This window comes from Saimiri boliviensis, chromosome 3 (assembly GCF_048565385.1).
Source record: "Saimiri boliviensis isolate mSaiBol1 chromosome 3, mSaiBol1.pri, whole genome shotgun sequence".
Classification (NCBI taxonomy): Eukaryota; Metazoa; Chordata; class Mammalia; order Primates; family Cebidae; genus Saimiri; species Saimiri boliviensis.
The window spans coordinates 45403396-45525291 of NC_133451.1; the positions used below are offsets into that span (position 1 = coordinate 45403396).

Consider the following 121896-nt stretch of genomic DNA (forward strand, 5'->3'; position numbering starts at 1 on the left):
TTAGGTAAAGTGTACATTTTAAAGTAATTAAGAGTGTAACTGGATTGTTTACAACACAAAGGATAAATGCTTGAGGGGATGGATACCCTATTTTCTATGATATATTATGCCTTGCATGCCTGTATTGAAACACCTCATGTACCCCATAAACATATACACCTATGTAGCCACAAATTTAAATTTTAAAAAACAATAATTATAAATAAATAAAATCTAAGGAGAAAAAATCCATTTGGTAGAACTATTTAAACTACCTTTATAGATGGTTCTCATATTTTGTTGTCCCATTATGCTTTATTATTTACATTTTCTCTGGCTAGGACTTTTAACAACTGGCCTGAATCTCAAACTGTAGCCTACAATAAACCTGTCACCTATTCCCTGGATGTAGGTATAGTCACAAAGCAGTCTTAACGTTCAACTCTTCTCCATGTTGACCAGACCTAACACCACAGAACTACATTCTTCTTGAAGTCAGGGATACTCTCACACATTTTAACTCAGGTTGTCATCGATTAAATTTTGTTTTCTCTGGCTTGTCTAAGCAGAAATAATTGACAAACGGGGGAGCAAGATAGACAAGGCTGCTATGAGCATTGTGTCTCAAATATTATCCACAGAGAGAGGTGAGACAAGTATGAAAAGAGGGCCAGTGCACACTCGATCAATAGGCAACAGTAACATGGATAGAACAAATTCCATAATTTTCAAATAAAAGGAATGCCTCTTGAGGAGTAGCTCATAATGAGGGCAAAAAGTCAAATTCTCTCAGCTTTTTAATTAAGTTTACTTAGTACAGGAACAAAGGTACTCAGTCAATATTGTTGGCTCACCACAATGACATGCACACACACATACATACTCTAAAACTGATAGGAAATTCATCTAAATGTTAATGTTGTTTCTCAAGAGTTGAATTTTTAGTACTTTTCCACATTTTGGTACAGTTTTTTTTTCTAACATTTCCTAATGAATCTAGCATAGGTTACTTTTATTTTGACAGAAAAGAATGACTTATCCAAAAAAGAAATCTATGCCAGCATCTTGAATGGGAAGAAACTCATCTAAGTATTGACACCTCTAAACTACATGGCCAGCTGAGCTCAGCTCCAGAAATAATGGATCTAATAATAATGAAGAAAGCAGACAGCAGGCTTAAGCTCTCCACTGAGCAGAATCTGGAATGAGTCCTAAAGCTTTATAGTACTCTAGTGTGCTTGAACAGAAAAGTAAGTCTAGGCCTTCCTTAGTACGTGCTATGTTTGCATAATCACAATAATTTGGCTTCTTTTCTAATAGAGATTAGCTGCTAAAAGCTAGATGTGACAACTACATGGGGCTGTAACAGATTTAAGTATGGCCATATTGTTTTTGCCTACCCCAACAGAAAAAGCATTGCTGTAAAGCAAACGGGGCCTCTAGAATACAACTGATGCTTTATTAATTCATTACCTAAATATTTATTGGGGGACTATTCAGTTCCTATGTCAAAACATTTTATACTCTTGGTATTCAAAAGAAGACAAATTAAAACACTTAAACAATGTCTCTTCCCTCATAGGTCTTACATTTTATGAGGTGATGTAGGCAACAAAAATATAAGGAAAAATAGAGAAAGGATGCTACTTTCAGGAGGATATTCAGTGAAGCTTTTTTTTTTAAATTTATTTATTATACTTTAAGTTCTGGCATACATGTGCAGAATATGCAGGTTTGTTACATAGGTATACACATGCCATGGTCGTTTGCTGCAACTGTCACCCCATCATCTATATTAGGTATTTCTCCTAATAATAAATAATGAAAGAAGTGAAAGGACAAACCATATGAACACCTGAATAAAGAGCATTCTAGACAGAGGGACTAGAAAGTGCAAAAAAATCTGAAGGAGTGTTCTTAAAGTATTCAGTAACAATGCTTGGAGAACAGTAAGGAAAGATACAATAGCTAGTCTGGAGACAGACAATGGAATGCTTTGGGAGATAATAAGGATTTTGGATTTTAATCAGTATAAGAAGTCACTAGAGAACTTTGCACAGAAGATAATAGCATAGTTACATTTTAAATGGATCTTTCTGGTTATGTGTAAAACATAACTAGATAGAGGGAAGATGAAATACAAGGGGTTGAAGGATAAAGCAAGAGTCTAGGCTACAGATGATGGTGTCTTGATGAAAGTGGTGACAGTGGAAATGAAGAGGAATGTTTACATTCAGAATAAACTTCAAAAGTTGTAGAACTAACAGTTTTAAGGATGTGGGATGTGAACCAAAGAGTGACAACAGGAATTATGTTAAAATTTCTCACTTAAGTAACTAGATATTACTGTTTACTTGAAGGAGAATATTATGGGAGAAACAGATTTGGCACACTAAATATTCAAATTTGTATATATCATATTTCAGTAGTCATTTGAATATAAATCTGAACTTCAAAGGAGTCAAGGCAGAAATAGAACCTGAGGAATCTTCTGTATACAGATAGTAATTAAAACATAATGCAGGAAGTGAACATGTTTAAACAAGAGAAAAGGTCCAGGGACAGAGCCCTGAGACTTCAATGTTTAGAGGTCATAATGAAGAATATCTAGCCAAAAATATTGACAGGAAGCAGCAATGAGACAAGGGGGGAAGGTAAGAGAACGATGTCCCAAAAGTCTACTGAACAAAGTATCTAACAGAATGCACTTTAAATAACACTTCTTAAAGTTTCCATGTCTTGTAGAACGCTAGTGAAAACAAATTACCTTAGATGAAAAGGAAGTTTCCATATCCCTTTGAAATATATGTAGTAGACCAGTGAATTCAGTGTCATCTGATTTTTGGTAAGTTTGTTTAGCCCTTCACCCACTTTAACTCCTTGCCCATCTCTTCAAACCTGTGTCACTAGGCAATAACAGGATTCATAAAAAGCTGAAGAGATAACAGATGTTTCAGGGAAATACATGCTGCAAGACAAGCTTGGCTGTGAGCACTGTAAAACAAAACTGAATTGCAGGCATACTATTCTGATATAATGAAGAGAAAATGACTCTCAGATCTAAGTAGGTTTCTTTGGATCCAGCTCTGTGCAAAACATTATCTTATGTATTCATTTATTTCCTTACTTTTTCACCCTATTCAGATAAATTTACTTTTGGCTATTGTTGGATATCCTTCAGGAGTGGCAATCCTAACTATACTGGAGTACAACCCACAGGTTCTACAGAACAAACTGATCAACATATCGACGTCAAAGAAAAGGTGAATCTTTCTTCCCAAAGGGATCAAGGATTCCCTCTTGCTAATGACAATAGCCTGTGAGTCTTCCTGACTTTGATACTAACTGCTGGGACTACTGGTACCACTGTTATGGATTATGGTATAGACTAAAAAGAAAACAAAAGCAGTATTACACTGATGGTTTATTCAACTTTATTGATGTTTTTGTAAAGTTAGTGGTAAGTCCATCAGTCACATGAAATAGTATATATAGACAGTATAGATAGGTATCTTTTGGATCATTGTCATGTATCTTTACTTCTATTATCCATGATGAAATTCATGAAACATTTACACGAGGACTGTACTGGCTTGGCCATGATACAGAAACTGAAACATGTAGTGACATGTATTCTTTGCATATGAGTTATTTTAAGGGCCTCCCCATCAGCTTATACGGAAGATAACGCCTGGGGTACTTAAAAGGTTATTTACTCAGTAATGCTTGACTCTTTCACCCAAACCCTTGGCCTTCAGCCCCACATAAATTTTTATGATCAGAAAAAAATGACTCCTTATCAAGAGAGAAAATAAAAGTAGCCTCACTCTCTTCAAAAAATAAGAAGTGGAATAGGTCACAGACTACTAGCTTTTTTGACTTCTGTTGTTTTGGAAATAATTATTTTCATGGACTGATATGATCTCGCTGTGTCCAAAACCAAGTCTCATCTGGAATAGTAGTTTCCATAATTCTCATGTATTGCAGGAGGGACCAAGTGGGAGATAACTGAATCATAGGGGGATTTCCTCCATGCTGTTCTCATGATAGTGAGTAATTTCTCAAGATAACTGATGGTTTTAAAAGGGGCTTCCCCCTTTGCTTGGCTTTCATTTTTCTTTCTCCTGCTTCCCTGTGAAGAGGTGCCTTCTGCCATGATTGTAAGTTCCTGAGATCTCCCCAACCATAGAAACTGTGAATCAGTTAAGCCTCTTTCCTTTATCAATTACCCAGTCTCAGGTATTTCTTCATAGTAGCATGAGAACAGACTAACACATGTACAAATGAAGTTAAGGAATGCCTAGATAAACCATTAAACAGGTTTTGTGGGTATAGGACTTCCTAGAGCCTTAATTATGGCAAGTACATTGTGAATGTCTGAGAGGAATATATAATATTACATGTTTTTCAAACTTACTTGGCTATAAAAATTCGTTTCTTTATAGCGTTTTACACAAGTGGTCTCCATTACACCAGCCAGTTCAAATTCCTTCCACTGATAAGCTATAACCTTTGTACATACTTCACTGCTGAACTGTTCACATTGTGTTATAAAATATCCATTTGCACTAGTCTGTGAGCTCTCTGAGGGCAGAAATGCCTCCTTCATTTCTTTATTCTCTAGACCCAGCATAACGGCAGAAGGAAAACACTGAATATATGTTGAACAGATACATTCAAGCCTGAATAAGTTAATGAACTATTGAATTAATTAATGAGTTCTGTTCATATGGCTTTCCTTCATTTTCAGAGTGACAAAGACTGCTCAAGCAGGGCCAGCTGCTGTGGCAGCTACTGTATCAATGAGAGAATAAAAGGCAATTTCAAACTGCTAGAGTTTTCCAGGGCTTATTAATGGACAAGAAGCAATCTAAGTGAAAATCCGTGGACAAAGTCAAAGATGTGCCATTTCCAAAAGCATGCAAAAGCATGCAGCAAAGCAGAAGAAACTTTTCCAACCTAACAAAAAGTACCAATCATTCTTTTAAAAAGTCAAAATTATCTTTCTCTTCTCTCTACAATTATACAAAATGTTATCACATGAAAGAATCAAAGAGTATATAGCTAAAAAATGTAAGAAAAATAATTATCCTATACACAAACAACAGCCAAGCCAAGAGCCAAATCAGAAACTCAATCTCATTCACATCTGACACAAAACGAATAAAGTACCTAGAAATACAGCTAACCAGGAAGGTGCACGATTTCTACAATGAGAATTATAAAAACACTGTTCAAAAAAATTAATGAAGACAGACAAATGGAAAAACATCTCATACTCATAAATATGAAGAATGCGTATCATTACAATGACCACACTGCCCAAAGCAATTTACACACTCAATGCTATTCCTATCAAACTACCAACAATGTTCTTCACAGAACTAGAAAAAACTATTTAAAAATTTATATGAAACCAAAAGAGGACCCAAATAGTCAAAGTAATCCTACACAAAAGGAACAAAGCTGAAAATATCATATTACCTGACTTCAAACTATACTATGGGGTTACAGTAATCAAAAGAGCATGGTACTTGAACAGAATAGACAGCCCAGAAATAAGGCTGCACACCAATAACCAAACCTGTCAGAAAGTATGTAAAGGCACCCTATTCAATAAATGGTGCGGGGATAACAGACTAACTTTATGCAGAAGATTGAAGCTGAACCCCTTCCTTGTATCATATTCAAAAATCAACTCAAGATGAGTTAAAGATTAAATGTAAAACCCAAAACACTAAAAACTCTGGAAGACAACCTAGGCAAAGCCATCCAGGATGTAGAAATGACAAAGGTTTAATGACAAAGATACCAAAAGTACTACAACAAAAGCAAAAATTGACAAGTGGGATCTAATTAAACTTAAGGGCTTCTGCCCAACAAAAGAAACCATCAACAGAATAAACAGACAACCCACAGAATGGGAGAAAATATTTGTGAACTATTCATCTGACAAATATCTAATATCCAGCATCTTTAAGGAACTTAAACAAATTTATAAGCAAAAAAACAACCCTATTAAAAAGTAGATAAAAGACATGATCACTTTTCAAAAGACATACATGTGTCCAAAAAGCATGTGAAGAAAAGGTCCATACGAGTGATCATTAGAGAAATGTAAATCAAAACTACAATGAGATAGCATCTCACACCAGTCAGAATGGCTATTTTTAAAAAGTTGAAAAATAACAGATGTTGGTGAGGTTATCAAGCAATTGTTGGGAGTCATGCTGAGCAACTGTTGGTGTAAGTATAAATTCGTTCACTGTGGAAAGCATGTTGTAATTCCTCAAAGAGCTAAAAAACAGAATTAACATTTGACCGAGCACTCCCATTATTGGGTATGTACCCTAAGGTATATAAACCGTTATTTTATAAAGACACATGCATGTGAATGTTCACTGCAGCATTATTTGTAATAGCAAAAACACAGAATCAACCTAAACGCCCACTGATAACAGACTGCATAAAGAAAATGTGATACATATACACCTTGAAGCCATACAAAAGAATGAGATCATGTTTTTTGGAGGAACATGTTTGGGACTGGAGGCGATTATCCTTAGCAAGCTGAAGCAGGAACAGAAAACCAAATACCCCATGTTCTAACTTGTGTCAGCTAAATGATGAGAACTCATGGACACAAAGAGAACAACAGACACTGGGAACTACTTGAGGGTGGAGGGTGGGAGGAGGAAGAAGAACAGAAAAAATAACTATTAAGTATTATGCTTAGTACCTGGATGACAAAATATTCTGTACAACAAACCCCCATGACTACCTATATAATAAACCTGCACATGTATCCCTAAACCTAAAATAAACGTTTTTTTTTTTTAAAGTATTATTAGGAAGTTAATTAAAAATTATTTGTTTTTCTGGAGTTTTTTGATTTGTCATTTTCCTGTGTATTTACACATATTTAGTTTCTTAATTTATATACATTGTTTTGTATTTTTTAAAGACGCTAAAATTATGTAACCTTCAGTTTGCACCAAACCCTGATCACCTAAGGGAGAAATTCAGTAAAATTACTTAGCTAGAAAATAATTACAATCAGACTTGAAGCCTTATTGGTCTCAAAAAGTTATTTCTATTGCATGTTCACCACTTTTATTATCAGTTAAACCTCAGTATTGATTAATTTCATCCCTTCTTGAGGATAAATAAATTTGGAGGGGAGAAAAAAATCAAGGAGGCTTCTGGAAAAGGTGATATTATTAAACACACAATATATAGGCAACAAGTATCTGAACATAAACTATTCCTACTTCACAATTTTGCCAAGACTTGTGCCCCTGGCCTCTTGTTATGTAGCCGACTAAAAAGAATTATTTATGCATACACATGAGTATAAACTCATATTTTATTCTTACCTTTCCATATCTATAAATTTGACTATGGTTTCACAACTGGCATACCCATGAGATGGTCTAATGGGGAAAAAGAAAATCTGCAATGCCCTCTTTGTTTATGGAAATCTCTATCTCAGAGGTACCAACCTACTTTTATTTCTAGATTTTTTTTTTATCACTGCAGCAGTTATGCTATCGGTAGATGTACCCAGTGGCAATTTTAGGACTTACATACCCAATAAATGCAATAAATAATTAAAGCCAGCATTAAGCATACTAATAAGTCTACATAATTATTTCCTAAAACAATTACACCAGCACTGTAAAAATTGTTAAAATAGTCAAGCCTATAAAATTTGATCATTTTTCTAAAAGACTCACAGTTGCTCAACTATTAAAGCTAGTGGAAAAAATCTTCCTCTGGGGACTGTTTTCCTGGTTCATTTTGTACCATGCTAAAATTAACAAAAAGAAAGAAAAAAAAAAGAACAAGATTCCTTAATAGAAGTAGACTACAACAAACCTCATATACAGTTTTGGACAATGAATATTGTATTTTTTGCCAATAGCAGGCAACAGGCATCCTCTGCTTTTGTTAATGCAGTTCAGCTGCTATGACCGACAAAACTGAAAGAGAAGGAGAATGTGCTTTATCATCTGTAGCCGAATTTCAATTTTCTCTTTCAAGTACAGTTGAATGCATTTTCTTAGCAACCCAAAGACAGAAGATCTTGATTACTGCTGCAAGAATAATCTCAGCCTTTGCGTGAAGAAGATAGGGAAAATAAATAGTCTCTCTGGATGATGTGTCAGCTTGTGAACTTACAAAACAAGATATATTCTTGGAGGTAGGGAAATTAAATTAAGGTGAAATAGCATAACCATTAAAATGACAATTGAAGGCTTGTTCTGTAAGCTATGGCTGGCTTCCCAATTGTCCTGTGTTAGCCTCACCCCAGGGGCACAGACAACAGAAGCAGAAACAAGCAGGGTCAAGACAGGGGCAACTGTCTGGGAAAATAGGTCACTCAGGCCGAAAGCCCTGTCATGAACTGCTAGCTCTTTTGTAAAATAAAGATTCCAACTCCTTTCTCTCCCACCGCCACCCATGTCTCAGGTCTTAAGAAAGAAAAAGAATCAATATCTCTCTAGATTTCTTCTCATATTTATCCACATCAAAAAACATCAATCCAACACCAGTTCAGCTGGATTCTTTCTGTCTCAGAAGAATGCTAAGTGTGTCTCCTCTTGAGTATCAAGAAAAGTTGTATTTCTTTGAGTCACCTTTCCTTTACTTCCATTCAACAGACAACGTTTTAATTTTTGCTAATAAAAAGAGTACTTCATCGTTCCCAATATGCTCAGAATAACAAAATTAATAACTAGTGTGTTATTGTTCTCTCTCAAGTATTCTGTATCATGGACCCCTCAGGGTACCACAGCTGTCAACTAAGCACTGCTCTCCCATCCCTGTCCATACTTCCATTCCCCTTTCCACTCTAGTTCTCAAACTAAAGAGCCCATTCCCAATTCATCTGACAAATCAGTTTGCAATAACAGATGGCAGTGGCTTAAAGTGTATCTTTACATGGACACAAGAGATCAGGTCCCCCACTATACACTTCACCCCTATCCTGAGTCATACTTTAAGCCAGAAAATTAATGAGAATTTAGCAGACTTCATATTCTATTACCTCACATTAACTCTGGCATTGTTAACCACATTAACTCGACATTACTATTTCCTCAGCTTCCCTAACTATGCTGGCCATGTTTTCTGAATTCCACCTCTCTGTTTCTCCTTCTTACTCTCTATGGACTTCCTCTAAGTTTAACTTTTGGCCTTGTAACAAAAAACGCTTATTCATTCTTATGACTGCTGTCACCTTTGGGCTGGAGAAGCCTGAAACTGTATCTCCAGAATCCCAGTTCAATGTCTAAAGCAATTTTTCTCCTGGAAAAATATGCTCATTGGCCATATCTAAATATGCATAAAAATTACCACCTTGCCACATTCCCTTCCAAATTTATATTATTTTCTCCAAATCCTCAACTTATCTCTGAATTACTTTTTTATTCCATTCATAACTTTGTCTGCAAGTCTACAAGAACTCTGGACTCTTCTTCTGAACTGTCTTCTCCAAAAGCCAAACCTATATCGGATGTTCTTATCATTTACCCTTGAATTATTCCAGTATTTCCCTAATTGGCCATCCTGATTCAAATTTCTCTCCATCTCGTCATTCAATTTTTTTTTTCGGACAGAGTCTTGCTCTGTCACACTGTCTGGAGTACAATTGTGTGATCATGGCTCACTGCAACCTCAACCTCTCAGGCCCAAGCAATCCTTCCACCTCAGCCTCCCAAACAGCTGGGACACAGGCATACACCACCATGCCTGGCTAATGTTTTTTTTATTTTTTGTAGAGATGGGGTCTTGCTGTGTTGCCCAGGTTGTTCTCAAGCTCCTGGGCTCAGGAGATCCACTGGCCTCAGCCTCCCAAAATGCTGGGATTACAAGTATGAACCACTGTGCCCAGTCTGCTCAATTTAATTTACAATTGATGAATATTCATAAAATATTGTTTCCCATTATTTCACATCTATGTTTAAAACCTGTGTTGATGCTACACTGTCCGTAGCATCTGATTTGAACTCTTTGGTCTAGCCCAATATCCTTTTGGATATAGCCTTCTGTTCCCAAAATATAACATTGGTTTATCAAATTCATTGACAGAATTAATCAATGAACACAGTGCACTATAAACCTACTATAGTGTAAACTCATGAAAGAAGGGGCTATTTATCACCTCGTATTCATTCATTATTGTATTTTACTATGGAAGAGAAAAAAATTAACAAATGTGTTCAAGAAATTATCTTAGTTCTTATAAATCCCCATAGGTGATATGCTGTCTTCTTTACTTACCTATGATACAAAATCAGGTCCAACTCATTTCCCTTTTCCTCTACTAAAAATTATCAGTTACTCCAACCTAACTGTATTGATCCCTCTCCTCTTTCAACTACTATAGTTTAAAAACACACTTTGCTGTACTGTATGCTATTAATTCCATCTGTAGCAGTTTTTTTCAAGCTAGATTTCAGTATTCATTTATTTGAAAACGTGTCACAGTATTAGAAAATAAAAAGAATGTGAAACCTTGTAACTAGAATTTAAAAGAAGAACTAAGAAAGGCAAGTAAGAGATCATATAACTGTTGAGATTGGCTACAGGAAATAAAGATTCAGTCTCAATTCCTAGTATAAAATCCATTTTGATAAAACCCTAAAGAGAATGGAAAACTTAATGCAATTCAAGAATACCAGCTTAACAGAGGTGTGTGTGTGTGTGTGTGTGTGTGTGTGTGTGACATCTGTGCATTTATGTACATGTGGAGTGCTTTTCACCAGTGAGAGAGAGACATTGAGTCATGAGCTAAATAGTTGGCCTTCCATGAGAAAGTGTAGATTCTGCTCTGTAGGTCTTCAGGCTCATGATCGACTCTACCCAACTTAAATTTTATCCAGAAATTCGTTTTGTAAATAAAATAAATGAATGTAAAATTAATTACCATTTTAATGATTATTTCTGCAACAATTACACAGGCATTTCGACATCTTATAATATAAGTATTGAAATACCCTAGCTTGGCTATAATGAATACATTTTAAACAATCCTGCTAACTCCATTTTGTCCACCCTGAGCTGTGTTGCCCACCCTGAGCTATGTATGGCATTCTGTTCTGATAGCTTGTGTTCTGAGACATCTGGCATCTTTGTAACCAGTTTTCTGAGAAACAGGGCACACTGGCCTATACATCCTGTATCTGCAACCGTGCAACTGCTTACCCAACATTCTGAGTAAAAAACAACTTTAAGTAGAACTTTTTGGTTATGCACCGCCCCCTTCCCCTAACCTGCTCCTTCTGCTTCTGTAATAATCTGCTTACTGCCCCCTGACCCTAAACTGGTATAAAAATGTTGACTACCTTTTGTTCATGGCCCAGAGGTTTGAGCTCTAGCTGACTCTCGGATGCCGGCATTAAAAGTGGACTCTCGGCCGGGCGCGGTGGCTCAAGCCTGTAATCCCAGCACTTTGGGAGGCTGAGGCGGGTGGATCATGAGGTCGAGAGATCGAGACCATCCTGGTCAACATGGTGAAACCCCGTCTCTACTAAAAATACAAAAAATTAGCTGGGCATGGTGGCACGTGCCTGTAATCCCAGCTACTCAGGAGGCTGAGGCAGGAGAATTGCCTGAACCCAGGAGGCGGAGGTTGCGGTGAGCCGAGATCGTGCCATTGCACTCCAGCCCGGGTAACAAGAGCGAAACTTCGTCTCAAAAAAAAAAAAAAGTGGACTCTCAACAAACTCAGAGCATGATGCTTCTGTTTAATCTCGCTGGGGTATAACAGTATAATAATTATTATAAAAGCTATTATTTGTAGAGTACTTTCTATGTTCCAGGTATAGTGTTACATGACTTTTTGTCATGTAACACTATACCTGGATATGTGGAGGATATGTGGAGAAATAGAATATCCCTAGATTTCTCAGTGTTCCTATAAAAAGCCCAAGCTTCCTTCAGTATGGAAATATATTCGCTATATAGTCAGAGAATCTTTTATTTCATGTCTCACAAAAACATTTTCACAAACCACAAGGATTAAATCTGTAGCACTTTGTTTCCCTAATGATGGAGTTAACTGTTCTGATCCAAAATTAAATTTAGCGCTCCCAAAGTCAAAAGGTTATATACTGGGATAGTTACTTTGTTACTGGGTAAAAGCACTGAGGAGAAAATTCCTAGATATTTCTATTTTGAGGAAGAATGAGACCCAGGGCTTGGAGACATCTCTAGGTCTCTGACACACAGGGCTATCTGGCTCCTGGGGAGATTTTTATTTACATACCAAAGTGCTGGAGTTAGGAATCCGGCCCATTGTGTTTCCAAGGATACCCTTGCAGAAAGAGAGGTGGACAGATGCCTGCTTGCCCTTAAATAAGCAGAGAAAATCTGTTTTTTCTTGTTCTTACATGGGCAGTTTGGCTTCTTGAGTAGAACAACTGACCTGAATCTCACTGTCTTACCAGAAATATAAGAATTGGTGGCAGAGGAAGAGAGAGGTCTTATTTCTCATTAAGAAATCTGTTATTGGTACAAGGAACCTCAAATTCAAAATAAAATGAAAACAAATACTGCTATGATTTGAATATTTGTGTTCCCCCCAAAATTCATTTATTGACATCCTAACCCCCACAGTGATGATAATCAAATTAGTGCCCTTATAAAAGAGGCTCAATGGCGCTTGTTTGTCCCTACTACCCTGTGAGAATACAGTTGGAAGATGCCATTTATATGCAAAGGGTGCCTTCACCAGACATCAAGTCTGCTGGCACCTAAATCTTGGACTTTCCAGTCTCCAGAACTATATGATATAAATTACTGTTGCTTATAAGCTTCTTAGTTTATGGTATTCTATTATAACAGCCCAAAAAGACAGACAAATGTTAAAAACTCAATACAATGTGAACTTTATAGTCTCAGTAGTTCTAAAAATTCAGGTGTAATGTGGTACATATACACCATGGAATATTACGCAGCCATCAAAAACAATGAGTTCGCATCCTTTGTAGGGACATGGATGAACCTGGAAACCATCATTCTCAGCAAACTGACACAAGGGCAGAAAATCAAGCACCGCATGTTCTCACTCATAGGCAGGTGTTGAACAATGAGAACACATGGACACAGGGAGGGGAGCACTACACACTGGGGTCCGTTGGGGGAAAATGGGAGAGGGACAGGGAGGTGGGGAGGTAGGAAGAGACAGCATGGGGAGAAATGACAGATACAGGTGAGGGGAAGGAAGGCAGCAAACCACACTGCCATGCGTGTACCTATGCAACAATCTTGCATGTTCTTCACATGTACCCCAAAACCTAAAATGCAATAAAAAAAATTCAGGTGAATAATACATAACTTTATTTCTACAACTTATAATTTCCGCCTTTGAATACCTAGCCTAGAACAAAGCTTCAATCTTTGTTTATAAATTCAGACTTTCCTGTGATTTCTTACTCTGGTTTCAGAAAAAGCATATGTAACATGGAGAAATTAAGGGGTGTTTATTTGTGATATCTTATGGCAATATAACTTGTCATATACTGCCTCAACATGAATATTAAACATGGATTGCTATTAGAGCCAGTATTGAAAATTATTGTCTCAGTGATTGACTTGATTCCTACCTCGGCTATGAGGCATAATCAATGGAAGTTTCCAATTAATCATTCTATTGTCTTCATCATAGGCTTCCCACTCTGATGGAATTGGGATTATAAAAAATCAGTAACTGGCAGTCCTACCCAAGTTCTAGACAATTAGGAGATACAAAGGAGTTGTCTTAACATGAGGTCAGTGTATTAACTCTAATAAAGCAAATTTAGAGAGTATGGTTTAATCTACTGTATGATTAATTTTCTGTGTCAACTTGACTGGACTAAAGGATGCCCAAATGGCTGGAAAAGATTATTTCTGGGGGTGTTTGTGAGGGTGTTTCCAGAAGACACTAGTATTTCAATCAGTAAACTAAGTAAAGAAGATGCACCCTCACTAATGTGGACTTACGTCAGCCAATCTCTTGGCAGATCCAATAGAACAAAATGTCACAGAAAGGGTGAACCAATCATCTTTAAGCTGGGATGTCCATCTTCTCCTGCCCTCAAACACAGCAGCTTCTGGTTCACCAGCATTCACATTCCAAGACTTACATCAGTGGGACCCCAGTCCTCAGGCCTTAGGTATTAGAGTGGAAGTTACACAATCTGATCCTCTGGTTCTTACATTTAATTATTTAGTCTGAATCACACCATCAGCTTTCTTGTTTCTCCATCTTGGGACAACATATAATGGGACTTCTCAGCCTCTGTAATTGCATTAGACAATTCCCCTAATAAATCTCTTCTTATTCCTGTATCTACCTCTATAAATCCTATTAGTTTTGTTCCTCTGGAGAGCCCTACCTAGTACATCTATGAACAATGGGTTTTCCAATATTACACAGTTCTTCCCACTCAGTCTCCGCAGCACAGTATGAGGAGAGTCCTTCTCTTACCCCTGCAAAATGGAAGAGCAGAGCAACTCCCTGAGGTTAGCTGCATCCAAAGAACAAAAGGAGGATGATGTTTTAGTTTCTTTTTCTAAAGTTGACAATCATATAACTCACTTAACTACTCACATAAAAGTTAGGTCAAGAGATCAAACATGTTATAACAGTGGATCTTCCACATAAAAGGAAACAACAGAAACAGAAAGAAAGCATTCTATAATACCTTCCATATACTAATAATCTGCAGCATTTTTGTTTGACTAAACCACTCAACTTAATCATTAAGCTTATGGTCAACTGGAGTGGCTGTCCTTCAGAGAAGGGAATAAGCACCTCAAAACACTGTTTCTTCCATTTCATGAGTCAACCACATCATCTATGACTTTAGGTATCATTCTGAGACCACTGTTAGCAGTTAAGATTTTTGAACCCAGAATTCTCCAAAGTAGGTCAAAACTACATTAATTAAATTAAATCTGTAGTCATTCTACAGTCTGGTCAATATGGCAAGACCTCATCTCTACTAAAAATACAGAAATTAGCCAGGTGTAGTGGTGCATGCCACTAATTCCAGCTAATCAGGCGTCTGAGGCACAAGAATCACTTGAACTCTGAACTGGAGAGGCAGAGGTTGCAGTGGGCTCAGATCACACCACTGCACTCTTGGGTGCGTGACAGAGATGCTGTCTCAAAAAAAAATAAATTAAAAAAAAAAAGCTGTAGTCATTCTATATCTAAAGCTGAAAATTGATTTCTATTCTACATCTTACTGAAAATAAGACAAGTATATATCTAACATAACATATCAGGGGTCTAACAATGTGGTCAAACAACTCAAGAAATACCAAAAATACAATTCTAACATTATAGAGATGTGCCAAATTTGAAAATAAGCCCTTTCAATTATTAAATTTCCAAGAATAAATTTAAGTCCAAAAATTAAATCATCTTGGAAATTCAAATGAAAAACCATTAATACTCAAAGGAATTATAGTCTATAATCAAATTTTTGTAAACTTATGAGCTACACCTTGGAAATGTGCAAATCAGAATGCTTAGGTAAAAGTCAATAAAACATCATTATAAATTTCTTCTTCTATCACCTCTCAGAGGCATTCTTAATAACTGGAATTGGCATACAGTCATGCCACATAGTATTTCAGTCCATGATGGCCTGTCCTATAATATTAAAACAGAGTTGAAAAATTCACGTCACCTAGTAACACTGTAGTACCTGTAATACTGTAGCAAAATTACTTAATTTTTTAATAAATTTAGTGTAGCCTAATTTTACAGGGTTTAGGAAGTGAACAGTAGCATATTGTAATGTCCTAGGCCTTCACATTCACTCATTACTCACACTCACCGCCTTACCCAGAACAACTTCTTTAGCCCTGTAGACTCCTTATTGTATCACTTTTTATCTCATACAGTATTTTTGCTGTTCCTTTGCTATGTTTATATATGTTTAAGTACACAAATACTGGCCATTGTGTTACAAGGGACTTCAGTATTCAGTAAAGTAACATCATGTACAGGTCAGCAGCCTAAGAACGATCAGCTATACCATATACCCTATGTGTGTGGTAAGCTATACAATCCAGGTTTGTGTAAGTATACTCTATGATGTTTGTTCAAGATGAAATCACCTAATGATTCATTTTTCAGAACATATATCTTTGTTCAGCAATGCATGACTGTGGTTCCTCCAGGGATTCAGAAATTATGTCACATCAAAGACAAATGTTTCCTAGCTACATTCTAAAGGGCTCGAAAAATAATCATCTGCAAAAAGATGAGCTGTATCTCCATCATATTCCTACAATCCCTGATAAACTAAAACTGAATCAAAGATTTAAATGTACAAAGAATAGGAAATATGAAACTATTAAGTACTAAATGAAAACACACAAATTCATCATATCTGAGTGAAAAAGACATTTTAAATGACTAAACCCCATTACATAAAGAAGGGAACACTGATAAATTGTACTGCATTAAAAGAAAAACCAGGATCAAAAGGCAAATGACACACTTCAGAAAAAATATTTGAAACTGACATCATAGGCAAAAGATCCATCATGTAAAAAGAGCAACTAGAATTCAAATGGAGATAATACTAATAACTTCTTAAAAATTGTCAAAGAAAATGAGAATCACTTCACAGAAAAATAACAAACCTGCACAATCTACACATGTACTCCAGAACTTAAAGTATAATAAATAATTTTTTTAACTAAATCATATAGCCAATAACCAGTGGGATCATAAGGAAAATCTGGCTTGTTTTCTTAGGCAGAATTTGGAATCATTTTTTCACAGTAATAAATCAGAAAATAAAAGTTAAAAAAAGAAATGGCCCTTAAAGAAATGCAAAGATATAAAACCCATTCATATATCCTTATTAAATAATAACTACAAATTAAAACAACACAGAGATGATATTTTTCACTTATCAGAGCATCAAAATCCAAATTTTCATAATACTCTATTAATGAAACAGATCTCACACCATAATCAGAATGCAAAATGGTACAACACATATAGGAAGAAATTTGGTCATACACAATATTACACATGCACTTATCTTCTGATCCAGCAATTCTATGTTTAGGAATTTATACATGCAAGCATCCATTAACAGGAAACTGTTTATGATACATTCACATCACAAAATATTAATTTCGTGCGACAATAAAAAGTTTTCCACATACTGAAAATATGCAGTTGACTAAAAAAAAGAAAATGAGGCACTGAGCAGTGTGTAAAGTTTGCTGTCTTTTGTAGAGAAAAGGAAACATAAATATAGATTCATATTTGTATGCGTCTGCATTTTAAAAGACAGCACATTAGGTATACATAATATGGTAGAATCTACTAAATAAATTACCTACCTACTTATGACTCTAAAGCCGGACTGCCTAGGTCTGTTTCTGCCACTTCCTAATTAAAATCTTTCTGAGCCTATTTTTTAAATAGGAAGTATAGGAATTCTTACCTCAGAGAGGTGATATAAGATATAAATGAGTTAGTATTTGCAAAGTACATAGGACTGTATTTAGACACTTAAGTATTATACAAGTTTATTTTTTCTAAAAAAAAAAAAAGTAACAAACAACTAAATAAATAGAACCTGCAGGCATGGGTAAACATATGAATAAGATTTGTCAAATTTACTTTTTTCCATCTGTATTAACGTTACGAATGTATGGCTTAAAAACAATAAAAGAATACATAAACTCAACAAAACTGTCCCATACCTATGAAATTTAAACACAGCCACACTCCCAAACCCTCCAACAGTTATCCCAAAGCACACTGTGTTCTTAGAAAACAGAGCTGAATGTCTTCTAGAGGAAGAAGGGGACATGAAAATATTCTTGATTGCAGCCTTATCAGAATGCTTGTCATTTACATAACACATAATCCTGAAAACTCCTATCAATAAGGTAATTTTAACATTAAGGATTCATCCTACCTGGGAGTAAATGCACTCAGCACACCGTTGTCTCTCTCAGAAAATGACATTTGAGACATTCCTGCCTTCCAGAAAAGTTAAAAAATTTGCAATCAAGATCACCAGGTGTGTTTTTTTTGTTTTTTGTTTTTTTTTGGTTTTTTTACTGGAGTCTCACACTGTTGCCCAGGCTGGAGTGCAATGGCATGATCTTGGTTCACTGCAACCTCCACTCCCTGGGTTCAAGCAGTTCTCCTGCCTCAGCCTCCCAGGAAGCTGGGACTACAAGCGCCCATGACCATGCCCAGATAATTTCTTTTTTTTGTTGTTGTGGTTTTTTTTTTTTTTTTTTTTGTATTTTTAGTAGAGATAGGGGTTTCACTGTTCTGGCCAGACTGGTGTTGAGCTCCTGACCTTCTGATCCACCTGCCTTGGCCTCCCAAAGTGCTGGGATTACAGGTGTGAGCCACTGCGCCCAGCCCCCAGATTTTAATTAAGTATACAATTTCTCTCCTTAATCTGTTTTTAAAACCTCATTTTCATTCCTTCTCTGAGCCTCAGTTTCTGCCACTTTGGTGCAGCTGAAAGTGGAGTCTAACTTACAAAAATGAGCCTACTATCTCTGATAAGCATGTATTTCAATAGCTATATTACAGTAGCTATTTCCACTGTTTCTCATTATGGAATTGATAAGTTGGTGACCTGAGTCTTAGGGAGGGTTTCTCTCTCATCCTATTTATTTCAGCTGGATAATCACTCTCAGCAGATTCCTGAACTGAAGCTTCAATTGATGATTCTGAAGAATGTGCCTCCAGGGACCAACAGTTCCTTCTCCATGTGCTCCTTTAGGCACTGTCTTTCATCATAAAATTGTACAGACCTTGAATAGCATTTTTTTCTGCTACATATTTTTCTACAACAATGAAACACACCTCTAATTTTTATTTTCTTCTGTCCTTCTCTTATACCTTTCAGAAAGTTTTAGCTGTTCTTAGCTATGTAATCAACTTAGGAAGTTGAGTTCCTAACTGCTTAACCTACTTATTAATTTGGTTTCTTCTCCAACACATATAGCATTAATGCTATTTGCTGGAAATGAATACTTGGCTACCTTATTTTTTTCTAGGCATTAGTTTTTTTCTAACATACTCCTCTAGTTCATAAGTTCCAGAATCTTCTCTATTAGTAACAATAAAATCACTCAATTTTGAATTTACTGAAAGTATACCACTCAAACACATATTTTCACCTCTTCCTCTCTGAGACAAATAATTTCATTCAGGAACTTTTCTCTCATCAGACCAACATCTAGTCTATCTCAGCTTGAATTTATCTTCCTATCTGGCTCCTTCCAATATACCCCTCTTGCTTGAGTCTTGTCTTGAATCCTAATTTTTAGGCACAGTCCTTCAAGGCACAAAACATACCTTATATTCAAAATCTACAATGGCTACATTACCTTGAAAAATCACCTAATGATACTTCGTGAGATCAACAGATTTTCCTAGTCTTAGTTCTAACTGCCTTTAATGTCATCCCCGAACTGTGACTTCTTAGTAATTTCCTATTTCTTGACTCTCTTTGAAGGAGTCCTTCCATTTGAGATCTTGCCGCTTTCTCTTTTTGATTAGTTTGAGACTCAGGTCCTTATCTCAATCTAGTATCTACTAAACATCTCTTATTTTACCAATCCTATGATATACAACATTTAAATCCTCTTGAATCTCTATTTCCCTCTTACAGATGTCTACTTTAACTTCAATCTCATTTTCTACATCATTTCTCTTAAGCTGGTGTCTTAATTTCCCAAATTTTCTCCTAAAAACTTTTTTCTCCAACTCTTATTTTATTCTTGCTTCCATTTTTCCACTGCTCTCTATTAACAATGAAGCATAAATTTTGAACTACTCTAGCACCTAAAAATCCTAAGCAAAAAATGATTTTTAGAACCAGATGTTACAATCATGAGACTTTTAAATTTTTTTCTCAGTCACTGTTTTTATAACAATTGTATTGAATGGTTTCTCATCCTCAATTTATGAAGAAGATAGATGCTCTTTACAGAAAGGGTTCCTATTCCCTTTAATTTAATATCCATCTCCTAATTTGATATCCATATGCACATATTGTGGGTGGAGTCACAGTATGGACCTCAAAAATCAAATGTTATGACCTGAGTACATACAATTGTTAAATTCAAAGCTACCCTGAGATCAGAAAATGGAAACAACTTTTATATCTACAGGCCAAGTCACAGAACTCCAAGATCGGTCACTCTAAACTTCCCTCTCTCCTCTCTGAAGAGGAGTCAAAACAATATAAAAGATCAGAATTTGAGAAGACTTTCTATGCCCCTATGTACGCCTAGCACTAAACAATTCCCGCAAATACCACTGGCCATACCAGAAACACTTTAAGACCTATAAGGCTCATACACAGGAAGACTATATAGGCAAACCCTTCTCTCAGTCGATGCTACGTAGGAAAAACTGCGTCTACAGATTTCAAAGCCAAGCAGCAATAATCACTTGACCAAGATCTGTTTAATAGGGATGCCTCACCACTCACTCCTGGTCAGATTTTGTTTGCTGAGACCCTCAAAGCTTGTTGGCTTTTACTTAAAGCCCAAGGTATGCAAACTTGCTTATATAAAAACAGTCACTCTCCTGTGGGTAGAATTGCCACTGCAGCTGAACGTATGTGATCAATGCCTAGACCACCAATTCTGCCAGGGTGTAACACTTCCCACTTAAGCCATGCCAGAAGGTAAAACTACACAAATCACTCTGCAAGATGGAATTCATCTCCTTTCACGTTCTTTTTACTCCCATCCTATGTCCTAGATGTCGGAGTGAGAGGAAGGTCCAAAATGTAATGTGTTTCCAATCCCTCGGAGAGAAACGAAACAAAAGAAGTAAAGTGGCCAAAAAAAAAAAAAAAAAAAAAACCAAAATATTTACCGATAACTGTTAGAACAACAAATGAAGACTGCGGCTTATAATTTTCAGCTTACTGATACTGAACCCCAGAATTAAGACAAACTTACCAAGGACGTCACAGGTAACGGCCAAAATAAGATGGCGCAGAGGCAAGTTCCGGGTCCTTCCGTTTTACTACCTGGAGGGGTTGGGTAAAACGGCACTTCCTGTGAGCAGTTTCCGCCTAAGGCAAAAGGAAGAGGCTGTCACACGCAGGACTGCGTGTACGAAACTGACCAATCAGATAAATGATTGCTGTCTCCACAGGAGGAACTAAGAAGACAGACATTAAGAGTGTTCTTCTGCCGGGCGCGGTGGCTCAAGCCTGTAATCCCAGCACTTTGGGAGGCCGAGGCGGGTGGATCACGAGGTCAAGAGATCAAGACCATCCTGGTCAACATGGTGAAACCCCGTCTCTACTAAAAATACAAAAAATTAGCTGGGCATGGTGGCGCGTGCCTGTAATCCCAGCTACTCAGGAGGCTGAGGCAGGAGAATTGCCTGAACCCAGGAGGCGGAGGTTGCGGTGAGCCGAGATCGCGCCATTGCACTCCAGCTTGGGTAACAAGAGCAAAACTCCGTCTCAAAAAAAAAAAAAAAAAAAAAAAAGAGTGTTCTTCTAATATGAGTCCCTCTGTAATGAAGGAAACAAAAGAATTGAGTTAGGTGTTTCCACCTACGATGCTATTTATGATGGCCATATAATATTTCGTCCAGGGTGACTGTGGTAGCTTACACCTGTAATCCCAGAACTTTGGGAGGCAGAGGCGGGTAGATCACCTGAGGTTCGGAGTTTGAGACTAGCCTGATCAACATGGAGAAACCCCACATCTACTAAAAATACAAAAAATTAGCCAGGCGTGGTGGTGCATGCCTGTAATCCCAGCTATGCCAGAGGCTGAAGCAGGAGAATCACTTGAATGTGGGAGGCAGAGGTTGTGGTGAGCTGGGATCGTACCACTGCACTCCATCCTGGACAACAAGAGCAAAACTCCCTCTAAAAGGGGAAAAAAAAAAAAAAAAAAAAAAAAAAAAAAAAAAAAAAAAAAAAAAAAACTGTCCAAACTGAGATCCTTAAAAGTGAAAGGAGGCAATGTAATTAATTAAAATGCATTTTCCTAATTTTTGAGATTTTGAGACTTTATATTGGTGAACCAATACAGTGTAATTCAAAATTCATTTTGGAAAGTAGTTCTAAAAATTAAAATGATATAACTGTATACTAAAGCTAAAACTTTTTAAAGCCTGTATTAATAATGTGAACATTAAAAATATCATAAAATGATCATTGCTGTATGCCGATGTATTTTAATTAGTGTTTTGGACTATAAAACGGGGTCATTAGTATTTTCTAAAAAATATATTTTAATATCTTATTATTGCTTGTAAACTTTTAAATTGCCTACAGTCTTCTCAAATACATACTATGAGTGATATATGTAAAATTTTGGCATCTTCACTTAACTCTTCACCATGTGTTATAGTATTTTAAATTGATAAAATAAGCTTACTGAAATCCTGCTAAACAGAAAATATCCTTTATATTTTTTCAGGTTAAAATTTTTTCAGCCCAAATAGTTTTGCAAGTATTTTCTTTTTGCCTCTATTAAGAGAAACTTTCTTGAGCAAATATTTGTGTGAGACAAATTTCATTAATATTTTTTGTTATTTATAATTCTTTCAAAGGTTTTGTAAATTTACATCCTGCAAATTGAAAAGCCTTTTAAATTTTATGTCTCTGAAAATGTGAGTTTATATTACTTACAGTAGAAGGCCAAGAAAAAAAATTATATAAATTTAAAATATTCCAAAGCACAGTTATAGAATTTGAAAGTTAAATATTATACAAGATTTAAGATCCAATTAAATTTGTTCATATTATCTCTTAATTTTGAATGGGTTTTTTAAATACTTTCCTGTGTCATGGGCTTTGTTTTTAATAACTGCAATCTGCTACATTTTTAAAACCTGTATTTTATTGGCACAACAATTGAAGTCTTTGAAAATTTCAGATGATTTTAACACAATGCAACAAATTTTTTCTGTCAAAAAAGTATACTATTTTTGTAGATCATTTAAGTTTATTATAAAGTTTTTTTTTTTTTCTTTTCCTTTGAGACGGAGTTTCGCTCTTGTTGCCCAGGCTGGAGTGCAATGGTGCGATCTCTGCTCACAGCAACTTCCGCCTCCTGGGTTCAAGCCATTCTCCTGCCTCAGCCTCCCGAATGGCTGGGACTACAGGCAGTGCCACCATGCCTGGCTAAGTTTTGCATTTTTTAGTAGAGATGCGGTTTCACCATGTTGACCAGGATGGTCTCGATCTCTTGACCTCATAATCCACCTGCCTCGGCTTCCCAAAGTACTGGGATTATAGGCATAATCCACCCCGCCCAGCTACAAAGTTTTTTTTTAAGGTTCAAATATTTGTTAAATCCTGTTTGGAAGCAACAAAGAAACAAAACATGGTATTATGCTTACCTCTATCTTTTTTGTTTGTTTGCTTTACTCAATTCCAGTTTTATCACAAAAAGTTTGATTCATCTAATTACTACATATAACACTATTTGTGAATTTTAACAATTACAGCTTATTTTCAACTGCAGTTTGGATGCATTAATTGTATGCATACCCCAGCCCATTCCAATAATAAAGCTGTCTCGTAGATTTCTCAATTTAATATGAATATTTACTTTCTCATATTACCTTGTGTTCTTCCCAATTTAAGTTGATATTCTACTGTAATAATTTATTTTAAATATTGCTTGAATGGAATGTAAAATCACATTTCCAATAATAGCTGATGTTTTACTCTTTTGAAAAATGAATTTTCCAATGTTTTAATTTGACTGCATAAATTAAAGTAAGTTTTAGTAAATAATAAGAAATATATTTACAATATTGTTAGATTTTCTAATTTTCCTATGCTGCTAGTGTCCCAGACCACCTTGCCTTATTAGTAAGTTTCCTTAATGGTGTATTTAATAGAAAGGTGGTTGTGTCAGTCCATTTTAATGCTGCTAATAAAGACATACCCCAGACTGGATGATTTATAAAGGAAAGAGGTTTAATTGGCTCACAGTTTCACATGGCCTCACAATCAAGGTAGAAGATGAAGGAAGAGCAAAGGGATGTCTTATGTGGCAGCCAGCAAAAACAAAATGAGAGCCAAGTGAAAGGGGTTGGCCCTTATAAAATCATCAGATTTCATGAGACTTCTTCACCACCAGGAGAACAGTATGGGGGAAACTGCCATACTGCCCCATGATTAAATTATCTTCTGCTGGATCCCTCCCACAAGACGTGGAAATTACAGGAACTACGATTAAAAATGAGTTTTAGGTGGGGACACAGCCAAATCATGTTAGTGGTGAGTAAGGTTTGGCCTGGAAAGATCGGATAAACAGAGACAGGCTATTGCTTGTTGTCAGGTTTGTCCATGTGTTAAAATCATAATGCTGTTTACTGCACACATTTCACAGTTTTTAAAATGAGATGATAGCAGAAGCTAGAAGTACAAAGTCAAGATCCAACAAATCCACACTGACTTATTTTAATGCAAACATAAATACTAATTTTTCACCAAAAATGAAACATCTGGGATAAATATTGTATTGAACAAGATGACAAGAAATACATTCTTTTGGGCAGTGTGTTTCTGTAAGCCTGACACCTTCAGAACTCTGCAGATGAAGTACACAAGTAAGTCTCCTATGGCAAGATCCTCTTTCACCTAACTTCTCTCAAAACACAAACTTTGTTTACTTTCCCATCTCCCACTCCCACCCAGGTCTTCCTTAAAAGTGAGAAGAGGTGGCCGGGCGCGGTGGCTCAAGCCTGTAATCCCAGCGCTTTGGGAGGCCGAGGCGGGTGGATCACAAGGTCGAGAGATCGAGACCATCCTGGTCAACATGGTGAAACCCCGTCTCTACTAAAAATACAAAAAAATTAGCTGGGCATGGTGGCACGTGCCTGTAATCCCAGCTACTGAGGAGGCTGAGGCAGGAGAATTGCCTGAGCCCAGGAGGCGGAGGTTGCGGTGAGCCGAGATCGCGCCATTGCACTCCAGCCTGGGTAACAAGAGCGAAACTCCGTCTCAAAAAAAAAAAAAAAAAAAAAAAAAGTGAGAAGAGGTACAAAGTTTTACCTCTTCTTTTTATATAAGTCTCATCCGTCTCTGAAACATCAAACATCCCACCTTTGTTCTCAGTCTGGATCCCCTCATAAATCCAATCTGAGGGAGATGAGTGATTGGAACTCTCTAAAGCAGATTTTGCCAACTGTCAGGTTAGTTTTTTTGTTTGTTTGTTTGTTTGTTTTGTTTTGTTTTGTAATGTAATGGAATATGTGGAGAAATTAAATCAGAGAGCCAGGAGGAAAACAGGCAGTATGAAGAGATGAGTAGGGCATGGCATGGGTCTCAGGAAAGCGTGTATAGAGACTTTTGAGGGCAAGGATATGGAAGTAACTGTGGAATATGGGCAGAAAGATAAGAGATAAAAGGGTTTTTCAGAAGTGTTCACGTGTGTTATATGTACACACTTCAAGATGTTTAAGGAATCTAAGTAAATTCCCTTTGAAATTGATTTTTATCACCATGCTATTATTTTTTGATTACCATGCTGCAATTCTATGATTTCAATAAGATAAAAAAGAGAACAAACAATGGAATTTAGGAAAAAACAATTCATAAAATAATGTCTTGATCAAGAAAGAATTCTAATCTAAAGTAGTTATGTAACTATACTAGCACTTGTAAAATGTATTTTATCTATAATATCAAAATGCACAGCCCTGCAGCCTGACCACATGACATTATGAAAGGGTCTATTTCATGCTTTCTGGAAACCTTTTGTTTTTTAAACTAATGGTTTGCAAGTTATTTGGCAGAAGTGACCTCTCTATTTAGATCATGTGATCTGCTTATTTACATAGACTAACTTTGTGAAATTTGCACCTCAAAATCTAATTTCAAATTTGCCTACCTTCAATTTGCCGCTTAATGGCTCAGTTGCTGCCCACTAGCAGAACTGGAGTTAATCAACTAATTAAATGAACAGTTAAGGGAATGGCGTAATATCATCAGGAAGAATATAGCTTCAGTGACATAGCTTCAGTGACACAAGTCTCCTTGATTTATGAAGTTGTGTTGTTATTTTCAATGAAGGTTTAGAAGGAAGCCCCTTTACTCTGGTAATCCTTTTACTAGAACCTGAATGACCTCTGATTTTAACACCCTGCCTAGAAAAACATCAAGGACCCAGTTCTCTCACAGTCTTGTTTCATTTGTTATGAATGTAGAGATATGTGTCCTCTCTGGGTTTTATTGAAAAATAAATTGTTCTTCCCTGAAATTCTCTTATCTGGGTTAGTGTTTGACTTTTAGGTAGTGACAGCATACACAACAACATACCAAATAACACAGGTCAAAGGAAACAGCTTGTGTTATTTTTCATAGGCTGTAATCACATACTAACTATAAGGCAAATTATTTGATGACACTTCTAACGTTTGCTTCAATGTAGAGGATCTAGGGCCAAGGCATCTGAATTTCAGTTTTCAACTGCCAAAAAGTTGTGAAGTGATGATATTCACTAAATAGACTACTCAATAGTGTCAATATATGTGACAATTGAAGGTGACCACAATTCTTTGACTCTCTTCCATGGAGAGGGAAGGCCTATGCCCCCTTGTCTTGAATTGGAGTGGACTCTGTAACTACTTTGACTAATAGAATATGGCAGAAGTAACAGTATGCTTGTTTGCATGCTGGGCAGTAGTGGATTTGCTGTTTCTGCTTCCTGTCACTTAGAATTCTTATTCTGGGGGGGAAAAACCTGCCACATAAGAAGTCTGACTCCTGAGACTGCCATGCTATGAGAAAGCTCCATATAGCCACATAGAGAGAAAGATTCTCAAACGACTACTCTTATACTTCTCTCAGACCAGGCATCAGGCCTGTGAGTTAGAAAAGCACTTTAATAACTCAATTTTTGGCAATATTTCACCACAACTGCATAAGAAATTTCCAGTGAGAATCACCCAGGTGAGCCCACAGAAAAGTGAATAAGAAAACCAAAAACAATCCTTTTTTTAACCAAATTTCAAGGAACTTTATTAAGCAGCAATGAACAACTAGAATAATAATATTTATTAAGGTCTGGGCACACTGGCTCATACTCATAACCCAGCAATTTGGAGGCCAAGGTGGGCAGATCACCTGAGGTCAGGAGTTTGAGACCAGCCTGACCAACACAGTAAAATCCCATCTCTATTAAAAATACAAAAAATTATCCAGGTGTGGTGGCACACACCTGTAGTCTCAGCTACTCAAGAGGCTGAGGCAGGAGAATTGCCTAACCCATAAGGCGGAGGTTGTAGTGAGTCGAGATCACACCACTACACTCCATCCTGGGTGACAGAGCAAGAGTCAGTCTCAAAAAAAAGAAAAAAAAAATTACTGAGCACTTAACTTTGTGCAAGACACTTTCTAAACATGTTCAACTTATTTATACATCAAAAACATGCTTGACTAATTACAATTATATGTAATTATGAGGTACACAGTGATGGTATGATTTATGTAAAAAAAAAACTTGCAATACAACAATGACACAATAAACCACTACTGAGATAATTGAATTATCCTTGTTTGAGTGATGAGAAGCTGAACAACAGCAAGATTAAATAACCTACTTAAAGTCATGTACTGAAGTGGTATTGTGAATCTAGAGTACCTAGAACACCACTATGCTAACCTATGTCCTGGTAGCAAGTGAGGCACTATATTGCCATCTTACATATTCAGAAGAAAGTCTTCAATTTACAGTAGTATGTATCTATGTGTATGTGTGTGTTTGCCTAATAATTTTTGCCAATATTTAGGAAACTCATCAAATATATTTTCAGCTTCATTAAGTCTGTTTGCAAGATGTGTATCAACTATGAAAACCTCATAATGAAAGATTAAATTCAAAAGTAAATACTGTTAATACAAAAATGCACTAATGTGTTCTCACTAAAATCACGATGCACTAATGTGTTCTCACTAAAATCACATAATATAAAATCACATAATTATGAATCAGAAATTTGCAAACGTGATTAAATGCAAGTCACAATATCTAATACCTAATATTTAAATACTATGAATATGAGTCAATTACTTCTGTAGCTCCAGACTTTATTCTTTTATCAAAAGAGGAAAACAAAGAAATACTATCTAAAGAAGAATTACTTGTATATGATTTCCCATCCATACTATATTACCAAATTATATTTATGTAATCTTAAGAGAAACATTGAAAGATTGAAAGTAAAATAAAAAACAAAATCACATGTATTGTAGTCTGCTTTTGAAGTGTTTATAGCCAGGAAGAGTTAACAATTCCCAAAGAGGAAGGCAAGTTAATATAAGGATACAACAAATCATTTTAAAAATAGAAGTTTGCTTTTATGCACTGTATACCCTCAGAATGTTTTTACTCTTACCCTACTTTTATTTTCACAGCTTCATTTCTATGTTTAAATCATTTTTATCTACTATGGTAAAGATCAATTTGTATTTTAAGGAAATCATTTCTTGCCAATGGAGCATGAGGTAGAGAAATGACTGACTTTGTTTTGCGTTTATATCCATAATACCAGCAACACTCAGTAAAAGTAGTTAGATCAGCAGCAACAGTTTGAATGTGTCCCCAGTAATACCATAGTAAATGTCTATGCCTCTGTGCAAACAACTCAGAAATAAAAACAAGAATGAGTTTAAATACACATCAAATTATGTTACCTGTAAAAGACTCTTCCTACTGTCCTCTCCATTATTTAACCTATTGTCTAAGGCCCAGGGTTAACTTCTAATTGTTAACCCTGAAAACCCTCTGAAAATTGATCTAGAAACATTGGAATAGCATCCCTATTTGTATAGCATTTCATTTCATTCTACTACTAGCCAACTTTAAAATTCATTGTGGAACTTCTTTTACAATGTTCCATACGACAGTTCCTAACTTTTCTCACCCTCTTGCCTCCTTGATATCATCTTTTGCTTCCTGCTTTCACTGTAAGGAGTTTTACTCAGGTTGGCATGCCACAAGTGATGCACTAATGTGTTCTCACTAAAATAAGGTTTTCATAGGACAACAATGTCATGTCAGTGTTTTACTGCTGACGTCATTGGAACCAACTCTGTCCTACAATTACTTATCAGTACATATATTTCAAAACTATTTGTATTGTCTGTGTAAGGAATGTTTCCTAAATAAAAGCATGATTGCTGTCAAAGAATTCCAAATTTAGTGAAGCACTAAAGCAGCAAACAAAAATTCTCAGGGGCTAGAAAAAGAGAAAGGGTCTTCAATTATGATATAGATACAAAACTTATCCTTTTATTTTCTAAATTTATTCTCTTACCAAGTGGTAAGTGAGGGAAAGACAGTCAAAAACAGTAAAGTTATATTACTTCTCAAAAATATACCATCTTAAAACAGCTTTAAAATATGTATATCTGAGTCCCTCTTCAATTGCTCTAAAGTAAACATCAGAATTATGATTCTAGAACTACTATAGTATCTTTAGTTCAGAGCATTATAAATGATTGTTTTAGTTATAGTACACAATCAAACTGGAACTGTGTGAATTAATTTGTCTAGCCAATTTCTTTTAAATTATTAATATTATATTATCAAAGACATTAAAAATGAAAACTACTGTCATGCTGTAATAGATGAGTTCTGACATTACAATATCAACATTTTATTGATAAAATATGCAAGATGACATTAATGAGCTATTAGATTTTAACTACTCAACTAAATTTACAATTCAAATTAGCCAATAAACTAAACCTACAAATTGCTAGGTGCTATGCTAGGACCCTCATTTTGTCATCAGACTAATGAATATATTGATTTTTATTTTGTTAAACTTACAGGATATAACTTTGAACTTGTGATCAGGGAGAATTCATTTTTTGTCCAAAAATAATAGCTTTACAGATTAAAAAAAAAAAAGAGTACCAAATAAACACAAAGTAGACACAGAGAAGATAGGAAAACACCGGGAATTAATTATATTAAAGAGAATCTAGAGGTGGTCACAGCCAGCAGAATGGCTAGTGCTGTGATTTACATGTTGACAGCAGGACAAGAGCCCAAAAAAAGGCAGTCCAGGCGAAGGATTTAGCTTGACAAGGCATTAAGGTATGTCCATGTAGGATATGTTCAGAGAACCTCATGCAGTTCTGGGTTACTAGGTCATAGAATATGTGGAGCCAAGGATAAAGGTGACTTAGGATTGGATTGTGTTGGGCCCTAAATGTCATGGTAAGCAATTCATATTTATTCCCCCAAAACCAAACACAGACTAAGGCAAATGTGAAATGAACAGAAATGAACTTTAGAAACACTTGGCATCAGAGTATAGAATGGATGATTCTGGAAAGACAGGATTAAGAAACCTGCAATAAGGCAATCACTTGAGCAGAAATGCAAGGAGTAATTGTCTAATGGAAAATAAATTAAAAATCAACCTTTATGATGAATGCCAGCATTTTAGATCGGCTCTTTGAGAGATATATTTGAATAATTCAGTTAGCACAGTCTCTAAAGGACACTTTCAATTCCATGTATGGTTTATTTATTCTTAGAGTGGCCAGAAGGTATAATTCTATTTACAATGCAATCTTTTCCAAAATAAACAGCAATAGCTTCCCTCCACCCCCGGCATTTGCTTGTTGTGCTAAAAGAAGCATTAGACCTAGTCTAATGTATGAGTAAAAAATAGATTATTCTCATTTATAGAGGAGTATTATTTATTATATGATACAGCGGTTAGAGAACTATGCAGTTGAAAATACTTAGAAATATGCTCTCATCTTTTGCATTTTACATATAGAAGAGAAGGGGATTTTTGTTCACTTCTCTCTGTGGCCCTGCTAGAAACACTACAAACTATGAGGGAAGGAGTTTTCGCACCACACTGTATTACATTTATACCAACTGAAGAGTAGGCAAAATGCAGGAAACTGAAGTCATGGAAAAAATGGAAATGCTATTAGTATGTCAGAGTAACATACCAATTGAGGTATATCCCTCTGTTAAGCATACACATGTATCAATCTGTTCAGTTTTCAATAGATAAATGTACTTGGGACATCTTGACAATAGTATTATTACACAAGCAGACATATGGGTCTTACTTAAAAAATGATGCCTCTGATTAGCATTTATCTTAATGCTAATGATACAAATTCATGAATCCATTTTCCTGGAACGCTGAGTTAATGAATGTTACCCTGAAGAGTTTCCAAAGGTGAACTTAATCCAAACCAATGTTAAATAGATGACGTTATTTCACATTCTTGAGAACAAAATGAGAGGGATAGCATTTAACAATTCACCTGATGAATACATATCTGACATTAGCAAAACATACTGGAATAACCTAGCAGGAATTCGTGGAATTTTTCTTGTAAAAGAGATTAATTCTCAGAACACACGAAGTATAATAATGCAGATTAGGTAACACCGTAAACAAGTACACAGTTACTGAACCAGCCCAGAGTTTATTTCCATAACCAAGATACCAGCATTGAGCTTCTACTTCCAATTAATCAGACAGAAAATTGACCTTGGACAACTAGACTTCTCCAGAAAATGAGTTATATAGAAATCATTCATCAAAGATTAAAACAAATGAAACTAGAATAATGTACACCATTGATTTAATCCTGTTTTAAAAGTTATCACACCTCCGAGTAGTCCAATAATTTATTTATCCTACATATCTATTTATGCTTGTGTTTGTGGAAAATTTTCTTCCTTTAATTTTGACCCCAACCTTCTTCTATATTGACTATGATTCTATATTATCAACATTGAATATAAGAGGCAAACACTTTCTGAATAGTATTCAACTCAATTGGAAACAGAATCTGTCGATCAATGAGAGTTTCAGAAATATGTGTGTGTATGAGTATACAGTAATATACATATATGTGTGTATATATAATGTGTTTACATAAACACACACATAAATTTATGTACATACACAAACATATATAACACACACCACTACACAATAAACAAAAAGAGCTGTACATTTTAAACACTGCATTTTAAATATAATTTTTATTACTAGAGTATAAAATCATATTTAAGTGACCAAATACCATAAATATGGAAGGGAATTAACCCAAATAATATGTCATACAATAAGTGAATGAGGGAAGAATTCTGTGTTTCTGTTTTACTAGTTTGTGTTCATATAGAAATATGTATGTGTGTGGTGAACATCTGCAGTCAACTTCTCCCTCTCGGGAACATTCTCTTCTAAAGGCGTAGGCAAGGACTGCATGACCAAAAAGCCAAAAGCAATGGCAACAAAAGCCAAAATAGACAAATGGGACCTAATCAAACGCCACAGCTTCTGCACAGCAAAAGAAACAGTCAGTAGAGTGAATCGGCAACCAACAGAATGGGAAAAAATTTTTGCAGTCTACCCATCTGACAAGAGGCTGATATCCAGAATTTACAAAGAACTAAAACAGATCTACAAGAAAAAAACAAACAAGCCCATTCAAAAATGGGCAAAGGATATGAACAGATACTTTACAAAAGAAGACATACAGGAGGCCAACAAATATATGAAAAAATGCTCATCATCACTGGTCATTAGAGAAATGCAAATCAAAACCACATTGAGATACCATCTCACACCAGTTAGAATGGCAATCATTAAAAAATCTGGAAACAACAGATGCTGAAGAGGATGTGGAGAATTAGGAACACTTTTACACTGTTGGTGGGAATGTAAATTAATTCAACCATTGTGGAAGACAGTGTGGCGATTCCTCAAGGACCTAAAAATAGAAATCCCATTTGACCCAGCAATCCCATTACTGGGTACATATCCAAAGGATTATAAATATTCTACTATAAGGACACGTGCACACGAATGTTCATTGCAGCACTGTTCACAATAGCAAAGACCTGGAACCAACCCAAATGCCCAACGATGATAGACTGGATAGGGAAAATGTGGTACATATACACCATGGAATATTACGCAGCCATCAAAAACGATGAGTTCACATCCTTTGTAGGGACATGGATGAACCTGGAAACCATCATTCTCAGCAAACTGACACAAGAGCAGAAAATCAAACACCGCATGTTCTTACTCATAGGTGGGTGTTGAACAATCAGAACACATGGACACAGGGAGGGGAGCACTACACACTGGGGTCCTTTGGGGGGAAATGGGGGAGGGATGGGGGGTGGGGAGGTGGGAAGAGATAGCATGGGGAGAAATGTCAGATACAGACAGGTGAGGGGACGGAAGGCAGCGAACCACACTGCCATGTGTGTACCTTTGCAACAATCTTGTATGTTCTTCACATGTACCCCAAAACCTAAAAATAAAATAAAATAAAATAAAATGCATAAACTCACATGTTTATATTAGGTGTTAATTCCATTCAGTTTCTCAGACATTTACTTTGGTCTTCCAAGTTAGGATTAAGTCATAGATTGATTGCTATACTTTATTAATTTTAACTCTCTTCTTTGGGTTGAATCTTTAAAAAATACACACACATGCACACATTTGGACACCATTAGTGAACCAAAACGACATGGTGAAAAGTTTTTATTATGCCACATGAGATATTACAGATCCTATACCATTTCTTGATCCATATAACCTACAAAGAATTTTTCCAACCATTAAAACTTGGCAAAATTGCAATCTCGATGGTGGTATTCGTCATGCAGAGAATTAGATGTTAAGTAAAAACTAGGAACATTCATGATAGCAGCAGGGATTCCAAAGTGAACCATCAAGTCAGACACAATGCTGTGACCAATTTAAAGGAAGGATATTTATAGAGAGAAAAAAACAATACACAAAACCAAAAAATATTCCAAAGATATTTATGTTTATTGTTTTAAATTTAAATAGAAAAAATACATTAGAGGGATATAATGTTTTATATTTTAGTAATTCCAGAGTTTAGCTCCAACACATTTATCTTAAAATATAAGTATCTGTGATTAAATTTTATAGAAATTTAAATCCTCACTATTTTAAAGACTCATTTTCCAGTGAGAAATTGAGACCTGAATAATTCTACAATGCTATGCTCTAGTATAAATTTTGTTTTAGGAAGCAAAGTAACTGTGTAACCATGAGTAATAAGTTTAGCTTTGAAAAGCAAGGGACATTTACTTAAAGAGACAGTGTTTAAAAATCATTTCCTGATTAATTACTTTAAAATAGTAAACTAATATTCGATAATGTTCCTTTCGAAAATAAATTTGTAAAAACAAAATCATAATGACTATGTGCTCCTCACTATAACATACCATGTTATTACTCCTACGTAGAATAAAATTGCCAATTTCATGGAGTCAAATGTGATTACTAAAACCTCAAGAAATATGTTCATGGGGAAATAATTTTCCCATAAAATCAAAACACCTGTATCTCCTACAAAACTTTGAACTCTTATAAATATCATACTTCAAATGTACTATTCTAATTGAGCAAGAATATTAAAGCTCAGATGATAACAAATTTAGTTTTTATGATATGATAAAATATGCATTTTTTACCTTCTATAATAAGGAGTATTTTCAATTGCACAGCTAAACGAACAATTTTAAAATTATTCAAGAGAAAACAGAAGGGAATGAACTTTATTTATACAACACTTCAGCTGAAAAATCAAAGAAAACCTTTATTTCTTCTTGAGTTTTCAACATTTTCAGAATCAAAGTAATTATCAGGGGATTTTCTTCATTAAGGATAAATCAGTGGAAAAATTAACCTCCTGTTTCATACTATAGCCATTCAAAGTCTTATCAAATACATATAGCTGTGCATGAAAAATGGATTTTCATTCAATTTACAATGAAGCTCCCTTAAAAATCACATAACCTTACCTTATCAACCAACAGAAATTTTTCTGCCTCTTGAAAATGAAAGCTCTGATTTACTGTACACTTGAACTAGGAGACAATATACATAATCAGTAAAATGACAAGCCAACATGCTGCACTGTATTAGCAACATCTGTAAAGACAAAATACAGACTCCAATTCACAAATATAAAAGACTGAGAAAAAATATGTCAATCAAAGGTTAACTGAAATGCTACACATTTTCCGTTATCAGAGCTTCTTTGACTTTCCCCAAAGTAAGCTGTTTTTTATGGACTTCAAGCAATAATATGTGTAGATACCCATAGAAATCTATAGTTTGCATATTAATTTGCCTTTAGAAATAATATTATGCAATTGGTAATATCTAATATTACCAACAACGTAGTTTTGTGCATGTATTTGCCAGACTTTTAATGCATACTGTAGAAAAAAATAAAAATGGGGCATAGTTGAAAAAATATAAAACAAATGAGTTCAGCAAAATATTGAATTAAAGAGATGATGTATATATATTAATACATGGAAAAAATCCTAACTGCATTTCACATTATGATACTCATATATAAGCTACAAAAATCAAGGAAGAAATTCCTATCAAATTGTGTAAATCCACTTTATCTCCATATTTCACATTATATTTTGCTGACACCGTTCATTTATTCTCTCTGATCACCCACACATACACCAAAATCCAAATGTATTATGGGCAGATATTTCCACAGTAGGTTATATCTTATAGCAACTAGATTTACATGGGATAAGTAAAAGTAATGAAAAGTTTGTTTTATTGAAAGCTGGATTAAATTTATATAGTAGAACAATTAAAGAAGACTATAATTAATTTTAAATTTTGTTAATATAGAATATATCCTGTACTACTTGTTTAACGTGACCAACTCTGTCATAGCTTGAGGTGTCTGATGACATTTCAAATATATTTGTGTAATTCTTTTTTCCAGGTTAGTATTTTCAACTAAATTAATGGTTTGGTGATAAAATAATACTCTTGCATATTTTAAATTCTTTTGCATAGTTCCATTTTTCCATTTTGAAGTGAAGATGTTTGTTTCTAGTAAAAGGAAAGGATACCATTTTATTCAAAATTTCTTTTATATTACACATGGGTATTCCTTTTATTTTTTTAACAGAAGTAATTAGTGGTAGAGAAAAGCTATTAAGACACCATAGGCATTTAAAAAATTTCCGTTAAATGTAGCATTATCTAAAAAGAACTTATAATTATTTATACATATAATAAGGAATAGATACTTTACTGATCTATTGATGAATTGAAGGACAAGAAACCATAAACAGTGTAATAAATTAGCATTTGGATAGAAATACATGACTGAAATATAAAGCCCAGGAGGGAAAAGAGAAACTAAAAAATGAAAGGGAAGCAATCTCATAGGCCAACTCTGGGGTTCCCCGACAGAAGCTAAAGAAGCTTGCAGAAATACTAACAAGGAAAACATTGATTGATTGATTGATTGATTGATTGAGATGGAGTTTAGCTCTGTCACCTGGCTGGAGTGCAGTGTTGAGATCTTGGCTCACTGCAACCTCTGCCTCCCGTTTCAAGCGATTCCCCTGCCTCAGCCTCCCGAGTAGCTGTGACTACAGGCACACACCACTACACCTGGCTAATTTTTCGTGTTTTAGTAGAGACAGGGTTTCACCATGTTGGCCAGAATGGTCTCAATTTGCGGACCTCATGATCCGCCCGCCTCGGCCTCCCAAAGTGCTGGGATTATAGGCGTGAGCCACTGCTCCTGGCCGAGAATTTATTTTTTATACAGGAGTTCTTTCTAACAGCTTTCTAGTCCTTCTTAATTTACTGAGGTGTCATATGGCTGGCTTAATCCAGATTGAATCTAGGTTTAATGTTTGATTCCAGTGACATCTGATATACAGAAGGTAAAAACCACGTAGCTCTGCTTGCTCTATCAGTAAAAGATACTCTGGTCAATCCCTGGTCTATTGGAAGTGCAAATAACAAATGGTGACTCAGTTAAAGATGGTGAAATAAAAATATTTATAATTCACTCCCCACCTATGAGAACCTCCAAAAATAACATAATGAAAAATTAAGAAAAAAATAAAAAACCGTATCTGTAATTAACAAGCAATTCATGACAAACTATAGTCAATAGTTTTTAAATAGGTAGACATTTGCACTAATAGGAGAAAGGAAATTGACTGGCATATATCTTGGGCAGGATGTAGATTTAAATAAGTATCATTATCCTGAGATGTTTCAAACAAAGACGGATTGTTTGAAACCTCCGTTAGATGGAGTGTAAATAGGCAAGAGAAAAACAAAATATGTCTTCATATAATTTCACTATATACTTTGAATAGTGGAATGTAGGGGTAAAGATAAAAATTCCGATAGCCTATATTTAAGAGTTGTGAACTAGCCTGCTGAATAATGCAGAATACTAAGTTTAACGTGGAGAAGGAGGAGGGACGAAGAGCAGTAATCACTAGCAATAACATAGAGAAAGTAAAACAGAGAGTTTTACACTGTGAACTACATTGGCCACTCAAATGTCAAAAATAGATTTAAAAATATGTTGCCTGGGAAGAAGAAAAAACACATAAAACAGATTTGGGCAGGTGGGCTTGAAACCTGAAATTAAATAGCTTCTGTGGGCCAATCTGACTCACCCTCCCACCACTTCCCACACTATAGTTCAGTAAATAGCTGGCTCTGCTCAGTGATTAATAGAAAGAAACCAGCCCAAAAACTAGGCAAAGGAGTTAAAAACTCAATGAAAAAGAAGATGAAGCTCATGCCAGAGAAAAACTTTTTCAGGAAATGGGGGAAGCATTTACATAAATAGTTCCCTATAGTCTTAAAAAAATATTACAGACATGATCTCATTAATAGAGAAAGTGAAAAGCTAAAAGAAGATATTTCAATTAAACAATGGTAAAAATAGAGAAAGATGAGAAGGGAAATGACAGTGATCAAGAAAGCAATGGAAAACAAAATAAACCATTATGAAGTTGAAAAATACATTAGAAGTTGCAAAATAGAATAATCGCAACTAAAAACTTCTAGGGTTATGGTCGACAAAAGTTAACAAAAATTTTATAGATATCAAAGTGATTATAAATAATAATGTAAATAGTAGAATAACTTATAATCTTTTGGGTATGGACCCAGTAATGGGATTGCTGCATGAAATAGTATTTCTAGTTCTAGTTCTAGATCCTTGACTTCGAACTAACCCAAATGCCCACCAATGATAGACTGGATAAAGAAAATGTGGCATTTTCTTTATCTTAGTGTATATACATCATGGAATACTATGCAGCCATAAAAAGGATGAGTTCATGTCCTTCGAAGTGACATGGATGAAGCTGGAAACCATCATTCTCAACAAACTAACACAAGAACAGAAAAACAAACACCACATGTTCTCACTCATAAGTGGGAGTTGAAGAATGAGAACACGTGGACACAGGGATGGGAACATCACACACTGGGGCCTGTTGTGGGTTGGGAGGCTTGGGGAGAGATAGCACTGAGAGAAATATCTAATGTATATGTTGGGTTGATGAGTGCAGCAAACCAACGTGGTACGTGTATACCTATGTAACAAACACGCATGCTCTGCCCATGTACCCCAGAACTTAAAGTACATTTTAAAAAGGAATACTGTAAATAGTTATAGAGCAGGGGTCCCCAACCCCTTGATCACTGACCAGTACTTATCCATAGCCTGTTAGGACTTGAGTGGCACAACAGGCGGTGAATGGTGTCCATTGAGCATTACTGCCTGAGCTCTGTCTCCTGTCAGATTAGTGGCGGCATTAGATTCTCATAGGAGTGCATGCGAGGTTGTCAGCTCCTTATGAGAATCAACTAATGCCTGAGGATCTGAGATGGGACAGTTTCATCTGAAAACCATCCCCCCACACTCACTGGTTCTTCTTGCCAAAACAGTTGGGGACCACTGTATGGAGACAAAAGGAATTTGATATAATTGACATTTCTAAAAAAAAAAAAAATTTACTTAGACATAATTGCAGAAAAATTTCCTGAAATAAAGAGTGAAGCCTGGGATAAAAAGCACTGACTTTAAATTTCTTTCTATAAAGAAACACCGTCTAAATTTCAATAATTTCTTCAGTTTTACCCTCCTATTTTTATCTTACCTTGAGATAAAAGTCAATTTAATTTCTTTATTGTTTAACGGCAGCATATGTTATATTGGCTTCTACATTTATAAAATTGTGTCTTTTAACCAAGCAATCTACTCTTCTATACAAATGTATGCAAATATCATAAAATATTTATAATTTCTGGGTGGTAGAATTTTGAGATTGTTTTTAAATTTCTACAATGTCTATCTTTAAAAGTCATATATCACTTTTACAAATGACAATGACATCAATGTGGTTAAAAAAAGAAGGAATAGACGACAAAGTTTAAGAGAGAAAAGAAAAATAAGTGATCTCAATTGTTCTACTACTCACTACCTCTAGATTTGTGACCCTCCAGTCATTGTTTACACAATAATGAGGTGATTTCTCTAAAACAGAAAAATAAGAATGTTAGTTTTCATCATATTATTCTTCAAGATTTTTAATAAATAGCCACTAGTCCTGATCAAATCCCATTCCTTAAGTAATTTACACAAAACTATCCCTAATCCAGGAGCTTTGCTTCTTTCCAACATCAACAACTCTCACTTTCCTGCATTCACCCTTCCCTCCAAACACTCTGAACTAACAATTTCTAGTTAGAGTTCACCTTGACCTTTCAAATCTTCATCTCTTCTGCCTCAGGTAGTGTTAAAATTATGCTTTTGTTTGTTTGTTTGTTTGTTTGTTCATAGAAGTGGGAATGGAGACCATAAGAACTCCAAATCATTCTACGGAATTTATCTTAAGATCAGGTCTATGAAGTCTTCTCTGCTATCACTCTTGTTCCTCTCCCTCAACAACATTAATAAGTTATGGGCATCTTTTATCCACCTCTAGATCAGTGCTATGTGGAGTAATTTCCGGGCCTGAGGCAGAAGAAAATATTATTACTGCTGATCCTATTAATTTATTTAAAATTTGTGTATTCTGCTCATCATAAATTTTTACATTAATTTTGATTGTTAAAAAATATTGATTTAGATATTATGTATCTTGACTATTGAATTTTTGGTGTCCCCATATATATTTGTGCCTGAGATGAGTATCACCCTAGTTTTGGCACTGCTCTATTTTACGGAAGCAGTTGTTACACCCTATCTTCTCTGCCAGACTCTGACTACCTGCAAGGAAAGGGGTTATTTTTATTTTTGTATATCTAAAAATCAGCACAGTACCTAAACTGGGCAGGATCCCATTTAGTGAATAAAAGCCCAGAAAATCCCAGAAAAGAGAAATAACCAAGAGTCTACAGTATTTAAAGAATACAATCTTCTCTAGGGAAGAATACACTTAATATAAATGAGAGATATTATATATATTTTTGAGGGTAAGGAAACCTTAGTTTGAAGCTACCCATGAACTCAATCAAGCAGTAGAACTAAATTTTTGTCCATAAACACTTATTTTTGGTGGACAGTATTCAGTGTTTTTATTACAAGAGTATGCTTGTATTTACTATGAGAATCAGAGAATATGAAAATTGAAAAGATCTTAGATATTACAGAATCTACCTCCTCCCTGTTATAAATGAGGAATCCATCCTAGAGAGGTTAAGTGACTTGTCTAAAACCACAAGACAATCAGGACCTGAAATTAAGTGACCCATCCGCATACCTGTTGCCTTCTACTGGAGACTATTCACAAATTTAGAAGAGGAGACCATTGAAAACAGCAATGTGGAGAGTGGAGATTTTTTTCTAGGCGAGGAAGAATTGACCAGTTCATGGGTAAAATAAGCCACAAATAAATTGTTTATGCATTGTTTGAAATGGGGTCACTGTTAAGATGAGATTATTTTAAAATGACTTTTCTTTTTTTTTTTTTTTTTTTTGAGACGGAGTTTCGCTCTTGTTACCCAGGCTGGAGTGCAATGGCCCGATCTCGGCTCACCGCAACCTCCGCCTCCTGGGTTCAGGCAATTCTCCTGCCTCAGCCTCCTAAGTAGCTGGGATTACAGGCACGCACTACCATGCCCAGCTGATTTTTTGTATTTTTAGTAGAGATGGGGTTTCACCATGTTGACCAGGATGGTCTCGATCTCTCGACCTCGTGATCCACCCGCCTCGGCCTCCCAAAGTGCTGGGATTACAGGCTTGAGCCACCGCGCCCGGCCGACTTTTCAAATTTCATTCCAACCCTGTGATTTTATCTTTGTCATTTAACTTCTCTGTGACTCATATCATCAAAAAAAGGGTGACTCTACTCTCTACCTACTTGAATACAAGATTTGTGAGGTCCAATTTAAAATATACATTATTCAAAGTACTATGTATATGCACAAATGCAAGTCATTTTTAACTGTGGATTAATCAGGTAAATATATTTTTAGACCTAGTCATGCCTAGAGGAAATCGAAATTATGTAGCAGTTAGTGGCCAACCTAGACTGCAGATACTAGGTCCTGAATGAAACTATTCTGAATTTCATCTTTAAAAGAGATATGTAAAGGTACCATTCTCAGCCAAAATTATTATTATTCACAGATAACCAGAACTTTGGGTGCCTCTAATTATTCTTGTGAGATTTTCTAATACTGAAACCTGACTGGATCTTTACAAAAGTGTTTGTACTTTATGTACCTCTGGGTTGTTGGGAAGATAGAAATGATGACCAAAATAAAAAGCACTGAATGAATTTGATGAAATTCAGTTAAGGAAAGCAAACAATATAATATTATTATTACCATATTATTATTAACATTGTGTGCAAATGCAATAATTTATTTTTATAATGATTAGGCTTTCTGGTTAATTTTTCCTTCAAATTAACAATTAAGAATCCTTGGTTAATTTTGTTCTTTCCTGTTTTTGACCAGCTGATTTATTTTTAATACTTCATAGGTAAAGGTAAAAAATATATATATATATATATATATGAGTTCACCTGGATCTCTGGTCTACAAATATAAAATCATTTCTTTTTATCTCTTTAAACTCTGTAAGATTTGTAGAATAATTTTTTTAAACAAGGCAAATGAATTATTTCTTAAGATAAGCCAATAGATTAGCAAAGAGTACAAACAGTAAGTGTTCCTCACCAAAAAACAAAACAAAACAAAACAAGAAAAACAAAAAACAAAAACAGTCTTTTCATCAGAAGAGTGAACTATCTGTTTCTAGCATAGTTCCTGGAACACAATATGCTCTGAACAACTATGTAGTGAATGAATTGTGCTTCCAGCCACATTTCTAAGCATTGTCCTTAAGGCCAGAAATCTATTCACATTCATGAAATAATTTATGATAAGCTTTTTTGTACAAGTACTCTTTATTAAATATATACATATATACAGATGTTACTGGGCCTAATTTTACTAGAATAAATTTTTAAATGTGGGATTTGGACTGGGTGATTTCTACAGTATCTTTCAGCCTTAAAATGTGTTGATTCTATGGAATACCTAAAGAAACAATCAGGAAAGAGTTCTCAGATATGACTTACAATTAATATTTGGCATTTGCACAATTTTCAGGTCTCAAAAACAATCATTACAAGGTAATGTAGTAAATGAAAAATTGATGCCAATTAACTACTGTTGCTTCATTTCCAAAAAATAAAAAGAGAGAGAGGTTTTGTCTGCAAGGTGGCCATTTCTATCAATATGTTCCCTAAAACACCTAGAACACATTCACTCATCCAGTCCAAAGCAGATAGAGAGAAGCACAGAAGAAAATCTAGAGGTAATATGACAAAAACCAGACCTGGATTAAGCTGCACAGACAGCTGCAAAATTTTCAATTAAGTTGTTAAGCCTACCTAATGAGAAAGAAGTCAGTACATGAACACCCTGATAAATTGCGTAACAGAGTCAGTGGCATCCCATCCCACAGCTATTTTTTCTTTACTCCTTTCATTTGCCACTCTTTTAATTTTAAAACATTCACCTTAGTTCTATAGCCTTAACAAAACTCCCAAAAAACAAACATGAAAACTGCCCAGAATTACAGAGCTATGGACACAAAAGCTCTTCAAATTTAGCATTTCACTAGCTAATATACAGATCTATGCTGGAGAAAGCACCTGAAAAAGCCTGTGCTGAGTTACTATATCTAATGATTCTGGGATTCAGATCAAACTCTATTCTGTGACTCTAATCAAATTTGAGACTGTTAATCTATTAATTCTTACAGTGTCCAGATTTTTACTTTCAAGTACACAATGCTTTTCACTTACAAAACAATCTGTACCACTTTCTCATCTATTTTGAAAACCAATTGCTGAAGCTGTACTAACATGTACTTATCTCAAAGTGGCTATGTGAACAAATATACCTATTATCCACTATCAGTATAGGTGGAAAAAATATTTTGAATATGTTGTCAGACTCTAAATAAATGCCCTTCACTAAAGAATGCAATGTCCTCTGCTAGTTTATGGTTCTTTGGCATGCATTGACTGTTCTACTTTTTAAGTAATATTGTAGGTAAAGGTGCAAGAGCTTTCCTAGAGAGACAGTTTCTAGCATAGTTCCTGGAACACAGTAGGCTCTGAATAACTATGTCGTAAATGAATACATAACTGAATGAACTACTATGAAAAAGAATTCATACAATGAGTTAAACTTTGGCTTAGAGCACAAAATTTCAAGTCAACTGTTAACTACTGTTTGGCCAACATAAGAAAGGGAACATATTTCCTCTGGTCTATGTCTTAGTTCTTGATGCAGCAGAGATTTTACTCTATTGATCAGTGTTTATGCTATTCCATTTCTTTTTGCCAATGTTTCATTTAACAGGAAAATTTATTTTCTTAAAATTCCTAAGAAGATCACCAAAGGTCACTGCATATGACAACTAATAAACAATTCTGGTTAAGGGCATTGTCACTGGGAAATTTAGGATGGCAGGTTGATATTCATGGGGTAGATTTTTTAAATGTCATAATCTGTTTTCAAATATCAATGAAAAAATATGCACCACATGTCTCTAATAGCTCTATTTCTCTTATCCCAACTTTCCAGGATGGAGTGTACTCTATCTAATTGAATGCCGAGTTCTTTTAAAATCATTTTTTCTGAAAGAAAAAAAAAAAAACATAGTTCACTTTTTCACTGAGGAATCAATTAAGTCTCCCAATAACTGGCTTATATCTTTAAATGGAAAAATTACATAGAGTTTTTCTTTTAATAAAGAATATTTGTTTATATTTAAAAACATTTAAAAAGACATTCTGCATTTTCGTCGTCTTTTATAGCAAACTAGTATAGCAACAAAATTACATTAGACTTTCTGATTTCTCCATAGTGTCCTTTGATAAATAAACAACCCAATAAACCATGTTAAATGCCCCAAATGTGACTGGAAAGAGAATACGGGCATATTTGTCTATTTTACTTGTGCCAGATCCAGAAGGTGGTGGAGCCGATGGAGGAGGAGTAGCTGACAACTTCCCAGAAGCCCCTATGGTATTAACTGTGGTCTTAATCCTCTGCAGTCTTGATCCAAACACATGACGAGTAGAAACAGATCCAATGGAAGCCTTTCGAGACATATATCCAGTTCGGCTAGAAGGAGAAGTGGATGGAAGTGCTCTTGCCGCAGATATGGTTTCAGCTGCATTTGCACGGCTGAATGGGTTTGGACTGGAAGCTAAGTAAGACCGAGGTGTGCCTTTAGAAGATTCTTGAACAACTGTGGAAGATTTCCTTGAATGGTTTCCCACCTCAGTTCTGTTGCCAACATCAGATTCGGAGTGAACCAAAGCATTTGTTCTTTTTCTCATGTTCAAATTGGCATTTGTATTCTGAAAAGGTATATGAAAAAGTATATTGGTTATATAACTTTATGCAGATTTGTACAAATTTAAAAGGATTGAAATACTTAAAATTAGTGATTTCCATGAAATAAACCTTTATAATAATCTGTAGTCACCTTGATTTTAAAAAGCTTTAAAATACATAACTAAAAGATAATGTGGACACATTTGAAACTTTGAATCAAAGATCTATTTCAAAATATGGTGTATTCTTATAAATAATTGGACTCTAAATTACAGAAAGAAAGAGTACTAAGTTATTAGAACTATAAGCTGAGATTATACTTAATTTCACTTTAGGACTTAACGATCATTGATGCACAAGTTATTTGTTCAGTTTTATTGCAAATAATATCCTGTATATGTCAGATACATTTCAAAATTTTCTATTTGTTTGTTTTATAAACAGGGAGAACTATTCCTAGTCATGTACAACAGAATACCAACAATAACAATTGTCCATATTTACATAACATTCCTTTATTTAAAAATGAAACTGGCCAGGCACAGTGGCTCATGCCTGTAATTCCAGCACTTTGGGAGGGCAAAGTGGGTGTATCACCTGAGGTCAGGAGTACGAGACCAACCTGACCAACATGGAGAAACCCCGTCTCTACTAAAAATACAAAAATTAGCCGGACTTGGTGGTGCATGCCTGTTATCCCAGCTACTCAGGAGCCTGAGGCAGAAGAATTGCTTGAACCTGGGAGATGGAGGTTGCAGTGAGCAGAGATGGCACCACTGCACTCCTGCCTGGGCAATAAGAGAAAAACTATCAAAAACAACAACAACAAACCCACCCAGGTGCAGTGGCTCATGCCTGTACTCCCAGCATTTTAAGAGGCCAAGGTGGATGGATCACCTGAGGTTAGTAGTTCGAGACCAGCCTGGCCAATGTGGTAAAACCCTGTCTTTACTAAAAATAAAAAAAAATTAGCCGGGCATGGTGGTGCATGCCTGTAATCCCACCTACCTGGACAGCTGAGAAAAGAGAATCACTTGAAGCTGGGAGGTGGCAGTTGCAGTGAGCCTAGATCATGCCACCAGCCTGGGCAACAAGATTGAAACTTTATCGCAATTCAAAAAGAAAATTAAAAAATCCAAAAACTTTGATTTCTGAAACCTTTGAATTTACTTTCATAAAAGGCATAGGTAATTTTACACATTATTATAAAATTTAACAATCCTGACACATTTCATTTTTTACCTCAATTAATAATGAAAATACAAAAAAAGTTAATTTAAAAAAGGTTGTATTAAACTTATGAACAGCATCAACAAATAGTTGCATAAATATCTGAATTTAAACTATTAACCAGTAAAGAGTATTAAATCGAAATACAATTTACTGGTTTTCATCAAATAATTGTATTTGTAAAACAAGATTATATTTGAAGAAAGTTGTGCAGTAAACCACTAAAATTCTTAAAATATTGACAGTCACAATAAATAACTACATACATAGTTAATTATAGATTCTCCACGCTAATGAGGGATAGCAATTTCTCAGATGATCCCCCAAATAGTCATGTCTGACTCTTTAGAATATACTACGATATTTTTGCAGTAATTTGTCCTCTCTACGTTTATTCTAAGCTATGTTATGGTTAGATGATAATTACTTTCCATAACCATTTCATAAAGCAGATGATGAGTGAAAAGATGGAGAAATAGAGGAGAGAGAAAGAAGAGCAACTCATAAAAGGGTGATTGGAAGATGCCAGTCTCAAAGGACAATTCACAGATACTAATATATAAAGTGGATAGATTATATACAATTAACTGAGCTCTCACTTAAGATGTAAAGGTTTGCTCTATAAAAATAGTCTTTCTTAGTACACTCATCTAGCATGTTTAAAGTTCAATTCATGTCTCATAAATTATGATTTCAAGCTTGCTGAATAGAAAAGGAAATACAGCCTCACAAAACAGAGCCAATGTAGACTCTGAGAGGTGCAGAAAGCATTCATGTCAGCTTGGAGTATTCCCCCCACCTTTTTTTTTTTTTTTTTTTTTTTTGAGACGGAGTCTCGCTCTGTCCCCAGGCTGGAGTGCAGTGGCACGATCTTGGCTTACTGCAACCTCCACCTTCTGGGGTCAAGCAGTTCTTAAGCCTCAGCCTCCCAAGTAGCTGGGATTATAGGCACTCACCACCACGCCCGACTAATATTTGTATTTTTAGTAGAGATGGGGTTTCACCATGTTGGCCAGATGGTCTTGATCCCTTGATCTCAAGTGATCAACCCTCCTCGGTCTCCATCTTGGCCTCTTAAAATACTGGGTATTACAAGCGTAAACCACTCTACCTGGCCAGCTTGGCGTATTCTTCTAAGCAGGTTGCAGTTGAAATAATGAGAAACTGTAGCCTAACATGATACACTAAATTTGGGTGGAGAATATTGAAATCAAAATTGATATCCATTTTTAAGCTGAAGAACCAATTATTATCCTGCACTTTTTCTTTACACATAACATTATAAATATCATCTAATTACTCCTCAGATTTTGAATCTCTTCAAAATTTCTCTTCAGAAAAGGATAAAAATTAATTGATTATCATTGATCCTAACATGTTATACACATGGTGAATAATATAAAAAAGAACAAGGTAGTGCCTTAAAATTTAAAGAGCATCTATGATCATTGGCAAGGAAACATACATACACACATGATACAGTAAAAAAATACAACAAAAGTAAAATATATTCAGGAACCAAACTATGACCAAATACTGAATATCCCAAGAGGAGAAAAAAAGAGTAAAAATGATAAATGTGACAAACAGGAAAGAAATACATTTTTTCAAATATCTGATAATTGCATACTGTCTTTCACGCAGCATTTGGTAGAGTACTTAGAAGTGCCTGTCTTCATAGTACAGAATAAATAGCCCCAATCACTGCTCTGGTATTGTCTAATGAATTTTGAAAGCAAGAGTTGAAAGAATCAAACTGACTTCAAGTAGCTTTACTGTCCACCAAAACAAACTATTAAAACATTTAAGTTCTTTGGTTCTAGACCAGTACCCTTCTGGAATGTCCTAAAATCTTGTGACTTGTGTTCTGTATAATAGACTTGCTTCAAAAATGACACCAATTCATTGCTTCTCTCCATATTCACGCCCTCCATATTCATGCTGCATACTAATGCCCAGGAGCTTACCCTCTCCTGATTCATCCAAAGTTGGAGTCTATTTTCCCATAAGCTGCCTAATGACTTTCTTTGTCCAACAGTATGTGGTAGAAATGATAGTTTGTCATTTCCAATTCTTAACCTCAAGAGTTCTTATTTACACTCTTTCTAGAAACACTGCCAACCACCGCCATAAGAACAGGTCAGCCTGGGCTAGCCTGCCAGAGGCTGAGAGATCATTTGGAGAATAGCCAGTTATCACAGTGAGACCATCCTAGAACACCCAACAACCAGCTGACACTAAGTATATGAGTGTTCTGATAAGAGAAAATGAGCTGCCCAAGGAAGTGTAATCAAGATCAATAGAATTCACAGTTGATCCATAGACTGGAGAACATTTAAATATTTATTGTGTGTACCAGAAGTATCTGGTCTTTTGTTATGCAATGTAACTGTTTCAATAGGTAGTACATAGATGTGTTAGATCAAAGTCCTGATGGGAGGTGTTGCAAAGCCCTTGAGAGGGGAAGTTCCTCAGACACTCTAGGATACTCAGAAGGTTGGCCTGCCCTAACTCACAGAGGACCTTTAGGGGGCACTGTTGCCTAATCCACACACTAGCTAAAGGTCCAAGATATTTTGCTCTTCACAATCCCACTCTCAAAGCACTACACACTGGGGTCCGTTTGGGAGAAATGGGGGAGGGGCGGGACGGTGGGGAGGTGGGAAGAGATAGCATGGGGAGAAATGACAGATACAGGTGAGGGGACGGAAGGCAGCAAACCACACTGCCATGTGTGTACCTATGCAACAATCTTGCATGTTCATCACATGTACCCCAAAACCTAAAATGCAATAAAAAAAAAAAAAGAATTACAATATTTTAAAACTGAGAGAGATTTCAGTGATCAGCTTATTCCATTACCTCATTTTCCAGTAGAGAAAAGTAAGAACAGAAGGCTGCCAGTAGCTGGAAGTCATACAGCAAGTTACTTTGTATCTGTTTGGCCTAATTGTAGACGTTCTCTACTCACAAATGGTGAGGAGGCTTTAAACAAAGTAACAATCTGCACCTATTTGAGTCAGTCAAGTATTTAAAATAGTCAGTATAATGTTAAGGAAAATTATACAAGACTTGGACATCAGAAAAAAATACAGCATGTCCTTTCAAGGTCATAATAGGGTATTGTTTAACAAGCCTACTCAAGGATTATTAAATCTCTAGAATATTTTAGTTGAGTTTGATTTTGCTATTTAATATTTGATTAGAACCCAAACACTGTTAACATACTCACTTGTGGATTCCTGCCTAGTACAAAACATCACCAAAGGTTATGGTTTTATTGCCTTGTAAGACATTAAACACTTCTGTATTTAAACTACCAGTCTTATTTTACTTTTTCTTTTTAAAAACTGCCTATAAAAAGCCATTCCTCAAAAAGATTTTGAACCCACTTTACCGCCTAAGTGGTTCTCTCATTAATTAATAATCGAACAAATCTTGGGAGTCCTGTCCACTCATTATTTGTATGTCATGTTTTTGACAGTTTGAAAACTATATTCTGATGATATCTACTATTTGACATGTTATAAATATCAAAAAAATAAAAGCTTAGATTTGAAGAGTATGCATAGAGAAAGAAGAGCGCATAAGCAAAAATAAAAAGAATCAGTCTAAAGTGGCTAGAAAAAGGAACAATGTAAGAGACTTTTTGAGAATGGGGGAAGCAGTATAATACCCAAAAGATTACTGTCTGCAAACAAAAATCAAGTATTTTTATTCCAAATTTAAAAGAAGTAATGAGCTAGAGTATAAAGACTGTCTTGGCTGGGCGTGGTGGCTCACACCTGTAATCCCAGCACTTTGGGAGGCCTCAAGGTGGACGGATAATCTGCGGTCAGGAGTTCAAGACCAGTCTGACCAACATGGTGAAACCCTGTCTCTACCAAACATACACAATTAGCCGGGCATGGTGGTGTATGCCTGTAATCCCAGCTACTCAGGAGGCTGAGATAGGAGAATCACTTGAACCCTGGAGGCAGAGATTGGAGTGAGCTGAGATGGAGCCACTGTCCTCCAGCCTGGGCAACAAGAGTGAAACTCTGTCTCAAATAAATAAATAAATAAAATAAAGACTGTCTTATCAATCATTGTAGATTAACACACACAGTAGGCACCTACTTCATATTTGATAAATTGCATTAAAATGGATATCCTATAGAATCAAGATCGTTTTTCAAATTAGAAAGTGTCAAACACTTTTATCTGATCTCCAATTTATTATTTCTTTGTCCATGGAACACATCTTTAGAATATTGCAGGTAGTCCCTAAGGCATTTAAGTTATCTTGACTCAATCCCAAGTCCCACTGAGAATGCCTTAGAAGTTTTAATATTCTATATTTCATGTTCTACATAAAGGAAAGAGGAATTCGACTGATTTGAGACTTAAATCATTGCTCTCTGCCAAGCAGTTAAATGACATTCAAATTCTTTTTGTAGTTATGTCTCAAGTTCTACTCTGTTAAAAGGAGTCATTTTCCATAATAACAAACCACAAAAGGAATAAGGTGTCTTCTGGCCTATCAGGCACAAGATTCACTAAGAATAATCACACAGCCTTCACATTTTGGTGCAACTAATGAGTCAGAGTGATTCCATCATTATTTAGCTGATGCACAGTGGTTTCAAACAAGAAAAAGCACCTAAGCTTCATTTGAATTTAAAAAATGATTTAGTTTGAAATTACTTTGTCATTAGTCACAATAGCCTGAAGCAAGAAAAGAGATGTGAGGTGGTAGATTCAAACATTACCAACAAATTAAAGCAGCGATAGGCAAACAGGAGCAGATCCAAGCAATTCGTCAATCATGACTGTGATCTGACACAATTTCTAAATAATTTTTATCAACTGCAAAAAAAAAAAAAATACATCTCAATTTATTACTCTAGCAGCAATGAGATGAAGTGACTAAGATTAGATTTGCAGAATGCAGCCAATTACATTCATATTGCTTGCTTGAGAAGCTAGTGAAGTTTAATAAAATATAATTTAACCCTTATAAATTAAAAACTAACAAGACTAATAATGAATAGGTTTATCTTCCAGAATATCAGTGAGTCACATACAAAAAAAAAAAATAGAATCCAGTAATGTAAAGACATTTATTCAAGGCCACTTGAACAGGACTTCATGGGTAAGCCACACATCTTATTTAATAGGGAAATAAACAAGCATGGTAGAGCAGCTAAAACTAAACTGCAAGGTAATGATTTACTGAGGACTATCAAGAGCATTTTTAGAAAGTGCTACACATAGAAATTTTTAACACTTCACCTCTAAATAAACATGCTAAATATTTTATAAATAATTACCAAGGGATTCTATCATATGTTGAGCTCCAAAATGTAGAAATGAAAATGCTGAGTTCCCTATTTATTGTACCTAATTTTCTCCCAATGTTGCCATTTAATTCAATGTTTGTATTTTCATAAGCTATAGAAATATTACTTTCAATATCAGGCACTAGAATAAACTTTTGTTTTCCATTTGGGATTACCAGAAAAGAGAAATCTTAAAGGATTCATTCATTTTTCCTTTACATATTTAGAGTCGAGGGTTTAAAACATTAACATTTCTTTAAGATATATGACTTTGTGGTTACTTTTGTTTCATACTGATTCCTAGTGTTTCTTTTTATTTGTAAATGTTTTGTGTAGCAGATACAAAGCTCCAGTGGAGGAAATCACTTTGTTAGAGACTTCATTAGTCAGAGCAGAAGTTCTCAGCTTAGTTAAGCAGACTTGTTCAAATGCTACTTGAAATCATGCCAGGAGCTGCTTTCATCAATACCGCCGACATAACCCTGGAGAGAAAGGAGTGCAAAGGACACTCCACTCACTTTTTCTAAATACAGATACTAAGCTAGTTGAATCTTTTCTTATCCAATGTAGAAAAGCTGTATTGTGGTCATACAAAGTGTTTATAAGAATAATCTGAGACTAGTTAAAAACTCAAAGTCTCAAACAGTGATGTAGGGATGTAGGGATCAGAAATTGAAAAATACTTGCTAAACAGTTACAATGTTGGCTCCCAAATCAGACAGAACTGGATGCAAATACTGAATTTGTCATTTACTAGCTTTAAGATATTAAGCAAGTTATTTAGCCTCTCGAAACCTCAAAGTCTTTGCTATAGGACTAATAATGGTGTCTTACTCCTAATAAATATATAAGATAATGCATGTAAGGCACATAGCTCAATGCCTGGCAAATAGTAGGATTCAAATGAATATTATATAGAAATAAACCAGCTGAGGAAACATAATAAGATTCTGCCTCAAAAAGAAAATGATACATCACAGAAATAAATAATTACAGGAAACAAAATTTTAGAAAACAATATTATACATCTATGAAAATATGGCCATCCTGTCTAATAATTAGCAAAGCAAATGATCACTGAAGGAAAGAATACTGTATGATGAAGTCAGTCATGGAAATCATGTTGCTGGTGAAAATGAGAAACAAATACAATATGCAATAGCAAAATAAAAATACATAGTAAGGGTGAGAATTAACAATAGAGTAAACCTTATAACTTATCATAAGACATATAGGAAAAAGCTCTTTAGGAAACAGTAGCAATATCAACAACAGCCAAAACAATGGCTAACTTTTACTGAGTAATTCTTTTGCAGCTGGCACTCAGCTAACATGCTTTTAACTGAACTAGCTACTACACCTAATGTCAGGTAGCATGTAAGAAAGACTATAGCCACAAGTGTTTCATTGTCTAAAATAGATGTGGGTTATATTATAAGGACATGTCGTGTACTATTCTATCAGATCACTGTTTCTTTCTGGGACTTTACCAACTATCAGTAAAATCTAGAAAGTGGTCATCAAGGAAACAGCACAGATTGACGAAACCGTTGCAATCCCAACCTACAAGAATATTCATGTCTCATTATGTTATGAAAAGACATACCAATAGCATTGGCTCACTACAATATTGGCAATCCACTTTGGCTGGCATACTTTCTAAATATATTGGAATATTTAAAAGAAATATATCTGTGAATCTATAGGTCTGGCACTGTAGTGTCACTCTTCTTCCTTTAACTCTTATTTCATTACATAAGTCAAAAGGAGTTTCTTCAACAGATGAATTGTAAGTAGAAAATGAGACAGGGAAAATGTGGCACATATACACTGTGGAATACTATGTAGCCATCAAAAACGATGAGTTCGTGTCCTTTGTAGGGACATGGATGAACCTGGAAACCATTATTCTCAGCAAACTGACACAAGAACAGAAAATCAAACACTGCATGTTCTCACTCATAGGTAGGTGTTGAACAATGAGAACACATGGACACAGGGAGGGGAGCATCACACACTGGGGTCTGTTGGGGGAAATAAGGGAGGGACAGTGGGGGGTGGGGAGTTGGGGAGAGATAGCATGGAGAGAAATGCCAGATATAGGTGATGGTGATGGGGAGGAAAGCAGCACATCACACTGCCATGTGTGAACCTATGCGACAGTCTTGCATGTTCTTCACATGTACCCCAAAACCTAAAATGCAATGTTTAAAAAAAAGAAAATAAAGAAAATGAGGCAATGTGGCCCACCAGACTAGAGATGGCTACAAATACCAAAGTTCAAGAATGCAAACATTAAGAGGTTTTACCCATCACTATGGAATGAAATGTGTTCTCCCAAATTCATATGTTGAAGACAAAACTCTCCATGTGAGTATATTGCAGATAAGAACTTTAAGGAGGTGATTAAGGTTAAATGAAGTCATAAATATGGAGCCTTGTCCCATAGAATGGTACACTCATAAAAGAGAAAGGAATACCAGATTTCTGTTTGTCTTCTCACCATCCCCACCTTTCTCTATCATGTGGGGACACAGTAGGAAGACAGCTATCTGCACGTCGCTACAGGAACCCTCTTCAGAACCCAAATCCTGCTGGAACCTTCAGATTAGACTTTCTAGCCTCCAGAACTGTGAGAAATAAATTTCTGTTGTTTAAGCTAGCCAGTCTATAGTATTTTGTCATAGCAACATGAGCAAACTAAAAGAATAAACTAATGTCAATAAAATTAAATTCAAGATACACAAACTTCCAAAATTGCTAACTTTTTAAATAGAAAACACAAAACAAACAAAAAAACACCCAAACAATCTTATCACTCTTTCTTCTTTCAGGTATTTTCTTTGTTTCTACTCTGTTCTGTCGGTCCTTCTTTACTGAGTAGGTATACTTTTCTGGTAACCTCTAAATTTTAGATAGAACCAAAAACCATACAGAAAAGCTAAAATACTTTTGACAAAAATTAAGCATTAATTTCTTTTGAATAGTTTTACTTGTGGTTGAAGAGAGAAAATGCTTTCATACCCACTAGGGGGCATCTACATCCTCTTCTTAATTGGTCAAAATTACCTTAATAAGATTTCTTTAGGTAACTCTTGAGTTATTTTCAGCTCCTCTTCACCCACATTAGAGGAAGTCAGTTAACTGGAGCTTTTATTTAACCTCAGAGTTTAGACTTAGCTCCAGCTTCTTCAACCACCAAATATTTTTCCCTGAATATTTTCACCTCTCAGCAGGTTATGACTCACCCATAATGTAAATAAGTATGTGTCTGTGTGTATGTGTGCATGTGTATGTGTGTTTTGGGTTTCAAAGCATGCATTTGTTTAAATATTGAAAAATGTAATTAACAATATAATTTATAACTTTTCTTTTTCACACTTTAAGAATACTTTTAACCCTTGAAAGTGGAGTTAATATATAGAGATATCTGATAAAACATTGTGAAAGAATGCTAACCTAGATGGTCAAATAAATTCACCTTTAAAGCATCCACATTCTCCTATGGGAATGATTTTCTTCATCTTCAAAATATTCAGAAAATTATATTCAAACTCAGACAATATTTGCACAATGCTTTGTTTTTAATATAGACTTGCTATCACTTGATAGTAATGAAATTGTGTTATGATGAATAGCCATCCAGAAACATTGAAGTCCATGTCAACCCTATAGGAGGCTGGCATAGCAAGTAGTCTGAGTTACAACTTTATCTACATCACTAAAGGCAACAGGGGCACTGTCTGAAAAACCATCATTTATCAAGGCCAGATTTTCAGTACAGTTTTGCTGGGGAAATATAATTTTATAGCTCAAGCATTATAAGCCAAGTTCCTCTGTAAAATCATAGCTATGCAAGGTGAGGAAGTTGTTGATGAGCCAAGAACCTTGCTGAATTTGGAATTCCAGACAATGTTGCCTACGGAATGAAAACATTTATAATAACTGTAATTGATCTATTTTTTGGGAAAAATAGTTCAAGTTCCATGCTTCTTCTCTTGTTGGAGCATATTACACAGGTCAAGAATATCCACAATTAAGACATAGTAACAAAGGTCTTATTAAACACATTGATTCAACTCATTCATTCATTCAACTTTTTCAAGTTATTTTGCTGGAAAATGGAAGTACAGAGGTGAAAAATAATACAGTCCTTGCAATTTATCTCAGGAATGACACACACAAAAATAAATAAACACTAAATGTTATTTTAAAAATTAGAGGAACTAGGGAATACATTACCCAGCCTGGGAGGTGGGAAAGCCTTTGTGGCGGTAATACTTAAGCTGAGATATCAGGGACAGGTAAGTTTTACATAGGCAAAAGAGCTCCCCATTCCCTTATGGGATGAGGGAAGAAGATGCTTGGTGAAACTAGAAACAATTTTTCAAAGATTTCTCTCCATTGTAAAAGGATAGGAAGACCAATACTCTTCCTTGTCAATAGAAATTTGAGTCCCTTGAAGATATTCTAAATTCTTCCCTTTCTCTTCTTACTCTTTCTTTTGAAGTGAACAATTAAGGGAACGATTTATAATGCATTGTACTCTAACATAATTAATATCTGATAATATCACTTTCTAGACAGAAATCCTGAATCATCATCAATATTTTGACAATGTATTGAGCACTAAATATGGGCCAGGCACTACCTAAATGGTTTTCACAAATAACCCCAAATAGTTCCTACAACAACTCATGAGATACTACTACTATTTTCATTTTCCCAATGAAGGCTCTGAAACCTAAAAAGTTGAGCACCTCTCTCTCCCAACATCATACAATTAAAATGTGTTAGTCATAATTTGAATCCCAAATACATACTCTTAACTACTTCAACAGGCTACCTGCAATGGCAAATACATATCCTTATGGAATTAAAAATACATGCTTATGATATTTTTTAAAAAACAGAAAAGAGTTTGTCTGAAATATGTCCATAACAACCCCTAAGTGATGTTTGTAAACAGTTTGCTTTACCAGATTTGGATTTGATTTACATTTACATTTACATAGTTTCCACTAAAAGCTAAGTACTGTGCTACCATTTTTGGTATCTCACAAAAATTGTCTCCTGATTAGAAAATCCTTCCTTTCCAATGCATGTGAAAATTGTTCTAGAGTTCTTACTGATTGTTGTTACTCCCATTCATAACATTCTTTCTACTTTGATGTTTGACTGTCATGAAATGCTTATAGATAATACTTTGTATCACAAATATCCTCTACATTCAGGCATAAATAAATATTTATAAATAGGCCCATATTTAGTTGATTTATTCTACAGAAAACGGTATCTTAGCAAGTGCAATCTAGCTGAGCAAAGTTGTATTTTTTAATTGAAGACACTTTCCCTGTGAGTTATTTTAAAAATGAATCAACGCTACTCAAAATCTGCATTTTCTATGTGATAAAAATATTTTATGATGTTCTTCTACAAGAGGAAATCTATTCCCTATCTTTCTTCCACAAACTCTCCCTGAAATTTGAATATAGCACTTTTAAAAAAGCTATTTAAAAATTTACTATTCAAGATATATGGTAAAACTGATTGAAACATTCTTCCTTTGGTATATAGGACACTACAATTTCAGCTTCATTTGTAGCCCAGAGTAGGTATCAACATGTGTGTTAGCTCTAGTTTTTGATTTGAGAATGATTCTTCAATCATTCTCAAAATTGGCTACAAATAATTAAAGTTAATAAAGTTCAGCAATACATGTGCCAAATTATGTATAAGGTGTGTGTACACATGCATACATAGCAGAAGATGATTAAGTTGCCTATTTTGTCAGTTTTTATATTTTTAAAATCAGTCCTCTCCCATAGTGTTTACAAATGGAAGCATAGTCATTTGATCATAAAGCATGTTAAATCAGCCTATTAACACAATTCATTACAGATTTATTCCATCTACAGTAAAACAGCACATTATGTCAGCAGAACAAATTAATTTAGTTCTGTTGTGACACCAATTGATAGCACTTTCATTGTCAAACAGACCCCCCTCACCCTCACCTCCCAAACTGCTGAAGCCATTTGGCCGTTTTCCAGAAAATAACTTGACTTGCCCTGAAGAGTAAGCTCTAAGCTATCAGCTATAGTTTCCAATAGGCATTATAAAAAAAAACATTCAACATTTAACAAGGCTCTCATACTCAAACAGCTGTTCATCCAAAGTGAAACTTTTTCTTTAACTTTCTCTGAGTCTAGCTAATCTTACTTGAGCTAGAAAATAAGGTATTAGACTATTTTGCATGTTCTACCACTTTATGACAAGAAAGCCAATTTTGCACTTCAGTAAAAGCAGATTGCAAATTTAGCATGAATTGAACCAGTAGCTGAGTTGCAATTTATGGCAAATGGCTCATCAGCACATTAATGCATACTGCCAATATAACCACTTTAGCCAGGCAGGCCAAAAACTAGAAGACCCAAATATCTAGTAGGCAGTAAAGGAAATGTGCTCTCTATCAACTTCTATAAAACAAATCTTAAAACCAAAACTATCGAATATCATTATCATTCATTAAAATTTTTATATGGCAGTGTATTAGCAGTTAAAAAAACAAAGTCTGAACATGAGTTCTGAAATCAGATTCAAGTTTTGGACTTTGCTAAATATTAGCTTTGTAACCTTGAGTAAGTTATTTAGTCTCCTTGTGCTTAAGAGTTCTCCTGGGTACAGTGAGAATAGTAACAATAACTACTTCTTAGAGTTACTGGTGGGATAATTTCCATAAAGTGCTTAACAGCTTAGCACATTGCCTAGCATATAATAAATGATCAATTCTTGTTAAATGTTTTTATTCTATAATTATCATTTCATAGTCTAACACAGATCTGTAGATGGCTCCTGGCAGGTAAAATAGTACCATAGAAATTTACATTATTTTTATGCTCAGATATTTGTATTTTTCATCTGAACTAAATGTTAATACTTTAACTGTCCACTTCAGTAAATGTTGGAAATATATGAGCAGCCATATTTTGTGTCATGTTCAAAATCCATTTTATTTACTCCTCCTAGGTGGACATAATCAACATCTTTGGAGCAACACTAAGAACTAGCTAAAACCCAGCTTGCCCACATCTGCACTCCAGCTTGGGAGACAGAGTGAGACTGCCTCAGGGAAAAAAAAAAAAAAAAAAAAAAGTATTTCTGTCTGAGTAGCATGTAACACTGTTGATCAATTCTTTGTTTCATTCAATTCTTCCCATAATTCTCCACTCTAGCACTGTTCCATTTACCTTTCTGAGTCTCCAATATGAGATGCTCTTTTTCTACCTAGAACATGTTATAGGCTAGCTCTCAGTTATCAAAGTTTTCTTAATCTTCAGGTAAATAGGCCTGTTCAGTGGTTTTTAATACAATCTTTATATAAATATCATAAAATTAATGTCTTCTCCTCCCAATTTTTTCTAACATCCAGACCCACATACCCAGTAAGACATCATTTAGATATCCTAGAAGCATATCAAACTTTTAATTTATTTATTAAAATCTACCCATTTATTCATTCAATTCTTCAACAGGTATTTATTGAGTACCATACACTGTTCTTGGCTCTGGTAATACAAGAGTAGAAACCAGCCCAAAGAATGGAATTTACATTCTTGCCTATATTCAAAGTCTAATAGAGGTACAAATTTGTTTATATCTAATAAACTTGTTATATTTATCCAAACAAATATGTCTTCTGCTGTAATCTAGATCTTAGAGATTAGCACACTATCCAGCAAGCTTTCCAAGCCACAAAACTTCAACTGTTTCTGCTTCTTTCTACCTTATTTGCTTTTCCTTTCGCTTTTTCTCAATATCTTTCTAATCTGTCTCTTCTCCACAGCCCTTGAAAGACATTCAACATTTCTCACCAGGCTATTGCACAGCCTATTAACATTCTGAGACCTGACATCCTTATGCACCTTTTCTCTCTGTACTATCCACTAAAATAATATTTACACACTATAAATGGGATCACATAAATTCCTTGTTTAAACTTTTTCATTGGCATCTGATTGCTACAGGGGGAAAAAAATTAATGGCATAGCATTCTACATGATTTGGGCCCTGCCTCCCAGTCCAGACTCACCTCCCCTTCCTTTTCCTCAAACCATCCTATCAGCCACCTTAGGTAACCTGGTATTAGCAAAGGCTATCAGCACCTGATCCATACTCACTTGGTTTACCCAGGAGGTTACTCCACGGAGGCTGGTAGCTTACTGCCTTTCTCTGCTTGAGGGATACTCTGCCTACAGGATCTTTATAAACATTATTTATTTATTTATTTATTTATTTATTTATTTATTTATTTTTAATGTGTATGCATTTATGGAGTACATGTGCAATTTTGTTACGTGCATAGGTTGTGCAGTAGTCAAGTCAGGACTTTTGGGGTATCTGTCACCCAAATAATGTACATTGTACCCATTAACTAGTTTCTCAATAGAATGGGTTTACCAGTGGTGGTGGGAACCAGAAGGGAATGAGGAGATGTTGCTCAAAGGGTATAATGTTTCAGTTATGTAACACAAATAAATTCTAAATATCAAGTGTACAGCATAGGAACTATGGTTAATCATACCAGATTGTATGCTCGAAAGTTGCTAGGAAGGCAAACCATAAATGTTCTCACCACACACCAAAAGAGTATCTATGTGAAGAGATCGACATATTAATTAGCTTGACCATAGAAATCAGTTCACCATGCACATGTGTGTCAAAACATGATGCTGCATACCTTAAACATATACAATTTCAATGAAAAAACACTTCTGAGTGAGCCTAATCAACAAAAGACAGGTATTGGTAAGTACTTCATCTTCCTTGTCACCCAGGGTGACAGTTCTAAAGCTTGTCCCCCACACACTTTGGGAAGGTCTCGAGCATGATGAGCACACAGTGGTAAACCTGCTCATTCATGACACTTGATTGGCTTTTCTTCCTTTCCCTCTCACTTCCCTCACAGTGCTTCTCGGGAACACCTTAAAAATAAATTGCTTGCACACATCCTTGCAACAGAGTCTGCTTTGAGAGAAACCCAAATTAAAACACCTGGACTCTAGCCAGGATGTCTTAGTTTAGTTCTAGAAATGTGAGCCATCTTCTTTTGCTTCTGGTTTTTTGCACATTCCCTTCTCACTGTCATCTCGCCTCCATCTTCTTTACCTCCCTTTTATAATTTCCAAGATAGTATCTAAACATTGCTTCCTCTGAAAGGTTTAATCTGACACCCCACCACCATCATCAAATCTTACACCATACAAACTCAAATCAGTATCATTGCATCTTCACACCGCATCTTAATGCTTTCTCCTAGCCTAGCATTTAGCACGCTTGTGTGAGTGCCCCTCCAAACTCCGAGTTTCTTTAAAGGCCTCAACAGTGTCTTACTGTTTTCCTTTCCCTACCAACGAACACAGTACCAAACACTGGAAAGTATTCAATAAAAGTAAGTCAAATGAATTTGATGAAAAATAAATGATGAGTAAACAGTATTAAATAAATCAACAACAAAATCATTCTCTCTTGTACACTCAAAATAGCAGAAATAAGTTTCACACAATGTGTTTAGGAAGTAAGTAGCTGGCAGAGCAATGTAGCCAAAAGCAGCATATTTAAATCCACTTGAAAACCAGATGACAGTCTTTTATTCTATCCAGATTATACTTCCTGGGCCACTATAGTAGTTAATGGACTGTTTAATGAGTCAATCCTGGAATAATAACCGATAACCAGAATAAAATGCTTTTCTTCTCCTGTCTCATATATCTGCCTGTTGAAAAGGATGCCTGAATGACTGCTACTGAGTAGGAAAGAGTCAAATCCTAGATCAACCTGCACCTTTCTCTTGTCCTTTGAGGCTTCACAGGAAAGGCATGAGGCCCATGGGCACCAACCTGCTTTTCCCGGAGCAGAGGGATGAGAAATATGAGCCTGCTCTTCAAACTGCTTGGAACATGTAGCCAGTGGCTGTGATAGCTTGTTTAACAAGGACTGGTTTTTTCCTCTCAATCATAGTCTAAAGCTATCGTTTATTGAAAAGCTGATTTTTAAAGCACACACTAGAACAGCTTTTCTGTACAGCTGCAATGCTATTTAAATCTTCCATGAATATCTCCACAAACCCAAGAAAATTCTAAACTGAAATACTGCTCTTAGAGAGGACATAGTAAAATAAGACCCTATAGGAGGAAAATTCAGGAAGTGAAATCTGGTTGTTAATTTTGATACTGAAATTATAAAATCAGGCATATAGGTTCTACTCTTCTGAGCTAAAAGAACACCTTTAATTTCTGTTTGAAAAAGCAGCCTACAGGCTCTTTGGTGGATACTAGCAATCTGTCTCAAAGTAATTCATTAATAGTCTCCAGGAATGTAAATAAATGCCTCACCTTTTTCCAGGAAGAGACTGGAAAGCAGATGAAGAATAAGCAGTCAAAGTAATGCTTTAAAGACACTAAAAAAAATCAATGGGAGGCAACATTGTCCTTGGGAAGAGCTGACTGTTGAACCCAAATTTCTACTCGACAGTAAAACCTCAAGTTCTTATCTTTGGCACTATTAAAAAAAAAAAAAATCTCTATAGCTCACTGGTGATCCTGGCAAGACTGATGTGATGTTTTAAACTCATGTAGCTGGCCATATCATTCTCCTGCTGTGACCAGGCAGTCTCACTGCAACCCTTTAGACTGCCTTTGTAGCATTTCATAATGTTGATACTTCTTTGAATTTCATCAAAGTGGAAACTGATAGATTCTAACCAGCTATCTTGCAACCTTCATTTCCTTCATTTAAGACATTCAATTTCAGTCAATGGCCTATCAAATGAAATTATATAGAATATAAGTCATTATTATAGATATTTTGAAGCCATTTACTTGGAGGCTGTTGATAAAAACAGCACTTTTTTACACCCAAGAAAGGTTTCCCAAGTGACTAACCAAAGACAGAGCATGATGAGAATTATTTTGTGCCCCATCAAGTATTGTGTAACCTTATGGTTCATTTCTGCTAACTCTTAGTTCTCAATATAATAGGATCTCCAATCTGGGCCAAAGTCAGTGCTTGTTAAATTATTGATTCACTTCAAATAAAGAAATCCCACAATATTCTGCAGACAGGAAAGGATGATTATAAGACATACAGAATCTATACAGTCATGATACCTAGTACAACACCTGACATAAATTAGTCTCTCAATAATTGTGCACAAGCTGAGACTCTGATGTTTATGAAAGGATTTGCACTGGTGCATTGAAGGTTCCACACAAATTTCTTAAGTCATTTTTGAACACAAAGCAAGAATAAAAGTGCAGCAGAGCCAAAAAAAAATTGGATCTAATTCACGTTCTAAAGCATTACGGAATTAATAAATAAAAACTTAATGCCATTTTGAGTTCTACTTATGCCGTGGAAGCTTGCTGGTCTCTCGGTTTTAAAATACTTTTCCAGAATACTAAAATCAGAACTCTTTTTCTCATGTTGTTCTTTCCTTTGTTTCCATAGGAAACAGTGACTTCCAGGCATCCAAGATGACACAACATAGATTGCCAAATTGCATGCCACCCTGCAGTTGCCAAGGAGATAATGTATGTCATTCCTACAAATAACATGTTGCTCATGCCTTCATTTCCTTTATCTAGCTTTTAAAGATATTCTTTGCCTGAACTGAATTCTGATAATGTTCACTGTGAACTGATGGAAACATTCCTTTTTTAAAAATTTGTTTACCCCATTCCCCCAAGGCACTTGATCACATCACACATGCTGTCTGTGGAAGGTCTGAGCATATTTTATGCCGATTTTGGAACCAGTGATTCAGCAGTTTTCACTGAAAAAAATAAATGCATCCTGAATTCTGTCTGCCTGCGTTCTAAGTAAAGGTCCAATTAAATCCACACCTGGCACTAACATATTCCAGTTTAAAATGGCCTACCACAAAAGCAGCTGCACTCAGTTAAATTTATAAGGGAAGGAAGAGGAGGAAAGCAGGAAGGAAGCAAAGCGGGGAAAGAAGGATAGAAGGAAGAAAGGATGCAAAAAAAGGAAGGAAGGAAGGAAGGAAGGAAAGTAAGAAGGAAAGAAGGAAAACATATTTACTGAGCACCTGCAGCATAATTAGACATCTGCAAGATGAGCAAACAGAATAAGAAAAATTACAGATTTTGGCTGACATCATCCCACTAGCAAGAGGCAGAGTCATTATTTGAAGTTGGTTATATCTGACTTAAAAGCATGTGTTTCCCAGTGAATCTTGTGCTGCATAATAAATCTCCCTGAAACATAGTGACTTAAAGCAACAGCAATCATTTTAATTTTATCTCTCAAGGGTTTGGAGGCTGGCTGGACTCAGGCAGGCAGCTATCAGTCAAGGTCTGTCGTGGTTTCAATGAGAAGGGCTGGGTTGGAATCACCCTGAAGATGTCCTCACTAGTAGGCCTGGCAGTTGAGACTGTGGCTGTCAGCCAGAATACCTTACAGTATATTGAAAACAGTAGCACCAAATGAATTACTGCATGCTTTTACACAGTCCACTTTGGGCTGCATTCTTTTTATCTTAATTTATCAACTATTGTCAATATATCCAGAGGCTTTTGGATAATGCCTTTATCTTCTCAGCAAGCTAAAATTATTCTAATAGTAACCCTGGTAGACCTAGACCATGAATCCCCTCCGGTGATCTGAAATTCTTAAGACCTCCACTGAACACCCAACCTATATTTTAGCCATTAAAATAATCAATTTGTTTATCGTTTGGAAATCTATTAAATTTTATCTTGTGTAAAGATATCCTCTGCCAGAAAATAGGATATTAATGACACAAAGAAATATCATGGAGTAAACACAGTAATCTGATTGTGGGGAGCATTTTAACTAGGGAAGAATATTATGGTGAGCTAGTTTTAAAAAAAAGCGACAAATTATGTCTCATTGCTTGCATTGCTGAGAGTAGATGATTGTGCTCACTCTACTGTGCTGGCAGCTTGGCCCGAAATAAACATATATAATATTTTATTTCTTGTAGCTATTTCTGAGATGAACAACTCTGTAATGAATTAGGCTGTACTTCACTGTACTAAATCTGGTCTATCAAGCAGAGTACCATTACCTCAAACAACAGCAGTGTTCCAGCCAGAATGTAACATTTGGATTCATACTGTCTATCCCCAATAAAAGTCCAGCAGGTATTTTCATTCAGGACAACAAATATGATGAAACTTTAAGGTATCTTTGATGGCTACTTTACAAAATAGACCTAAAAATAGAAGCACTTAGGTAATGCACAAGCTAGATCCCAGCAGGTGGAATAAAGGACATCTTATTCAGGATTTCTCTTCTCACTTTCATATTTGCGATTTTACCCTACTTGCTTCAGCCCCAAATTTTACTCCTTTTCATATATATTTTTTTTTTCCTAAATGAGGAATATAGTCTTGTAACAAAATCTCTGAGAGTAAAACAACAGTGTTTAACTGTCTTCCATTATAGAACAATTGGCCTATATCTTGCACAAGCACTGCAGCTTAAAAAAGACTTGAGATACTTCTTACACCTCAATTTTATGTTCTTTGAAGCTTAGAAACTTCGTAGTGCTACGATTTCTAAAACCGTGAATAGCTAGGTGTACTTACTGGCTACAACATGACTGGACAGTAAGCTAACTGTAGTCAAAAATTATCTCATATCCTTATGGGATTCTGAAATCCTTAATTGATTGTAATTTTAACCATTAAGCCCATTGTAGCATGTCTATTACAGTCATATATATTTAGATTACTATTTGGAAACATTTTGCTTAAAAAGTTTAGCAAATGTTCACTGCTAGAAGACTATCTTTTACATTTGTTCACTTGTTAGGGTGACTGACTAATCCATTGGTCAAGCCAGGACATTTTTGTCCTGAATGAATGCTAACTTGGGTAGGCCACAAGGACAATAGTCATAAACTCCAGCAATTGCATTCAAATAAGAACAAGATCAAACTATCCATTGTAGATTAATTGAAAAAAAATCATTTGCTAGGAATTTGAAGAACACATTGGAAAAAAAAAAGTGTATATTTCATTGAAAAACTGTTTTAAACTTTTCCATAGTTTATCAAAATAATACATTGGTATACTTCTTTAAAATATTTGTAGTAATGAATTTGATAAAATATATTTGACTGTGGTACAAGAGATATTACCTATTGCAAATGTGCAAAAATGAATGACATTGAATTTTGAAATATGAATGCAATTCATAAGAAACACTGGGAAAATAAATATAAAGAAAAAGAAATTATATAGTGAAAGCTACTCAAGGGGAGATTCTTTCTTTTTAATTAACCAAAAACAAATAGGATTCACTATATAAAAATCTCATTCTATTTTTATGAATTGCTTGGGGATGCTAAAATAACTTTCTGTCAGCAGATCAGGTCCCCATTGACCATGATCTATTTCAGTCCCAAAATGTATTCTTGCACTATGGATAATAGGTAACCTCCTTGGTGCCATTTTTAGATCCGTCCGTTGGCAAATATTAGGCAGAAAGCATGTTAACATTTTTCACGATAGGCTAAGGCTTTAGCAAAGTAGGTTTTTTGCTTGCAGAAGCAGTGATAGTGAGCTAAGCACAGGAGAGAGTGCCTGTTGAAGCTCAGAATCTATACAAGCATAAATTGCTTCAAGTCAAAAAAAAAAAAAAAAAAAGCAAATAAACTAACAAAACAATCCTACTGAGATCATTAAGATGCCCAGAGAGGATGTGCCCCAATTAGACCCAGACACACAGAGTACAGTTCCAAGGTTTTGATACTCTCAGCTCAGCCTAACTCTCTGTCTTCAAAACACATAAGCTAATATAGGCCTCATCTTTACTTCAAAAGACCATTTTCACCATTTTGAAAGCCGTATTTGTCTAGCAAAATGGCATTTTCTAATGGCTCAACATAATAAAACCTGGCTTTTCTCAAAACAAATCTCAGGCTAATTTATTCATGAAAGGAGCAGCCTGTGAAAGTTAAGTGCCCAACCCAGGCTTCCACTTATCGTTGCCCTCCCACATTTTTTTAAGCTAATGATATGTTCTAATAAAGTAAATATCATTACTATATGCTTGTCCAGCTCTTGCTTACTTTCCAGGGAAGCAAGAAGTTTTAAGCTCCAAGAAAATATCTTTTTCACTCCTTCCAAGCAAGATGCCCTTATCAGAGCTCTTCCAACTAAATTAGCACTCAAAAGAGTATTTGAGTATTATTAGGTCAGACGAGTATTGGATTCCTTCCTTCACACACAGCATATACTGGTGCCCCAGCTATCTATGACCAGCATTGTTGAGCAGAACTCTCACTTTCTGTCTCATGCCTAGCTGCACTGGGAGACATAGATAGCCCACACAATAAAACTAAGGCTCAGAGGAAAAGCCAGTGGAAGACAGAAATAGTACTTGCTTCATATGGGTGAGTTCCAAAGAAATTAGGTCATTTGTGGTTAAGAGAAGCATTACACAGATTTCCTTCAGTCACCCAAAACCTGTATGTGAGCCTCAAAAAGCAAATTAACAGTGTTGAATGGGTTAGTGGGACTTTTTTCTGTTATTATGTTATCTAACAAGTTAGTACTAATAATATTTTATACATTATAGAATATATACTAAATATTTGTATTTATTATTTTAGAGACTACTTTGTATTTATACGTTCTTTCATTCATTGACTCAATTGACAAATATTGGGTTCCAAGTCCCTACTAAATATGTCTTCAAGTTCACACTCTTCAAAACACTTTTCAAATAAGTTCATCCAACAGACTAAACTCATATGTCCTCATAGTTTGTTACACTGGAGACAGTAATAGTCCCACTTTTTATTTAAAGAGTTCACTTTCTGCATGTTGAATACACAGAGTCCTTTCTACTCTTTGTCAAATTCTCTTTGGAGATGTCAATCCCAATCCCCAAGTGCCAGGGACCTAGACAAAGAGAAAGTGCAGATGTGCTAAATGGTGTGGCTGCTTCTTCCTCTATATCTCTTCCCTTTTCCTAATATTAATATACATATAATGAAATAATAGAAAATACACACACACACACACACACACACACACACACACACACACACATATATATATATATATATATATATATATATATATATATATATATATATATATTTCAAGAGGTATCTTGATATCTACATTAAACTGACTGGACTTAGAAAATCTTTTTAGGGATGCAAAAATAGAGTGCCCACAGGCCTAATGCTTCTTTGAATCCCCTAAGAAAGTCCTCCTCTCTGACTAGGAAGCCTAAGACTCTTTACAATTAACCAACAAAAATCAATTAAAAATATTTGTTTTTTAAAAGCTTGTTTTAGCCAACCCACCCTCAAAAGAGAGAGAGAGTCTGAGAGAGAAGAAAAATTTAGTGGCCTACATTGTTTGGGATTCGTGAGACTAGAGAGTATAAAGAAATCTCCACATTGGTCATAGATATGAAGATATCAAATTTATAAAAATTGAACTCCAAGTTCAAGAGCTATAGACTGAGGGAGAAGGAATAGAGTCTTACAGAATAGCTAAGAAGTTGAAAATTCAAGATTACTAATCATGGCAGCAAAAGACAGTTTGGGAAAGTACATGATGTATTAGTCAAGTAAAGAATCTAGGAAGCTAAAAAAATCCTGTAACATCCGAACTACTAGGAAATATTTAAGAAAGCATGTCATGCTATACAATACGTGTGAAAAGTGTCCTCTTTAAAAAACCATTGAAAAATTGATCAAAATACATATTTTCTTTTACCAAAAACATTTTTCATATATAACATCTTCTAATGAATTTAAGTGAAATGAAATAATACCCAAACTGATGTTTCTTGAAACTTCTAAATCATCTGAGGCTGAGCAAAAAGCTGGAGATTTAGCAATGTATATTATGTTGTGGGAAAATTAGCTCCTCAAAATAGCAAAAGGGAAAATTGGCAGCTTAGTCAAATACACCAGAAGGAATGAATAATCTTACTCAGTAGCTTAGGGATGAGAACTTGGTGGAAAATATAACTAAATGTTGAGGAAAGTTGTTTAAAGCAGTTGTATATTTTTGAAGTTGATTTTTTTCCATTCTAAAAAGAAGTGGCCCACTCACATTGCGATATAAATAGAAAAAAAGGATCATAAAATAAATAAAATACTGAAGTACCAAAAAAAAAACACCTTTTAATAACAAAATTTTACCAAGGAAATGTGTAGTTCTTTCATATATTGCTATCAGCAGTAACCATGTCTATGTCTTAGTTATAAGAGGAATGAAATAAATCAGTAGGCATTTCTTAAGCACCTGCTATGTGTTAGGAGATTCACGTCAGATGTGTTGGGAAAGTAATAGAGTAAATGGAGAAGTAATAACAATTCCAACAATATGGTAATTGTTTATAAGTGATGTAGCAATTCTAGAATGATTCTTAAGCTAGACCGTAAGTATTACAAACCAACTCAAGATATTCATAATAATGAGCTGGCTTATTTCCTTGCTACTCTCCTTTATCTGCTGACCATCAGTAAAATATGCCTCACCATCAGTCTGAGTTCTGCCACCATCCCCCATCCCCTAAAGCTCAGCATGCTTCTTTATAATGTCCCTTGGTCCCTACAGTATCTGTTACTCTGGATATTTATATCACTACACTCTGTTTCCTTACGTAGCATTTCAAGGCAAAAACTACCTCTTAAAGTTCTTGGAAATTGTTCCCACATTTAAAACAACATATGCTGGAAATAAATACTGTTAATAGAATATGTTGATGCACATAATAAAATAGATTATTTCAAACTAAAAAAATAATTTTAATATATTTTAAAGTTTTCCAAACATTTAAAATATCACAAAAATTTGGGGAAAACTGCAGATTAGTCTGCAGTTTATTAAAATAACTGTACAACGTTAATTGGTGATTTTTACACTGACAAAATCCACCTGTATTTTTTGAAAAGTAGATTTGGAGAATATGATTAATTTTCTCTGACTACTTTCAGAGAAAAGTAATGCACCACACATTTGGTTTTAATGTAAACCAAACAACTGACTAAGGGATATGGCTTTTATATAAATGGGATAGAGTTTCAAAGTATGAATTAACACTTCTAGCAATGTAAACATTAAGACAATCTTCGAAACAATTGGGGATAGCTGGGGAACGAGGATGTGGCTGGGTCACAGCAGAGTTCAGCAGTGGTTGTGATGGGTTATAATTGAGGAACAACTGTTTGTAGTGGTTGTGAACCTACACTTTGGATCCAGACCCCCGAGTTTAAATCTGGGCTCTGTTACTTAGCAGCTCTGTAATTCTGGGCAAATCACTTAGGCCTTGCTGTGCCTCAATTTTCTCATCTGTAGAAAGTATTACTGTGAAGACTATATGAATATATATGAAATGCTTAAAATATCCAGCATGTTATACGCACAGTATCAGTTGATGTTTTTATTGCTGTTGTACAGTATAGATTTCTGTTGTAGAGTTGAGCATGAAATAACCCGAATATTTAATTTGGTCTGACTTAGTGACCCCAGAAATAATCATCCTTTCTCTAATCAGCTCTTGAGACATCCTTCATACTAAAGTAAGCACTTGTTAAAGAGTGAAGAGTGGCTGGGTGTGGTGGCTCATGCCTGTAATCCTAGCACTTTGGTAGGCCGAGGTGGGTGGATCACCTGAGGTCAAGAGTTCAAGATCAGCCTTGCCAACGAGGTGAAACCCCATTTCTACTAAAAATACAAAAAATTAGCTGGGCATTGTGGCAGGCGCCTGTAATATCAGCTAATTGGGAGGCTGAGGCAGGAGAATCACTTGAACCTGGGAGGCAGATGTTGCAGTGGGCTGAGATCATGCCACTGCACTCCAGCCTGGGAAACAATAGTGAAACTCTGTTTTGGAAAGAAAAAAAAAAAAAAAAAAAAGAGTGCAAAGCAAACTTGCGTTAGTTATAGAGAATAAATGAGTTTGTACTAATCCAGACATTTTTAATTAGATGTGAATTTAGATATAATCTTGCCTAACTTCCTCATTTAACAGATGGAGAAATGGAAACCTAAGTATTAGGTTGTGTGATCAAAGCTACACTGGGAGAACTGAGAGTGGAGATAAAATCCCTTAATGCCTGCCTGCAGTTATTTCTAGGTGAGAGGCAGCACCATGAATCTGAGAGCATCCAGCTTTCTGATGCCAAACAGACAGGGCTCAAATCCAAGTCTACCATTTACTACACATATGATCTAGGCAACTTACCAAAATACCAAGGCTCAGTTTTCTCAACCATAAAATTATGTGTATCACAACATAACAACACATGGCAGAGTTTGTTATGAAGAATAAAGAGAATTCATGTAAAGCAACTAACATAGTATGTAGAACATAGTAGGTACTCAATAAATCATGGTGATGATGATCATGATGACATGCTGCTTTCTAAATTCTATACTAAATACATTTCACAGCTTCTTCATTTGCCACGCTATTTATAAACACAGAACACATGACAATAAATGAACTAATATACTATTAATCTATATTTATACCACATACACACACATACACACCCTGCTGTATTAGACTACGTTGCCTTACTCCTTCCTTGAACACCAGTTAATATGTATAGCCTTCTTAATGCGGCATTGAATTTACGGCATTTCCTCTTACGGAAAAGGAAGGAGCCTAAATTTTCAATTATGATGCTAATGTTGGCATTTTTCTTTCCATGGGACATTATTGCCAATAATTACCAAAATATGCACAATATTGATCCAATAAACTAAAATTGATTTCATCTTCCATTTGTCATTTTGAATGTTAATACTTAATTTGTTACTTTTTCACATTTCAAAGACTAATTTGAAGCTCAACTCTGATATAATTTATCATTATCCCTTCTTCCTCTTCTTTGCAGCATTTTGCATGTTTGTCACTATTTATTTTAAACTCATTGTTGAATGACTATCCTCCTTACCACCCTCATATCTATGAAGGAAGTAGAACACTATTCCCAACATACTGACACTTAATAGGTATTTCATAAATATAACAGGTTCCTAGCATGTAATTGAATGTAAAAATCTGTATTTCAGGAGACAGGTTTAAGGTGGCAGTAAAAAGTTTACAGTATCTTCACTCTACTATAAACATACTTGAATCCCAAAACTAATACTCAGCCCCTACTTTTATATAGCAAGTAAAGCCACTAAGTTCCTAGGTTTTTGTCTTTGAATCCTCCGTGCTTTGCATGGTGACTGCACAATAGGTACCTAGTGAACACTTGTTATCTGGCTAGCTGAGATCTGTTCTAATGTTTAGCATATCATTTCTCTACATATGAAAAATAAATAACAAAACTGACATATAAAAATATGGCTGGAGGTAAAACATAGTTCTTACATTTTGGGCACTTAAAGCCTACAGTTTAGTAATTGTACATTAAACAATCACTCATTGCCTAAAAAGCAGTACTAACTACAGAACATTCTGTACTTAAAACAGCTATGAGTTTGGGGAGGTACTTATTTATATAAGATTTAAAGAATGTCATTAAACTCTTGTCATAAATACACCTAAATGTCAGATGAATTGTTGGTCCTGCTTCATGTCCTTTTCCAAACTGCCAAAAAAAAAAAAAAAAAAAGAGATTTTAAACTAGGTTTAAAAATGAAAGAAATAAGGACAAATGAATAAAATAAGGTTTGTTGCATGTTAGCTTAAACTATTTAAAGAACAGCATTTTTAAGAGAAATTTTGAGAATGATTGAAGTCAAAATCTGAAACTGACCTAGTTTGTATACCCTTTAGGAATGGAATGAAGGTTGCATGTTACGAGAGCCAACTACTCTTTCCTCACAATGCACAGCTGTATGCGTAGATTTGCCGAGGCTCTTTGTTTTGCTTTTTTTTCCCCAAAGTGTCCTTCTCAGTTCTCTAGTGCTGCCCATTAGCTAAGTTCGACTGCTGAAAATATGTCTCAGAATGCTAAGAATGTATATTTCCTGTCCTAAATGCCTACAGCAACCCTGCTGTAGCTCAGTACTTAACATCTGCCTTATGCCCATATTTATTTCAGGTAAAAAAAAAATGCCATCAAAGACACATTTTTTTTAAATGGGGGACAAATATATGGGTTTTTTAAAGTACCACATTTCCTATTATCAAATTCTTATAGTTGGTTCATAATCAATCAATACAACTATAATTGTTAAGCACTATACTATGTGCTATATGGGAAAATAAATGTGCTGTATGAAGCCATAAGTCATTTTACTAATGAATCTTCCATATCACTAAATACAGCAATCACATAGGAAACAATTTAGGCAAAATACCACAGGCTATTATAAAGGGATAAATAATATCATGCATATTTTATTTAAGATGCCTAAAGAAATAAAAAGTCATAATGACAAGTACTACTCACCGGGCACTAAGCACTGTACTGGGTGCTTTACAGAATGATGTAACTTAATCCTTATTATAAGCTTCTCTGGTAGGTTATATTATTACCTCCACTTTAAAGATTTGAATACTTCAGACCATATCCTCAAGATCCTATAGCTCAGTCAGAATGATCCCCAGCAAGAAAATAAGGCTAGAGTTTGACTTTGAAGGATAAATTAAAAAAAAAAAAAAAACCTCATAAAAGTACTTGAATTATTATTTATACATTCTTTTTCACATCTTCTTTTTTATTTCTTTTTTTAAAATTTGCATCTTCTTTTTCTAAAAGACTCTAAGCAGAGAAAATAGCTCTTTAATTTTGCAAATAGAATCGTACTTATCTACGTCCTTTAAAATTGAAAAGCCCATGAAGAATAGTTATGATTGTGGTAAAATGGAAATAAAGAGAAATAGAAATTAGGTAGATGGGAAGTAAAACGCATTCAGCAGATAATTTTGCACTTGAACTTTGAAAACAGAAAGTCGTTATTGTGGAAAAGGACAAGTTGTACTGCTATGGAAATCTCCACTTATATAAACTTGAATTAATTTACTTCTTCATTAAATGTGCTTCATCTCTCTTCCCTATCCTAGTGATTGATGCCACCACCATCTATCTCAACTTCCATTTCTCTCACCCAATATATCCAATCAATCAGTCATTAAGTCTTGAGGCTTAAAAGCATGAGGCTGTCTCGGTTCTGCCACTTATCAGATAGGTGACCTTGGGAAGATTATTTGATCTTTAACTAATTATTTACTCATTGGTAAAAACATAGATAAAAATAGAACATATTTTATAAGTTGTTAGAATTCAATTCTAGACTAAATGTGAACGTTTTTCTAACTGGCACATAAAAAGCATTCAGAATATTCAGCTATTAATTATTCATGGAAATATGAACAAAAAGATTCTATATTGGGCTCATTATTTTCTGTCTACATACATACATGCATCATATGTATATGTATACATTTTATACATACACAATACATACAATTTAATGTCTATTCTTAATAGAGATATCAAAAATTGAATATTGAATGCCATAGAATTGAGTTTAAGAAAAATAGCCCCGGATTCAGATGGAGCCGAATTAATTTCGATATTAGGTTTATCATTTTCTATCTGCATTTTTTTGAATAATATGTCACCTAACAACTGAAAAACTTAGTTTCTTCATCTATAAAATAGTTATTGTGAGCTTGAAGTTAAATAATGCACATCAAGCACATTATGTAGTACCTGACACAATCAATGTTACCCATTCCATTATATCACTGGTATTTTTCATAAGATACAGTATGCATATATTAATGCATAAATTGTGGATGGACAAGGACTAAAGAATATATATTGAAGTGATTTTTTAAATATCATTTCATTAAGAAATCTTTTTTGTTCTATGGTTGTTTACTTTTCAAATCATTCTATTAATCCCAATCATCTGCATCCATGAGAGAGTAGGTACCCTAAGAAGTAGTTAAGAATGTGAAAGAATAGAACCAGAAGAATCAGGCTCAATTAAAATACAAACAAGGGCAAAGGTGGCAGGAAGGTAATGAGCGGAAACAGAACAGCTGCTTTGCCTTCTGAGATGCCCAAAGACACACTGAAGCTACCCATAGATGCTTTTAGATTCCACCAATTGGCCTTTTCTCCTTGCTTCATGAATATTCCATAAGCTATAAGCTTTCCAATTCCCAAAGAACTGAAATGGTCACCATAAGCCTGCACCAGGTTATTGACAACAGTCCATGGGTCACATATAGTGACAATGAATCAAACTACTAGTCAGCTACCCAAGGGGCTACTGAAATACCAAATGTCACGTAAGACTCTATAGACAATTCAAAGTGAGGAGTTCAAACACATTTTAAGCAAACGCAGTATCATTTGAATAAGTAAATAGCTTTACAAGTTGGAACACATATTTGAATAAGCAAATTTCAGCTTTCTGATTGAAATCTCTACTGAAATTCAAAACTTACAAAATTCTTAGAATAAATATTTCTTTCTAGTTACATGTTGCAATATTTTACAACATACTTTTTTCTTCTTAATTTCTTTCTTTCTATTTCTCTTTCTCTCTCTGTCCTTTAATTTTAATGTGTTCTTAATCTTTAAAGTTGTACTCAATACTGAAGCCATTCGATGACAAGTGATACTGTAAAACCAGCTGCACTCTGGCAGGGATCTAGAATCAGGAGGATGGGCGAGCCAACCCATTAATCACTGTCTTTAGACCACAGGTATTCTTCAAGTAAACCACTGTGGAAATCTAAGCTGTTACATATACATAGTCACATTGTAGAGGATATGAAGCATATAATGCATATTTTGACTAGATGTATTTTAAAGTCTTTCCCAATGCTTAAATGGTATAATCCTATGTCCTTCACAACCAAATTTGATCTTCTTGACCTTGAATGTGCCATTTGCATATAGCATGTAGATCATTCTGAAAAAGGAGTTACTGCATAAGAATGAACTTAGCCAATGGAATGAACTTAATCAAGCATTTACTGTAATGGCAATAGCTGTAGTCAGGAAGTGTGTTTCAGGGAACAAATGGAAGATTACCAGGTCTCTTCCCATCTTTAGAAATTCAGCAGAATACTTTTATTCTGATTAAGTAGTACTCTGAAGTATTTAGAATATTCCATGATAGCACTAATACAATGAGTCTTATAACTTTGCAAAAAAAAATGCTTATTTATTATAACACAAAAATATATATATATATATATATATATATATATATATATATATATATATATGTCTCCAAAACTGGAATACTTGGACCTACAGTAATCCTGGCATCGAAGAGTCAATATATTTTATAATTTCAACATTATTAGAAAATCACAAATTTAGGCCGGGCGCGGTGGCTCAAGCTTGTAATCCCAGCACTTTGGGAGGCCGAGGCGGGTGGATCACGAGGTCGAGAGATCGAGACCATCCTGGTCAACATGGTGAAACCCCGTCTCTACTAAAAGTGCAAAAAATTAGCTGGGCATGGTGGCACGTGCCTGTAATCCCAGCTACTCAGGAGGCTGAGGCAGGAGAATTGCCTGAGCCCAGGAGGCGGAGGTTGCGGTGAGCCGAGATCGCGCCATTGCACTCCAGCCTGGGTAACAAGAGCGAAACTCCGTCTCAAAAAAAAACAAAAAACAAAAAAAAAAAAAAAAAAAAAAAAAGAAAATCACAAATTTAATATTAAGCAATTTAAGCAATATTAACTGTTGTTTTAAAACTTACAGTTAACCACTCATGATATACAAATATGACATAACTTCCAAAGTACACAAAGAAAGAAGGAATAAGAAAAATTTTCATGATAAAAATATAATAGCAAAATTAATATTAAGAAATAAAAGAAATTTTAAAATGTATTAAAATCAGACCAAATAGGATTCAAGGAAAAAAAATTATATGGGAGAAAAGAGTAAGTTTATTGTATTATTATATACCTGAACTGATATAGAAATAAAGCAGTTATGTGTCTCTACATATTGAATATCATAGAATTAAAATGTATAAAATAAAAAATAATAATTAAAATGCAAAAAAATTAATATAATCTCATCAGTGGGATAAATTTTCAAATATTTCTTGGTATTTGAAAAATCAAGATAATAAGAGGTTATTTGTTAAATAGTTAAAATAATATTTTAAGTAAAATTGTTTTAATAATTAAAAATTAACTTTTTCAATTTGGCATCAAACATTTATAAGGTTTTACCATAGCTCAGGGCACAGCGAAAATATCTGTAACATTTAAATCTGTATAGGTAATATTTCTGAACATATGCAACTAAAAATTAACAATGAAGTTTTTAAAAATCCCATTTGAATATGTTAATATTATCTCCAAATAATTCTTATTGCACAGATAAAAGCAGCAACATGATTATAGAATATTTAGCAAATAATTATAATAATATTGAATATCTAAAGGTAGGAATTATGGCCAAAGTTGTTTGCAAAGGAAATCTTATAGTAATAAGAAAAATTTATTATTAAGACACAGTGAAAGTAAACTGTACTCAATCAGTACTTTTTTAAACTAACAAATAGTGTGTAAAATTCATTCTGATAATTTTCAAAATTGTGATGACATGGATTTATTTAGAGAAAAATATAAACTATCTAAACTCAGTGGAAAGACATGAATTTTTCACCTGGACACATGCCATTCTTAAAGGGCCCAGTGCCCTGTAGGAAGAGGAAGAGAGCTATAAATTGCAGGATTCTTGACCAGTTAATGCCTGCGATGTTGAACACCTAACCTAATTTCTTCAACTGTCACCTCTCTGAGAATAGAATTCCCAAATCCTTTCCTACTCCCACACTTCCTGCCCCTTTTAGTACTATCAGAGCCCTGTCACGATCTAACACATTACCTGTATTGTTATTTTTGTTTTTTGCAATTGTCTGTCAACTCTTTCTTGCCCCACACTAGTAAATGTAAGCTCCATCTGGCAGGACATTTGGTTTTTGGTACATTATAGACTCACAGACGCCAAACAGGAAATCTGGCACAAAGTTGGCACTAAATGTATATTTGTTGAATGAGTGAATGAGTCAATTAATGAATGAATAAGGGACCGAGCTGTCATCTGTACAGAATAAAGTTGATGATTTATATACATGTTGATTTGAGTATACGCAAACAAAGGGAGTCTTAGACTACCATTCATGGCAAATACAATATACTGTGTGTAAGTCACCCCAGGCATTTGTCTGCTGGTTCAAAAAAGAAGCTGAGTAGAATGAGAATGAGAGAGAAAAAGAGAGAGGGAGTTGGAGAGTAGCGGAAGAAGAGGAAAAAGAGGAAAAACAGAGAGGGGACACTGCTTGTTTGCATCTATGTTTTCAAGAAGATCTTACTATTTTTGTACAATTGGATTCCATGAAGAAAAATACACTTTTTAATTGTTTTCTTGAAATCACAGACTTACTGATGTGTCAAATGTAAAATACAATAGCTCTTACTGAGCTTTCCACATCTTAGATCTATCCCTTTAGGTCAAGAATTCATCTATCTTCTTGCTTATTGGTTTTGTTTTCCTCTTTAATACACAGGTACAGGCCCCACCCTGCCCCATGCAGTAGTTCTAATGTGTGGCCATGTTGAGAGCTGCTGCTTTAAAGACTCCACAAGAAAACTATTAGAATGGATAAACAAATTCAGTAAAATTGCAGGATGTGAAATTAATATACAAAAATCCGTAGCATTTTTATATTTCGACAGTGAACAATCTGAAAAAGAAATTTTTAAAAATCCTATTTACAAAAGCCACAAATAAAATTAAATACCTAGGAACTAACTTCACCAAAGAAATCAAAGGTCTCTATAATGAAAATTACAAAACATTGATTAAAGAAATTGAAGAGGGCACCAAATAATGAAAACAGATTTCATGTTCATGGATTGGGAGAATCAATATTAATAAAATTTCCATACTACCAAAAGCAATCTACAGGTTCAATGCAATCCCCATCAAAATACCAAAGATATTCCTCACAGAAATAGCAAAAACAATCCAAAAATTTATATGGAACCACAAAAGACCCAGAACAGTCAAAACTATCCTAAACACAAAGAATGAAACTGGAGGAATCAAATTACCTGATTATAGATTATACTACAAACCTATAGTAATCAAAACAGCATGATACTGGCATAAACACCAATGCATAGATCAATGAAACAGAATAGAGAACCCAGAAACAAATCCACACACCTACAGTGAATTCATTTTCAACATAGGTGCCAAGCATTTACACTGGGGAAAAGACAGTCTCTTTAATAAATAGTGCTAATAAAACTGTATATTCATATGCAGAAGAATGAAAATAGACGCCCCTCTCTTGCCATATAGAAAAATCATATCAAAATACATTAAGACCACCACAAACCATTAAATTACTATAAGAAAACATTGAGGGAAATTTCTAGAACATTGATCTGGCCAAAAATTTCTTGAGTAATACCTGACGAGCACAGGCAACCAAAAACAAAAATGGACAGAAAGGATCACATCAAGTTAAAAAGCTTGTGCACAGCAAAAAATACAATCAACAAAGTGAAGAGACAACCCACAGACTGGGAGAAAATATTTGCAAGCTACTCATCTGACAAAGAATTAAGAATCAGAATATATAAAGAGGTCAAACAACTGAATAGGGAAAAATCTGATAATCCAATCAAAAATGTGCAAAAGATTTGAATAGATGGTATGGTTTCACTGTGTCCCCAGCCAAATCTCAACTTGAGTTGTATCTCCCAGAATTCTCACGAGTTGTGGGAGGGATCCAGGTGGAAGTAATTGAATCATGGAGTATAGTCTTTCCTGTGCTATTCTTGTGATAGTGAGTAAATTTCATGAGATCTGATGGGTTTATCAGGGTTTTTCACTTTTGCTTCTCCCTCATTTTTCTCTTGCCACAGCCATGTAAGAAGTGCCTTCCACATTCCACCATGATTCTCAGGCCTCCCCAGCCATGTGGGACTGTAAGTCCAATTAAATCTCTTTTTGCTCCCAGTTTCAGGTATGTCTTTATCAGTAGTGTAAAAATGGACTAATACAATAGACATTTCTCAAAAGAAGGCATGCAAATGGTAAACAGGCATATAAAAAGTGCTCAACATCACTGACCATTAGAGAAATGCAAAACAAAACTACAATGATGTAACATCTCACCCAGGTAAAATGGCTTATATCCAAAAGACAAGCAATAGCAAATGCTGGCAAGGATACGGAGAAAAGGGAACACGTGTACACTGTTAGTGGGAATGTAAATTAGTACAACCACTATGGAGAACAGTTGGAGGGTAGTCAAAAAACTAAAAATAGAGCTACCATATGATCCAGCAATTCTGCTACTAGGTGTATATCCCAAAGAATGGAAATCAGTGTATCAGAGAGATATCTATATTGCCATGTTTGTTGCAGATCTGTCTATAATAACTAAGATTTGGAAGCAACCTATGTGCCTATCAACTGAACAATATATACAGAAAATATGGTACATATATATACAATGAATGACGATTCAGCCATAAATAAAGAATGAGGTCCAGTTATTTTCTATAACATGGGTGGAACTGGAGATCATTATGTTAAGTGAAATAATCCAGGCACAGAAAGTTAAACATTGCATATTCTCACTTATTTGTGGGATCTAAAAATCAACAAAATTGAACTCATGAACACAGAGAGTAATAAGGAAGGTTATGGAGACTGGGAAGGATGTTGAGAGTTTGGTGGGGAGGGAAATAGGAATGATTAATGAGTACAAAAAATAGAATGAATAAGACCTACTATTTGATAGCACAACAAAGCAATGATAGCCAATAATAACTTAATTGTACATTTTAAAATAAAGAGTGTAATTAGACTGTAATTCAAAGGATACATACTTGAGGAAATGGCTATCCTATTTTCCATAATGTGTTTACTTCACATTGCATGCCTGTATCAAAACATCTCGTGTACCCCATAAATATATTCATCTATTATGTAGTCACAAAAATTAAACATACAAAAAAATTTTTAAGAAACAATCAAAAACAAACAGCTGCTATGTTTTGCACAATGAACTCCATTAAAACGTTTGTTCAACTCACTTAAAGATGTCCACAGGTTCATCCTAATAGTATACATGAGATTTTGCCCCTTTCTGTAAAAAAATCTGTAACTCCGAAAGAAACTTTCAAACAATTAGCTTCACCTGCATCTTGCCCTTTCACAGCTGTTTAATTTATAAGCTTAAAGTTTAAGCTCATAAAGGTACTTTTGTATTTTTCTGGAGTTTTAATGACTTACAAATTGTTACTGGTATTTTTAAGTTCTCAGTTTGTTCCCCTGACAACATAAATTTGACCAAGGAGCTAAATCTTAAAATGAAAACAGATTAAGTCAAATACCTGCAAAGGGGCTTCAGAATGCTTCTCTTTTGGCGCTGGAGCAGTAGGAGCTTCCTGAGGGGGCTTTGATGTCTTCTTTTTGGCTTTTTCCATTTGAATATTGGTGAAATAGTTGACAGCAGCAAACTCGATAAGGGCCGAAAATACAAAAGCAAAGCAGACAGCTATGAACCAATCCATGGCAGTAGCATAGGACACTTTGGGCAAAGAATGTCGTGCACTGATGCTTAGTGTGGTCATGGTGAGGACAGTTGTTATTCCTTCAAAGCAAAAGAACAGAGAGACAAAACACCTTACTGTTATTTCTATACAAAGCCACCACCACCGCCAACAAAAACCTAGAAAATCAAGTGGGATATGGTTAACAAAATTTACAATAACTCAAACAAAATCATCTTTGATGGAGGATTTGAATCTTAGCGGTCCAGTAAAATTAGCACAGGCTTTGGAGTGAGAGAAGGATATGGTTCTTATCCTAGTTTGTCTAATAATTGGCTTAATATGTCTTGCATTGAGTTTGGAAAAATTTTTGAGTTTTATTAGACACCTACTGCTTGGGTTTTCTCTAAAGGTTAAAAGCATGTAAGGCACCTAGCACACAGTGGGATGATAATAGAATCTAAGCCAGCAATCCCAAGAGACTCAACAGACATACACCTATTAGGAAGAGGAGCTCACTGAAACATTGACTCAGCCAGGAATGGAGAGTGAGGAACACTGGCCTCCTAAATTGGAGCATTAGAATTTCTAGAGTTAAGCACAGCCCACTGCCATTGAGAACCACTGCCAGAAAAGGGATGAATTATACATAGGTCTTTCTTATCTTTATATATTATCTATTGAATTAAAATGCTAAATTTACTAGTTATGCCGAAGCTTCATTTCTGTAAAACAATAAAGGTATATGACTGGAGGAATAGATTTCCAGAGCAATTTGGCATTACAGATATTGGACCTATACCACCCATCAGTTTACAGCTGGCCAGAAAATATTTGCAAAAACAACAGAAGTACTTCTCCATCAGTAGGCTTCTGAAGCACCACATCCAGGAATGCTTTCTCCTTAGCCTGGAAAAAAATGGCAGTTCCCACTCTTGATAGAAAAATTCTCGTTGCCACTGGTCCTATAGTATAACACATTATTTAAGAATGCTAATATTTGGACACTTGTCCATTTCTACATCTATATATGTCTGTCTAATCCATATTATGCAGTTAAGATTTGAAATTTTGGGAGGATTTACTACATCCATTTTAACTGATTCTGTATAATGGCTAGGATAGTGCCTGAAGTTAACACACAATATGTTTGGAGATGATAATGATGATGATGATGATGATGATGATGATGATGATGATGATGATAGCGATGATAGCACAATGATGTTGAAGGCATTTAAACTGCGTATTTCCAATCCATGGCAATCCCCAGCTGAAAGGAAAATAATGCATGTTCAACCATACTATTTCAATTTGGGGAAAATAATATTATCGCCTCAATTTAGAATTTTTTTGTATTCTGCTTGCCTACTGTTCCTTAACCAATCCATGTGTGTAACCCTCATTTCCACAGCTTTATTAAGCACAGTCTTCTTGAGGGCACACAAGTCTAAGACTGCTTCAGGTTTATAATATTTCACATGGTGCTAGGCACAAGATAAATGCACAGGAAATAAAAACTCATTTTTTCCAGTTCCTCCCCAATCCATTTTCTCTGAAATCCAATCTCTTCCAAATCTTCAATGCTTAGAACATGAAAAATTGGAGCAACTGTGCAGCACGTGAGCTACACATCATTTATAAAGATCTTATAAACTATACAGAGAAAGAAACTTGAGAACTTGGTTGTATTCCCTTTTAAATCTTTTTGTGACATTGTTAACATTCTTACTAGTCTAAAATAGATTATAAAATGAGTTTATTCAAATATATAAATTCTAGATATCTATGAAAATGCTATATTGTGAATTTATTGGATTTTATTTCAGAAAGAGACCTTGGAACATTTAGGCCTTCATTCTGAATCAGAAAAGTGGCAACTTTCCCATGTTGGCTGTGAGATATATTAATAAACAATAAAATAACTGAAAATTTTTAGCTACGTTTGATGACAGATAAAAATGTTTTTCTTGTTCATAACAATTTAAATTTAACGGGCTATTAAGAATTCAAAAATGTGCTATAACTTTCTCAGAAATGTAAGCAATATTTTCCCTCTAAGGTCATAGAAACAATGCTAAAAGTGGCTATAATAAAATATGAACAGTGCAGTATAAATAATAACACTATTCAGTAAAATTCTAGAGTCAGTAATGCGATAACCTTAAAGGATACTCAAATTCAAATATAAGCAACTTAAGATTGCCTATGTTACTTTGAACTTTTTTTTTTCTGTAATAGGACAATTTTTCTTGATGATCAGAAGTAGTGGTCTTCATCTTCTCCTCTTGCCATGTGAAAAAATATTCTTGCCAATGCCAGGCAAACAGAATACTAATGTAGTTATTGACTCATACATTCAATAATTATTTTCCACTTGTTAAGGAGGATAGATCACCAGGTTCGTGAGTTAAATGATGATGTGGACACCAACACACACACAAAAATGCTGGATAGGTGGCTATCTTCCTTTTATCTTGCACTGTTTTCAATCAGTTTGATTTTAAAATTTGTAGAATAGCCCTCCAGATACTATGGTTCCTATTTTATGACACTGTCAGAACTGGGAAAGTAGCTGGCACAAACATTTGGCTAAATATTTAAATGTTGCCACATCTTTAGGCATTAAAAACTTCTCTCTCCTGGTGCTAAAATTTAAAGAACGCAATAACAAAGGTATGCTTATTATACTTGGTTTCAGGTGGAACATCTGGTTAAATGAAACCAATGGAATAGCAAACAGAAACCAACTTGTCAGAATAAGAATCCGTGTTTCCTTTGCATCCAGGAAGACAATTTATCTGTCACATATGGCTCAGCCAGCATCTACCCTGAACACATTTAAAAGCCACGTTTTAAAAAATATATCCAATTATTGATGCCATTCCTGCATTTAGCATGCTGAATATGCACCATATTGGCTGGCCCAGAAGCTGAGAAAGGATGTGTAAGAGTAGGCAAAGACTGTATACAAGAGTGAATTTTTGGCTGGCCACTCCTAGAAAATGAAATAGCAATGATTAAGATATGCCAGCTGGCATTTACTTGTGTTTAATGTTTTACTATACTGGAATAATTAGAAAACTTAGAGGCATACAGCTTTGGTGATAGAAGGCCTTCGGAGAGATTTTTAGCACATTCTGCTCCTTTTATTTACATTCTCTAATGACGTCTCTGACCCAGCAAATTATCTTCTTATGAGTGAAAAGGGAAATACGAGTTAGGAAAGAAAAAATTAGCCCAGAATTAGTATTTACCAAAATCTCACAAGAAAATAGACTTCCAAATTTCCCTAAAATACTTAAAACTTAACTTTCCTAAAAGAGTGCCTTCATAGCCCCTCAATGATCATCTAATAATTATCAATCTGATGCATCTTAGGTCTTTAAAGACTTAATTACTGAAATAATTTCTCTGCTTGACTAAAAACAATATCCTGGAACATGGGTACAAAAGATGGATAAATTTCAAATGAAAAAAAAAAAAACACCCACAAAGTGTCTTTAGCACGCATCCATATAATCTCACTCAGCAGCTCTGGAATTCTCCACAAGCCCCCACATCCCCACACCTCCTGTGAAGACATCATGGCTGAGTTGTCAAAGTTACACAGAAATTGTCTTGGGTCCACTAATTACAATTTGACTTTATACAAGTTACTTAATATGCTTGAGTCATTTTCCTTATCTATAAAAAATAATGACTACCTTGCTGAGTAATTATTAGGGTTAACAATATTTGGCAAATCTGTTTATCATTGGTACTTATATCCTTACTTCATGCGACTTAATTTCCTTAAAATATCTTATTTGGATAGGAAATGTCAGGTGAGTCTAGCTGTAATCAATAGTAGCCCTCCACACCACTGGAAATTTCTATTATTTGGGGACAAGTTAGACAGAACAGTAGGTTATAGTCAATCAAGAAATAAAAGGTTATCAAGTCATCACAATAATAATATATGGCAGACAGTCTTATTAATGTATCAAGCAATGATTCTCAAATGAAGTCAAATGCCATACTAATAAATAGCAATAAATAACACTTAAATGATATTTACTATGCACAAGGCATTATTTCAAGGGCTTTATCTGAATCAACTCATTTTATTCTTACAGCAGTCCTATGAAGTACGTACAATCATTCATCCTGTTTTAACACATGAGGAAGCAGGCAAAGGTAATTTATTGAATGTTCACAGCTAGTAAGTGATAGACCCTGGGTTAGAAAGTAGGATTTTTGCCTGCACATTCTGCACTTATGACACTATCACCTCTTGATTACATGCACCTATGATGGATTGTTATTTTCTGTTCTACACGCTGTTTAGGATCATATTTTTAAAAAACTATATGTATACAAGAGTTTTTTTATTTGTAAAATATAATAGGAACTTCTGAGTTTTCTTTTTAATTTTTAATGAGGGTATTTCCTGAAATATTTATATTTTTGTACAAGAAAAAGTAAAGAGACTTTGGATGCTCAGCCTCAACAGACACTTTCCGCCTAGTCAAGAGTGCTGATGTATAAAGACACAAAATTAGCTTGACTGTTGTGCTAATGAACATCAAGAACTTAGCAGAGTGTCCAATAGTACACACTAGAAAGTTATGCTTTCTTTAAAACATTTAAAAGTCAGAACAAAATGTATCTTCCTTAGATAAGAGAAGTATGGGAGAAAGTGATTAATACAAACTAAGTGATCCAGATACCCTATATTGAGTACTGTACATAACTCTTTGAATTCTCACTAGTCTGTGAGGGAAAGATGTATCATCATAATTTTATGGATGGAGAAAATTAGTGGCAAATTTTGGTTTAAACCTAAACTTGCTGACATCCACAGCTTAGATTTGTTGTTTTCTCTCTTTCATTTTCACACCAGTATTTAATAACTAAAATATATTCAACACTTTCAGTTGTGCAGTTATTCTTTAATTGAACCCTCATAATTCTTTAAGGTACCATTATACCTGCTCACTTACTTCCTAAGATCACATCCTGCCTTCACCATTGGCCCCCCATATGAGTTTCTCCAGTATAATTTCAAATTTTTTTCTATTTTTCTAATGCATCCTCATGCTCCAACACTTTCTTAGAGAAACCTAAGATTAAAGGTAAGATAATTGTTTATAGAGTATTTCAGATCCGTTGAGGACACTAAGACACCCTAATCAGCAGTTTTGAAAAGGATGGGGAGGTAGGGTGAAAAGTTTCTATTCTTCTTAGTTCCTTCACACCAGCATCTCTTCAGCTATTGTGTCATAAGGGATATTATACCATGGCTGTGATCCTACCAGGTAGAAAAGCAAAGACGAATTGGCACTCTTGTGAGGACTACACCATCATTCCAGAGTAATTCTGATTATTTTCCTTCTTATTCTACTACTGAATGCTCTTGTTACTCACAATAAACAGAGGAAAAAATAGAGAAAGACATTAAAATAACTATAATTATAACAAATTTTACTATTTAAAAGTATGACTGACATGTAGAAGATATTAACAGTTATTAAAATTTTAAAGTCATATGTTCTGAACTTTATATGGTTCAGAATACTATATGGTATATATGAAGCCAATATAAAAACAAAAAGAAAAAACAGTGTTTAGAAAAAAAAAAGATGTAAATAGATCAGCTTATAAACTAAGCACATAATATCTTCTAATTTAATGCATTTAAACCATTTGCATTTTGTTCCTCTTCATTAAAAGCTAAATTATTCTAAGGCTTTCATATTTATTCAGCCATGACTTTTATTTGTTTTATTTTAAGCTGCCAGTGCATTTCATTTTAACACATAGACATAATTTTAATTCAATTACACAGCATTATACTTGGAGCCCAAGAATATCACTAAAAGTGAGATTATGTCCAGATTCACATTTGGTCTTCGCCAGTCTGGTTGTCAGCAAGGAAAATCTGATGGATGGCCCCAGAGGAAAGGAGGGATGCCTTTATCTCCCCAGGCTTATATTACTATGTACTGGCTAGGTAAAAATGAAAGCCCGTGTGATTCCTTATTCAGGGTAGCCTGATGCATTAGGGTTTAACATTTTCTTAGAAATATCCCATGAATCCTGATCAAAATGTAATTTGAACAAAAACACTCAAGAAATGAATTGCAATTACCAAATACAGTCCTAGCAGGAACTGATTCTTTATTTATCCAGAATGAAACTTGAGAAAGAATCACTGTCATAATGCATGGAATATAGGTCTGAATCATAAAGTAGCCCATCTTCCGTCTGAGGTGGAAGTAAACCGTCATAACAATATATTCACCTGCCAAGAAAACAGGAGGAAAGTGTGTTATCAGTTCTGCAGGCAATTAGTCAATGGCTTCATAAACATATTTCAGATGAACAAACAGGATTCCAAGCAAAGAAATTATCTTTTGTGCATAGCTACACAAACATCAGTAAGTATGTAGTTTCCTAACGAGAAAGAAAATGATATTGAACTTTATTATACAGAAAAACACTTTGTTCCGTGTAATGATTAAACAATTTAACAAATTGGGCTAAAACTTTTTTTAAATTTCTGTAGTGCTTTCTATTTTGATGGTCTAGTATTGCTAAGGCAATTAGCTTTCATTTTCAGTGTTTTTTAGCAACAGCATTTAGACCTAACTTTCATGGAAAACTACTGGGGAAAAAATGGAAATGCACACACAGACACTGACACATACACATACACACACACATTTATGAAAATATAATTTTAGAAAGAAATAAATATATGCTATTTACATGTAAATATATATATTTCATTCATATATATATTTCATACACACTCACAAGCTCAGAGAGAGATTACCTTAGTTTTAGAAAACAGTTGAATTTCTAAATGTTCTTTATATGAAGAAAAATACAGACATGTAAAACATACAGGTATACTGAGTTCAAGCATGTTTTACTGGCATTTAGACAAAAACTTGAATACCTAATAAGTATAATAAATCATGAGATTTCTGGTAGCTCTTGATAAGTATTTTTACTGTTACTTCTGAAAAGAACATGTCAAGAAAGTTACTTAGGAAACAGTGGCCTTATTCACAAACTGTGAAGCCCAGCATTCAGAAACCTCACATCCTACCAGATGCGTTCTAAATCCCACTTGCAGACTGGAAAATAGATGTCCTTCCAAAACCATATTTTCCTGGACAGATGAAAGGCAAAGTGCCCTGTTAGAAAGCTACTGTATTGTTTCGTAATTGATGTGAAGAAGGTTTTCTCAAATTGATAACCGTCATGACAGGTGTTGTAAAGATAACAGTAATGGAAATTTAGGAGACAGGAGCAGTGCCATTGATTTCATGATAGTGTGTGAACTTATACAAAGCAGTTTTAATAGAAAAGACAGCGGGCTAAATTTCTTTTTTAAAACAAAAGCTTATGTATTAATTTTATTTATCCATGATACATTTCCATTTTATCTTATTTATGTTTAATTTTTAACCAATTTATTTGAGGTATGATTGACATACAAAAACTGTACATATTTAATGTATACAACTTGATGAGTTTGGAGATAAGTATACACTCGTGAATCTATCACCTCAATCTATGCCATAAACTTATACATCACCCCCAAAAGTTCCCTCCTTGTTATTTATTATCTTTTGTGATGAGAATATTTGAGATCTATTCTCTTAGCAAATTTTTAACTAAAGTACTGTTTACTCTATGCGCTCTGCTATACAGTAGATATCTAGGACCTTAGATAACAGAAATACTATGCCCTTTGACTAATATCTCCCTGTTTCCTCCTTTTGGAGGCCCCTGGCTACCACCTTTCCTCTCTCTGCCTCTGAGTTTGACTATTTTAGATTCCTCATCTCTTCACCACACTGCTTTATCCATTTTTTCTTGAAACAAAACCAAAACACTTCATTTTCTCACACCTTTGTTCCAGCTCTTAAAACTACTCATTTTCTACTAATGAAATCTTAGCATTTTATCTGGCAGTCAACATTTTAAGAATACAAACTCAGAAGTCAAAACACTTAGATTTGAATTTGGGTTTTGCCCTTTATTAGCTGTGTGCTTAGGCAAATACATTGTACTGAAATCTTCTCACGGATAAAATAAATGTTGTAGTAGTATCCACTTCATGTGATGGTTATGCAAAAGAATACATGAAAAGAATTTAGAAGGGTGCATGTCAGACAGTAACTGTGGAATAAATTTTAACTATGGCTGTGGTCTAAATGTTTGTGGTCCTGAAAATTCAGATGTTGAAACGTAATAGCCATTGTAATGATAGGAAGTTGGCTTTGGAGTGATTAAATCATAATGGTGGAGTCTTTATGAATAGATTTAGTGCCTTTACAAAAGAGGCCCCAGTTTGAGCACCCACTCCCTACACCTTGAGGATCCACATGTGAGGACTTATTAATAGAAGGTACTATTATGTGAGCAAAGAAGGGTTTCCTCATTGAACACTGAATCTGCTATCACCTCATCTTAGACTTGTCAGCCTCCAAAACTGTGAGAAGTAAATTTCTGTTGTTTATGCACCACACTGTTTGTGTTATTTTGTTATAACAGCACAAACAAACTAAGACAATTATCATTAAAAATATTTTTTTCTGGTGATATGTGTATATAAGGAACTATCTTAGAACAAACAATAATCAGATAATTTTGTTCCACCAAATATGATTAAAAACTAAATTCTATAATTCTTTATATTTACATTCCAAAAGAAAAGACAGACCAAGAAACATCAATAATAAACATTCCCCTACTCATGTGAGAACTTTAATGTATACCCATAGTTTGTAATTAAGCTTTAGATTTTTGTTAACTTTGAAAAAATGAAGAAAGGTGGTACCCTAAAATTGAGCAAGATAAAAGAAAATTTTTGGAAAGCCCCACAAAAATCACCAAAATCCACAACCAAAAAGAAAGCAAAGACAAAAAAAGAAAAAGAAAGAAAGGAAAAAAAAAGCCAAGATCAAACTTCCTACCACATAATTTTGTGAAAATAATTTTAACATATTTGATTACTGGCTTTCATTTCTGAATAAGAAAACCAACTCACTTTTAGCATCTTGCTAAATCAGAATTTATTTTGAACTAAAGTAAGATTATAAATATAAAGAAATTATGAGCTGTAACTCTTGCATCAACTCTATTTCTGGAAAATGTTTGTTCTCCTGAAATAAATACAACTATTTCAATGAAAAAGTCAGGAGAAAACTCTATGCTAACACCAAGTAGCATATCGGCTTTATTCATTACATATCTCACCTGTAATTGATTTGATGGTTTCACTTGATACAGTTTGCCCAATCAAATCATATTGAACTAAGCTGGAAGACTCCTTTGGAACTTCAACTGATTTCTCAGGACCTTTTGTCCAGGTATAGATCATCTCACTCTTTGGATAGGCATCTAAAAGAGAGCACAGAATGTGGTTAGATTCAGTGCTACTTTTTCAGCTGCATCAGTGGTCAACACTTAAAAACAGTACTTGTTCATGAAAGATGGAATAAATGAAAACAATGTTCACTGTAATTTAGTCAAACATGTTTAAGATTTAGAAAACTAGAAATTGAGTAAATACTCTTGCAAATCAACAGTATTTATTTTTATGCCAAGTAATTGGAGGAGGAGAGATTAAAACTGAGGCATCCGAATGCTACATATGCAGAAATATGTGTGTCCATGCTAGTAAGGATAAGCACTTCAAAAGCAGATATATTAAACTCCCAAAACTGTGCTGTCAAGCTCCTACTTTTTTCACTCCTAACTCACTTCCAGTGCTTGACCAATGTCACCCTAATACAGTTCTGCTATTAGAAATGTACCATATGCTTCCTGTAATAATATAATATAATAACAACCAAACAAATCCTACTGTTAGGAGAGCTCCCCTGGGTGACCTATTCAAACTCTGCCTCTGGGCAATATCCACGGTATTTGGGGACCATTGTACAGTGACAACTGGCTATGCTGTTTGTAAAGCTGTCCAGGGAATATAATTACACAACCAGTTCCACTACCTTTAATTTCTTACAATTAAGACATTTCCCCTTCTATCTTCAACAGATCTCGTCTAGTGGCAATTTAAGCCCATTTTCTATTATTTGGCACTCAGTGCAAATGGAGACCAGCTGCTTGCTTACCAGTCTACCCACAACAGACAGCTTGGCTCACACACAAGTAAGTTCAAAAGAACCAAAATGAATTGTGTGCCAACTTCCCTCCCAAACCATCCTAAAATGGCTATAGCACAGTAGGCCCTAGATGGAATCATTTAATTCTAGGTAAGTTGACACCTAAGAGCACCTTACAAAACAGTGAGACTGTGTTTAGCTTCATTCAGTTATGTTATGTGTCAGCATTTATCTCCAGAAATATATTCACACTTCACTAAATTGTTACATATACTATGCTCTTGCCTATGATATTACACATTAAGTATCCTTCCCTTGGCTATCCTACCTTGCTAGAATAAACTTCTTTCCCGGTTTTTCTAATTCCTATGATTATAAGCATGGGGGTTTAAAATCATGTTTTTTTTCTCTCTCTCTCCCTTTCCAGAATAATTAAAAATCCTTACTTGCTGAGTACGGTGTGCCTCTCTTTTTAATTCACAATCCAAAAACATCAGCTTCCAACGTGCAATTTCTTTATTGCTATATTCAAGTCCTTCTTGAACACTATGTTCAAGTCCTTCTGAAGAGAGCTTTTTCTGAGAACTAGACTTTAGAGTGCGGGGAGTGAAAAGGACTTCCTCTACATGAGAGCTAATTTGGGTAAAATTTTAATGATGACAGAACAAATGGATAATTCTGGCCCCAATGAGATCACCCTGTCTATGTATTTTTGTGCATTTATCTTCTCTTATTAAATTATTGGTAAGGGAACGTATTACTCTCTCCGGCTTCAAGTAAGGCCACTGAATATTGTGATTACTAGGGGTTATAAAAAGAATAGTTACTGCCGATTCTCATTAAGTTAAGCAGTGAGCAATGATAACAGCAGGCAACAGTTTCACAATCAGTGAGACTAAGAATCTGAAGCAATAGTAAAAGCCAGCATCTATTTTTGGTAGGTTCTGATTGAATTGAAAATTTGAGGCAGACCTTAGAAAAGGCAATCTTAGTTTTCTGCTCTCTCAGAGAAGGGAGCTTAAGGAAAGGAATCTCATATTAATTCCTATCCATTCACCTCATTCTGTTGCGTTCATTTCTACAAAATTTCCCAAACATCTATTTCACACTTTCTCCTCTACTATCCTCCTAGTCTAAGCCACTCCCGTCTTTGCTTGTACTAAAACAACAGCCTCCATCTCTTCTCTGCTTCCACTCCAGCCTCTCTATCACCCATTCTCAAAAAAAGAAAAAGAAAAAGAAAAAGAAAAAGAAAAAGAAAAAGAAAAAGCCGAAGTGGAACTGTAAAATGTCAAAGAAAGTGACACTGTTTTATCAAATCTTCCAAAGGCTTCCCATAGCTTTTAGATATAATCCAAACTCCTAAATGTGGTGTGTAAGGCATTCTATTATCTCAGACCACACCTCCTACCATGCTTTTGCCATGCTTCAGTCACTTTTATACTAACAATGTTGCTTCTGTCATTTTAACCTATACTGTGTCAGGAAGCTCTGAATCTTTTATGGACTTTTTCCAAGTCTGCTATGAAGGACTCTGCTTGCGATAAAATATCTATCTATCTATCTATCTATCTATCTATCTATCTATATATCGAGATATATATTATAATTATATAAATTATATATATATATATATTTATATAATTTGTACTTTCTATGTAACACTACCAACATGTAGCATTCAGAGGTCCCTAAATTTCACAACTGATCACCTGCCAATTGTGACTAAAAGTACTTAGACTAGCTGCATAAATAAGTTTTTGTTTTTTCTGGGGAAAGGGGGTTGTTTTTATTTCTTTGTTATAAAATATTAGTTAATGAAGTCTCCAGAAATAAAACCAGGCAGTTTTTGTCATGGACAACGATTTAAATGTTGAATTATGAAAAATTAAATACATATGTGAATATCAGCTTGCATGAGGTAATCATAAATTCTAACAACATTTTTATTACAACAACTTACAACTTCCAAATTTCAAAGGGCATGCATGTCCGTCCATGGGAAAATCCACCAATCTCATGGGACACTCCGCACTTATGGTGAGTCTGTAATGAGAAATGTAATTGAATAAAATCCATCCTTCTTAAAAATAATTATAATTTTAGATCCTAAAATGGAAAGGAAGGGAGAGAAGGAGGAAGGAAGAAGGCAGGGTGGGAAGAAAAGGAAGGAAGGAAGGAAAGAGGGAAGGAAGAAGGGAAGGGGGAAAGAAAAAAATAAAAAGGGAAGGGAAGAAGTAAAAAGAAAAAAAAATGATTACCTCATTGTGTATAAAATAGTACCATTTCTCATAATTCTAAAAAGCTTATTTGGAGCTGTCATATTATGTGAGACAGATTTCTTTCCATTCCTGAAGAAAGTATCAGGGGTCCATACTTTTGTTACCATCATATTGTTCAATCTCAAAATTTCAATGGGGCCATCATATTTTAGTCTTTTGTCAATCCATGTCTGTCTGAAGAACACATCCATTGTGTATTCCTAGGGCAATTAGTATGGAACATATTTAAGTCACAAATGACTACATGTAAGTTTGTTAAAATAAGCATTAAATTCTGTCTTCCTTCATGCTCCTAAAAAAGACCATTCCAAATAAAATTAATAGTAGCAGAAATGATCTTAAATCAATGAATCAAAAAGATTTTCAGCAATTAGAGTAATTTTTATCTATCTTGATGCCTTCATCTTCTATATTCGTAAGATAAATTACCATACATAGGAATCATTTAAGAATAAATTTGCTATCATTTAAGAAAACTGACAGTACCAGGTAGTTACGGTTGTGTTTTAATTTAGACTAGACAAAAAAATCAGTTGATGTGTAAAAAATATTATGCATAATTAATCATGTAATTGTATGCATTTTAAAGACAAAGTAATACATGTAAAACATATTTTATTTTCACAAAGTTTTTAAAAACTAGTCAAATAACCCAAGAGTTTCAAATTACTAGGAGCTTTGGATCAAGGAATAAACTAAGGTGGCTTTTTGTTATGCAAACTAAATATATTTAATATAAGGTAGCACAACTGTATGGATGAATTCTTCCTGACAAGTGCTTGGTATTCTAAACTCTTAAACATGAGTGAGAAGGAAGGAGAAGGGCTGAGATGGGCAGCAAGCAACTAGACCAACATGAAATACTAAATAAAATGAAAACTACAAAACAGTGTACATAACTGGTTCATACTGAAGCTAATGATCACCTCTAATTTTCTCCTCCTCAATAGTTTCCTAAAGAAAAAACAGCAGGGTACTGTGGCTCATGCCTGTAATCCCAGCATTTTGGGAGGCTGAGGTGAACAGATAACCTGAGGTCAGGTGTTTGTGACCAGGCTGACCAACATGGTGAAACATTCTCTCTACTAAAAATTCTAAATTAACCACGTGTGGTGGTGCACACCTGCAATCCCAGCCACAGCTACATGGAGGTTGAGGCAGAAGACTCACTTAAACCTGGGAGGCAGAAGTTGCAGTGAGCCAAGATCATTGTGCCATTGCACTGCAGCCTGGGCAACAAGAGCACAACTCCATCTCAAAAAAAAAAAAAAAAAAAAAAAAAAGCAAAAAGGCTGAACACTAGGTTGTGACATAGGGACCAGTAATAGGAAGGTTCTTCTCTTTGTTTGGAATGACCCTAAATCAACAAATACTCAAATGTTGCAGCTGAAATTCAAATTGAATGAGATTCAATGTCTTACTCTTTATACATTCTTAAGTTTAATTAGGTATTCTTTGCCTTTCTAGTTTTGTGTGACTGATAATGAAATAAATATTAATTAGCATCTTTTCTACATGTTTTCTTCAAGCCTCAAAGGTATATTAAACTTCCAAATACCTACCATTTCAACATCAGAAACAGGTCCAAAGCTGGTGACATATATGTCAGTTTTCACTTCTGTAACAGGACCTAGCAGGTATGAAGTAAATAAGTGTGAAAAAATAATTACCTATTTTACAGACTGGGATGGCTAGATAATTACAGAGTAAATACAGATGTGACATATCATGTTTTTATAAGCATCTTAAATTTTCAGTGAGATAATATATCTCTACAAAAAAAATGTAGATGAAAGCACAACAAAACCAGAAATCAGTGTTTACTTACAGGCAAAAAGAAACCCCAATTACTTACCAGGAACCTTGTTTCTTCCAAGATACATTACCCCTGGGCCCTGTTACAACAGGCAATAGAGAGACACAAAAGCTTTTAACCTTTGTGATATTTTATAGTCCATCATCTGATTGGTCTCTATAAAGAACTGAGCTGTTAAAAAAGGGAAACGTGGCCACAGGAGTGAACAGGAAAAAACCATAATGGCTGTCCAGAATGCATCCTTGGAGAGTTGAGGATACTGGTAAATAATTTTAAAAATGATTCATGTCACCTTTATCAACAGGCACATCATCCACTGGTGATTGGGATCAAAGAAAAACTTTCCTGTAAGTAACAACTATTTATTCTCTGCTACCTACTAGCTGTACTATCTTGTGCAAGTTATTTAACTCCTCAACAGTAGCAACCACAACCATCAGGCAAGAACTTGATAGAGATCAAATGAAATTGCTGAAATAAGATGCTCAACACAACGACTCTCTCATGAAAGTATGCATTCCACGTGAGGTTCCCTTTGCTTCTGACAATGACCACTACTGAGACTCTTTCCTGTATCTAAATAAGACTGGTTTGTGAAGAAGCACATAGATATTTTGGCAGAAGAAAAGGTGGGAGCATAGTGACAATATGGCTGACACAGATTTTAGACAAGGGAATACAATCTGGGTTTAGCACAATCTTAGTTTAGCATGATGCTTAGAGTTTGGAGCTCAAATTTGGTTCTAACATATTCTAGTAATATGATCTTCAAGTCAGGTATCCTCATAGGTAAAGATTTTAATGAATATTAATTGAGATAATACTTGTAAACCATTTGTCCCAGGCTCTAGAACATAATGTGCTCAATGATGACAATAGTCATCATTACAGATAATATAGCATTTTATTAACAAAAATATAAATATTGTTGACCCTTGAACGTAATTTCCTTAAACAATCATTTATAATGCTGTATAGACAGAGGCTAGGTATGCTGTAACTGGGAAGAACAACATCTGCTATCAACATGAAATAATCTCTCACTTGGATTCTGGCTGGGAAATGGGATTTATGGCCAAAAAAAATGGCAAAGAGAAATTGGTATCACTTAATCGCTCTAGTTCTAAAGTTATCCTCATAAAAATAAATCTGAGTATTTCTTATTTCTTCTTCTAAAGAATGAAGATTGATCCACACAAAGAACGATGGCTTGAGGGAGAATGAGGAAATTCTTTATTGAATAAGTATCCTAAGAAAAATAGAGCCTTAGGCGGTACAATGCAAGAAAAAGTCTGGATCAGGCTGATCTACCATGAGATTTAATTTTTTCAAGACTACATCTATAGAAAGCAGAAAAGTTAATTAAATTTTTATTTGAATGGAAAATTGGAGACAACAACAACAAAACATGGTAGTAATAAACTCATTAAAGTGAAATTGTTCCAGGAATAGTTAGGTAACCCAGGAAACAGGTAATGTATGCTGAACCCTAGAAGATAGCAATTTCACTCAAATAGGTTCAATAGTGAAATAAATCACTATGTTAGTTTGTTAAGGCCAATTGCAAGAGTAGTAAAACCAGAAACACTATGTCGTTGCAAGTCAAGGCAAGTGGGGATAAGTTACTCAAAATAATTGAGGTTGATTATGTCCTGACAACTAGTCTATTCGACAAGATTCTTGAGAAATCAAAAGTTACTTTGAAGATCTGTTTATGGAAGTGGTTCTCAAACCTTAACTAATAATAGTATTAAACAACTAATGGAATGTATATATATGTATATGTGCACATATATACATATATATGTATACACACACACACACACACACATATATGTCAGAATCGCTTGAAACACTTGTTAAAACACAGATTGCTGAACTCAACACCCTGAATTGTTGATTTAGTACTAGGCATAAGGTGCAGCCTCACAATTTGCATTTCTAACAAGTTCCTAGATGAGGCTGTTCACTTTACTCTATTTTACAGTGTTCATCTGTTTTTCTAGAATAGTATTTACAATATCATGTGCTATAAAATATTAACATCATAGGTATTTCAAGGGAGTGAGGAGTCTAGGAGAGAGAAGGATTAGGCCAATGATATTTTTTCTTTATAAATTTATTTTAAAGTGTGTGGATGTATGCTAATTCTTGTAGTTCCATAGTTATAATGATTCCATGATAATAATGAACATTTTCCAATTCTTGCATAACATGTTACTTTCTCAATGATTCTTGAATAATGTTTTGTGCTCAAAACTATAACATTACTATTTGTGACATTCATTATTCAGTATTTACCTATGTTCCTATGGATCTTTGAGGCTGAGTGAGATCCTAAAAACATTTGATTGGTAAAGGGATTTCATTCAGACATTAATTCAATAAATGTTTATTTTTTATTGCATTTTAGGTTTTGGGGTACATGTGAAGAACATGCAAGAATGTTGCATAGGTAGACACATGGCAGTGTGGTTTGCTGCCTTCCTTCCCCTCACCTGTATCTGTCATTTCTCCCCATGCTATCTCTTCCCACCTCCCCACCCCCGTCCCTCCCCCATTTCCCCCCAACGAACCCCAGTGTGTAGTGCTCCCCTCCCTGTGTCCATGTGTTCTGATTGTTCAACACCCACCTATGAGTGAGAACATGCGGTGTTTGATTTTCTGCTCTTGTGTCAGTTTGCTGAGAATGATGGTTTCCAGGTTCATCCATGTCCCTACAAAGGACATGGACTCATTGCTTTTGATGGCTGCATAATATTCCATGGTATATATGTACCACATTTTCCCTATCCAGTCTATCATCGATGGGCATTTGGGTTGGTTCCAGGTCTTTGAATGAGTACCAGTTGTATATTAGGTTCCCTGCAAGGCTCTTATGCTACATTGGTAAACAAGACTCGGGAATTCCCTGCCTCAAAGAGCTAACATGACATTGGGGCAATCAGAGTATGAATACGGTAGTAAAAAGATAAACTAAATGACAGAATGCTAGCATTTCTAAAAGGAAAAATACAGAATCGTAAGAGAGTGAGAGACTGGGAAGGCCATTCTTGATTTGCAGTCACAGCTGCTTCTTCAAAGCAGTGACTCTTAAACTCAAACTTGGAGAATGAGCATGAGCCATTGCAAGAGCTGGGAAAATTGGATTCCAGGCAGAAAGAACTGCAAAAGGACAAGATCAAAGACAGGAAAAGGGCTGAATGAATGCAAGGACTAGAAAAGAGGCCAATGGGGCTGAAGCAAAGCAAGGGAGAGACAGAATAATGAGAAACGAAAGCCACAATGATAGAATAAAAACCAGGGTACAGTGGTTAGAACACTTACTCTTGAACTCATATTCTAAAAAGTGGCATCTTTTAAGCAACATATTTATAATACATGTTATGGTGACTGTTGTTAAAACTACATGGAAAATGAGTTGTAGAAATATCAGTAAAAGATGGAGAGTTATATAGAGTATTGTTATGAGCTAAACTGTATTCCCTCCAAATTCCTATGATGAAGATCTAATTCTTAGTACCCCATGATATTACCATATTTGGAGATAGAATTTTTAGAGATACTTAAGTTAAAATGAGGTCACTAGGGTGGGCCCCAATCCAATAGTGACCATATCAGAAGAGTAGATTAGGACACAGACACACACAGACACATAGTGGAGAACAAGTGAAGATGGAGAGAAGTTGGCCATCTATAAGCCAAGGAGAGAGGACTTAGAAGAACCTAATTTTGTCTACACTTTGATATGTCCAGAACTATGGAAAATTAATTTCCTATTGTTTAAGCCACCCAGTTTGTGGTACTTTGTTATGACAGCCTTAGAGAACCCAAAGGTTAATCATATTTCCTGTGTTCTTTCCTGGATCTCTCTTCTTCTGATATTCAGTCTATCTCGGTCTTTGCTTATAGGTTGTGGTAAGAAGTTTGATTGGTATCCCATCATTTGGAATTTGTATCGCATTACTGGGAGGCCGCTGGGGGTTTGAAGTAAGGGAATTTTTATGATTGGATTAAACTTTTTACAAACTTATTCTGACAATGGCATTGACAATACATTACAGGGAAGCAAAAATAGAAGAAGGGCTCTTCTAAGAGGTTGCTATACTAGTGAAGTTGAGAGGTGGTGATAACACCTTGGACTAGGGATGTGGCAGTGGAAATGAAGGATGGACAGATGGAGGAGCAGATATGCTCACAGGGTGTGGGTATTTTCCAAAGAACAATATGCAGAAATATAATCATTCCTATTTATTGAAGATCAATTATGTGCCAGGTAAGCTACTAGATTCTTCCCATATACTATTTCATTTAATCCTCACAACACCCTCCAAAGGCACTATCTTGATGAGAATGTTATGCATCTGGAAACTGAGTTCACAGAGATTAAGTAGTATATACCAGAGCCAGGATTCTAATCCCCTTGTATTGATCTCTAAAGCGTGTGCTAGCTTTACTACACTATATTATATCACCAATAATAAATCAATAATTACTTAGACAAATACGGAACTTCGTATCTATAATATAACATACTATATCTACATTTTCTGCTTTATTCATTAGTTTCTGAAGCATTTTCTCACAGCACTTTTCACACGTTTACTATTGTACTTATTACATCCTGCCTGGGTCTTTCTAGCTGTAACAGCAAAGGCAAAATCTTAATCCTTTTTGAAGTCCCAAACTAGCACAATGTCTTGCACATAATGGGTGTTGAATAACTGTGTTTTGTTATGTTCCTAATATTATCCCAGTAGTGATTTGAAAACCCATCAAAAGGAAAAATTAACAGAATTACTTTCCACATCCGTTAAACTAAATATATTTCCCATTTAAAGCAGAAACTGTATCTTATTTTGTATTTGTATCCTCTGGCAGAACCAATCACAGGTTTTAAATGTAATGGGCTTCCGATAAATCAGTTGTCAATGAAAAATGGTCACTATGTAATTAAGAATAATTATTAGAGACATCTCCTCTAATAAGACAGTTTAGGATGTTCAAAGCAACCTTACTAAGAGCATAATTACATGGAAACCAGATAATTTTGAGCTTGGAAGGATGTCTTCCCATATTTGATATGCATTTGTGCAGCATTAAAGACATGTTTTATTTTAAAATTCTACTTTGTTGGTAATAGGGAAATATTTTTTAATCCCTAAAATATGGTTGACAGTCTGTAAGGTAAACAAGATGATTTAACAGTTTTTTGTTTGTTTGTTTGTTTGTTTTTTGTGAAAGAAAGCCAAGACCAGTAAGATCAAATTCAGGGAAATACTCCCATCTAATTATTGAGTTTAACTTGCTGAGAAAGTGGGAAGGCAAATTAACAAGAAATCAGCTGACCTCCCAGTTTACTTTACTTTTGCAGTACAGATATGGCTAAAGATGGAATCATTTTTGAAATTTCATCTCCAATAATGATGTCTAATTTGCTGTTACATCATGAGAAAGACCTACGGTGTTTGCTGATCTTGAAACTAGTTCATCTGCATTTTCCATATTGCCTTTCGATCTATGCACTTGAGGAAACATTTATAATTTTCCATCCATCCACCTACATCACATATCCACCACAAACTTACAAAATACCAGTGACATATCTCCAAAGATGAAACACTTGAAGTATTTAAGCAATACAACAACAAGGAATCCTAAGTGAAATGCATAAAGCTCTTTTTGATAGTCATTTACAAAATATACAAATACAAGCCTCCCTGAATATTAAACAAAGACAAGAGATAGCCATTGATATCACTGAAAGAGCAGAAAACACTATAAAGTTCTAGAAGTTTCTTTCTGTTAGAAGACATTAAGGATTATGGCCTTCCATGTCATATAATCCTTCTATCAATCCTGGTCTACTTTGCCAATAATTAAAGCCATCAAATAAATAAGAAAAGTAGAAACAACAACAACAATAAATATGGGCAATGAAAACAAGTAATTCACAGAAAATTCTTGTAGCCAATAAAGATTGGAAAAGATATTCAACCACATTAGAACATAGAATCAGAAAAATTCAAATCATTTCACAATAAAGTGCTGTTTTAAGAAACACCATTTCAAGATATATACATGATGTATATTGTGTTAAAGAGGGTATCTGGATCCTGAATGTCATGTTCATTGTAAACCGTAAATGGGAGTTGATTTTGTAAACTCATCATGAAAAATAGTTTAGCATTATCTTGTCAACTCCCACTTACACTAAGATCCAGAAAAATCCATTCCTTGATATATATGCAAAAGAAACTCTTGCACATTTACAGCAGGAAATTTGGGCCAGGATATTCACAGCACCACAGTCTTGGAAACAAGCAAAAAGCCTACTGCCAACAGAGCAGATGAATAAGCTGGTTTCTATGCAATGGGAATATCACACAGCAGTCAAAATGAATGATCTACTGCAATATGCAACAATAAGAATGATATTTAGCGATATATAATCACGTTAAAAGCATCAAAAGGTTATATATAGCAAGTTCAAAGCAATTAAATATTTTAAATTACTTTTAAAATAAAGATAGTCCATCTAAAATGACATTCAAAGGAAAACTAAGAATTCATTTTAAAATGAATTAAAATCATCATTACTTTAGGCAAGGAAGATCAAGATAGGATGGGGGAGACCACGTAGCAGAATAAAAATTGTCCAAGTCCTACACTTTGTGCTAGTTTGTGGTTTAACTGGTATGTTTATTATAGTTTAATAAATGAACAGATGAAAGGATATATAAAAAGATGATTATGTATGGATCAATAATGAGAGTATGTCATAAACCAAGAACTACTAATTCAGGCTTCAAATCTGTGAACCTGTGGCTTACAGAATAAATATATAAGAAAAGTTTAGAACATAAGGCAGTGATGTTTAATGATATATACAAATGCAATCAGATGTATTTTCTCATCTAAAAGAAATCTAACAACTCAGTGAAGTATATTACCCAAATATCCACCACTTTTCTAATATCCTATGATCTAGATTTTACAGTGTTTATTTTGGGAAACACTGAACACAATAGATATAGCCTAACCCTAAAGAAAATGTAAATACAGTACCAGCATATTGTGTATTTTTTTATTGTTGTTGTTAACCAAGAACTTAAGAAAGTAAAGTTGTGCTCTTGTTTTCTCAAAGACATCTTTCTTTCAGCTATCCCTGCCCTCCAGTCTAATATTAAATATCCTCTACTAGATTATTCCCAGTAGAAAAAAAAAAACATGTTATGGTCTAAGCGTGAAAAAAAGAAAGGCAAACTTGCCTTTCTCTTCTCTAATTCTTCCTATTCACTCCATCATCTAACTCAATAATTTGTTTTTCATGCCTAGTGTCCACTTTCTATTGTCAGTACCATGACTTTTTCCCTATATACATCATCGTTCCCATAAAATTTAAAAGTATTTTTCCTTCTCCCATTTCCTACCTCCTTCCTTCTACCATCCCATTTCTCTGCTTCCTTGTACAAATGCTCAGAAAAATCGAGTTGCATTCTTTCTTGAATGAACTCAATCAGACTTTCATACCCATCATACCAACAAAACTGCTCCAACTAAACAGTCAAAATCACTGAAGATACAGATATTGCTAAATCCAGTGGTCAATTTTAAGTTCTTATCTTTCTTGATCTGTCAGGAACACTTGACTTAATCAATCTCTCTTCCTTTCTTTCTTTTTTCTCCCTTTATCATTTTACCTTACTTTTATACACACTCCCTTGGTTTTCCTGTTACTTCACAAGCCACTCCTTTTAAGTTTTCTTGGGTCAGAGATTCTGTCTCTCCTGTCTGGAGCCACTGCCTAACATTGGAGACATCAAAACTCAATATTTGTACCTTTTCTCTATCAAAATTTATCCCCTGTAATCTTTTTAGATTTCTGGCTTTAAATGCCATGTATATTGACATACTCATCATCCCTGAATTTCAGGCTCATCTTCACTTGATGTGTAATAGACATCTCACAGGTACCATACCTGCATACAAATTGCTCATCTATGCCCCTGGTCTGCTTCTACCACAGTCTTGACAACTCAATTTTTCTAGGTGTTCAAGTCAAAAACTTTAGAATCAGCTTTGACACCTCCCTTTCTCTCACATCCCACGTTCTAGCTGTCGTCAGTTGACTTTAATTTCAAAATATCCTGAAGCCAACCATTTCTTGTAAATTTGCAAACTTCTCTGCTACCAGCTTGGTCAAAGTATCCATCATTTCTTGCCTGGTTTATTATGGAAAAGCTTGCTGCATCTGCCCTTGCCTCTGACTGCCTGTTCTAAACACAAGAGCCTTTTAAAATTAGTTCAGGCCTTGTCCCTGCTAAAATCTTTCCAGTCACTTTTGATCTGACTCAGAGTAAAAGCACAGTCCTAATCAGCCTGCAAAGCCGTAGACAACCTTGTCCTCTTATCACACTGGTCCCTTCTTATGCCTCAGGCCTGCTAAACTTCACTACAGGGACCCTAACTCCCCTGCTTACTATGTTTGCACTTAGAGTTTCTTCTCATTCATTAGAAGACCCCACCCCAAATGTGGTTATGCTTTTACCTAATTATGTTCAGTGTTCAAATAGCACTTTCTTAATGAAGTCTCCCCTAATTATTCTACTTAAAATTGCACCCCCCTCCCCTTCTTTACATCACTCTATAGCTGTTAACCAAGATTTGGCACACTATATTTTACTTATTTCTGTTACTTATTTTCTCTCTCTTCCACAGTGTGAACTTATGAGGGCAGGAAATCGTGCAGTCCTCCCCAACTTTAAATAACACCGATCTTGCCCAATTCCTCAAAATAGAATTGAGAAGTCATTTTTTACTTTTCTCTCTCTTTTTAACATTCATATCAAGTCAATTGCCAATTCTTTGTTGAATTAAACCTCCAAAAAACTCACTTACGTATATTCCTCTTTACTATATCTGCCACCTTATTCCAAGCAATCATCAACTTAAGAGAACTAATGTAAAAGTAAAACAAAGCTTCATTGGTCATCCTGCTTCAAATTGCCCCACTTCCTTTTCTAAGCCTTCCTTTATGCAGACAAGATGGAGCATTTTTCACTCTAAGTCAAACCATGTCATTCTTTCCTCTTAGAAAACTCCAGTTGCTTCCAGGTTCGCTAAGAGAACAATATAAGCTCTTTCACCGGGTCCCCAAAGACTCTACAAGACCTAGCCTCTGTTTACCATCCCAACCTAATCCTATGAGATTCTTCTTGTTTTCTGGCTACAGGCACACTGGACTCCTCTCATGGTCTACATCACACTAACTGATGATCTACCTTTAGACATTTGCACTTAATTTTTTTGTTCCCTCTGGAAATTACGTTTACTCTTTTCATACCTGACACCTTTAGGTCTTAGCTTAAAAGACTTCCATGAACACCAAATCTGAAATAGATCCCTCACCCATTTTTTTCTCCCTTTTATCATGCTATTAGATTATCCTATAGCATTTTCATTTAATTATTTTATTATTTCTTTGTTATTTTCATCTCTCTATAATGCTTAACTATGAAGTCTGTGAGGGCTCATGTCAGATCAGAATGATATCTTTACAACTGTACATTGTTCCTGACATATAGTAGTTTTTCAATACAGATTGCTTTGACAAAATGAATGAATGAAAGAATGGGACAAATTGGAAGAGAATGAAGCTTTACGTTGCCAAGAAGTGCTCTTTTCATCTATGTATTTTTAAAACTATATCTCTATTGACATTTAATTAATAAGGCTAGCACATGACACATTAACTTTTAAATGGAGATACATGGATCATTTAAAAACATTGCAAACACAATTTGATTTTGTGAGAAAAATATTCCAACTTAACCCAAATGCATGTAATGTTCTCTGTTTTCTTTACTATTTGAAAAGTTATTAAAGCTTTAGAATAAAGGTTCTCATTTCACTCCTTTAGAGGAAATGTAGTTTTGCTTATCTTAAAGACCTACTTAATTTAGTAGCAAGAAAGCATGTTCAGGAAATTTGACCCTTGATAAACAGGGGGATGCAAGAATGCCTCAGAAGTAGATATAGCAATAGACCAGCTGCCTAACTAAGGTTTTAAAAATGAGGGTGTGAGTTGTGACTTTACCAAGGAGTAGCTATAAAATTGGTGGGGAATTATCTGGAACTTTTCTCAACCTCTTTTCTAACAGAGGGATGATGCCTGCCCCACTTATCTCTTTGTGCTGGTGCAAAAAGTGAAAAAAAAAAGTGAAGTTACTAATGTGAAGTCCTACTATGTTAGTAAGCAGCTTTACAAAATTGACTAAAATTCCTCATTCCCATTTCATAGAGGTTGTGGAAGATGATTCAGACGCAACGATCTGTATTTGAAACATTTAATAATCTAGATCATATGCCTCAGAAGACTGAGATGCATGAAAGGCTGTGCAACCCATCAATAAATGAAAAATGAGTAAAGGCAAGTTTCCTAAACCATTTCCTGGTAGTTAGTAAATACCTTAGCTATACATTTTTAAGACAGCATGTAACAGTGTTGAAAGTAAACAAGAGCTGCAGGATTGTTTTCTGGCTCTTTTGTGGAAGGTTCACTTGAGTGCTACGTCTAAACAGGTGCAAGCTACTTCAGGATGATAGCAACCTATATGTCAGAAGTTGAAAGGACTACATCCCTCAGAAGTCCTAAACTAGCATCTCTCACCATGCCTCCTTTTCTCTCTTTTCACCTTTTCCCCCTTTCTTCTCCAGTGGGAGAATGTAGGAGACAAGGGAGAGGAGATCCTGGAGGGATGTAAAAAAAAAAAAAAAAAAAAAAAAAAAAGGAAACCATTTCAGTTTCTTTTATTTCCCTATCGCAAGCTGTGCTGCTGAGTTAAAAATACGTAATTTAGTTTCCAAATCTATTTCAACCCCTGCCTGGCCTACTGAGCAATCACAAACCATCCAATTTCAATTCAAATCTTTGCTTTTAGCTTTGTTTGAAATGGAACACAGAAAAGTTGTATAAACAGATATAAAGTAAATGCCCCACAAAGAGCAGGAGCAGGATTATAGGAACCAGGAAGTAAATCCATATTTATAGCCTACTAGTCAAAATCTGGATTGTTTTCATTTTATTTTTAAAATATCAAACTTTCCACAGCATACGCAATGTCATAAAAGGGGTCTGATTTGTGGTATCTAAGAGTCTGTGCCAACGATGAAGTTTCTCATTGTTTTCAGTGGTACACATTTACAACTTCATGTAAACAAATAACACATTTTCTGCAGATGAGAATCACTATTCCTCTGTAACTCTGAGAATACTGCGCATTTCCAGAGAATGACCTACTGCTAAAAAGTGAATCACATCTACCTCAAACATTTATCAGAAAAGCCAAGAAAGAAAGAAAGAAACAAAAACCCATGTTATGCTACATAGTAAATGTTTAAATGTTTAATCAATTGCTAATGCTGGAAGTCATGTGAATTCAACTCCTTCCCATGAAACTATAAAAATATTTTTAGGTGGGTAATGCAGATCACTTGGCAGTGACAAGTTAGATGACTAATAATGTCCTTGAGATGTTTAGCAGAATTACGATCAACCAAAACTGAGTAAGGCCTCACACAGAATGTTTTCACTTATGTTATTGTCAATATAATGCTAGATGGTAAAAATAATCTATCTACAATGGATCCCTTCTTCCATTTGAATTATAACTTGAATTACAGCCAGCTGGGCAGGTATGATTTTAAATTTCAACATTTATAATAAAACAATGTAATTTCAGTTCTAACTTTTCACTTTTATTTATGTTCTGATATATCAATTTTCTGATGAATATTTGAACTACGTGGGACTGGATACTTGTCTTATTTTTTTCTTCACTTGAAATGTCAAGTTTAAAACATTTACGGGCAGATAAATCCTCTTTTATTGATATAATACTGCCTTAAATGGTATCACATCATCTGAACCATTCTCCACAACACTATTTTTGATCTAAAATGGTAATTTCCCAGTCATTTATGGAAGATCATGCATTGACAAATGATTCATCTCTTTTCAGATTTGCATGAAGGCAAATGCAGTGCAGGCAACCTATCCCTGGAGAGACAACATGAAAAGAAGCAGGAGAAACTTTCATCCTTCTCATCTATCCTTATCACTGTCAATATACAAATGCTGGCTGGGTGTGGTGGCTCATGCCTGTAATCTCAGCAGTTTGGGAGGCAGAGGAGAGTGGATCACTTGAGGTCAGCAGTTCAAGACCAGTCCGACCAACATGGTGAAAATCCATCTCTATCAGAAGGTATATTAAAAAAAAAAAAAAAAAAAAAAAAAAAAAGAAGTAGGGCGTGGGTGGCATGCGCCTGTAATCCCAGTTACTTGGGAGGCTGTGGCAGGAGAGTCGCTTGAACCCAGGAGACAGAGGTTGCCATGAGCCCATATTGTGCCACTGCACTCTAGCCTGAATGACAGAGCAAGACTCTGTCTCAGAAAGTAAAAAAGAAAAAGAAATTAAAAATACAAATGCTGAATGAATACCCTCAATGGCTTCCCATAACTTTCTCATAAAATCCAAGAAAATAGTGGTTTGGAATTCAGAAGACCTGATTTCATCCTCTCCTTGATACACTATATGCCCTTATAGACATCACTTTCCCTTTCTAGACCTCAGTGTCCCCATCTGTTAAATGAGACTAGACTCCAAAAAAGTCCCAATTCTACTGTATCCAACTCTATTCTATCTCCACCAACTCTTTCTAGCCTCAGGCCACACTCCTACCTCACATCACATGCTGTCCTGCTCCCCATTCTTACTTCCTCCATTCTCCCAGCATATCCTCTTCCACACACCCTCAAGAGGAAGCATAAAGTTGCTCCGTGCTTCTAATATTAGATGATACTCATTATGTAGTATCTGATACCACTCCCATCTGCATGGCGTTGCCTTTTAAATACACAGCCTGCCCTGGGTTTCCATCCTTCTACTCCCACTTACTAACTTCGAACTTGCACCAGTTACTTAACTTTCTAAGCCTCAATTTCCTTGTCTGTAAAGTGGGGATAGTATTGGCTTTCAAAGGATTGTTGTGAGGGTTAAACAGAGTAGTGAAGTCCATAAATGCCTGGTATATGTGAACATGTTATTAAATAAGTACAATATTACTGGTTGCTATTATAGTTACCGCTTGAATGTAAGCTCCTTTAAGATAGAATCTTTGTCTTGTTCAACTCATTTGCTGAAGGGCAATTAATGTAGTGTACTGTAAAGAACAGGGAATTTGAGATTAAAGAACTTGGGTCAAACTTGTGAATGGGACGGTAGCAAGTGATTTGTCCTCGTTGAACTGGACTGAGAAGCTGTTTGAGATTAAGAACTGTATCTTAAGATTTCTGTGGACCTAGTGCCTAGCACAAAGCTTGGCACATGGATTTCCATTATATATGCAAAGGAAATATGAGTATAAAAAAGAGCAACAGTGCTGTTAATGGGTGTGCCTCTATTAAGTCCTTTAAACCTATTTTGTTGAAGAAAGCAAGCTGAAACATCTCTAACTTTAGTCTTAGGAGGAAAGCAAATGACACATCCCCATAAAAGAAAGAAAGAAAAAAAGCATCCCGCTTTAGAAGAGAAAAGGAAATGTCTGGGTTCTCTAGCATAGCAGGCAGTTTCATGCCCCAGATTCATGTCCTAGGTAGAACGCTGGCCAAGGTTTTGGCAGAGGCTTGGACACGTGGGAGGAAGAGGGACTTCGGTTCAGCTGCTTCAAGTGCAACCTGCTCTGAGCGAAGTGGCCAGGTTCGGGAAAACTATTCTCAGCGAAGAGCGGCCAGGCAGCTGAGCCTAGAGTTCCCATTTTTGACTCTTCCTCTCCAACCTCCCCCACCCAGCAGTCAGGTCCCGGGAGGTAATTAGTGTGGGGGAGAGGCAAAGCTTCTGAGGGGGCAGGGAGATGGGAAAGTACGGGTGGAGGCGGTCTTCTTGTCATAGGTCTCACCAAGAGAGGAGAGATAGAGATTTATTTTTGCACGTGAGGCATACCTAATGATATTCCCACAGACAGACAGACAGGCAGACCAAGATAGGGACAGACAGGACACACTTGCGCTTTTGAAATCGTTCATACCCCCAAATCCAGGACGCAGCCTGTTGTCATAACCATCGAGCAAACTGTCCAGGATGCGGGTGAAATTTTCTGTGCACAATTTCTCCTCCTTTTGGTTCTGTCCTGGGGATTCGTTTAAACTGCAAGAGGAAAAAAAAAAAAAAAAAAAAAAAGACGGGGGCGGAGGAGATTATTTTAAGAATCCATCAGAGAACAGGTGCAAACAGGTTTGTTTTCTAGGGAAAGAGTCGCTTGCCCCAAGCTAAAGGCGACGAGGCCGGGGGTTGGGATGCCGAAGATAGAAATGGTCAGGAAAAGCGCGCCCCACCACAAGACCCCCAGTGCCCACACGCCTCTTGCGCCCTGCTCCCTTCGTGCTCTCCGCATCTATGCGGTCACAGAAAAGCCTGGCTTTGGCCCCCGATCTTACAGCTGAGATGAGAAGATCTAGTCCGCCCAGGGCGGAGCGAGTGCCCGAAGGGGTCCGGGAGCTGGCCATTTCTCCACTTTCCCGTCGCCCACCTCCCCGCACACCCCAGAGAACTCACCAAACCGCCAGGCACAGGAAGCGCAGGAGGGCGAAACTGACCCCGGCGGATAGAGCGATCGCGGGTACCTTCTTGGCAGAAACCATCTTTGCAACATGCCATACTTCAAGCCTGTTCACGTTTCCAGGCTCTTCAGATGCCCTGAGCAGGGTGCGAGGAGAGGGCAGAGAGGCTCCCGCGGCGTGCGCACACTCGCGCTCACACTCGCCCGCGCTCAGCCAGCCCGAGCCGCGGTGGGCGTGTGTGTGCACGGGGCCAGGGGAGGCGGAACCTGCCTTCCTCGCCCCCTCCTTTCTCGCTCAGCGTTCAATGTGTATGTAGAGCTATGTATACCGCTCCACACCCTTTCGTGCCCGCGCGCTGGAGGTTCTGGGGTTCGCATCCGCGCGTTCGCGCTGCAAGACTCGGCAAGTTTGTTCCGACTGTAACTCCGGGGATGAGGACCCGGGTCTCTCGCCCCTCCTCCGGCTCCGCAGTCCCCCACCCCAAGTGGGCTCCCCGCCCACAGCAGTGCTCGGCCTCCTCCCTCCTGGCCCCCTCCCTTCCGCTGGGATTTGGATCTAACCAATGAAGCTCCTCTCTCGTCAGGTTGTGCGAGGACCTGTTTGTACCCACAGTCAAGGTTGGAGGTAGAGAAGTGGTGGGTGACGGGGACTGCTGGGCGTGGGGTAGGAGGAGGTGGTAAGGAGGAGGGGACAAGTCCGGGCTCAATCGACCTTTGAGACCCTCCCCTTCAGGTGTTGTGGGGGGCGGTAGGGAGGGTGATGGAACCAAAAAGATTCTTCCTGGTAACAGAGGTTACCACCCACCCGGCGGACTCCCGCCAAACTATTGTAAAGTGGACTCCAGCCGCACCCTGGTCCCAGCATTTGCTAAGCTATGGCTTTAAAGACACCCCGTTTCTTTACCCGCCTCCACTGGACAAGCGCGCACCCTCCGCTTTGCTGCTCCATCCTTTTCTAGAGAGGAGGAGAGAGGTGGAGACAAGCGACCTCTTGTCAAAATCACTTTCACTTCTTGCGACACTCGTCTGTTTCAGAACGGAGTTGACTTACTTCCAGAGGTTGACCGCTTTAGGTAGGGGGAAAGGACGGCTGGAGAGAGGGAGAGGGGTAAAAGAGAAAATGTGTGTGTTACAGAGGAACACACACAGAGAGAAGGTGGGGTATGGAGAGAAAGGATACATGACGGGGACAAATCTTAGTTCCCTTGTGACGTGAAAGGGATCACTAAGCTCTATATCTTTAGCGTTTTACTGAGCAAAGATAAGCATTCCCAAGAGATCTTTGAAAGACATTTATTATTGGCTTCAAGGGGGAAAAGCGTCTTTCACATTAGTAATGATGCATGTGGAAATTTTTATATGATGGACCAATGAGCTAAGCAATTCCCATACCCTGGAAACAAACACCAATTAGGTTCTATTTGGAACTTTGATGACTTGTTCAGATTTGGATGACTAGTGGACGGGTATGAAGTGGGAACGCATTTTATTAGACAGACGTTTTGGTTTTTTGTGTGTTTTAAACGTTTGGATTCAAGTTTTCTTTCAAAGGGAAAGCCGAAAGTGCCCATCATGCGCAATAGCCAGAGCTCCGTGCTCTGTGTTCTGTACTGCTTCCTTCATGGAATTTGTCACACTTCACCTTAATTCCATCTCTATCATTCTTTTCTCATAGACTGTAGTCTCTCTGAGGGCCCGGGCTGGGTAATTTTTGCTCATCTGTGTTTATTTTATCTGTTGCTACAGTGCATGCCACATAGAATGTCAATAAATATTTATCGAATGAACAATTAAAGCAATGAATTGCTTGTTCCCAGATCCATCTTATAAATTTGGATGAGGTTCAAGCTCTCTCTTTTGGGAAACATAATTGAAGTACTAGTGCATCCTCCAAAATACACCATGAAAGCACTGGTCATTACAGATTCTCCACATATTACATTATTTCTCCAATCTTAATACTTTCCTACATTTTTAAAAAGAGAGTCTAGCTCTGTTGCCTAGGCTAGAGAGCAAGTAGTACCACCATAGCTGAGTGCAGCTTCTACCTTTTGGGCTCAAGGGATCTTCCTACCTCAGCCCCTAAGTAGTTGGAACTACAGGCGTGTGTCATCATGCCTGCTCAATGTATATTTATGTTTATTTTTTTGTAGAGATGTGGAGGCTCTACGGTGTCACCAGGCTAGTTTCAAACTCCTGGCCTCAAGCGATACTCCTGCCTCTGTCTCCCATAGCGCTGGGATTGCAGATGTAATGCCAACCCCTTACATATGTAAGCCTTTTCCTATACTTTCTAAAACCTAAATTGGTATTTGCTAAACTACTTTCCCTTGCAATTTTTATTTAAAAAATATACATATCAAAAAATAAACAACCTAAAATAATGGCTTTGGGAAAGAAGTTACATATTGTTAAAGATAAGTATCTTTAAAATTCAAATGTAAAATCTGTGAAACTATTATATTCAAATTAAAAGAACATTCTTTCAGAGTAGCTACTTCCAGTTATATTTTTGTTAACTGGGTTATAGTATTTAAGTTCACCTGAAGATAATACTGAAGACATCTTATTTTATTTTACAGTCTTTCATTTATGCTACTTTTGTATTACTTCAAGAAGACACATGTTGAATTTCACCACCTGAAATCTTTTTAAAAAATTGCCTATTAACATGAAAGTTTTTTTTAGAACTCTAACATCCTGAAAAGTTACAATTTACCTTAACTTACAAATATAAATATGCTATTTTTCCATGTAAACTCCTATTTGTGATAGCCCAGGATTGTGAATGAATTATACTACCCTCAAATATCATTATGTTAAGCCAGTCACATTTAAAAATTTTAACAAATGGGTTTACTTCAGATATAAGTTTCAAATAATACAGACAGCCCAACTGCTAAAATCTTAGGATGGACCCTTCAAAGTCCACAATGCCTATGAAATGCTTTGAAAATGAACACAAAATTTTGTTTTTATGTAATGCATTTTTCTGTAAGATTGTTTAACTCATATCAGGTTCTTATAGGCCATGGACAACTATAGTATAGACCAACATTTTAATATTAAAAAACGCTAGAACATTCAACCAAACAAGTAAAGGAATATTGGTAATTAATGTGTGATAAGCATCTCTATCCCATTTTATAAGCTTGCCCATTGCTGGTTATTATAGACTATCACGTAGATTGTAAATCTCTTGTGGGTACTCAGTCCCATTTATTGTCAATTTATCGTATGTCCAATGAGCTTGGTACACAAAATATTTGAGTCTTAATGAAGTAAATAATTTAAAATAGTTCAACCTGTTCCTCTTTTTTTTTAAATTAATTCTTTCTGGTAAATATTGAACCAATTGTAACCATTCGAGTAGGGTACTGGTATGAATTACTGCTTTAAATTCTGAAGGCTTGTAGATGTAGACCCAGTTTGAAACATTTCTGTTCCAAGAATTTAGAAGCTATTGACAATTTTAGGTTAATGTATTTCTCTGCCCCTTGCATTTAGCATAGGTGAGAAGAATTGATTTGATATTATCTTAGTTAATACATTTCCTTATTTGTATTAAAACAGTGTTTCTATTGAAGTATTACCTGTATACCAGCCTATTATCAGTCGAGTTATAGATTTTTTAATCTTCATTCATTTCTTATTATATGTATATGAGGTATACAACATGATGTTTTGATATGAGCGCGTGTGTGTGTGCGCGCACACACACACACACACACACACACATATAGTGAAATGACTTTTACAGTCAAGTTAACATATCCACCAACTTACATAGTTATCTTTTTGTGTGTGAGGTGGGAGGACCTAAAATCTTCTCTCTTAGCAAATTACTGTTCAGTGCACAGTGAAATATTATTAACTATGGCTTCATGCTGTACATTAGGTCTTATCATCATATGTAACTATAACTTTCTACACTACAAGCTCTATCTCCTAAATTCCCCTCCCCACCATCCCTTCTTTGGTAACTACCATTCTACTCTCAGTTTCTGTGTACTTGACTATTTACAGATTCCGCAAATAAGTGAGAACATTTTATATTTATTTTTCTGCACTTTCTGTGTCTGGCTTATTTCAGTTAGTATTATGTCCTCCAGGTTCATCCATGTTGTTGCAAATGGCAGTATCCTTTCTTTTTTAAAGCATATATATACGTGTGTGTACATGTATTATATATAAATATATATATGCACACATTCATCCACTGATAGACACACATAGGTTGTATCCATATCTTGACTATTATGAATAATGCTGCAATAAACATTAGAGCTCAGATATCTCTACAAGATGCTGATTTTATTTCCTTTGGGCATATGCCCAGAAGAGGGATTGCTAGGTCATATGACAGTGCTATGTTACATTTTTTGAGGAACCTCCATACTGTTTCCGCAATAGCTGTACCAATTTACGTTCCCACCAACAGTGTACAAGGATTTCCTAATCTGAGGGAATTTAGCATACTGTATTTGACTAAACATCTCATAATGCCAGTTAATACTGCTGTCAAAATAAGAACTTTTTGACATAAAGTTAATGTAAATTTAGTTATTTCAGAGAAATTACTTTAAAAAATTAAATTAGGACAATATTTTTACCTGAATAAACTCTACATATGAAATTTGGAAATTCAACTATTATAGTATATATTTTAATTATTAATTATGTTTTTATAATTGAGATCAAGTTGGACATTAAGACAGTATATGAACTAATAGTCTCCAAGCTCTCACATTAATTTAAATTATATTAGGAAATATTAGTTATTCAATATTAACTTTTGTTTTATTTGGAAGTCTGATTTTTTAAATAAGTACAAAGAATACAGTTTAATGGGACACAATCCAAGTAACTCATTTAATAACTACTTTTTAGGCTTAATTGAAAATGCCTAATAATATGTGAAGCATTATTTTATTCGTCAGACCTTGAATTCTGAAATAAGCTCTAAGAATAAGTTTAGAGGTACTACCCCAAAGAGCCATGATTCTCTCTCTCTGTGTGTGTATGTGTGTGTGTGTGTGTGTGTGTACACATGTGAATGTTCTATAAATCCTGTACAGAGTACTAATTATTAGAAAAAACATTAATTATGTTGGTATATGTATGGTATGTGTGTATTTTTAAACTTTCCGAAAAAGATACTATTATTAAGAAATAGATTTATTTTCAGCACCTAATAGTAACAGTTTGCAAAGATTATTTCTGCATTACCAGTAGTGTCCCAGATTAAACCATATAGTTCATGCAGAGGAGATACACAAAGATGTAAATACTGACAGGTCTGATTCATTTGAGGACCGTTTAAACATTGTCAAATTTGTTCCTAAGTGCATATTTTATAATAAATTCAATGTTATGTCCTGTTTCAAGAGTGATAAGGGACTAGTAGAACTACTTTGGAAAGCAGTTTGCCAATATATTTAAGTTTAACATATTCATACCATATGACCAAACCATCTAATTTTAATTTTGTAGCTCCAAGAAACTCTCAAACATGTTCATGAGGCGACATCTAAAATATGTTATGTTGTTCATAATACTGGAAACTTAGAAACAAATTAAATGTCATTTAACAGGGAAGTGGATACATTATATTGTGGTGTAAAGAGAGAACTAGACAACAATTAAAATAAGGAAATAAAGTATATGTTGCAATATAAATATGCCAGGAGTAAATGTACACAAAATAAGCAAGAGGCAGAATAATGAAAACATTATCAAAGAGTTAAAGACACCAATGACAAAAACTGTTTAGCTTACAAGATAATGGATTACAAATAAAAGAAACAGTGCTAAAACTCCTTCTGCTTGTAAGATAACGAAAACTAGCTAGCATGGGTTAACACCAACATGGCTGTTAAAATAGAGTTTGCACAGAATAGACATACTGACATCACACCTTGAATTTTCATTGCATGTTTCATACTAACTCCTCCCAAATTTGCACATGGGACCCATGAGGAGGCATGAAGAGATACCTGTACATGCCCAAGGACCTTCCAGACCTCCTCTTTTCTTCCACCAATCTCCTGCTAATTCCAAAATCTACCCCTTAAGCTTTTCTAATAAAATTACTACCTTCAAGTCAGCACAGGGAGACACATTTCAGCTGGACTCATGTCACCTTGTTACTTAAATTGCAATAAAATCTTTTCTTTTCTCAAAAGCTCTGTGTCTGATGACTTCTAGTGCATCAGGAAGCAAACCTCTTTATCTCAGTAACAATAAGACCTTCAGCAAATATTCATATAACATTTAAAACATAAAAAATTTATGCATTTTGTCCACATATATGTAGCCATATGAAAAAGTCTGCATGAAAAAATAAGTAACAAATTCAAGGTAATGAATATCCATGGCAGAAAGAGGAATGAAATAACTAAGAGAAACAGTAACCACTTCAACTATTTATGTACTGCTATCTCATTAAAAATATCTGAGGAAAATGGCAAAATGTTAAGATTTGCTAAATCTGATGGTCAGGACTTAGATGTTCACTATGTTACTTTTTTTTGGAATTCATTGTCTATTGTGGAGCAAGGCACTATAAAACTTTCTAGCTTAAAACAATTTATGATACTCTCTCACAGTGCATAGTTCATGCACTGGTTCTCCCAAGAGATCTTTCACCCCAGTGCAGTTAGATAGTGGCTAGGGCTGGCATAATTTGAAGGCTTGACTGAGCTGGACATCGAACATGGCTTATTGCTTTACATGACTGGTATACCTCAGCTAGAGAGAGAATTGGCTAGATTCTCTTTCTTTCTCTCTCTCTCTCTCTCTCTCTCTCTCTCTCTCTCTTTCTCTCTTAAGTCCTCCTTACTTAGCTAGCTTGGATTGCCACATAACATGCTGGTCTCAGGGCATGTTATGTAGCAATCCAAGCCAGCTAAGTAAGGTGGCTTTTATATATGCCAACTGGCTTTCCCAAAGTAAACGTTTCAAGGTAGGCTGAAGCTGAAGACTTCTTATGAACAAACCTTGAAAGTCACAGAGCATTATTATACTGGCCAGAGCAGGTTACAGGGTCAAATTAGATTCATGCAGAAGGGGATACACAAAGATATAAATACTGAGAGATATGATCATTTGACGGCCATTTTTGAAAACTAGCTATTATACATATTTTTCATATGCCTGAAATATTTCATAGAACAAATTGAATAGCACTTTATAAGAATGATGTGATGGTTAATTTTGTGTTAACTTGCCTAGATCAGAGTACCCAGATGTTTGGTAAGATATTATTTTCAATATTTCTGTGAACGTATTTCTTAGATGAGATAAAGATTTTAATTAGTAAATGTTAAGTAAAACACATTATCCTCCGTAATTTGGGTGAATCTCATCCAATCAGTTGAAGGCTTTAATAGACAAAGATTGACCTCCCAGAAGAAGGAATTCTGCCATCAGGTGAAATTCAGACATGAAATGCAATATTAGGTATTCCCTGAGTCTCCAGTCTTTCAGACTTCCCTAGAGATTTTGAGTTTACCAGCCCCTATAATTGTGTGAGTCAATTTGTTAAAATCTCTACAGAGAGATTGATGTACTCTCCATTGGTTCAATTTCTCTAGAAAACCCTAACTAATAGAATTGCATCGGGATATAAAATTAAATAAACATTTAATCTCATGTATGTTCAATTTTTCTAGAAAACCCTAACTAATACACTTGTATGGGGATATAAGATTAAATAAACATTTAATCTTAAATGTTCTGGGTTCTAGTAAAATTGTGTGTCAATTCAATGTTAAAATTTTTCTTGCCTTTCAAATGCCATTGAATTGTTCCAAAAAGTGATATGAAATTATTATAGAACTCTGAAACTTATCTTACAACAACTTATTGTTTTTGTTACTCTTAGAATGATTGGTTTTTTATGACAGTTAATAATTCATGATATGTGGACCTTTATAAATGCTAAACCTACATAAACTATTACTTAGATTCTAAATTAAACATTATATTTGAATTTTTTCCTTTTTATTTTTCAATTAAACAATGCATTCTCTCTATAGAAATTTTGGAGACAAAATACTATGAAAAATTATATGTCATACAATCATTCAAGTAAAACACTTTTTTAAACTCTTAAAAAAAGTAGGACTAAGCCTTTGCAAAAATATCAACATTTACTTTACAAGCTTTGGGAAAAACAGTAGTGAGGGAGCATATCTGGCAAGTTAATAAGCCCAAAAAACAAAGATGCAGAATATACTGTGTACCTTATGCAATTTTATTGTATATGTTTGCATTGGATTTTTGTATTTTATCATATTTTTTTCTGTTGATATGAAGTGATTCCTCTTTTAAATATGTTTATAACCAGAAGAAAACATAAATTAAACCTAAAGAATGAATATATTTTCACTAATCATTCTAGACACAAACATTTTAGTCTTTCAAATGTTTATATCACAATCACCTTTAAAGTAAAGCACAATGGCAGAAATGTATGTGGCTTTTTATGTATCTTTAAGTCCCCAATGCAGAACCTGTAATGCAAACCAGGCACACACAAACTAAATGATTAAAATATCATAGATGTATACCAGCCTGTCATCAAACCAACACAGTGTTTGAAATTAAACTTTTACTTTCCAGACAAATCTGTGAAGCCTGAACATGATACAGTGGTGAAATATTTGGTCCTCAGAAGACTACGAAACCAGACTGCTCTTCATTACCATCTGGTGGCTACTGCATGGAGTGGCATTAACCACAATTTTAAGAGAGAGTTAAAGGGACTGGATGTCATTAGAACGGATGGAGAACCTCAATAGTATTGATTAATATTGAAAATGCATGAGGAGGGTTTGTGACTTTACCATAGAAAAGTATACCACAAAAAGTTACTTACTGCAAACAGTTTACAGTGAGGAAAAGTTGAATGTTTGATTTATGGATAGCGTAAAACTGCCAAATTACTCCTTTTTGTTTTATAATTAAAAAAAAGACATTTTGTTTGTTTAGTGATAAATTCTGTGTAGCAAATTATCTGAATCTACTAAAACTTTCAGTCATCCATGTATCTTCACATATCGTTTGCCTCAAAAATACTCTTTTCTTTTTTATCTACTTGGAAAATACTATATATCTTTAAAATTTAGATTAAATACACCTCACTTGGGAAATCTGTGTCTTCCCAGGTAGAGGTTTTGTTATCTGTCTCTACAGACTACTGTATTTCTGTGGACCATTTGCCTAACAATTTATTTTCATGACTGACTGAGTTTCTCCAGGATATGATATTTATTTACTCTTTCAAGACCCAAGTTTTAAGCATTTAATGTGCTTATGTAAGGAGTGAATCCACGTGGAAGTTTATTGTTATTTAGAAAATAAATAACAATATTTTAAACCACTTCAGGTTAAAAGACACTGAGACAAGGGACACATTTAGGTTTTGGAGAAAGTAAATGTCCACATTGACATTCCAGTTTCCCACTCCCATCACAGAATTGCAAAGCCAAAACAGAACCAGAGAAATCATCTAGTTCTGCTACATTATTTTCAGCATGGAACTGAGACTCAGAGAGATGGCATGATTTTCCCAAGTTTCCGTATAATTGCTAACTACCAGAATCAGGATTGGAATCCCAGTCTTCTGACTCTTTCTCCAGTGAGGCTTTTATTCTGCTGACTTAATCCCTGACTTTCCTTAAGAGAAACCTTATGTCTAGGAAATTGGGCTTTGCAACTAAAATGCAATGCCCTTTCAGGAATTGAATCCTATTCTTGATCCATGTCAGCCCATATATATCTACAGGAAAGTTAGGAAATCATTAATTATGTTATTCGGCATAACAATAATATATTTTAAACTTTCATAAAGTTCTTGAATTTTTTCCAATCGTTACAATTCTAGACATTGATCCTAAGAAAATCACAAGACATTTATGTCGAGATTACAGACATGATGAGCAATAGGGCATCATTATTAATACCTTTTATTTTTAGTTTTTTTGGGTACATGGTAGGTGTATGTATTTATACATTTTGATGCAGGCATGCAATGTATAATAATGTTAATACTTTTGAAAAAAAAAGAATAGATTCCCTGGTGTAATTTCCCATATCTTTGGCTATTAAGGAATAAAATTTAGGGCTGAATGGGAAGAGTTCGAGGTGCTAAAAACACACCTTGTTTTTTAACTTCCTATTCTACCTATGGGTCAGGCTAAACATTTGATTTAAAAAGCAAACAAACAAATGAAAAAAATAAACAAAACAGATGACACAGTCTCTTTGAATCTGTTAAGATATATAGTTTATAATCTAGAATCAATTTTATTCTGTGAATGTGTATTTGATGCCATATCAACCAGTTTTTCCACCTTTAAAAATTATACTTCTAGGAAAAGCACTGTTAGGTATTTGAAGTTTAATAATTATAGTTTCAATAGTTTTATGTGTCCTCGAAGGTCAATAGCATGCAGCTGTTTGTAATTGTTGCTAAGGCATGTATAGAAATAGTGAATTCTGAGAGGACAAGGAGCAGGCAGATGCAATCACCTAGATGGGGAGAGAGTCTTAGCCAAGAGTGGGCCTAGTGGGAGGCCAGACACACCTGGCTTTGTGGCTCCTAGAGTGAATGTCCCACATGCAGAAACTTTTCTGAAGTGATTTTTTTTTTTTGTTTGTTTTTTTTTTTTTTTTTTTGAAAAGGAGTTTCACTCTTGTCTCCCAGGCTAGAGTGCAACGGCACAATGTCGGTTCCCTGCAACCTCCACCTCCCAGGTTCAACTGCCTCAGCCTCTCAAGTAGCTGTGATTACAGGAACCTGCCATCTTACGCCTGGCTAATTTTTGTATTTTTAGTCTAGATGGGGCTGGTCTAGACTAAAACTTTTAGGCCAGGCTGGTCTCTAACTCCTTACTTCAGGTGATCCACCCACCTCAGCCTCCCAAAATGCTGCGAGCTGCTGTGTCCAGCCCTGAGTTATTTTTTAAAATGGTTCTTGGTAAAGAAGTGAACATCCAGTGAGATTTTAAATGTCAATGTATGCTGAAAATGTAGCAAACTTGTGGTTTGAGCACAGTATCTGATAAGGTTCCATCTGATGCTAACAGGAATGGAAATTAAATAGAAAGTAGTAAAACAGTGCAAACATTTTAATCATCAGTAGAGACTATGGACAGTCTCTCTTAACTTATAGTCAGATTTTTTTAAAGCCTCCTGAAGATATAAGCACTGAAAATGTCCTTTTGCCAATCACAGAGAACTGTACATCTCCCTCTGCATGGTCTTTAAAATTAGTATCCAGTACTTCTACAGTGGCTACCAAATTTCTTGACCTAACTTTTCAAGAGTCAACTTGTAACATATGGGCCCTAGCTAAATTGTGTCTCATTTAATTTGTCCTCTACTCTGGCTTATTTACAGCCAAACTTGTGGCATTTAAAACTTTTTTTTAATGAATATAAATGTCTTCTTTCCTCCCTTCCTTTCTTCTTGTTCTTAATTTTAAAATTTACTTAAAACTTGGAAGTATCTGATTTGGGGAAGCTCTTGCTATGTTTTTTTACATCTTCTAATAAAGAAGCAATAATTTCTTTTTGTTTTATTTTGTTTGATGAAAAACAGATACTATTTTTCCGACTCATTTGGATATTCTTTGAAAAAGGAATCCCTTCGGTTAGATCATTTACGACAGAATTATGATGAAAAATGTGTTTTTCTCTGTCCCTGATATATTGAATTATGATCACAGATTTTGATTTTAGATTGGGGTTGTCTTTCAAAAATTTTATAAGGCTACCAATCTCTCACAGACAGACCCTTCATTATGATATGCTGAAAGAGTTGGGCTCTTGGGAAAGATATTTATAGTAATAAAATAATACTATACATATAATATATATAATACATATAATACAGAGTGCATATCCCACCGAGTTTGCAGTGCCAAACAATTAAAAATGTATTTAAAATTTTTCTTAATATTTATAAGATGGAACTATTTACTTTCATAGGTCAGGTACATCCATTGCATCTCTAATATGTCTTACAACATGAATACAAAATTACTCCAAAATAAAATTGCTTCACTTGCTTTTTATTATGGTGACTTGAATTATGATAAGAAGTGTATCTATAAACAAACTATTTTTCAAATGGGAAATTATAGAGACCAATAATCAAAAATTGTTATATCTAGGTTTAGCATAAGTTTCCGTAACTAACATGTTGTTTTCAACATATTTGGTTTTTCTTGTAACACAAAG

The 121896-nt window shown here is 35.3% G+C and overlaps 1 protein-coding gene and 1 long non-coding RNA gene across 3 annotated transcripts; one reads left to right on the forward strand and one right to left on the reverse strand.

The window, feature by feature from the left end:
- Window positions 1-38381: 38381 nt before the first annotated feature.
- Window positions 38382-109970, reverse strand: GABRA4 (gamma-aminobutyric acid type A receptor subunit alpha4). Its single transcript, XM_003933652.4, has 9 exons — window positions 109645-109970; window positions 109118-109236; window positions 94776-94843; window positions 93193-93413; window positions 92895-92977; window positions 90063-90206; window positions 86938-87090; window positions 80646-80905; window positions 38382-44724 (listed from the first exon to the last, which is right to left on the reverse strand). The coding sequence occupies exons 1-9, from the start codon at window positions 109728-109730 to the stop codon at window positions 44197-44199; spliced, it is 1662 nt and encodes a 553-aa protein (XP_003933701.1). The 5' UTR covers window positions 109731-109970; the 3' UTR covers window positions 38382-44196.
- A 26-nt stretch (window positions 109971-109996) lies between these two features.
- Window positions 109997-119914, forward strand: LOC141583989 (uncharacterized). 2 transcript variants are annotated; one of them, XR_012516829.1, is made up of 3 exons: window positions 109997-110273; window positions 111802-111920; window positions 118274-119914. It is a non-coding gene; the product is annotated as an uncharacterized LOC141583989 (long non-coding RNA). The 2 variants fall into 2 exon arrangements; XR_012516828.1 differs by having other exon boundaries at window positions 110118-110721.
- The last annotated feature ends 1982 nt before the right edge of the window (window positions 119915-121896 follow it).

Excerpts from the sequence above, each read along its gene's own strand:
- GABRA4 (XM_003933652.4), bottom strand. The coding sequence starts at position 109,730 with ATGGTTTCTGCCAAGAAGGTACCCGCGATCGCTCTATCCGCCGGGGTC. Across the intron at positions 94,844-109,117 it reads GCTGCGTCCTGGATTTGGGG|GTCCTGTTACAGAAGTGAAA; the intron begins GTATGAACGATT and ends CATACCTGCTAG. Across the intron at positions 44,725-80,645 it reads ATTCTGAAGCCCCTTTGCAG|AATACAAATGCCAATTTGAA; the intron begins GTATTTGACTTA and ends ATACCTTTTCAG.